The sequence below is a fragment of the Malaclemys terrapin genome, chromosome 1 (assembly GCF_027887155.1).
Source record: "Malaclemys terrapin pileata isolate rMalTer1 chromosome 1, rMalTer1.hap1, whole genome shotgun sequence".
Lineage (NCBI taxonomy): Eukaryota > Metazoa > Chordata > Testudines > Emydidae > Malaclemys > Malaclemys terrapin.
This window is the reverse complement of record NC_071505.1, coordinates 31,244,300-31,379,006: the sequence shown is the minus strand read 5'-3', so window position 1 is coordinate 31,379,006 and position 134,707 is coordinate 31,244,300. Positions and strand designations below refer to the sequence as shown.

At 43.7% G+C, this 134,707-nt stretch overlaps 1 protein-coding gene across 2 annotated transcripts; it reads left to right on the top strand.

The window, feature by feature from the left end:
* Positions 1 to 34,248: 34,248 nt before the first annotated feature.
* CERK (ceramide kinase) lies at positions 34,249 to 107,793 on the top strand. 2 transcript variants are annotated; one of them, XM_054019785.1, is made up of 13 exons: positions 34,249 to 34,374; positions 51,883 to 51,996; positions 53,219 to 53,341; positions 57,635 to 57,760; positions 58,581 to 58,644; positions 75,495 to 75,640; positions 87,379 to 87,453; positions 88,418 to 88,570; positions 94,258 to 94,363; positions 96,330 to 96,400; positions 100,719 to 100,930; positions 103,337 to 103,545; positions 105,848 to 107,793. In XM_054019785.1, the coding sequence occupies exons 2-13, from the start codon at positions 51,972 to 51,974 to the stop codon at positions 105,945 to 105,947; spliced, it is 1,410 nt and encodes a 469-aa protein (XP_053875760.1). In that variant the 5' UTR covers positions 34,249 to 34,374; positions 51,883 to 51,971; the 3' UTR covers positions 105,948 to 107,793. The 2 variants fall into 2 exon arrangements, with proteins under 2 accessions (XP_053875760.1, XP_053875751.1); XM_054019776.1 differs by lacking the exon at positions 34,249 to 34,374 and adding an exon at positions 40,317 to 40,566.
* Positions 107,794 to 134,707: the final 26,914 nt, after the last annotated feature.

The following is a 134,707-nucleotide window of genomic DNA, read 5'->3' as shown; positions in this document are numbered from 1 at the left end:
AGCCGGAGCACTCGGGCAGCTCGGCTCTTAAACAGAGCCGAAGAGTCAGGGGAGGAGCACAACAGCTGGAGCCGGAGAGGGGAAGTGCCCGGCCGGCGGCTCGGGGTCTGGAGGCATGGGGGCTGCCCAAAGCCTGAGCGCTACCGGCTTCACGGTTTGCCGGGCAGCCTCCAGACCCTGCACCCCCGGCTGGGCGCTTCTGCTCCCGGGCTCCAGCAGCGCTGGGGAAGCGCCGGCCGGGGGCGCAGGGTCTGGAGGCTGCCCGGCAAACCGTGAAGCCGGTAGCGCTCGGGCAGCCCTTTTCGCATGGCTGGGAGGGAGGAGGGGGAGTTAGGGCGGGGACTTCGGGGAATGGGCGGAGTTGGGGCGGGGGTGGGGGAAAGGGCGGGGCCAGGGCCCGGGGAGTGTCCTCTTTTTTTATTTTTTAAATACGGTAACCCTAATCTTGTAGAGTTTTGATCTGCAAGAACTAGGCTGAAAATTCCTGGAAAGCAGATAGACCCTTTCCATTTCTTAGAGATGTAGAGCTGGTTATATTCTTCATTTGAAATTCTTGGACATTGTCCAGTACATTTCAGTGCAACTTTATTTTGTCTGGTACTAATTTCTGTAATTCCAGTCTGATAGGATGAAAATGGTATCTTCCATGGAGTAAATTCATAATGCTATGAAGTATTAGTAAATGTTAGCATTTTTGTTTTTATTGGTTTTGCTATCTGTTTAGTGTTGAAAAATCTCTGGAGTTTTCTTTTAATCAAGGTCAGAGACGGCACTCCCAGAATACAAGGAAATTACGTAGCTTTTATTTGGTACTTTTTTCCTTCAGCATTATCTTTAAGACCTTATCTAGCAGAAATTCATCGCTGTAAACTATTGGTTCAAGATGCTTCATAGGCCTCTTGGGCTGTGCCCCTTTTAAGGTCCTCTGGGCCATTTCCGCAGTTCTTACTCAGCCTAAACTCCCATTGGTATCAGACTCAAAATTGTTCAGTAGTCATGAAATGCCTAATTTAGCAAGATGTGCTTGTTGCCCTTTTCCTGAAGATCTTCTCAGAGCTCAGCCCAGTTTCTGTAAGCAACAATTGAGAATGATATTGAGGAACTCTACTGGGTATGTGCAGGAAGTCATTTGGTGTTCCAAATGAGACAGATTCTTCTTGGCTGACGAAACTAGGGGTATTATAGCTTGCATTAGTAATTGTTCTGAACAAAACAGGAGGTAAGGTGCTGTGTCACTGCACCCCATATTCTTCATAATTGTATGGTTATTAAATGATTATGACATAATTATCGATGCATCTTGTACAAGATATGTCTTGTGAGGTGTCTATGGAAAGGTTATGATTTGCTGAATATGATTATCCTATTTGTATGCATGTATCATTTTGGATCTGAAGTTATGAATATTGACTAAGTCTCTGTATTTCAAATGTTCTTACTCTGGAAAACATCCACAGCTAGCCTTTCATGTACAACAATGAAGAAGATAGACAGTGCTGATGGCCCATCAGCAAATACAACGGACCATGGAAGAGCTTAGCCTTCCTATAAATGTTTCAGCCAGCCTATGAATAATGATTACTATGACTCAGCAAGGTATGCAAGGGCATGTGACCAGACCACATGACACCAAACTTCATTTTGCTCCCTGTATTTTTACCACAAACTGGACTGGGAACTGAGTCTGGAACAAAGGGTTCCTGCCATATGGAAAATCTCTATAAGGTGGGGTGTGACATCATCTCTTGGCCTCACTCCTCACACAAGAGAACTCCAAGATGCTTACTCATTAGTGTTAGAGCTGGTGAGCTACATTTCCCTACGGCAGGGGTGGAGAACCTTTTTTCTATCACAAGCCATTGACCCACAGGAAAAATCAATCATGGGCCACACACAAGTAGAAAATTTAGGGGTTTTTTTAGAGAGAGAAATATAAAACGTTCAACTCACCCACCTGGGAGGTGGAGGCACGGAGGCTCAGGGCTTCCCACCCATGGCAGGGTGAGCCAGCGCTTGTGGCTCCAGCCCCGTGGGGGCACTATGGCTTGGGGCTTCCTGCCTTCAGAGGGGAGAGCCGGCACTAGCGGCTCCAGCCCCACAGGGTCACGGAAGATCGGGGCTTCCCACCCGCGGTGGGGCGAGCCAGCACTTGCCACTCCAGCCCCACAGGGGGCACCGAGACTTGCCGCAGGCCAGATGATATTAAGCAACAGGCCGGATCTGTTCTGGGGGCCCCACCTCTGCCCTAGGGAGATTGCCTGTAGAAAAGTCTACAGGAATGAGTCACAGTGATTTATCTTAATGTGATCTTAAACTGATTCAGTCAAACCAGTGCAAAAGGCTGTGTAGACACTTATTTCACTGTACACTCGATTTACTTTGGTTTTGCTTAAATTGATAAGAAACAGGTTTAAGCGAACTGAAATAAGCCACTCTCACTGAAATTAGCATCTGCACATATGATTGCAGCAGTTTAAATAAATTGGTGCAAATGTGTGTAGCCAAAGGCTATAGTCTAAATTATACAGTGAGATAGGCAATATCTTCCACATGTTATTCTCTGTGATAGTGCAAGCTTTTATTAAAAGTCTGCCTTTTCAGTTAAACCATTCACTGTAGTGTTTCATACTGTAATGATTAGTAAGGTAGATTCGTCATTCTTATGAAAACTTTTTAAAACTTTGACATATACTCATCTGAATTTTTTCCCCTTTCTAAACACAACACATTGTGTCCTCTTATAATGGCTATTCACCATGATAATTTTGGTGTCCACCGTTCCATAAAACATATACACTATAATAAATACTTTTATAAGATAATTGTGCAAAAGACTACAATCTCAGTATTGTAAACACTGTAGAAACAGAGGAAAGCACAGCAGGCTAATTTACTGTAGGTGTCACAGAAGAAATGGCTCTTTAGAAGGGATTTGAATGAAGAGAGGGTAATTGTAACACTTTGGGAGTTCACCCTAGTAAAGGGTTGTGTCACTGCCCGCCCTTTGACCATGGGTTCTTTTTTGCTGTGCAGCTTTGGCTCAGAGCCCTGACCCCTGCAGCCTGCTCACAGAACAACGGCCTCACCCTGACTTCCAGCAGCCTCCTTGCAGGGTGACACCAACACCCCTGCCAATTCCCAGTTCCCCCAAACCATCTCCCCTGCAGTGTCCAGTCCCGCTCACTGGACTCTCAGAATAGTTATCAAGTTTGCTGCCTACAGAGAGGCAGAATACATCACAGCCTGGTAGTTTGGCTGAGGATTTTACTCTTCAGTTTAATACACAACCTTGAAATGGTTTTATAATAAAACAAGCATAAGTTTATTGATAAAGAACAGATATTTAAGTGATAAGTAAGAATAGAAGAGAGAGGTATGGTTACAACAAAACAAAACTGGCTTTCTAGTGACTGACAATCTTCATTTCAGCAAGTTACAATCTTTGTCTAAGCAGGTTTCTCACCTATAATCAGTTTCCAAGAGGATCCACTTTTCATGAACTCAGAGGGTGCTGTATCCATTTGTTCCCAAGGTTACAGATACCCCAAAATCCTTCAACAGTTCCTTCTATATCTTCAAAGTTTATATTGGTTTTCAAAAAGCCAGGAAGCCTTCTTGGGGGCTCCGCTTTCCGTGTCCACCAGGGAGCCACCACCACATTATTTTTTCCAATCTCCTGTGATTTTACAATGAGAATGAATAGCCCATTGTTCTTGGCCACACCTGGCTTGATTTGCAGTTCAGCCCAGGAGGTGTTGGCCATTCTCCTTTGTCTGGAAAAAAAACACCCTGGTTTTGCCTCCTTGGTCTGTTTACAGACTCCAAAACATAATACCAGAGAGTATCCATAAGTTTACACATAGCATCCGTATGTACATTTTGCAATGATATTAATGACCAGCATATTATTCATTTTCAAATGATATATTTATTTAAAAGGTATCTAAGTGTGCTAGGGGTACTGAGCTGGTCAGGCCAGCTGAAATCTACTGTTACATATCAGGTTGGCCCTTGTCATCTGGCATTGGGCTGCTCTTAGGGTCATAGTAATTGCCTAGCAGGCCAATTTAGGAAGGGCATTCTATACAAAAAGAAGAACACTATGGTAGAAGCACAGACAGACTGGGCATCAAGGCTAGCATCATTTGAGGAGAAGAGGGGGCAATGAGATTTGAGGTTAAGAGATAAGTAGAGAGTGTAAAATATGTATGTAGATAAGTAGGGAGAGAATCATGCAAGACCATGAAGGAAAGGACAAGAAGTTTGAACTTGATGCTGTGGAGGAGGGGAGCCACTCGAGGAATTCAAAGAGGGCATAACATGGTCAAATAGACAAGCAAGGGAAATTATCCAAGCAATTGCCCTTTGTATGGAGTGGAGAGGTACAGTGTGGGAGGCAGGGAGGCCGGAGGTGCGGAGGAGGTTGCAGTAATCAGAACAAGAGCTGAGAGCCTGGAGGAGAGTTTGAGTTGCATGGACAGAAAGAAAAGGTTGGCTCTTAGAAATGTTATGGAGGAAGCAGCAGAGAGTTTGGACGCAGCCTGGATATGTGGGAGGAGTTGAAGGTTACCCCGGAATGTCAGGAAGACGATGGTGCTTTCAAAAGTGACAGGGATTCAGACAAATGGAGATGTTTTGGAAGGGAAGAGGATTTCAGTTTTGGACTTAGTAAGCTCAGACAGATGGTGGGACATTTAAGAGGTTCAGAAAGACAGGCTGAGATACAGCAATGGATCACAGTAGATCTGTGGCCAGTTTCCAGAGAGATGGCAGTGCAAGTCATGGTTGAGGATAAGTTCACCCAAAGAAAACATATAAAGGGACAAGAAATGAGGCCCAGGCTAGAACAATGTGGGACTCCCCACCCATGGCAAATGATAGCAGGAGGAGGACCTGCCAAAGGAGACACTGTAGGAATTGCCAGAGAGATCAGAAAAACAAAAAGTACAGAATCACAAGAGCCAAGGCTGGACAACATATTGCTTTTACATGGTTAAGAAGGGTGAATATAGAGTGGAGACCCTGAGATATGGCCACGAAGAGGTCATTAAAGACCTTGGTGAGAGCAGTTTCAGTGGAGCAGAGTCACATATTCACTACATTTGGGTGAAGGAGAGAAAAGCATGTTGGAGAGGTAGCAAGGTCTTTTTTTCATGATGGAGAAGACAAAAGCATATGTGTATTGTGATGGGAAGGAACGTTAGGAGAGGGAGAGGTTGAGGATAAGTGTAAGAGGGGGTGAAAGTGAGGGACGAACAGCGGAGAGGCTAACAGAGGGAAGTTGCCTGGGATCTGTCCAAGAGGAGCTATGCTAAGTGCTGCATTAGTGGGGCTGTGTTGGGAGCTGGAGGGCATGTGAGTATCTGTTGCGGGGACATTTTGTCAGTTTGACCGTGTGCTTGATTGTTTGAAAAGTGTAAATTGGGAGTGCTTTGTTCCAGGTGGGCCTGATTGATTGAGTGGAGGGTAAGGCTTTGAGCCGGGACAACTGCTTCGAGCCAGCAGCCTTATAAAAAGGCAGCCAGTTGTGAACCAGCTGAGTGGCGAACACCAGAGAGGCTAATAGAGGAGTGTGGCTTTAAAGACAACATCAGAGAGGGATCCAGGTGAGAGCCAGAAGATGGAGGGAGTGAGAGATGAATAGCTCATATATCACTATTATGCTTTTGGAAATGGGCATGCCAGAGGGATATGGGGAAGGGTCAGGAAGGCTGTGAAGTTTGGGAGGAAAGGACCAGTGAGGCAGAAAGTGGTGACAGGGAAGAGAACAGAATGTAGAGAGGTTGAGGCTAGAGGGAGGCCCAGCGTTGGAGCAGAGGTCATCTGAGGGAAGGAGGAGTGTGCCAGAGTGGGATTAGGATGGATGGGAAGGAGAAGTGTAGATATAGCTGGGAATACTAGCAATGGATGGGAATGTTATAACTCACCTTCACTTCTCAGACAAAATCTTGTCTGTATAACTAAGTAACCATTGATACAGAAATTCACATATACACCTTAAGGCAATATCACAGACACTGGAGCATCAAAATGCAGTGTGGGATTGTGTTTGATTATAATTCTGTTCTGTTATAAAGCACAGCACCCTTCTAGGCTGTGGCCATCCTTAAAAAAATACCAAAGAGCTTCAAGATGAGTACAGTTTAAGATGGTTAATAAAGACAACTTAAAAAACAGCGGGCCTAATTCTCCACTCCATGCACCAGCATAAAACTGGCATAACTCCATTTATGATGGAATTACATAAGCATAAGACTGATATAGGTCAACCATCATTTATAGACTCTGGCTATCTCTGTATATGACTGATCTTGATAATGAAAGATCTTACACTTTATAGCAGAAAAACTCCTAAAAGGGTAACACAAATCACAGTATCAGAGTACCTATTTGGGTAATAAGTGCTTCCTAGCTAGTTAACCTGCTACTACTTCCTATTTCATTAGTCACAGGAAACTCATGATTTCCTTAAGTTAACACTGCATCTTTTGCATAAAAAAATACGAAAGATAGATATATTCATGGCTAATATGGCCATTTTTGGCCATGTTCTATAAATGGATCTCTTTCCATTATGGCCACGAGGTGAGGAAGTTTCTGAAAAGATGTGCTGCTACGGTGCATATATAGAATGATGTACTTTCTATATTCAGTAACAGTGAAAGAAGAAAACTGAATCAGGAGAGAGCGTAAATAAATGCTGCCCTCTGGGCAAATGTCTGGTAATGTTCAATGTTGTTCTGCCTTCATGAGTAATCAATGTGAGACTTTAAAAATAAAATCTGCCACTCACCAAAATTTTAGCAGCAGGGCTCATGTTTATATTCAATGCAATTAAAAAAACAAAAAACCCCAAAGCACCTGTAGTGCTGCTATAATGGATCAGCTGACACTATGACACATTCTATTGAATGGCAATGTATAACAACACATTGTATTCCAGTGAGCATTCACCTTCTGACATTCTATTACATGAAATGGTCCTTTCTTAAATTCTGATGCAATATGTGAAAGAGGCTAGAGGACTCTAAAAAGCTCTCAAATGGAAGACTAGGGGAAAATAGCAAAGTTGGCAAATGTAATATACTCCCTTTCCTACATATATCTTGCTCTTTATTATTAGCCTCTGGCTGGCACATGCAGTGAAAGTTCAAGTATAGCATTACAAAACGATACAACTTCAGAGGATTGTTGAATTAAACCAATAAATCCTTGACTCTGGAGTGACGAGAGGAGAGAGAGAAATCTAGCATTGCCAGAAATGGTAGAAGCTTTTTTAGCAACACCTGTTAATAATCCACATACTGGAGTTACTGCAGTTCTTTATAATTTGCTATCAATATTATTCTTAAAATGCTGAGTTCTTGAAGTGCCTGTTTAGCCCTGTCTTGTATTGCAAACAGGAAAGTATGTACTCTAGGTGAAGAGGTTTAGTTTTCCAAAAGATAGTTTATTTAAGAGGTAGATGTGGTGTGGTGTATTTTATTATGGAGTCGGTATTTCCTTGCAGTATAGTGTCATTTCCAAAAAGGGGATACTTAGCACAAGCTAATATTTTTATAATCCAGAACTCCAGAAGGTGATAAGAAGATGCTGAGCAGCTACTACTCATTGATTTTAATGGGCATTACAGGTGCTCAATGCCTCTCAGGGTTTGACCATTCTCAATGCTGTTATTCAGTGAAGTAAATTATGCATCAACTGCATTTTCCATTTATAAAATCTTTATTTTTTATTGTTTTAAATGTAAGAAGCCTGCATATTCACATGCTGGTTCTGCAAATTTCTGTGTCAGAACCACACTTCCCCATAATTAATTGTCTCAAACAGAAAGTGTTTTAACCAACCCTGCCACTAACTGGTTAAACTATTTTAGATAGAGCACTTTCTTGCCTTTAATGAGATGACCAATGTAATGGAAATGCAGGTTTTAAATTCTAGTGGTTGCAGAAAACTTTAAAATGCATGAGAAATATTTCCTTCTGGGAAACAGAAAGACTCTTTAAAAGTAAGGCATAGAAAATCCCAACAGATTACATCTGCTGGTTCTCCCACTCATTGTTATGCTGGCTACAGGGGATTTAGTGGCTGAAATGGAGGACTGCTAAAAGGTAAATCTTCATAGCATGCATAGAGGAATTACATGCACAATGAAAACAGGAGTGCTGTGCAGAGTTCTTTGTGCATCACTTTAAAAATAGACATTTAAAATTGTCTTTCTGTAGTTATATGAAATACCATCGGTTATAGTACAGTGCATGGGAAAATATGACAATAAATTAAATTTTTATAGCAGTCCTTCATAGAAGGTATTCCAGAATGCATTGCAGGAGGAGTTAGAACAACAGAGGGGTAACATTTTGGAGTGTGGTTCAATGACTCTGGTGTAGGCTGAAAGGGAAAGTGACCTACCTGTACAGAGATGAAGCAGAGTAAGACAGACCTGATGAGGTTTATAAGGGGTAAATACTGTTATATAAATCTAATTTGTGAAGCCTGGAAAATTTGCCCTTTGCCTTTGCATCAGAGTGAGCCCCTGCTCCACCACCCCTAGCTAATTGACTGGATTTTCTCAATACTTTGTTCAGTTATGTCGTTTTTTTACTGAGGCTGTAAGATTTTATAAAGGTGTGATGAAAGTCATTAATCACCCACTTAGTATATTTCAGTGAGTTTGACTAAAGAATAAATGGTAAATTCTCCATAAGTGATGGGAGGACACTACCCTTTGTATGAGTTTCATTAGACCCAGAACTGCTATTCCAGCGTTGCAGTTTCTAAACCAAACTGTTTGCTTATCCAGTGATTTCAGCATCAAATAGGGCAAAGTTTTAACCTTGGGGGTCTAACGGAAAGTCACTGAATCCACTTTTAAGATTTTCAAATAAGCCTAAAATGGCTGGTTGGAACTGACTGGATAAAGATAAGAAATACTTTCCCCCAACTTGTGCATAGTGGACGTGTGTATTGTTAGTTGATTTTAGTACAAAAGATGTATTGTTTAGCTTCCCTTACTTATACATAAATAAAGTTGAGGCTTGGAGCAGGGAGCAGAACTAATTTTTCAGCAGTTGTGTAAAGAAAACAATGTCCCAGTTAAATGAGTAACAGAGATAGCATTAAAGGTTAGCACTCATATGACTTTCTTATTTAACAAAACGTTGAGTATGATGTTGAAAATAAAGTAATGAAGGAAAAATCAGCTTAGCTTCTAAACCTTAAAAATCACAATTTGAAATGTCACTTGAATGATCTTGACAAGTGCTTCAAGTCTTGCAATCTTATTACAAGAAGTGTACTTAGAGCACTGACATAGGACCACCAGAAAGTCCCTGAGTTTTGGAAAGGGAATGATAGCGCAATCAGGATTTCTTAGAAGTCAGAACTATTTTAAACAGAAAAAAATCAAAGGATTAATCTCTTGTAGCGAGACACTGAAGTACAGTGATAATAATTCTGGCATGCATGGTCATTAAAATAAGATTTCACAAGTAGCCAGAGGAAATGAATACGTTATGCATCATTCCGCAAAAATCTCTGTAAATGTCAACAGTGGGAAGGTACAATTTTAGATACTAATCAAGCTTGAGAATGTTCTTCTTCAGAATCATTTTTTCCTATTATGTTTATGCAGACTTATTACAAAAAATTAAATATATTTTCAAGAGAGAATATATATAAACATGGCAAGACAAGAACTCTGCTACACTCCCATGATATATGTTAGTTTGGTCACATTCTGATACACAGTGTAGTCAGAAATATCAAGCTAAGCCCAAGTACCATTTGTTTCCATGATGATAAACAGACATTTTAAATAAAGTTGTATGTGATAAACTTTGGAATGTTATGTGACAATAAATTCTACACCTACTCATTCTATGTCTATTCACTCACTGACATTGTGATTGGAAAATTAGCACAATAAATACCTATACGGCACACACTACATGATTAAAAGCTACCTACTAGATATATCCAAAATATATTAGTTAACATGGAATCAATAAACAATGACATACCTAGTGAGATCCTGCAGGGATCAGTTCTCAACTCAAGACTATTCAGTCTTTGTTATCAAGGATCTGGAGAAAGAAATAAAATCACTCTGGATAAAGTTCGCAGATGGCACAAAGATTGTCATTTACCACTCCACCAGCGATAAATCACTTCTACAGAAGAATCTAATGAGATTCAGTGGCTGGAAGTGGAAATTAGAAAAATTCAAACTGCAAATAAGGCACATATTTTCAGCAGTGAGGACAGTTAACAATGGAACAGCTTATTAAAGGCTCCGTCACTTGGAGTCTTTAAATCAAGATTGAATGCCTCTTTCTAAGAGAAATAAGAACATAAGAACATAAGAAACCTGGTACGGCCTCCGACCAAAGGTCCATCTAGCCCAGTATCCTGTCTACCGACAGTGGCCAATGCCAGGTGCCCCAGAGGGAGTGAACCTAACAGGCAATGATTAAGTGATCTCTCTCCTGCCATCCATCTCCATCATCTGACAGACAGAGGCTAGGGACACTATTCCTTATCCGTCCTGGCTAATAGCCATTAATGGACTTAACCACCATGAATTTATCCAGTTCTCTTTTAAACTCTGTTATAGTCCTAGCCTTCACAACCTTCTTAGGTAAGGAGTTCCACAAGTTGACTGTGCACTTCCTTTTATTTGTTTTAAACCTGCTGCCTATTAATTTCATTTGATGACCCCTAGTTCTTGTATTATGGGAATAAGTAAATAACTTTTCCTTATCCACTTTCTCCACATCACTCATGATTTTATATACCTCTATCATATCCCCCCTTAGTCTCCTCTTTTCCAAGCTGAAGAGTCCTAGCCTCTTTAATCTCTCCTCATATGGGACCCATTCCAAACCCTTAATCATTTTAGTTGCCCTTTACTGAACCTTTTCTAGTGCCAGTATATCTTTTTTGAGATGAGGAGACCACATCTGTACGCAGTATTCGAGATGAGGGCGTACCATTGATTTATAAAAGGGCAATAATATATTCTCAGTCTTTTCAATGATTCCTAACATCCTGTTTGCTTTTTTGACCGCCTCTGCACACTGCGTGGACATTTTCAGAGAACTATCCATGATGACTCCAAGATCTTTTTCCTGACTTGTTGTAGCTAAATTAGCCCCCATCATATTGTATGTATAGTTGGCGTTATTTATTCCAATATGCATTACTTTACATTTATCCACATTAAATTTCATTTGCCATTTTGTTGCCCAATCACTTAGTTTTGTGAGATCTTTTTGAAGTGCTTCACAGTCTGCTTTGGTCTTAACTATCTTGAGGAGTTTAGTATCATGTGCAAACTTTGCCACCTCACTGTTTACCCCTTTCTCCAGATCATTTATGAATAAGTTGAATAGGATCAGTCCGAGGACTGACCCTTGGGGAACACCACTAGTTACCCCTCTCCATTCTGAGAATTTACCATTTATTCCTACCCTTTGTTCCCTGACTTTTAACCAGTTCTCAATCCATGAAAGGACCTTCCCTTTTATCCCATGGCAGCTTAATTTACATAAGAGCCTTTGGTGAGGGATCTTGTCAAAGGCTTTCTGGAAATCTAAGTACACTATGTCCACTGGATCCCCCTTGTCCACATGTTTGTTGACCCCTTCAAAGAATTCTAATAGATTAGTAAGACACGATTTCCCTTTACAGAAACCATGTTGACTATTGCTCAACAGTTTATGTTTTTCTATGTGTCGGACAATTTTATTCTTAACTATTGTTTCGACTAATTTGCCCAGTACAGACGTTAGACTTACCGGTCTGTAATTGCCGGGATCACCTCTAGAGCCCTTTTTAAATATTGGCGTTACATTAGCTAACTTCCAGTCATTGGGTACAGAAGCCGATTTAAAGGACAGGTTACAAACCTTAGTTAACAGTTCCGCAACTTCACATTTGAGTTCTTTTAGAACTCTTGGGTGAATGCCATCTGGTCCCGGTGACTTGTTAATGTTAAGTTTATCAATTAATTCCAAAACCTCCTCTCATGACACTTCAATCCATGACAGTTCCTCAGATTTATCACCTACAAAAGCCAGCTCAGGTTTGGAAATCTCCCTAACATCCTCAGCTGTGAAGACTGAAGCAAAGAATCCATTTAGTTTCTCCGCAATGACTTTATCGTCTTTAAGTGCTCCTTTTGTATCTTGATCATCAAGGGGCCCCACTGGTTGTTTAGCAGGCTTCCTGCTTCTGATGTACTTAAAAAACATTTTGTTATTACCTTTGGAGTTTTTGGCTAGCCGTTCTTCAAACTCCTCTTTGGCTTTTCTTATTACATTCTTGCACTTAATTTGGCAGCGTTTATGCTCCTTTCTATTTGTCTCACTAGGATTTGCCTTCCAATTTTTAAAGGAAGTCTTTTTATCTCTCACTGCTTCTTTTACATGGTTGTTAAGCCACGGTGGCTCTCTTTTAGTTCTTTTACTGTGTTTCTTAATTTGGGGTATACATTGAAGTTGGGCCTCTATTATGGTGTCTTTAAAAAGCGCCCATGCAGCTTGCAGGGATTTCACTTTAGTCACTGTACCTTTTAACTTCTGTTTAACTAACCCCCTCATTTTTGCATAGTTCCCCCTTTTGAAATTAAATGTCACAGTGTTGGGCTGTTGAGATGGTCTTCCCACCACAGGGATGTTGAACGCTATTGTATTATGGTCACTATTTCCAAGCAGTCCTGCTATAGTTACCTCTTGGACCAGCTCCTGCGCTCCACTCAGGACTAAATCTAGAGTTGCCTCTCCCCTTGTGGGTTCCCGTACCAGCTGCTCCATGAAGCAGTCATTTAAAGTATCGAGAAATTTTATCTCTGCATTTCGTCCTGAAGTGAAATGTTCCCAGTCAATATGGGAATAATTGAAATCCCCCACTATTATTGAGTTCTTAATTTTGATAGCCTCTCTAATTTCCCTTAGCAATTCATCATCACTATCACCGTCCTGGTCAGGTAGTCGATAATAGATCCCTAATGTTATATTCTTATTAGAGCATGAAATTTCTATCCATAGAGATTCTATGGAACATGCGGATTTGCTTAAGATTTTTACTTCATTTGATTGTACATTTTCTTTCACAGATTGTACAGTTTCGTTCACCCACAAGTTATTGGTCTGGATGTGGAAATTATGGGGTGAAATTCTATATCCTTTGTTATGCAGGAAGTCATATTAGATGATAACAGTCCCTTGTGGCCTTAAAAGTCTATGAACTACTCACAAGACTATTTCCTTTTCAGTGTCTGCTGGTTGTTGAACTCTTTCAGCCTGTGTCACACAAACTCCTGTAAGGGTAGAAAAATCCCCAAGATTTTTTTTTATTCATTCTATTACCTCAACTATTTAATCTTGAATAAAAAGCAGTGTCAATTAGCTGAAATAATATTGATTCTTGGTGAACTTGATGGGACATGATACTTGTTTCAAAGGGTTCAACTGTTATGGTTTAAAGTGAGCTTTCCAGGTGTACAATTCAGTAATTTCTATAAATAGCATCTTGTTTGCATGGTTTAAGGTAAATTAACAATTTGCAATTAGAAAAGATCTAGAAATTCAGTAAATAGAAACAATGTAATGTCTCTGAAAATACTGATGAAGGGGATAATGATGCACCAGCAACCCAAGCCACTCACATTTAACATGTTTTTTCTTTTCTTTTCTTTTTTAAATACATCTGTACAGTAGCAAGAACAACAGAAAATAAAAAAAGGCTGAAAAATATGTGAAAGTTACAAGACAAGTTGTATGCTTCCCAGGAAACTCATCATATTGCAGCTAGGTATCTTCAGTTTACTAATCTGCAAGTGATCTCTATTTAAAGGCTTTGATATGCGTTCTCAAACCAGCTATTTGTACAAAGCCATTGTTCAGACAGTTTATCTGATGTAATTGCTCTTAAGCAGAAAAAAGCAGCCACAAGGGCTTGCTAAAATCAGAGGAGCAAATTCAAGATGGCAGCCAGTAGTAAGAACTTGTGTGCCCTGTGATTGTTCCACATGTTTTTTAAGGTTGCACGCTTTACATATGCACATTAAAAAATAATCTACCTTTTACTGTTAATAATTATGCAAAATCAAAAAAATCAATGAATTAACAAATACAGTTACAATTAATACAAAGGCAAAGGAGTTAGTGGTAGAATAATAAATTGGTTTCACTGTAACGCTCAGGAATTGTAGATTTAGGATTAAGTTCACCCTGCAACACACAAAGCCCAACTAATCAAGCTATAGTCTTGATCCAAAGCCCACAGAAAACATTGGGAGTTTTACCATTGACATCAGTGGCCTTTGGATTGGACAGTAAACAAGGGGTGGGGAAACTTTCCATTTAGCAGTTTTGAACATTTGTTCAGGGACACTTTAGACTCTTTCTATAAAATTTGTGCAGACGTACTTTCCATCACTGCCCACAAGAAAAGAGTAGCATTTGTTTTAACAGATTTTTTGCCTGCAACAGAGATTTGCTCTGTTAGAGCAGGACAAGATGGCACTGATCAGTTCTCCTGCATTTCTGTATTTCATATTTGGAGAGGAGGTGAAATGCCCCAGACTACAATATCAAAAATATGCATTCGGAGGCACCTGTGTGTCTCAGTTTCCACAAATGCTATCCACCTTATCACATGGATGTTACAGCGCTCATACTTGGATTGGGAACAGCTGGCTCAAACTTTACCTGGTCAAGACCAAGGTGATGTGGGGCACAAAGGGAAAATTCAAAGGACTAGTTCAGATGTTTTTGAAAAAGGGAAGGATTTTATCAGCCATGATGTGAAACTTTGGGGCTCTGTTTGACTTCACCCAAGCCTAGACAATTGGGTTGCACCATGGGTGAAAAATGCTTCTGCCAACTCAGTTAATTAAGAAATTTCACTCCTCCCACCCAAAAGAGGTTCTAAAGTTTAAATGCAATCACACATTCATCACCTCCCACCTAGATTACTGTACCATTATATTTGGGGAAGAAACATTCCAGAGGAAAGGGAGAAAAAAAAAGTGAAGCTAAATGCACCACAAATAAACTTCACTTAGAAAGACTAGGTAAGCAAACAGAAGTTGAGCATTTAAGTTTCTTTTAGATGTTTAAGCCAAATGATTTCTTCCTATGGAAAAAACTCAGAGGTGGAGAACAATACTATAGAACTTCGTGAGTAACGGTGTGGAGAATCTATCAGGGAGGAATTTGTGACTCCATGGAAGGAGCGGAGATTCTTTTTAACCCTCCTAGAACTCAGGAACATATTGTATTAGTTTTGATGGAATATATGAGTACACAGAGTTAAAGGTATTAACATGACCCTGTCACTGTCCAACCTTAAAGTTTTGGCATACAGAGACCTCAACCTGCTCAGTACCATGGCAAACACCATTAAAATCATTCTAACCTTTTATTAAAAATACAGAAAAGGAAAGACAGCTAAAGCATTTGAAATGTGAAATATTAGCTAAGGCTTTCACTTTAACATCCCTTGTTCCCTTTAGCTGGAGACTTTTATAAGGAAAACTCCCTTGTTTGACAGTCTTTTAGATGATGTGGCCTTTCTGAGCTGCACTTCTGCTCATTAAGAATATTGCATAGAACAGGGATCCTCCCTTTTAGGGACCCACCCATCTCTAGGCTTGTCAGGCCTCCTAGGGTACTGGAGGGTCCCAGACCTCAGGCTCCAGTCCAAGCCCAGAAGTCTATACAGTGATGAAACAGCCCCGCCTGAGTCCTGCAAGCTCAAGTTGGCTGGCACGGACGAGCTAAAGATTTTTCTTTGCTGTGTAGACATACCCACATGTGCCCCAGGTTGGGACTAATTGTTCCCAAAGGCACTCTTTCACCCCTTCCTGACTGGGGTGGGGATCTGCCCAACTGATGGGTAGAATAGGCCCTCCCCTCTTTATGTTGTCCTCCATAAAGGAGGAAATTAGGACTAATTTCCAACATGCCAATTTTGATATATTGATTTCCAGTCGCACAGCTCTCCTGTTTACCAGCTATGATCTTAACACAGTCCTTGAGTTTGCCTTGCTGCTTGTCACTAGCAAAGCATTGTGAGAGACAGCCCAGGCTGGAGAGTTAAGGGGGCACAGCGGTACCCCAGTTCTTGGTTGTACCCCAGGGATCCCATTACACTGCCATTTAGAGATGCACCAGATTCTGAGGGGAGCACACCCTGCCCCTAGCTCCTCTGCTCTGAAATGTTCTGAGAATTCCCGCAGTTCCCAGCCATAGAATTTTCACAAAAATGACCTACTGTGGTCTGAATGGAGGTGAGTTGGCCCTTTCTTGCCATTATTGTGCTCCTTTATTTCACCTCCATTACGCAGTGGAGCGGATCAAATAGTCCTCTCCATCATCGTCTCTCTATTAGGGCCTGATCCAAAACCAATGGGAGTCATTTCATTGCCCCCGGCGCTTGACTTTAAATGTGCCATTTTACCTTTGGAATGGAATGGTATAACTAGGGAGCTTATTCAAGCCTTCCATCAGAGTCAAAGAGGGCATAATTAATGGGAATTTTTGTTGTCCCAAATACTGCTGCTTCAAAAGGACATAACAAATGGTCTCCTCTGAGTCTGCTGTTAATACCTCTTCCAGACAGAATAGTGAGTGGTTTCCCAGGAGGTTGTTGTTATTACATCATTATGAGATTCTAATGAGAGGTCTCTCTGGAGTCTTCCATCCAGGCAGCTGTTAGAATAGATGAGCTGGGGTTGCTCAATAGTGTAATGTTTTGGAAATCTCATTTTTGGAGATCAAGTGTTTTATCTTTGTAGCATCTCCTGCTCTCTGCCAGTGGAAGAGCAAGGAGTTCTGGAGTAACATTTGAACCTGGATTTCCTGAATAGCAACATCAGGCTGGAAACTGTTCATGTTAGCATGCATCACAGGTACTAGAGTCTATGAGCAATTACTGAGATAATAGCACGGATATTTTTTGGGAGGAAATTCTGCATATTGTGACCACAGTGTTTGCAGCACTGGACACAGATCTCAGGGTGACTATGTGAGAAGAAATGCCCTTAAAGGTGACAAGCAAAGGAAAGAAAAAAATGGGTTTACTTAAGAAAACCAAATGGAACAAAGAGCTTTGTAAAGTCTGAATAAAAATTGCTTCCCCTCCTAATTAGTAATGTTTTACTTGCTTGGTATTTGTGATGTCATAGACCAATTAGTTGGACATAGAGTCTTCCAAGAAAAACATGGTATACAGGAACCAGAGAGGACACACCATGTATATCATAGAATCATCGAATATCAGGGTTGGAAGGGACCTCAGGAGGTCATCTAGTCCAACCCCTTGCTCAAAGCAGGCCCAATCCCCAACTAAATCATCCCAGCCAGGGCTTTGTCAAGCCGGGCCTTAAACACCTCTAAGGAAGAAGATTCCACCACCTCCCTAGGAAACCCAAATCAGTGCTTCACCACACTCGTAGTGAAAAAGTTTTTCCTAATATCCAACCTAACCTCCCACACTGCAACTTGAGACCGTTACTCCTTGTTCTGTCATCTGCTACCACTGAGAACAGTCTAGGTCCATCCTCTTTGGAACCCCCTTTCAGCTATCAAATCCCCCCTCATTCTTCTCTTCTGCAGACTAAACAATCCCAGTTCCCTCAGCCTCTCCTCATAAGTCATGTGCTCCAGCCCCCTAATCGTTTTTGTTGCCCTCCGCTGGACTCTTTCCAATTCTTCCACATCCTTCTTGTAGTGCGGGGCCCAAAACTGGACACAGGACTCCAGATAAGGCCTCACCAATGCAGAATAGAGGGGAACGATCACGTCCCTCGATCTGCTGGCAATGCCCCTACTTATACAGCTCAAAATACCATTAGCCTTCTTGGCAACAAGGGCACACTGTCGACTCATATCCAGCTTCCTGTCCACTGTAACCCCTAGGCCCTTTTCTGCAGAACTGCTGTCTAGCCATTCGGTCCCTAGTCTGTAGCAGTGCATGGGATTCTTCCATCCTAAGTGCAGGATTCTGCACTTGTCCTTGTTGAACCTCATCAAATTTCTTTTGGCCCAATCCTCTAATTTGTCTAGGTCTCTCTGTATCCTGTCTCTACCCTCCAGCATATCTACCACTCCTCCCAGTTTAGGGTCATCTGCAAACTTGCTGAGGGTGCAGTCCACGCCATCCTCCAGATCATTAATGAAGATATTGAACCAAACCGGCCCCAGGACCGACCTTTGGGGCACTCCGCTTGACCTCTGCCCAGAAGATGTTTGGAGCCCGAAAATTCCCAAAAGAAGCATAGGTGCAAGAAAAGGTGTCAGAGGCTGTTCTAAAAGAGGAATGGTCCCTAAGCCAATGAAGCCTTTTAACCACCAGAGGTGAGACAATCAAGCCAAGAAATCCAGAAAAATAGCCTGGCCTAAAGGACTTCGACCAAACATAGGACTCATGGGGTGATGAGAACATTGAGGGGGGTTGTATGCAGGCGTTCATTGTTTTCTGCAGATCTGTAACTCTCTTGTGGTTTTTAGCAGTAAAATGTGTGTATAAGAAATTTCTTTGCTAAGCCTTTGTCCTTTGCTTTACTGCCACATTGTCCCTGAAAGGTGTAACTAGGAAACCAGAGTCAGATGCAATTTGAGGGGAATATGACTAAGCAACTGGGGGCTCAGGAGAGCTGAGACACTGCTTCTGTTGTCTAGGTAGCCAGACTGCAGGGTCCTATTCCCTAGGCAGGGAGTCATACATGGAGTTTGCACCTGGCAGTGTGCCTGTGAGACCCAGAGCTAGGAACAGTGATCAGTCACGATTCAGACCTACAGGGCTTAGAAACACATGGGTTTCAGCCATTGGATCCCATCCCAACAGGCTGGTGTCAGTACAAAGAGCAGCACTAGGCTATTCCATGATGCTGGGTACCTCAGTTCTCATTTATAGCTGCAAATGTTCAGCCCCAAGTTCCAAAATTTTCATCAGATTACACCTCATTCTCTCTGTGTTTGAGGGGCAACCACCATTATTGTCAAACATCACATCCTCTGAACAGCTAAATAGATTTACAGAGAGATAACTGGAGGGTGAAACTTTTAAGACTAGGGTAGTCAGGTCTGTAAGGTAAGCAAATCTAACTCCATTATACTTCTACCACTCTCCTTTGTATAGAATAGTGGGCTCAATGTGGTACCTTCCAGCTTGGCTTTAGCTGCATGAAGAGTTACTGAATTTAGGGCATCAGTTAAGCTACTTTTCAGAGTAGCTACACTCTCATTAATTTTCCAGGGAGATTTTCTTTATAAAGTGAGGGGAATGAATCTGTCACTCTTTCTTCAGTCTTTAATTCACCTTTACTATTGCTATTTTTTTCTGACATTCTTCAGGTACCCTGTGTGTGGCAGCTATGACATTGTCTTGCTGTGATTCAGAATTGTGTAGGAACAGCTTGAAGTGGGATTACAGCACAGAAGCTACATTGTAACTTTCCATGGCTGAACAAAATTCCTCCTAGTGCCATCGCTCCTATCCCTCTTTACACTGGTGCAGTATGAGTGTGGGGCATGGACAACAGCTGCACAGGGTCAAGTATCAGAGGGGTAGCCGTGTTAGTCTGAATCTGTAAAAAGCAACAGAGGGTCCTGTGGCACCTTTGAGACTAACAGAAGTACTGGGAGCATAAGCTTTCGTGGGTCAGAACTATCCAACTACAGAAACAGTTTCTCCTCCCTTGGTGTTCACACCTCAACTGCTAGCAGAGCACCTCACCCTCCCTGATTGAACTAACCTCATTATCTCCAGAGGCAGGTATATATCAGTGTGGAGATAATGAGGTTAGTTCAATCAGGGAGGGTGAGGTGCTCTGCTAGCAGTTGAGGTGTGAACACCAAGGGAGGAGAAACTGTTTCTGTAGTTGGATAGCCATTCACAGTCTTTGTTTAATCCTGATCTGATGGTGTCAAATTCGCAGATGAACTGAAGCTCAGCAGTTTCTCTTTGGAGTCTGGTCCTGAAGTTTTTTTGCTGTAAGATGGCTACCTTAACATCTGCTATTGTGTGGCCAGGGAGGTTGAAGTGTTCTCCTACAGGTTTTTGTATATTGCCATTCCTGATATCTGACTTGTGTCCATTTATCCTCTTGCGTAGTGACTGTCCAGTTTGGCCAATGTACATAGCAGAGGGGCATTGCTGGCATATGATGGCATATATAACATTGGTGGACGTGCAGGTGAATGAGCCGGTGATGTTGTAGCTGATCTGGTTAGGTCCAGTGATGGTGTTGCTGGTGTAGATATGTGGGCAGAGTTGGCATCGAGGTTTGTTGCATGGGTTGGTTCCTGAGTTAGAGTTGTTATGGTGCGATGCGTGGTTGCTGGTGAGAATATGCTTAAGGTTGGCGGGTTGTCTGTGGGCGAGGACTGGCCTGCCTCCCAAGGTCTGTGAAAGTGAGGGATCATTGTCCAGGATGGGTTGTAGATCACTGATGATGCGTTGGAGAGGTTTAAGCTGAGGACTGTAGGTGATGGCCAGTGGAGTTCTGTTGGTTTCTCTTCTGGGCCTGTCTTGTAGCAGGAGTCTTCTGGGTACACGTCTGGCTCTGTTGATTTGTTTCTTTATTTCCTTGTGTGGGTATTGTAGTTTTGAGAATGCTTGGTGAAGATCTTGTAGGTGTTGGTCTCTGTCTGAGGGGTTGGAGCAGATGTGATTGTACCTCAGTGCTTGGCTGTAGACGATGGATCGTGTGGTGTGACCGGGGTGGAAGCTGGAGGCATGAAGGTAGGCGTAGCGGTCGGTGGGTTTTCGGTATAGGGTGGTGTTAATGTGGCCATCGCTTATTTGTACGGTGGTGTCCAGGAAGTGGACCTCCCGTGTAGATTGGTCCAGGCTGAGGTTGATGGTGGGGTGGAAGCTGTTGAAAGCATGGTGGAATTCTTCCAGGGCCTCCTTCCCATGGGTCCAGATGATGAAGATGTCATCAATGTAGCGTAGGTAGAGAAGGGGCATGAGTGAACGAGAGCTGAGGAAGCGTTGTTCCAGGTCAGCCATAAAAATGTTGGCATATTGTGGGGCCATGCGGGTGCCCATAGCGGTGCCACTGGTCTGGAGGTATATATTGTCACCAAATTTGAAATAATTGTGCGTGAGGATAAAGTCACAGAGCTCAGCAATAAGTTGTGCTGTGTCATCATCAGGGATACTGTTCCTGACAGCTTGTATTCCATCTGTATGTGGGATGTTTGTGTAGAGAGCCTCTACATCCATGGTGGCTAGGATGGTGTTTTCTGGGAGGTCACCAATGCATTGTAGTTTTCTCAGTAAATCTGTGGTGTCACGGAGATAGCTGGGAGTGCTGGTGGCGTAGGGTCTGAGTAGGGAGTCCACATATCCAGACAGTCCTTCAGTGAGAGTGCCAATGCCCGAGATGATGGGGCGTCCAGGATTTCCAGGTTTGTGGATCTTAGGTAGTAGATAGAATAACCCCGGTCGGGGCTCTAAGGGTATGTTGATTTGTTCCTGTGTTAGTGTAGGGAGTGTCCTGAGTAGATGGTGCAGTTTCTTAGTGTATTCCTCAGTGGGATCTGAGGAAAGCGGCCTGTAGAATTTGGTATTGGAGAGTTGTCTGGCAGCCTCCTTCTGGTAGTCAGACCTGTTCATGATGACAACAGCACCTCCTTTATCAGCCTCTTTGATGATAATGTCAGGGTGGTTTCTGAGGCTGTGGATGGCATTGCGTTCTGCACAACTTAGGTTATGAGGCAAGCGATGTTGTTTTTCCACAATTTCTGCCTGTGCACGTCGGCGGAAGCATTCTATGTATAGGTCCAGACTGTCATTTCGACCCTCAGGAGGAGTCCATGTGGAGTTCTTCTTCCTGTGTTGTTGGTGGGAGGGTATCTGTGTATCAGTGCGCTGTTCAGTGTTATCATGAAAGTATTCTTTGAGTCGGAGGCGGCGAAAGTAGGCTTCCAGATCACCACAGAACTGTATCATGTTCGTGGGGGTGCTGGGGCAAAAGGAGAGTCCCTGAGATAGGACAGACTCTTCCGCTGGGTTGAGTGTGTAGCTGGATAAATTGACGATATTGCTGGGTGAGTTCGGGGTATCCCTGTTGTGGCCCCATGTGGCAGGTAGGATTTTAGACAGCTTACGGTCCTTTTTCCTTTGTAGAGAGGTGAGGTGTGTAATGTAGATCTCCTGTCTTATTTTAGTAAAGTCCATTTGTGTGGAGGGTTGGTTATTTATGAAAGTCTCCAGGTTGGAGAGCTCTTTCTTGATGTTTTTCTGTTTGCTGTATAGGATGCTGATCAGGTGGTTCCTCAGTTTCTTTGATAATGTATGGCATTATCAAATGCCACTGCACAGTGTCTGGCTTTTGTGCCCTCTCCCTTACTTCTACCCTTACGCACCTGGGCAAGGCCATCTACAATTTAGCCCTTAGCTGCGCCCTTATTGCTCATTGAGAAACCCACATGCAATGCTTCTCATTTCTCATCCCTCCCACCCATGTTCTGTCCCATAGTATTTCAACAGGGAGCCCTCCTGCCAAAATAAGAGCGATTGTATGCAGTGTTGTCGTAACCATGTTGGTCCCAGGATATTAGAGCAACAAAGTGGGGGAGGTAATATCTTTTATTGGACCAACTTCTGTTGGCGAGAGAGACAAGCTTTTGAATTTACAGAGGCCAGATCTGAATAAGAGCTCTGGGTAAGCTTGAAAGCTTGTCTCTCTCACCAACAGAAGCTGGTCCAATAAAAGATGTTATCTGATCCACCATGTATCTCTAATATCCTAGATCCAACATCATTGCAAACAACTTTGTAGGTTGTCATATGTCCATCCTTATTTGAAGGGGGAGGAAGTTTTTCATAACTAAATCCATTTTGAATGTGTTATTAGTTTGAGAAGTCTCATTAATGTATTTTCACCTCTAATCAAGGGAGAAAAATCTGCCTTTAACAATATAATCCCTTTCCTGAAGACTTGTTCTTAAACATACTAGTCATATGAGCAATCAGTCTGAATGTTTTCTTTTGGACTTGATTTTTTCCAGCAACACTGATTACCCCCAATTATTGGTGGTGCTTATCATAGGCTGGGGGAGACTGTGCCTCCCCAAACAGCCAGGCGTGGCCCCACCTACACTCTACCCTCCACCCCCCTCCTGCTTCCCACTCTGTGTGCGGCTCCAGTCCCCCTATGCAGTGGTGCTCCAGGACTGGGGGTGTGCTGGGAGGGCTGAGTCCGCGCTGCCCGCCTTCCCGATGGTGGGGGGACAGGGGCCGTGCTGCCCACCCTTCCGGTGCTGCGGGGACTGGGGCCATGCCGCCTGCCCTCCTGGTGCTGGGGCTGTGCTGCCTCCCCTCCCGGGGTTGGGGGCGCTAGCTTGAGGTAGGGGCCAGTGGCCATGATGTGGGGAGCTCTGGGCTCCGGCAGGGGTGTGTGGAAGGGGCGGGGCCTCAGGCAAGGGTGGGGCTGGGGGCTAGCCTCCCTCAGCCGGCTTTTCATGCGCCGCTCATGCCCCGAATTGTAAGTTTTTAGCTACAGATATTTGAAATAATTCCTTAGAGAGTCATGATTTTGCAAATTTGTTCATATTAAAACAGTTAGGACATGGCTTGAAGATGACTGATTTCTCAAAACATTGCAAGTGTATTTAACTTCACAGTTAATGACTGAATGAACAGATGACTAAAACCTTGTGCAATCCTTTGGAAATGTACCTTTTTCCTAGAAACCTACTGTTTTCAAAACTAGCTTTTCTATATTGCAGATTGACATGTAGACCAGTCAGCTCTAGACGAGTCACCCACTGAAGATACTCCCAATTAATTTGTCAGCCATTGCTACCTTGGTAGACAAACTGACTACTGCCCCTTTCAACCTCCCTGCAGTATACTCAAAAATGTCTCCATGTCAGCACTGTCCTGCCTTTGAACAATGGTGATTTTCTGCTTTTCTGAATCCAAGTAGAGCAGATTTCCTTGAATATATGTGTTTACTAGAATTAAATCTATAGCTTTAAATATGAAATGATTCTCCTGCTTCCCCCACCTCTTTGGGTAAGCTGTGCCTGGTTTTATATTCTGTTCATAATGTTCTTAGCTTTCCTTCTAATTTTGGTATGAGAAAATTAGGAAGAGAGACAGCCTATTCAGCCTAACACACATGCTGAGCTGTCAGTGCAGAAATAGCTCTGCTTTGCAGATTTTATGCAAAATAATGGAGTGCATTTGCATTCTAGTATCAGTGATTCAGACAACTTCATTCCCAGCTGTCATCTTCTTTACTACAGAATTCAGTTGAACAATCAAAGTGAAGATTACTCAGTTCAAACATGAACCGCTCTAATACATTTTATATCTGATTGTTCTGAATATCGGCATGTAAAAACAGCATTTGACAGATAATTTGGCTTACTTCTTTAAGCATCTACTTTATGTTTATCTGGCACTTTACAAAATAATTTATAGTACTAGACACTGAAATTTATACGATTAATTAACATATATATGAGCTGTCTCAATGCAGTTTCAAGGAGAAGCTTTGGAAATACTTTAAAAACAAAAACAAGAATACCCCTCATCCTACCTTTAAACCATAAATACAACTTTAATAAAGAATATGGAAGCAGGAATACTGGCCCTAAGATGATAGCTGCCCTTGAAGCAACTTTAGGGAGACATAAGCTCTCCACCCTTTTTTGTAAATCAGTGAGAGTTCTGCTTTAAAACTGTGTAGCTCCAAGTACTTTTATTGTGTTTCATATATTCTTTTAGCTTTTCTGAACTGTTTTGTTCTCAGTTGACTGCGTTGTATATGTCTGTGTCTTTCTATGACTGAGCTGGTGGAATAAACTGAATAGAGGTATGGCATCATACATGACTCCTAATTAAGATCAAGTGTACTATCATTTTAATATCAGATGCATCTTCTCTTGGAGGACCCATACGCTGCTCTTGCAAGGGGATAGACTCAATGATCCATCTCTAACCACTACAATCAAAGATCTGGAGATGAGCTGGACTGAGCATGAGCTGATAGATAGTGTGGGCAAGAGTGGACGCTCAGTTCCAAAGTGCTGAGAGTAAATTGAGAAGAGTGAGATGAGCATTTTAGGGTTTCTGAGGAGACAACAGTAGCATTTTCAAAAGTGCCTAAGTGACATAGGAGCGTAAATCCCAATTATCCAAATAGACCTAAGCACTTAGGAGCCTTTGAAAATTTTACCCCCCGAGCAGGGCAGGAAGACCTGATAAAGTTCAGTAGTGAGTTGTTTCAGAGTAACAGCCGTGTTAGTCTGTATCCACAAAAAGAAGAACAGGAGTACTTGTGGCACCTTAGAGACTAACAAATTTATTAGAGCATAAGCTTTCGTGGACTACAGCCCACTTCTTCGGATGCATATAGAATGGAACATATAATGAGGAGATATATATACACACATACAGAGAGCATAAACAGGTGGGAGTTGTCTTACCAAGTTGATCACCTCACTTGCCTCTGCGGAAGTGCAGCCTCTCAGAGATTCCAGAGACTAGTGGGAGCTCTGTAGTAAGAAGCATGGCCACTGGAGTGGAATTCAAGTGGCTTTAGGAGGAGAGACTGATGGAGAGAATAGTTTGGAAACTAATTTCAATGTAAATTTAGGTTACGTCAGGTTTTTCCACTGTTGCCATTTTGTAGCAATTTAAAGTTCAGTCTTGGAGACCAGGTAGAAGCTTTTCTAAAGCCTGTAAAGCGTGTAAAACTCATTCCCACTTTTTGTTTTTACATATTATTAATGAAAGTCTTTAGAGTAAAGGTATACTCAGTGGTTCATTTCTTAAGACTTTCTCATGTATTATGCTTTCGGTCAGGCAACCTATTACTCTTTTATTGCAGATGCTAAAGAATACTTCACTGGTATTGCTGCTAACACAGATGCTTCTATACGTAACCCTTCTGCCAGGTGGAGTTGGTAGCAACAAGGGCCAGGTTCAATATCTAGGGGTTCCTTTTCAACGATACAACACAGAACCAGCTCAAGCCTCCACTCAGTAACCTGGGGAAATTACATAGCACCCCCTGTACACCTCTAAGAGGCAATACTCCTCTTTTGCAAGTACAGAGTCTGAGAGTAGAAAAGAAACTTTTATTATAAGAGGGGTAACCCAACATTAACATGGGAAAACACCGCAAGCAGGATTCATAAGCATAAAACCATAAGTAAAAACACCCACCCCATAGTACATTGGACAGTGTCTTTTGCCTCAGGTTCTTAAACCAACAACCAAATGCTCCTTTAACATGCCCCTCCCTACTCCTTCTACTGCACCCCACTCACAGTTGTTGTCTTTGGTCAGTGAAAATCCAGAGTTCAGAGGTGTGCTCACGTGAGTTCTCCTCGTGCCCCGACACGGGGGGAAAGGCACATTGCTCACTACAATGTCTGGGAGCTCACGCTGCCTCGGTCATTCTGTGCCCTCTAGGACATCTTGAGGTCCCACCAGTTAAACACAGCTCTTAGAGATTTCAGCTGTTAGTGAGGGAGCCTCACTGCTAGCGCAGACTGGGCAGTCTCTTGCATCAGAAACACTATCCCAAAGCAGGGTTATCAGTTATCAGTTATCACTGATAACCACATGTAATATTAAGACCCAGTTATCAGTTATGTCAGCTCTATTGGTCTACAACAAAAGATTCCCAATTAAGTCTTAATTAGTTCTGTTATTACACAGTAGCAAAAAGAATGGTCAGAAAGGTTAAACAGAATCCATACCACCAGCTACAAATACTTATCCCCACCCTGTCTCAACTCCACTAGGCTTTGGCCACCCTGTCCCCTGTCTAGCGAGTGCAGTTCAGTTGAGAGTGAGTTCCTCAGTCAAGATATGCCAAGTCCAGTTCTGCTGCCCTTGATTCGCACAAATATAACAACACTTTATTACCCCTGCACTCAATAACAAAGTGACTTGCGAGCCAACACCAGTCAAAAGTGATCTTTTGGGCAAAGTAGTCCCATTATGCTGAGCCTCTAGGCAGGATGGGCATGCCCATGCAAACAAGGTCAGTTCCTGAAGTCTTCTTTCCCAGCTCATCACTAGATGTCAGGGAAGAGCTCATGCAGACTCTGCTTACATATAGTTGTCTGGGATGGAAACATGGGCGGCGCATGTGAGAGGTTTGGGGAGGCTAAGCCTCCCCCCAAAAAGCTGGCCATGCAGGGGGCAAAAAATGCCAGATGCAGTGCCGGTCACCTCTCTTTGGAGGCATGCCAGCCCACTGCCTTTGGAGCGCTGCCATCAAAAGCTCCCTAGAAGTGGGAAGGCCACTGGTGCATGGACCATGGCCCTGCCTGCGCTTCGCCCCCACTGTGCCCCGAGGCCCTGCTCCCGATCGGCCTCTTCCCCCAAGGCCCTGCCCTTGCTCTGCTTTTTCCTGCCCCTGTCCGCCGCCTCCCCTTCCCCACCCTGTTCTGGGGCTTCTTTGATTAGTTGCTCCAGCATCAGCACATGCAGCAGGAGGAGGAGTCCCACAGCTGGGACAGCACTATGCCCACCCATTTTTTCCCCTCCTTGTGGTCAAGCAACGGGGGGAGAAGAGCGAGTACCAGGCGGGGGGCCTCGGGGGAGGAGGTGAAAAGGAGTGGGTGGCAGGTGGGAGGACCTCAGGGGGGAAGAGGCAGAGTGGGAGCAGGGCCTCGGGGTGGAGCACGGGATGGGGTCACAGTCCAGGCATCTGTGCCCTCCCACACACTTCTTGGGAGCTTCCAGTGCTCATGTAAGCTTCCCCAAATGAAAGAGTCATGTGCGGCCTATGGATGAAAACATCTCTTTCTATGTAATGGGTTAATTGGTCCATCTGAGCATATCTCAGAGAAGTGTCTGGACTGGAGAGTCATGTTAAACAATACTGAGAAGGCTTCCCAGGTGTGCTCAGTGCTGTCTCAGCATCTCATTTGCTACATTCTCTGGGCTCAATAATTTCCTGAGTTTGACTTTTTGAAGATTTTTCCTTGAGTTCCTGTATTGTAATAGGGGTGTCCAGGATTGTTGGAAGTTTGTAAATGGCATTTTTTAGTGTCATGGTTTCTTTAATAAGGCTGTTTTGTTCTCAAGTAAATTTCTCAGATTCGATTCCGGTAGGCCTTGTAAATGTTCTCTCCAGATTTTTCAATTCTGTGCAGTGAGGTTTGTTTCTGATTTGGTTTACATTCTTCTCAGGTATGCTGGAAGTAACTGTTGTCTATTGCCTCTTCAATTTGTCTTAATTTCTCTTTCATGTGCTTTCACTTTTTCCTCCTTTTGGTGTGCTGATTTGTAGTTCTGCAGTGTGTCCTGGTAAGCATAGCACAGATTAGCATCAAGTGGGTCTCAGGGTTTTAAATTGGAGATTTCTCTCACCTTAATTTATGGCAACTTGTATCAAATCACTTTTCTTTCCTTTCTCCCGGTATTGCTTTTTTACTGGTTTTGTGGTTAGGATTTGATTTGCTGCTCTCCTGAGGACTCAGTGAAGGACTGGTAGTAATTCTAATGGCATTTTCCATTTGGTTAGTACCTATGGATGGAAGCTACGGACATAGCAACCTAAAACAAATAATCACTATTATTTTTAATGATTATATACCGTGTAATGGATGTATATGGTATCATGCAGAGAATATGGAGAAACAGTCTATGTCTCAAGGAGTCTAATTCAAAGTTCTTGTTAAATCCTTAAGACAGAATTCCACAAGAAGTTTCCCTTTAGCCTGTAACACTACCTCTTTGGGGCACCAATGGACTTTAGGAGAAAAAGAAAAAAGGCTGCTCTCCAAATCTCCATGGATCATGATCAAGTGCAGCATTGCCGTTCACAGGAAAGCAAATTATCTTTTGGATCTATTCCCAGACCCTCCAGTATGTCAATAACTTTCCCGCAATTACCTTTCAGTTCAAATGAAAAAGGCATGAAAAAAGCCTGCTTGACGAGCTTTCAGGATTTGTTTTTCCAGACTGTTTCCAATAATTACTGTAATTGATATTTTAAAATATAAGCATAAAAAGACTGTAAAATGGCTCTGAAGAATTTTCAGAGAGAATGATGTCATTCCTTTCATCAGATGAAAGGCTGTTCCACTTACTATTTAGGTCATTGTTTGTTCATCAGTTCAGAATGTCATTCAGCATTTTAATGTCAAATTGCATTTTTGTCTCCCCATGATTACCTTTTGTCATTAGTTTTCTTTCTTTAGAAGCATAAAGGACAAAATTCTGCTCTCAGATATAGGTGCACAATTTTAATGGGATGGATGCGTGTGTACTTGGAAGATTTTGGGCCAAGTGTACACCTTTCACTTTTCCTGAGGTGCTTTGAGCAATACATTTCAGACATTTCCCAGAAGGTTACTTAGAGAAGGGTGTTCCTTCTCATGAGGAGAAGAAACAAGTCGAAATTGCCAATGGGGAGTGGAAAACACCCATGTCAAAAGTTGTCCACGGTGAGCCTCACCACTTAGGAATTTGAAATTGGGACTATCCTTTAAATTCCAGGATATATATCACCACTAACCCTATCTGTATCTCTCCCTTGGGCCAGATTGTGCTGGCCCTTATGTGAATGTGCAAGGGCAGATGGAAGGAACCTCTTTCCCAACTGCACCCGTCAAGGGAGCCAGGCACTGTGGCCTAGTGGCTGCAGACCTAGCATGGAACTCAGAAGACTTGGGTTTCGTACTTGGCTCTGCCATGGACCTGCTTAGTGACCTTCTTCAAATTACTTCACTCTGTGCCTCATTTCCCTATCTGTAAAATGGGGATAATAAGATTTGACTCCTGCTCAGGGACTGAGCACAGTTGCAGCTGGCTAGTGATGCAAACTACCCAAATGAGCTGGAAAAGGAGGAGTCAAGGCCTTAGCCCCACCTCATTCTATACCAACCAGGTTGGCACAGAGGAAAGCACATGCTGCACCCTATAAAAGAATGGTGCAGCTACTTAGCTACCTTGGAGTTCCATCACAAAGCCTCATGGTGCACCTGCTAAAGTAAGTGCCCAGTGTGATGCAGGCAGACTAGGTGCCAGCTCATGCCAAGGCCCCTAAGTCTCACTGAACACTGACAAATACATAGCTGGAAACCAGTCTGGCTCACCTGTGATGTTAGCACTGTTAAAATAGATGTTAAGTTGATAAGAATGTGTTTGGATTTGATGAAATGCTTGTAGGATGCTGCATGTATTGATCTCACTCATAACATCTGTAGCCCATGGTATGAAGTTACTTTGATAGTTTGTTTACATTATAAAGTTCTCTAATTGTGTAACACAGCAAACAAGAAATGAATACATTAATTAATGTAAAGTGCTGGGCCTGCATACGTTGTGGAACATCAAAAGACAAAGAATTAGTTGATTGCCTCCCCACCCTTTACTCACCCCCACACAAAGAGGAGACAAGCACCAACACTAGTTTCATCAGTCTGGAGACAGGGAATAAAAATGCCTGACCAGAAGGAACTGTATCACTGTGCTGCTTGGAATTTGGAGATGACAACATTTCTAAGCATAAAGTAAGGGATCCCCAAGCTGCTTAGTTTAGGTTAGTATGATGTTCCCCTCTGGTGTTATCTGGACCGGTGATCTGCTAGGTCACTCCAATTCTTGAATCTGGGAGCCAGCCTTCCCCTACTCTGCTGTGAGAACCCCCCCGACTCCTGGGTTGTTCACATGCAGCTTCTGGCATGTAAGCTGCTCCTTGGATTGTGCAACTGAATGACATTAGCCAATTAGCCGGCCCAGACACAACCCTAGGAACCTCCATCTTGCAGTGTCCAGTTATGCCCGCTGGACACTGCAAGCTTATAGGAGTTCGTAAATTTAACACGGAAATTGATATGTACCAGGCTTGTTATCCCGAGGGGAGTCTCTGACACGCTTCAAACCAAACGCACTGCTTCAGGTAGAATAAACAAACAAATTTATTAACTACAAAGATAGGTTTTAAGTGATAATAAGTCAAAGCACAAGAAGTCAGATTTGGTCAAATAAAATAAAAGTAAAACGCATTCTAAGCTGATCTTAACACTTTCAGTGCCATTACAAACTTAGATGCTTCTCACCGCAGGCTGGCTGGTTGCCCTTCAGCCAGGCTCTCCCCTTTGATCAGTGCTTCAGTTGCTTGGTGGTGATGTCTGTAGATGGAGGTGGAAGAGAGAGGAAGGGCATGGCAAACATCTCTCCCTTTTATCATGTTCTCTCTTCCCTCTTAGCTCTCTCTCCTGCCCCCCCCCCCCCGCTTCAGAGTCAGGTGAGCATTACCTCATTGCAGTCCCAAACTGACCAAAGGAAGGGGGATGACTCGCTCGAGAGTCCAACAGATCCTTTGTTATTCCCTAGGCCAGTGTCCTGTGAGGCTGGGCTGGGTTTGTCCCATACATGCCCTGATGAGGTGTGAACTGCCCCTCTGCTCTTGGAAAGTTTTTGCCCTGGTTTGCTTTAAGCCATGAGGACACATTCTCAACCTCATAACGATATACCTGAAATTACAACCTATAATATAACATTACTATGACAATGATTACTATAACATTACTATAACAACAATGTTGTTATAGTAATAAGTAAACAAGGCTCAGCATCCTGAGCCTTCCGAAGAGACCCGACATGACAAACTTTGCATTAGATACCACACCATCATATTATAAGGATGAAGATGGGGGTGCTGGGTGTTCCCCTGAGGCACAGAACGTCACAGTTAGCCCTATACAGCATACAGAATTTGCATATTACAGCAGCTTCTATTACCCTTTGAAACCTAAAACTGTAACTCATTTGTACATGTGTGTTTACCTGCTTTAACCTTGTAAATATCTCATTTCATTTTCTTAGTTAATATATCTTTAGTTAGTTTATTATAGGATTGGCTACAAGCATTGTCATTGGTGAGACACCTAAAGTACAATTGACCTGGGGTAAGTGACTGGTCCTTTGGGACTAGGATTAATTTGAGTATTGTTGTGATTTTCGGTGGAAGGCAGCGTTTCTCAAACTGGGGTCCGCAGATACTTGGGGGTCCATGAGGGTACTCCAGGGGGTCTGCGAGTCATGTCCAGGACCACTGGCCCCACTAATGAACTCCTCCCCCTCCCTCACAGTGCCTCCTGCATGCCATGGAACAGCCTACAGGTAGTGATTGAGGAGTTCACACTTGGCTGGTGAAATCTAAGTATAGAACACACAACCAGTATGGGGTTTGTGCCCTGTTTCTTAACAGTCTACCCTGAGGTTAGCACTCATGGTCATGAGCCACTCTAGCCAGGTTGACACACACTACCTTCAGTGCAAGACTCACTCAAATCTATGGTGGAACGGTTGTGGTGGGATTCAATCATTCTTTCATCTCTGATGGTCTTCTAAGTATATTATCCAACTCTGGTTAATGTTTAGGGTTAAGAACTTGTATTTCAGCTCTCAACCTTCTTCCACTCTCCCAGATAATCTTATTCAATTTATAGTATTTTCCACCTCTGCCTAGGATATTATACTATGAAGACTTATGCAACCATTTGATTTTGGTAGTTAAACATTTAATTGCAAGGTCCTAAAAAAAAATACACCTGTACAAGAGTTGGTACAGAGCCACATAACCTGGTTTATTTTAACTATGGATAATCTCACTATCTCCCTATGATAAGGATCAACACTACTTTGCAACTTGGCTCCCCTCTGTAATTTAAATCAATATTTTGTTAATGCGAGTCCTCTTGAAGAACACCTGTTTGATACTGTTGATTAAAAAGATGTATTACTTAGAAAAGTTTCTTCATTGATTTCCTACATATTGTGCAATTATCCTGCTCAGTACAATGTTCAGTTTCTTAAAGCCTGTACGTTTATAGAAATTAAGTATCTATTATAAATTCAGATTTTTGGGGAACTTGTTAAAATGTTGTTGTTAGTTATATATAAAACAGTTATAGGAATGTTGTAAGCCTCAGAAAATTGGTTACCTCCATGTATTTTTTTCATGACATTGTAACCAGTGTATCTGTTGTACAATGTACTCCGTCATTTCTACCCTCTGATCTATAACGTTTTTGAAAGAAAGAAAAGAAAATTAATGGAGATATCCCATCTCCTAGAACTGGAAGGGACCCTGAAAGGTCATCAAGTCCAGCCCCCTGCCTTCACTAGCAGGACCAAGTACTGATTTTGCCCCAGATCCCCAAGTGGCCCCCTCAAGGATTGAACTCACAACCCTGGGTTTAGCAGGCCAATGCTCAAACCACTGAGTTATCCCTCCCCCAAAGGCCACTTTCACCTGTTTAAAATTAAATACATGAGAAAAACAAGTGTAACCTATTTGGTCTGATTGTACTGGGACCAAGTTCAGCCCCTGTGTAAACAGTTATTCACAGAAATGAAATCAATGGAGTTATACCTGGTTACACCAGGGTAAAATTTGGGTCCTAAGACTTGTGGGTGACATGAGAAAAATAGGTTTGTGCTTCCTTTCCCACCTTGCCCTCCCTTTATGATGCATAAAGCAAGCTTGAAAGCTTCCTGTTTGTTTGTTTTTTTCACTTTTTGTTCACAAAAGATTTGTTTTCTGAATAATTTTACACTAGATATTCAGATCTCATCTAGTTTGTTTTTCCTAGAAAGCTGGAGAGCTTGTGTTACTGACATCACAGATACAAGGAAGTGAAACCTGGGGGGGAGAAGTGATTTTTATTCAGACTGTTACACTTAAAAAAACAAACAACTACTTAACTAAACCTTAAACTGTAGGTTAAGTCCTGACAGAAGGGCAGAACCACAGGCACCAAGGGAACTTTTACTCTGAAAAACTTCGGGGCTGAGTGAGTTTACGCACTACAGGATTCAGCAAAAGTTTTGTGGGTCACAGTGGAGGCAAAACAGGGACTTAGGCACCCTGAGCAGCCACTTTGCTGTAGACCATGGGTCACAGTTTTACGAACTGCTCCTATAAGGCCTACATAATCCTGTCTGCACCCAAATACTAGACGCTTTCTTGTTTAGCCACTGCTATTGCTCTCTTTAAATACAAACTGATTTAGAAGCGATGGCATTCAGACATGAAACAGTTAACAATAAACTAATTCAGCTGTGAACGTAGATGACCTATATACAGAGGCAAACTGGCACCATTACTCAGCTCTGTTCTAGTTAATATTTACATAGTTTAACACGCAAGCAATGTTTGCATAACACACCTGGTCCTGTCAGCAGATGTTAAACCGCTCCCAGCAGGATCCACTGGGTTCTGCTGCTTTACATAAGCAAGTGGCTCATTGCCTCACCTTCACGGGGGTCATGGAAGACGCTTGGTAGCTCTGAAGTAGGAGCCCTAAGAGCATACAAGCCTGGGGAGAACGTAAAGGTTTATTTCTTTGTTTGTGAAGCCAGACTCAGGTAGGGATGGAATCTCTAATTCTGTACAGTAAGCGGACTGTGTTTTACTGCAGATTGGGAAAGGCATCTGCTCACAGCACTGTGTGAGGCTCATTTACTGCATCCTTCTCCCAACAATGACTTCATAGACTCTTCCTCTCACTTACAGAGTAGGACCCAGTTTGGCACTAGGTGATACTATGCATGGGCCTTTAAAGGTACAAGATAGGAGAGCCTGTTGGAGAGACCTAACAAGTACTGGATTGCACATGTGCTCTCTGCACCATTACATCGTACACTGGGAATGATCTGATGCTATGAAAGACTCAGAGGTATTGTGTTGCAATGGTGCAGAGGGTGTTTTTAAAGTGTGTATTAATGTTTTGATTTCAGTTCAAATTTCCAACCAATGACTAAATTGGCAACATTTCATATAACTGGGTGACCACTGGGGCAGGGGGGGTGTTAAGGAAATTAACGGGGTCTGTAGGGAAATCCATGGGCCCATGGGCACGGCCTGACGCTATGAGAGTCCCAGGTGGTGCTGGGCTGCAGAGGGCACATGGGCATGGCCTGATGCTGTGGGAGTCCCAAGTGGTGCTGGGCTGCAGGGGGCAGAGGGCACATGGGCACGGCCTGACACGGTGAGTTCCAGGCGGTGCTGGGTGGCAGAGGGCACACACGAGCATAGCCTAACACTGTGAGGGTCCAGGCTGTCCTGGGCTGCAGAGGGGCAGAGGGCACACAGACACGATGTGATGCTGTGAGAGTCCCAGGCGGAGCTGGGCTGCAGAGGACACATGGGCATGGCGTGATGCTGTGAGAGTCCCAGGCGGTGCTGGGCTGCAGGGGGGCAGAGAACACACAGGCAAGGCCTGACGCTGTGAGGGTCCCAGGCGGTGCTAGGTTGCAGAGGGCACGTGGGCACGGCCTGAGCGGTGAGAGTCCCAGTCGGTGCTGGGCGGCACGGGGCACACGGGCACGGCCTGAGCGGTGAGAGTCCCAGGCGGTGCTGGGTGGCACGGGGCACACGGGCACGTCCTGATGCGGTGGGAGTCCCAGGCGGTGCTGGGTGCAGGGGGCACACGGGCACGGCCTGACGTGGTGAGAGTCCCAGGCGGTGCTGGGTGCAGGGGGCACACGGGCACGGCCTGAGCGGTGAGAGTCCCAGATGGTGCTGGGTGCTGAGGGCACACGGGCACGGCCTGAGCGGTGAGAGTCCCAGGCGGTGCTGGGCTGCAGAGGGCACACGGGCACGGCCTGAGTGGTGAGAGTCCCAGGCGGTGCTGGGCTGCAGAGGGCACACGGGCACGGCCTGAGCGGTGAGAGTCCCAATGGTGCTGGGTGCAGAGGGCACACGGGCACGGCCTGAGCGGTGAGAGTCCCAGGCGGTGCTGGGTGCAGGGGGCACACGGGCACGGCCTGAGCGGTGAGAGTCCCAGGCGGTGCTGGGCTGCCGAGGGCACACGGGCACGGCCTGAGCGGTGAGAGTCCCAACGGTGCTGGGTGCAGAGGGCACACGGGCACGGCCTGAGCGGTGAGAGTCCCAGGTGGTGCTGGGTGCAGGGGGCACATGGGCACGGCCTGAGCGGTGAGAGTCCCAGGCGGTGCTGGGTGCAGAGGGCACACGGGCACGGCCTGAGCGGTGAGAGTCCCAGGCGGTGCTGGGCTGCAGAGGACACACGGGCACGGCCTGAGCGGTGAGAGTCCCAGACGGTGCTGGGCTGCAGGGGGCACACGGGCACGGCCTGAGCGGTGAGAGTCCCAGGCGGTGCTGGGCTGCTGAGGGCACACGGGCACGGCCTGAGCGGTGAGAGTCCCAGGCGGTGCTGGGTGCAGAGGGCACACGGGCACGGCCTGAGCGGTGACAGTCCCAGGCGGTGCTAGGCTGCCGAGGGCACACGGGCACGGCCTGAGTGGTGAGAGTCCCAGGCGGTGCTGGGTGCCGATGGCACACGGGCACGGCCTGAGTGGTGAGAGTCCCAGGCGGTGCTGGGTGCAGGGGGCACACGGGCACGGCCTGAGCGGTGAGAGTCCCAGGCGGTGCTGGGTGCAGAGGGCACACGGGCACGGCCTGAGCGGTGAGAGTCCCAGGCGGTGCTGGGTGCAGAGGGCACACGGGCACGGCCTGAGCGGTGAGAGGCCCAGGCGGTGCTGGGTGCAGGGGGCACACGGGCACGGCCTGAGCGGTGAGAGGCCCAGGCGGTGCTGGGTGCAGGGGGCACACGGGCACGGCCTGAGCGGTGAGAGTCCCAGGCGGTGCTGGGTGCAGGGGGCACATGGGCACGGCCTGAGTGGTGAGAGTCCCAGGCGGTGCTAGGTTGCAGAGGGCACGTGGGCACGGCCTGAGTGGTGAGAGTTCCAGGCGGTCCTGGGTGCAGAGGGCACGTGGGCACGGCCTGAGCGGTGAGAGTCCCAGGCGGTGCTAGGTTGCAGAGGGCACGTGGGCACGGCCTGAGCGGTGAGAGTCCCAGACGGTGCTGGGCTGCAGAGGGCACATGGGCACGGCCTGAGCGGTGAGAGTCCCAACGGTGCTGGGCTGCAGGGGACACACGGGCACGGCCTGAGCGGTGAGAGTCCCAACGGTGCTGGGTGCAGAGGGCACACGGGCACGGCCTGAGCGGTGAGAGTCCCAGGCGGTGCTGGGCTGCCGAGGGCACACGGACACGGCCTGAGCGGTGAGAGTCCCAGGCGGTGCTGGGTGCAGGGGGCACACGGGCACGGCCTGAGCGGTGAGAGTCCCAGGCGGTGCTGGGCTGCTGAGGGCACATGGGCACGGCCTGAGCGGTGAGAGTCCCAGGCGGTGCTGGGTGCAGAGGGCACACGGGCACGGCCTGTGCGGTGAGAGTCCCAGATGGTGCTGGGTGCTGAGGGCACACGGGCACGGCCTGACACGGTGAGAGTCCCAGGCGGTGCTGGGTGCAGGGGGCACATGGGCATGGCCTGAGCGGTGAGAGTCCCAGGCGGTGCTGGGTGCAGGGGGCACATGGGCATGGCCTGAGCGGTGAGAGTCCCAGGCGGTGCTGGGTGCAGAGGGCACACGGGCATGGCCTGACACGGTGAGAGTCCCAGGCGGTGCTGGGTGCTGAGGGCACACGGGCACGGCCTGAGCGGTGAGAGTCCCAGGCGGTGCTGGGTGCTGAGGGCACACGGGCACGGCCTGAGCGGTGAGAGTCCCAGGCGGTGCTGGGTGCAGGGGGCACACGGGCATGGCCTGAGCGGTGAGAGTCCCAGGCGGTGCTGGGTGCAGGGGGCACACGGGCATGGCCTGAGCGGTGAGAGTCCCAGGCAGTGCTGGGTGCAGAGGGCACATGGGCACGGCCTGACACGGTGAGAGTCCCAGGCGGTGCTGGGTGCTGAGGGCACACGGGCACGGCCTGAGCGGTGAGAGTCCCAGGCGGTGCTGGGTGCTGAGGGCACACGGGCACGGCCTGAGCGGTGAGAGTCCCAGGCGGTGCTGGGTGCAGGGGGCACACGGGCACGGCCTGAGCGGTGGGAGTCCCAGGCGGTGCTGGGTGCAGGGGGCACATGGGCACGGCCTGAGTGGTGAGAGTCCCAGGCGGTGCTAGGTTGCAGAGGGCACGTGGGCACGGCCTGAGTGGTGAGAGTTCCAGGCGGTCCTGGGTGCAGAGGGCACGTGGGCACGGCCTGAGCGGTGAGAGTCCCAGGCGGTGCTAGGTTGCAGAGGGCACGTGGGCACGGCCTGAGCGGTGAGAGTCCCAGACGGTGCTGGGCTGCAGAGGGCACATGGGCACGGCCTGAGCGGTGAGAGTCCCAACGGTGCTGGGCTGCAGGGGACACACGGGCACGGCCTGAGCGGTGAGAGTCCCAACGGTGCTGGGTGCAGAGGGCACACGGGCACGGCCTGAGCGGTGAGAGTCCCAGGCGGTGCTGGGCTGCCGAGGGCACACGGACACGGCCTGAGCGGTGAGAGTCCCAGGCGGTGCTGGGTGCAGGGGGCACACGGGCACGGCCTGAGCGGTGAGAGTCCCAGGCGGTGCTGGGCTGCTGAGGGCACATGGGCACGGCCTGAGCGGTGAGAGTCCCAGGCGGTGCTGGGTGCAGAGGGCACACGGGCACGGCCTGTGCGGTGAGAGTCCCAGATGGTGCTGGGTGCTGAGGGCACACGGGCACGGCCTGACACGGTGAGAGTCCCAGGCGGTGCTGGGTGCAGGGGGCACATGGGCATGGCCTGAGCGGTGAGAGTCCCAGGCGGTGCTGGGTGCAGGGGGCACATGGGCACGGCCTGAGCGGTGAGAGTCCCAGGCGGTGCTGGGTGCAGAGGGCACATGGGCACGGCCTGACACGGTGAGAGTCCCAGGCGGTGCTGGGTGCTGAGGGCACACGGGCACGGCCTGAGCGGTGAGAGTCCCAGGCGGTGCTGGGTGCTGAGGGCACACGGGCACGGCCTGAGCGGTGAGAGTCCCAGGCGGTGCTGGGTGCAGGGGGCACACGGGCACGGCCTGAGTGGTGGGAGTCCCAGGCGGTGCTGGGTGCAGGGGGCACACGGGCACGGCCTGAGCGGTGGGAGTCCCAGGCGGTGCTGGGTGCAGGGGGCACACGGGCACGGCCTGAGCGGTGAGAGTCCCAGGCGGTGCTGGGTGCAGGGGGCACACGGGCATGGCCTGAGCGGTGAGAGTCCCAGGCGGTGCTGGGTGCAGAGGGCACATGGGCACGGCCTGACACGGTGAGAGTCCCAGGCAGTGCTGGGTGCAGAGGGCACATGGGCACGGCCTGACACGGTGAGAGTCCCAGGCGGTGCTGGGTGCTGAGGGCACACGGGCACGGCCTGAGCGGTGAGAGTCCCAGGCGGTGCTGGGTGCAGGGGGCACACGGGCACGGCCTGAGCGGTGGGAGTCCCAGGCGGTGCTGGGTGCTGAGGGCACACGGGCACGGCCTGAGCGGTGAGAGTCCCAGGCGGTGCTGGGTGCAGGGGGCACACGGGCATGGCCTGAGCGGTGAGAGTCCCAGGCGGTGCTGGGTGCAGGGGGCACACGGGCATGGCCTGAGCGGTGAGAGTCCCAGGCGGTGCTGGGTGCAGAGGGCACATGGGCACGGCCTGACACGGTGAGAGTCCCAGGCGGTGCTGGGTGCTGAGGGCACACGGGCACGGCCTGAGCGGTGAGAGTCCCAGGCGGTGCTGGGTGCTGAGGGCACACGGGCACGGCCTGAGCGGTGAGAGTCCCAGGCGGTGCTGGGTGCAGGGGGCACACGGGCACGGCCTGAGCGGTGGGAGTCCCAGGCGGTGCTGGGTGCAGGGGGCACACGGGCACGGCCTGAGCGGTGAGAGTCCCAGGCGGTGCTGGGTGCAGGGGGCACACGGGCACGGCCTGAGCGGTGGGAGTCCCAGGCGGTGCTGGGTGCAGGGGGCACACGGGCACGGCCTGAGCGGTGAGAGTCCCAGGCGGTGCTGGGTGCAGGGGGCACACGGGCACGGCCTGAGCGGTGAGAGTCCCAGGCGGTGCTGGGTGCAGGGGGCACACGGGCACGGCCTGAGCGGTGGGAGTCCCAGGCGGTGCTGGGTGCAGAGGGCACACGGGCACGGCCTGAGCGGTGAGAGTCCCAGGCGGTGCTGGGTGCAGGGGGCACACGGGCACGGCCTGAGCGGTGAGAGTCCCAGGCGGTGCTGGGTGCAGAGGGCACACGGGCACGGCCTGAGCGGTGAGAGTCCCAGGCGGTGCTGGGTGCAGGGGGCACACGGGCACGGCCTGAGCGGTGAGAGTCCCAACGGTGCTGGGCCTGGGCTGCACAGCCTGACGCTTCGCCACTACGGGGATCGGGCAGGCGCCGCCCTTGGCCCCAGCGCCGCGTAGGACCCTGCCCGCAAGTTCTCCGCAGGTACCTCGCGGATGGCGAGGCTTCACCCCCGGTGTTGATTTGCATACGCGCCCCTCCCAGCGGAGATTTGCATACGTGCTGACGATGCCGCTCCGCCCCGCCCCCTGGGCAATTGCCGGATAGCGGTGAGGCCGGGCCCCGTTAGGCGCTGGCTGCCGCCATCCCGGTGCCCAGCAGCGGGGCAGTCCCGGGCCATGCGTCGCGGGGCAGCCGTGTACCGGCACTGAGCGCCCATGGAGCAGCCCGCGGGCGGCCGGCGGCCCCGGCTCGTCTCCTCGCTGGCGCTCGGGCAGCGCGCCTGGGAAGTCACCTTAGAGTGGGAGCGGGGGCTGCTGTCCTGGGGGGATCCGCAGCCTCCCCGGGGCCGGGACGGCGGTGAGTAATGGGGCCTGGCGGGAGGAGGGGTCGGGCAAACTGTAGGGGGCTGGGGGTATAGTGCAGGGGCTCTGGCAGGTGGGGGGTTGTATAGTGTGGGGTTTGAGTGGCTCTGGGGTGGGGGTTGGATAATGGGGGGTTTGGGGAGCTCTGGAGTGGGGGGGTATAGTGGGGGACACTGGAGAGGCTCTGGCAGTAGTGGAGGGTTGGATAATGGGTTGGTGGGTGGGATAGTGGGGGGATACTGGAGGGGCTCTGATAGTAGTGGGGGGATACTGGAGGGGCTCTGATAGTAGTGGGGGGATACTGGAGGGGCTCTGAAATGTGAGGGGTTGTATAATGTGGGGGGGGGAGGTTGGAGTGGTTCTGGAGGCTCCCACGGAGTGCATCTGTTTCTGTTCTTGTCTGCTTGTGCCCTTGGCGCCAGCGTGTGTATCACTGAGATGCATGGGGGAGGTAACTCACATACTATAAAGATAAGGCACCTTCTTCCTATGTCCAACCAGCTCTTATGAAAAGGGACAGACCAGTTAATAGTGTAAGCAGTTGCGAACATGTCTGCTTTCTCTTAAAGGGTGTAATGTTCCAAAGGTTCCTGCTCTTTCCTCTCTCCTTTTGGGTCCAGAATGGAGTTGGGAAATGTCGTTCTTTTCCCAGGGGGTTCTGATTCTTTGTAAACATGGTGGTGGTGTTTAGCCTATGGTATATTTGTAGTATATTTGGTGCAATATTTACTAGAGGCTTCTCAAGTGTTCCTGAAAAATAGATTTTTAATACAGGTTAGTTTGCACGGCATCAGCAACTTTTTCTTAACTAACAGTTTAAGAAGTAGATGACATGCTGAGGACAAAGTAGGAAAGCCATATATTTAGGGCAGGGCTGTGGGGTCCAGTGTTTAAAATAGATTAAACAGCTGATGAGAATTAATAGTAAAACAGTTTTGCAAACTTCTTCTCCTGTTGGGTTCATTCACCAAGTTTCTTCATAATTATGGGAGAGGCTGCATGCATAGACTTTGGACCACATTGACAAGCTCATAATGATTTGACAGGGCACTAATGAGGGATTGTTTTCACCCTCAACCACAAGAGCTTGTCAGCAGATATAAAGCCAAGTGTGCATAGTCCTGTTTCTGCACACTATACATAGATACTAATAGCTGAAAAAAAGTGCTCATTTTGAGGATCTTGCAGGTGGCTTTTAGTCACTTTGAGAGCCATTGGAGTTAAGGGTTTTAGCTGAAAATGTTACAGCAACTAGCAGATCTAAAATCAGAATACTTATTAAAATATTCAAGCCACAATGTAATTTACTACTTTTATCACTTAATGGATGTGTCCTTTGAGACTTCAGAAAAAACTGCATCTGTGAAATAGTGTTTGCAATTGAAATGGAAACTTGCAGTGTGTTTGCAGAACTGACTGCTTAATAATTCAAGTATTTCTCAGGCATGCATTCCTCTTAAGAACAAAGGTGGTAGTTGCCTGGTGTTATGAGGCCTCTAAATTACTAACACAGTATAACTGAGGGTCAAGGCCCCGTTATGCTGTATGCTACACTCATGTAATAAGACAGTCTCTGCCACGAAGACCTTATGAGTCTTGGGGCTAAATCTTGCTAGTATATCATTGCAGATACCACTGTGCCTATACAAATCTTCCTTGGCTTCATGGTAATGGGTAAGTGGGAAAAGGAGAAAAGGAGGAAGGACAAGATAACAAGTGGCGCTATCATGTTTAGTATAATCAGAAGTCACAACACACCAACTGCTTAGCCAGTGTATACTCTGGAGTACAAAAACACGGGCTAATATGTTTACACTATTTTCTGAAAACCTCAAAATGTTAAATAATGTTTTAGTGCATATTCACATATTGTTTTTCTGTTTCATCTTCAAATTAATTGCAGCTGGATATAGTAGAATAACTGTTGCTTTAAAACAGTGATGAAAACATTTCTTTCCTTTTTATCTAAGTTAGCTGACTTTGTTATGGCCAAGGAAGCACTTTAATGCTAAGCCATTATAGCTTCAGGCACTTATTACTTTCCAGATAAGTTTATCCTTTGAGCTGTTGCATGATCCCTCAGCTGAAAAGTGAAACTTCTTTTGCCAAGTCTTGTGAAGTCTCCTGGGTCATATGAACTATCACAGTGAGATAAGAGAAGTTCTTCACATAGTAAGAAATTTGATATTATGTATCCATTTGTCTGTAAAAAAGCTTAACTTCAAACTTGGGATATGCATTCAACTCACTGGAAGAGAAGTGTCTGACAAGTTTGAAGAAATTTGATATTAGAAATAATGGAGTTATCTTTTGGAAACTTCCTGTATATGAATGATATCAAATTTCCTATTAAATTTTAAATAATGTGCATAGGTAAGGCTATAATTTAGTCATGGGTATTTTTAGTAAAAGTCATGGAGAGGTCATGGGCAATAAACTAAAATTCATGGTCCGTGACCTTTACTGGGGCCCCCTGGGGGTGCTGCTGCATGGGGGGGAGGGCGCTCTGGGGGTGCTGCTGCTCAGGTGGTTCCCAGGGACAGCTGCACTGGCTGCTGCTTGGGAGGTCACCAGGGCTGCTGAAGTGGCTGGCTGCTGCAGAAGTCATGGAGGTCGTGGAAAGTCATGGGATCCATGACTTCCTCCACCTCTGTGACAGAGAGACAGCCTTATGCATAGGTAGTGCTTTATCCCTGTTGTAGTGTCATGGTTATTTCAACAATTTCATTTATCTCAAGATGTTTGTGGCCCTTGTTACGACCGTAAGTGCTTCACAATCTTTAATGTATTTAGCCTCACAATATCCCTATGAAGTAGGAAAGTACTGTTATCTCTATTTCACAGGTTGAGTGTGGGGACTGAGATACTCAGAACAATGAAGTGATTTGACAAGGTCACACAAGAAGTCTGTGGCAGAGCTGAGTTGAACCTGGCTATCTCAAATCCCATGTTAGTGCCCTGACCGTTGGATAATCCTTTCATTCTGATTAGTTATGTTTTTACTGCTCTTTAAAATAGCTGAATATATTTTTGTCCACACTGTAATGTGCTTTCCCCTCCCCCTCGTAAAAACCTGCCTCAGAAAGCAACTATAGTGCACACATGTCCGGAAATGAAATTATGTGGCCAAGTGCAGTTTTTTTTTTTTTTTTTTGCAAAAGTGCAAATCCAGAGTGACTCCTATATTGTGCAAAAACAAAAAGGAGTACTTGTGGCACCTTAGAAGACTGCCAATGCAGCATGCACACAGGTCCCTAGGTCCTAGCTTAACACAGGCTTGGACCCTCCAGCCCTGCAGGATCTTGGGACCTAGGTTAGCATAATTGGTGTGTGGATAAAAGGGGGGTTAGGCTTGAGCCCGGGCTCACATTGCTGTGTAGAAATACCCTTAGTAGTTAGTTGATGCATAGGCTAGAGTGGGGCTGCTTTTGAACTGGCGCCTCTTGTGCAGATGACATACTTCCTCCAGACTGTCACTTCTCAACCAGGAGTCTGAGTCCCCTGGGTGGGGGGGAGCGGGACAGAAGCAAGTTCCAGGGGGTCCACCAAGCATGGCCAGCATTAGATTCACTGGGGACCAGGGCAGAAAGCCAAAGCTTCATGATGCCCTCTGTGGTGTGGGGCCCCAAATAATTGCCTTGCTTGCTACACCCTAAAGCCACCTTGGTTTTTATATGCAGAAAAACAGTTGTGGCACAGCTTGGGCCAAGGAGTTTTTATTGCATGTTGAGGGGGCCTCAGAAAGAAAAAGGTTGAGAACCCCTGCTCCAGACCATGAACGAGCCACAGAACTTACTGGACATGCTCCCAGCACTCTAGCTTCGGGACCAATGGCTGCTTATATGCTGCTACTTGCTCTTGACTATTTTCTGCTGGGGTGGGACATGCACTGGGCAAGATGGCTGCTGCAAAGCAGATGGTATACCCCATAATCCTTTGCAAATAGAATATTGTGTCTGGTCATTCTACATGCAAAAAATTGAGGTTGGCTGAGAGGTGTGAAAAAGCACAATGAACTTGACTCTTCTTGGTATGCCTTCCTAAGCACTAGGAATCAGGGCAGGCCCTATTATCAAATTTGGCTGCAGTCCTGCAAAAGTCTGTTTAAGACACACTGGTAAATAAAGAGTAAAAACAAGGAAAATTGCAAGTGTGCACTTCTGAAGGCACAGGTACACTTTATGAAGAAAATAATTCAGAATCTGAAGTGCATGCTCCTTTTAACAGCTTGATGTGTGATTTGTGGAGTGTACAGTTAGCTACTGCAGCAATATTTACTAGAACTCCCCGGGTGTCTCCTGTTGCCTTTTAGGTCCTCTGTGCTCTGGAGGCCTCAGTACAGTCTATACAAGGACTTGGGAATATGGAAGAAATGTGTGCTGGTAACATATAAATGAACATTTATGGGGAGGATTGGCAGCCACCCAAAAGTACCTGAGTGAAGAGGCAGTAATTTGGTAAAGATTGACTGCCTTTTAAAAGTTGATCGGTCATGATCAGGGCATTGCTGTGCAGTATATCTAAATATAAATTTACCTATGCACAGCTGTATAAAATTATGCATTTTTATGAGTGGCTTGTAGTTATCACATGATCATTAAATTAAAACAATCATTGTCTCAACCTTAGCGAAGAGAGCACTTTCTTAATGTCTGTTTAGCTTCCAGTTATTATCTATCCTTTTGGACTTCGACATATCTGTTGTGAAAGTTATTTGGTACTTCTATAAAACAGGAAAACACTGGTGAGCAGGAAGGGATTGCTCATAAAGAGTGTTCAAATGCCCACTTGTCTCCTTCCTGCCCAAATACAGAAACTGCTAAAGAGAACTTGCTCAAACTTCCCAAAAGGGAACAGTTTGCAAGGGAGGAGGGGAAATTCCTCCTGCCTGCAGAGATTAAAAATAAAGCTTAATCTGAAAAACTAACAATTTATAAGTTTTCAAATTAGGAGGATTTGTGGAAAGTCTTGAGTCTTGTATGCCCACTCTGTGAAAAATTTCTTTTGTCAGGAAAAGTGTTTAGACCTTCAGTTATATGTGGTACTTATAAAGACCTCTAATGAACTGTTAGATATAAAGCTTATCTATATTCATACCATTTTATGTAGGCTTTAAATCCTAGGCATTACAAATGAAAAAGCCTATTAGTTTCTCCTCCCCCTGCTAGTGCAGGGTTATTAACTACAATATATTTTCAAGAGTTTTCGTCAGTCTAGTTTAAATAAGCAACACAATGAGGCTCCCACTTTCTTTGGGAGACTACTATGGTCTAATAGATTTCAGTGTTTAGGAAAAAATTTTCCCTCAAGTTTATCTTAAATTATGTCTTTGCTCCTCTGTTACTTCCAGTTATACTACTACTTCCTTGGTATATTAATGCTCTTCAAATACTTATAACGTTTGTCCCCACAACCGCACCTCAAAAAAATATATAGTCCTTAGTCATTAATTACATTTAGTTTTGAGTAGCCAAGCTTCACATTTAATATTTTCTGTTATTAGTTCCTCCAGGTCTTCAATCATTCTATTTTTGGGGGGGGATCGCAACAACTTGTTGATATCTTCCTGGCCTAAGTGCCTGGAGTCAATTCAGCATTTAGGTGCGGCTTTGACAGTCATTTGGAGAGGAGCTATAATTTCTCTGCTCTCTAACGTGAAACTTTTATATTGGCAAACCAGACTCCGATGTCTAGGGCTTTTTGACTGCACTTTCATAATAGAGAGCATTGTGTAGGGAACAAGGTATCAGACCAAGAGTCAGAAGATCCGGGTTCTATTTCTGGCCATGCCAGTGACCTCTGCTATGCAACCTTGGGCACATATCTTCACCTCTTTCCCTTCTTTCCTTCCTGCCCCTTGTTTCTAACTGTGTTTTAGATTGTAAACTCTGATATCTCACTTTGTATGGTGCCTAGTACAAAGTGGCAACATATTTAGTGAGAGCCTCTAAGGTACAAATTAATACAAATATTCAATTTGCTGTCTGGTCTTATTTCACATCCATTGTGAAACTTTCAAACTGTATGGGACAGTAGGTCTTTAGCCAAAGATGAGGTCAGCCAATAAAACTCAAATGAATTGCTAATATGCCTGTGGGGTAAGTGAAAATTATGGGGAAATGTGGCAGCAGCCCCTGCATTGTAGGTTGCCCATCACTTTTCCTTATATAACTGAATAATCTAAAATAAAACTGGTAGGAAGTGTGTAATGAGAAGTTCTACAAGCTGATGTTTCTGTCAATGGGAGAAATTGTCATACTAAGTGCTCAGTGAAATATGCGTATATATTAATAGAATCATAGAAGGTTAGGGTTGGAAGAGACCTCAGTGCTGTAAACGTGTGACAAGAGTGGAACTGTTTTCAAGTATCTGCACTGTAAAAAAACAAAAGAAATAGTATTTTTCAGTTTACCTAATACAAGTACCGTAGTGCAATCTCTTTATCATGAAAGTTGAACTTAACAAATGTAGAATTATGTACAAAAGAACTTGTACTCAAAAACAAAACAATGTAAAACTTCAGAGCCTACAAGTCTACTCAGTCCTCTTCTTGTTCAGCCAATCATTCAGATAAACAAGTTTGTTTACATTTGCAGGAGTTAATGTTGCTCGCTTCTTGTTTACAGTGTCACCTGAAAGTGAGAACAGGCGTTCGCATGGCATTGTTATAGCTGGCATCACAAGATATTTACGTGCCAGAGGTGCTGAAGATTCATATGTCCCTTCCTGCTTCAACTGCCATTCCAGGGAACATGCATCCATGCTGATGACTGGTAACAGTCCATAACCGTGCAGATAGATACACATTCATTTTCATTATCTGAGTCAGATGCCACCAGCAGAAGGTTGATTTTCCTTTTTTAGTAATTCGGGTTTTGTAGTTTCTGCATTGGAGTGTTGCTCTTTTAAGACTTCGGAAAGCATGCTCCACATCTCGTCCCTCTCAAATTATGGGAGGCACTTCAGATTCTTAAACCTTCAGTTGAGTGCTGTAGCTGTCTTTAGAAATCTCACATTGGTACCTTTGCGTTTTGTCAAATGTCCAGTGAAAGTGTTCTTAAAATGAACAACATGTGCTGGGTCAATATCCAAGACTGCTATAACATGAAATATATAGCACAATGTGGGTAAAACAGAGCAGAGGACATATAATTCTCCCCCCCCCAAGGAGTTCAGTCACAAATTTAATTAACACATTATTTTTTTAACAAGCATCATCAGCATGGAAGCATGTCCTTTGGGGAATGGTGGCCAAAGCACGAAGGGGAATATGAATCTTTTGCGCCTCTGGCACGTAAATATCTTGTGACACTGGCTACAGCAGTGCCATGCAAATACCTGTTCTCACTTTTTGGTAATATTGTAAATAAGAAGCAGGCAGTATTATCTCCTGTAAATGTAAACAATCTTGTTTGTACTAGCATGGCTGGACAAGAGGTAGGACTGCGTGGACTTGTAGGCTCTAAAGTTTTACATTTGTCTTTGAGCGCAGTTATGTAACAAACAAAAAATCTACATTTGTAAGTTGCACTTTCATGGCAAAGAGATTGCACTGTAGTACTTGGAAAATGCTATTTCTTTATCATTTTTTACAGTACAAATATTTGTAATAAAAAATAATATACACTTTGATTTCAGTTACAGCACAGAATACAATATATATGAAAATGTAGAAAAACATCCAAAATACTTACTAAATTTTGTTTGGTATTCTGTTTTTTAACTGTGTGATTAAAACTATGAATAATTGCAATTAATTGTTTTGAGTTGAGTTAACTGCAATGAATCGACAGCCCTAAAGGAAAGGGTTAAAAAACTGGGCATGTTTAGTCTTTAGAAAAGAAAACTGTGGGGAGACCTGATAAGTCTTCAAATATGTTAAGAGATGTTATAAAGAGGATGGTGATCAGTGGTTTGCTATGTCCCTTTAAACCCATTACTACTAATCCTAAAAGGCCAAGGGAGCTTTAGGTTAGATATTAGAAAATTTTTCATAATTCTTCTAATTTCCTAATTTTAAGGGTAGTATATAGCTTTCAATCACCATAATTTGAGGTTTATTAGGAACAGTTTGGACAAACACCTGCCAGGGATGGTCTAGATTTACTTGGTCCTATCTTAGCACAGGGCTTGATGACTTCTTGAGGTCCCTTCCAGCCCTACATGTTTGTCACTCTATCATCTTTAAAATTGCACTTTTTGTGATTAGAATTCCACACTGACCTTCACTGTGCTTGCTTTTCTTGTGTGTCACAATGAAACAGTGATGATTTTTTCTTTACGTATAAAGGAAAGAGAATCCTAAGTATTGTCACTCGCCAATATGGCATAAAATGTGTATTAGGAAAGCAACAAGTAGCATACTCTATGCTGAGATCTTGTTCTTGAAATGAATATGTCTAAAAGAAATAATCTTAACTTCAGTGACATCAGATAATTATCCTAACGTTATTTTGAAGAGTTGATAAGGAACTAAGGGGTTGGAAACACAATAGTAGCCAGTGTTTCTAGCATTTTTCTGGTGCTTGTGTATTTAAATGTATATGTGTTACAGTTTTAAGCTAGCTACGCTCATATTCCCCCTCTGTGGTCCAGAAAGGGCTCCTGCTTCAGCTCCCAGCCATTACCTCTCTTGGGAGAGACTGATGTCTCTCTTCCTCCTGACCAGGGATTTTAAGGCAGTGTGGCTCCCTGCCTGACATTGTGATATCCCCAGCAAGCCAAACTGCCTAAAAGGCCAGTGCCTGTACTTTGCTTTCCCTCCAAGGGCTATGAGCAATGTATTGCCCCAAGTTATAAGTTACCACTGAGTTCCTTCTGAGCAAGCACATTTATTCTTAAGGTAAAAGAATTAAAGAGAAAACATATTTAAAGGAACCTACACACATGCTTCAAAGCTTACCAGAGGTCACCCCCCAACTCCAATCTACAGCTCTCCTAGGTTTAATTCCTTCAAAACCCACAACTAGGTTTTCCCCATGGCTTCTAGATCCAGAACAGAGACTGTGCAGGTCAGCTATTTATTTTACAGTTTAGGCCTTTGAGCTTGTCCTGATAACATGTAATCAGCAGGCAAAAACTCTCTCTGCAGGGCATATCTTCAAAAGGCTGGGATTTCACATAACCAGAGTTGGGGAAATTGCATTAATCTCTGCCTAGGAATTCCCTAGGAAATCCACTTAATACTGATTGTCCCAAAAGTCCATATTTCTTTGATACATTTTCAGTATAGACTTTGAACTCCCAGGTCTCACATCTGTGACATCTTCTCCCTAGAGAGAGTACATAAAATCCTGACCCCCCACTAATACATAAACTTAATACATGAAGGTATTCAAGGGTACGGCAGGGAAATGCCATACATGTCACAGTATAATCTAAAGTAACATGCTAATTTTGAATTCAGGATTTAATATTCACAATTTACTAAAAATATTTTATCATTAGACTATTTACTGTTACTTTAGTAATATTAACAAAGCCAAGTATCAGAAAATGCTCTCGGCTGTCTCTCAAAGTTTAACATACTGCTCCGTGAGTTTTTACATGGCAAATCAGCTTTTCTGAAGCAGTGCTAGCATCTAGGTAGCATCTCACTGCCCAAAAAGGGTGTCTGACACACAGGGTCTGCACCTGGAGAGTTTTCCTGAGACCCACATTTAGGAACAGTGATCAGTTGCTACCCAGAGTCAAAGAGCTTAATTACATGTGGGATTCAGCAGTTGGAGCCCATCACAACAGAATCTTGTTTGTCCAGAGAGTGGTATCGGCCTAGGCTGTGACAAACATACTGTGTGTTTGTACCACACTTGATACTGGCTGCTAGTCAACTTCTGGTTGAGTCAGTGTTTCCAGTAAAATCTATATACAAATCCTAGGGCTTGGATACCTCTCTGACCTGCCATGCTGCCTGCCTACCTTTCTCTAGAATGCTTAAACTAAACTCCCAAGATTAAGAACTAAGGGGATTGCTGGACGGAGTATTTTTAGTAGCAGGTACGTCTCTGGAATTTTCTCTTGCCGGGAATACATAAGCCGAAGCCTGGCCACATTCAGAAGGAGTCGTGAAACTTGTCGGACTAGCATTCTGCGTGCTGCTGGCTCAGTTTCCTCTCTCATTTTCGACTAGTGAAATATTCTTGATGTGTCTTTAAAATGGTGGTGGTTGTGATGTAGGGTTAGCTTGAATCTAATGTAAAATGAGTCCAGATACTAGGCTCATGCCATATAAATACTTGCAATAATATGTATTTAAAAGTTTGTATGAATTTATTGTTACCTACGGGGTTAGACATTTTTCATTTCTTTTTAGCGTATAGAAAATGTGTAATAAAGCGATATGACTTCTGTTACTTCTCCTAGCAAACATGCCAATGAGTATCCTATCCAGAATCTTCATTTACATTTTATCTAATTGGAATCTCTCATTTTAATTTTAACATGTCCAGGATATAGCAAAATGAGCCACCATTAAAATTTTGGTTATTGTAAATATAATACAGAAGTGCCCTTAATATTGAAGAATATCCGAGTAACATATACAGTTCAACAATAGAATTAAAAACAAAAGCAGAGTAGACGTAAATACGTTTTTCTCCCTTTTGTTTTTGCCTTGATTGCTTCATGTTTAGCCAGGTCAAGGCAACTAAATTTTGAAATCCCCTTACATAAATGGTTCTATTTGATTATCAAGAGAACTGACCATTATTATACTCCTCAGTCATGGTTAAATCAGCTAGCAATATTTATTCAATAAATTAAGTTATATTTAGGCTCTAGAGTCTGTTTAGAAACAGAAATAGCTATGCTTGGCCTGCCACACACACCTACTCTTTTTAGACTAGATAAATTTAACAATTATTGGTACAGTGAAATCTTTTTTTCATATACTTCCCACTTTTTTAATATAGCCAGGCTTCTGAAATAACTAGATCATCATGGTGCAAGGGTGATGTATAAATTAGAACCAGTAAGCTTTTCTTCAGTACCAGGAATAGGATTGAAACAGCAACTATTAGAATTACAAAACACTTTATTTGAAGATTTATTTGCCCTTCTGTCATGACTGGGGGAGGTACAGGGAGTGTGATGGGTACATGGCTGGGCCAATTTTGAGTGAGTGGTGTTGACCCTGTATTTCTAATTTATGTCCTTAGTTGTGCATGGCTTTATTCAAAGCTGCTTCTCTGATATTCACCTACATAGTCTTTACATTTTATATGAAATACAACATTTTACACTTATGTTTTGAGACTATTTTAATGTTTGTATTAACATTCAGTTTTCATGTATTGATATTGTATTTGTACAGGAAATTGTTTTGTGCCCGCCTCGGAGATTATTGCTGTAGAAGAAACTGAAATTGACGAGAAGCAATGTAGTAGTGGAAAATGGCAAAAAATGGCAAAGCCGCATGCTTTCACAGGTAGGGAAATCACTCCTATATTCAGAATGCTGCAGTAATTGCTTAACTGTAGTAATCTGTAGATTAATTTAAGGGGGACTTGAATCTAGGAGCTGTACAAAGAGTTTTTTATAAACAAAACTATTGGTCAAGAGCCTGGCTTTTTATTATTGTTAAAGATGTTTTAATAAAATCTTTCCTTCACGGCTCATCTCCTTCTCTTTGGTCCCACAATGAAGTCATGACTCTTGCTTACTACATCTCGCTGTTGCGAAGTAAATATTGTGGCATCATAAATTCTGTATTACTCCACTAGAGAATCAAATAAGAGATGCTGTGAAAGAGTCCTCACGAAAACTCCGATCATTATTAATGAACAGACTGAAAAGTTCGTGAAAGATCTTTTTTTCACACAAAGTGTGAAGGCTTTCTTTTATGTAAGCACTTCAACTGTACAATCAAGTGAGGTACAGTGGTACTCTAACCTGCTTAGTGATATAATGCCAACCCTATGTACTGCTAACCCTGGAAAGGGGACTTCAGTGTACTTGTCCAAGGCTTTATAGAAGGACTAAATGCGAGAAAATAGTCTGTAATGATGTGAGTGTCATTGTTCAAACTGGAAAAATGGAAATGTTTTGGTGTTCTCTTCCACCCACACAAATGCTTCTCAAGAGACTGAAAATGGCTTTCAGATTCACCCTATTCCTTTCAGCTTCCTGCAAACTGATGTGATTTTAGAAGGTGGTACTGAGGCCTGGGAGTTTTTTCTGACATGAACTTTGCAAACTTTATATGGTATATAATTTTTTGAAACAAAAGAAATTCACGCACATATGAATGCTATGACTCTTGTGTTTTGTGTAAGCAACCGTGTAATAACCCACTGTCCCTTCCTCTGGGCATGCTGAGAAGTATTTTTTAAAAAATAATTTTCAAATTTGAGCAGTTACTGTAAGCTAAAATGTGTGTGTGGGGGGGAATTACTGTTTTTAAATCATGAAAAATACTTTGTTTTCCTCTTACAAACACACACACAAAGTTTTCCTATTGGAATTATGAGAAATTGAAACATTTTAGAAAGGGGTAGTAGTGTCTTTTGGTCCATTAATATGTTGTCTTTTAAATATGTTGCACAGATCTTTAAAACTAGGGCTTCAACCCACAATTAAGTAAATTTCAGACTTGTTGCAATAAATATAGAATGTATAAATGTTTTTCTTTTGTTTTTTTATATATATAGTATATTACGTGAAAAGAGCACAAAAACACCGCTGGCGGTGCAGCGAAGTAACATTTTGGTGCGTTGATGAGCAACTGTGTAACCAGTGGATACAGGCACTTAAAGAATTACTTGAGTTACAGAGTAAGTTGTTTGACTAAATTACTGAAATACACAACATTATTTTCATGGCACCTACAGCAGTTTAGTTAAGTTTCTATTAAAGTGGCTAACTCAAGCCCTTAAACCTAGCTCATGCCCTCCTAAGGGAGAGCAGTTGAGGGGTAGGAGGTGTGCTGCATTTGAACTAGCAAGTATCTGATTCTACACTGTTACAAGGTGCAAGGCAGCGTAGCCATTAATACCTATGGAAAGTGAATGTCAAACCCTAACAGATCAGAATAGTAGGGTTCTTATTTATTTGTCCAAGTGTAAATGACTGTGTAAAGCACTGGAGAATATGGGGCCTGCAGACTTTTCATAGTATTGTGACTTGAATGGATGAGAGGGGTTTTCTGCTGAGTGAACAGAGGGTGTTGCTTTCAGATTTCTCAGATGTCCTGAGATCTAAAGGGATATCTGTATGGAGTGTTGAAACAGCTGCAAGATGGGGCTGTCCCTTCAGCACTATGGGTCACATGAAATGGGAACTGCCCATTAGTCATTCCTGGGACTCTCACCTGTGCCCTAGCCTATTTCTTCAAGAGAGGTAGAAGGTTTGGAGTGGTGTGAGTTTTTGCATATATTCATGCTGACAAGGAATCCCTGACCACTGCATAAACATTTGTATGTTAGCCAGGGGTGATGCTACTATAAAATAGCCATTCCATCCATAGTATCTCCTACACCTCCCGAAACTTCATTAGATTCAAAAACACACTGCTGCTTAAGCTCTTCTTCCCCCACTCCCACCTTCACATATCACTTGTATTTGATTGAAAACCCTTTGGAGCATGGACTATGGGCTTGTCTATGCTTAAAATGCTGCAGTGTTGCAGCTTCACTGAAGACACTTCTTATGCTGACAGGAGGGTTTTTTTCCGTTGGTGTAGCTAATCCACTTGCCTGAGAGACAGAGCTAGGTTTATGGGAAAATTCTCCTGTTGACCTAGTGCTGTATGCAGAAAGGGAGGGGTTAGGTCAGTTTATTGCATCGCTCATGGGTGTGGATTTTTCACACCCCTGACCAGCGTAGCTATACCAACCTAATTTCCTAGTGTAGACCAGATCTATGTGTTCGTAAAGCACCTAGAATGATGGGCCTCTAACTACAAGCCCAGTATAACTATTTAGTAATAGTAAACTTCCCAGAGTCTTAAGCACTGGGAACAAACGTCTGATAACTTTGTTAATGTTTCTTCCAATAAAACAAGTTACAGTTCTCACGGCAATGTCAGCTATCTCAGAGTGCTTGGTAGTTGCTAGCTGTATCGTTCCTACAATACCAGTATTGCTTTGTTTTTGAAGTACTTTGTATGCATTCCTTATGAAAGGAGGAGACCAAAGAGACACAATCCTCACTCAGTTTTCCAATTCTGCATTTATTGTGACTAGGGGTACGTCTACACTTACCTCTGGGTCTGGCGGCAGGCAATTGATGTTCTGGGATCGATTTATCGCGTCTGGTCTAGATGCGATAAATCGATCCCGGAAGTGCTCGCCGTCGACGCCGGTACTCCAGCTCGGCGAGAGGAGTACGCGGCATCGACGGGGGAGCCTCCCTGCCGCATCTGGACTAAGTTGGGACTAAGGTACTTCAAATTCAGCTACGTTAACGTAGCTGAATTTGCGTCCCTTAGTCCAAAGTGGGGGGTTAGTGTGGACCAGGCCTAGGTGTTTACCTTAACTGGGAATTTGCTTCCCTTGGGTATTTGTTCAGAATCTTAATGTTGCTTAAAACTACTTTAAAAATAAGAGGGAATTATTGTTGAATGGTTTTAATGTTGTTCCGGTACTTACAAGGAACTGTTCAGAAGCTTGAATATGTGAACCCTTTGGTTTCATCCATTTTGAGGTCAGAAGGGATCATTGGGTCATCTAGCCTGACCTTCTGTATAACACAGGACAGAGAATTTCACTTACATACCCTAGTGTTGAGCCCAATAGTTTTGCTTAAGGCTTATGGGCGTACATATGAATATGTGAGATTGATATTGCCTGGAAAATTTTCTTACTGAGTTAAGAGGTGCAGTTTTCCTCTCTGGTATAACACATACTGATAAGCTCTTCAGGAAAGGAACCATATCTTCCTCTATCTTGTCTCATCTACACAGTGATGAAATTTTGCATCTAAGACATGAAATCAGGGCCCCAATTTTGATCAGGGCCATTGGACACTGCTCTAATAAAATACTAATTTATCAGATGACATTCAGTACTATGCTAGAGACATTGAGAAAGATTAACTTGTGAATGCCCTTTTTGTGGTAGGACCAAGAGAGTGAATTATAGAGTTTTAAATCTTCACTTCTGGAATAGGTGTCTGAGAGAGAAGCTAGTGTGCCTTTTCTGGGATTGAGGACAAGCACAGTTGAAATCATAATTTTATTAGTGTCTTTGTAAAAATGACACTATAGGTTTTCTCGTTTGTCTAAATAATTTCTGTATTAAATGTACTCAGTTTAAAAATACAAATAAATGTAATGTCAGCCTGCACAGTGAGCCTGTGCTCTCAATGTCATGCAGGGTGCTTTTCTTCTCATGCAATATCACCATTAATAAAGGCTCTGCAGGGCAGATTGGGCTCAAAATTATTTATGCAGCTTTGTGTTTAGACTGTGCCCTCAGCAATGTATGTGCAACTCCACTAGTTACAATGGGTATGCTCATGTGTAAGTGTCTGAAATTTAGTAGACCATGATGATGCAGAAAAAGGAGTATAATCCAATTTCTTCCTCTTCTCTTTTCTGTCTCTGAATAATCATACAGGACATATCTTTTGTGTAAAAAGGTGTTTGCATAAATATCTCTTTGGTACAGCCTGTAAGACTATTCTGTTATGCTGAAGAATGAATTGAACGTTAGGTTTGCAGGACTGATTCCAAGGACTAGTGAATGAGTTGCAATATACAGTCAGTGCTGGAAAAAAGTCTTGTTTATGCAATGTCTGATTTGGCTATATATGAAACCATGTACTATAATATGGATAGCCTTGGTTCTTTGCAAAGACCTAGGTAATATGTTCAGTATTCATCTTGCATTCCTATCAAAAGTTGACTTAATTCAGCCAACCTGGTGCTTTTCACCATGTTCCAGTGCAGATGATGATTGATGAAGCTGGACAAAATATAGGAATTTTCTGTGAACATTTTTTTGGCAAAAATGTGTTTTTGTTTGTTTGCGTGTTTGTCTTCCCCCCCCCCCCCCCCCCCAAGATTCAAATTTTGGCATTTTCAGTCAGTCCTGTTTTTGTTGTTGAAACATACAAATCTGTGAAAAGCATCCCAACTTGAGTCTCAAAATTTGGACTAACTGGCTTTAGGTTACCAACTGTTTTAGAAAGGGACAATGTGGCTGAAGGTCTGTCATGAGATCTAGATTCTTTTTCCAGTTCAATCACAGATTTCCACTTAGTGCTTGGTCAGTTTACTAATATCTATTTTAGTTAATCTTACCTTTTTAAAATAGGGATAATAATCAATACCTCCATAGGGATGCTTTGAATCTTAATTGATTAATGTTAGTAAAGCACAGATAAGGCCCTCTAGCAGTGAAAAGCATTCTCATTTAAGGTGTCTAGTTGAATAGCCCTGTTGTGATAGGTGTTTTTGGTTCCTTGACTTCACTGACTCTGGGGTCAAATTGAAGTCCATGCAACCAGACTTCAGACAGTAATGATAAGTATTCTTAGATTATATTGAGTTCAAATCTTCAGAGCAGTTTCCTGCAGTTTAGAATACGCTTTTACAAAATATACTTACCACTTCTCTATCACGTGAAGGATCATTCAATTGCCTGTTACAACAGCTATTTTCTAGAATTCTATTTATGAGATACCTTCTATACAGGGCTGTTTCTATATTCATCTCACCCACAGGATGCATACAGTTGCTATGCTTATTGTTTGCCAAGGAGAAGATAATATGCCTCTTTCCAGTTGCCACTTTAGCTCGTATCTTATTGGTAGCTCTGATGCCATTGTCATTTCATTTAGTGGAAAGGCACGGTGACTGCAGAACTGCCTGAAAGTAATACGAACTTTCTGCTGCTCTTTCCATATAATAAGGAACTCACTTAAGCCTCACACTAAGGAGTTTTAATAAAATCTTTTATTCAAATTGCCTCTATTCACTAACGAAATATTTTGTAAGAGTATGTATTTAAATGTAATAACTTAAAATTGAAAAACAAATTTATCAAAATTGGCTTTTTTATACTCAAGTGCCTAATAATGTGGGGTGTTTGTTTTCTCTCTCCTCTCCCGCTTCCTCCCCCCAGAATCTAGACCAAAGCAACTGCTTGTATATATTAATCCATATGGAGGAAAACAGCAAGGGAAGAGGATCTATGAACAAAAAGTGGCTCCATTGTTTAGTCTAGCTTCCATCTCCACTGATGTTATTAGTGAGTAATAATATTCTACTTCAATCTCTCATTAAATATAAAATGAAATTCTTTAAAGCAACTCTTCCTTACAGGTTAAGAAAATGTCTTTTTAGAACTCTGCTTTCTGCATTAATAAGCGTATGAAATGGAATAACTGATTTCTAGCTAATGTAGCTATAGCCCTGCAATTCACAAATGAGGGTGATGTAGCAATGCACCATTTATTTCAGTACACTGGTGACCATTTTGTAGGTAGTGATGCATCCAAGCTATTTAAGCTCTTAATTTATAAAACAGGATATCCTACTTTTTCCACTTAAAATAAATAAATAAAACTTGCCATTTAAAACTGCATAGGTTCTTACCCTAATGAAATAATTACTAAATGATAGTGACTCTCAGTGAAAGATACGTGTATGTGACACTTAAATTTACATTTAATTTTTTGTTTTGTAAACAAAGAATTTTCCTCCTATGTAGTACATGCATTTCTCATTTGTTTCCTTGTTATAAAATCCATTGAAATGAAAAATTTTGATAAGCAGAGACATTGTAATGGTTTTGTTTTCTGCTTGTATGCAGTGTTGTAGCTGTGTTGGTCTCAGGATGTTAGAGAGACAGGGTGGGTGAGGGAATATCTTTTATTGGACCTCTCACCAACAGAAGTTGGTCCAATAAAAGATATTCCCTCACCCACCTGGTCTCTTGTTTTCTGCTTGACAGCCACATTAATTTGTTTTTGTTTATGGAACTTATGAAATATTACTTGATAAGTTTATGAAACTTAGCTTAATAGGAAGGCTTGAGTGAATAAGTATGTGTTTGTCTTTCTCCATAGTAACTGAACATGCTAACCATGCTAAGGATAACTTATTTGAAGTTAATATATACAAGTATGATGGGTAAGTAATTTCATTCATATTAGCTTACATGTTTATTTTTCCTGGAATGTGTAGCTTAATTTCTGGAGAAGAGAATATTGTAACAAGATAGTTTATGGTAATGTGATAACTTTTGATGATGATTATTGTAATCAACAGCATTTCAGAACAGGTGTGCTCTTTGGGTCTGCTGCATCTGAATTTGGATTTATTCCCAAATGCAAAAATGGACTGTTTCAGGGGAGTCCAGTTAACCCCCTGAATCAATATTCTTCTTTGAGTGGTAGTCCCAGTTGTATTCCACGGTGGGATCACGCATGTGCATCATGCACTCAGAGCCAGATAATTTGAAATTAGTGTCTGTCGGTCCACACATGTGCTCTGGCTCACTTTGCCTCCAACCTAGGCAATAAAAGGTGGGGTGGACTGACCTCCTCTCCACTTCCTTCTCACAGTCGTATGGTCCAGGTCCGAATCCTTCGTGTCCCCAACCTCTTATCTTAGACTACAACCCGTCTTTGAAGACGTCAGGTCTATCCATCAGCTCCTTATGAGTTCACTTACCAGTGGTCAGTCCATACCATCTACCTGCTTCAGGCTACTTGATTATCGCACATCCTCTAATCATTACTCATAGACTCATAGACTCATAGACTTTAAGGTCAGAAGGGACCATTATGATCATCTAGTCTGACCCCCTGCATGCTGCAGGCCATAAAACCGTCCCTACCCCTTCCCTGGACTCTGCTGTTGAAGTCCCCAATCCTGTTTTAGGTGACTTCAATCGGCAGAGACCCTCCTGCTAGAGATCCCTGCCCCATGCTGCGGAGGAAGGCGAAAAACCTCCAGAGGCTCGGCCAATCTGCCCTGGAGGAAAATTCCTTCCCGACCCCAAAAATGGCGATCAGTCAGACCCCGAGCATATAGGCAAGAGTCACCAGCCTGACCCCTGTCAGCCATTATACGATTTACCTACCATTGTTTGGTTTTCCTTGACTACTATGTTTTACCATTAAACCATTCACTCCATAAATTTATCTAACTTAATCTTAAAACCAGACAGGTCCGTCGCCCCCACCGTTTCCCTCGGAAGGCCGTTCCAATATTTCACCCCTCTGACGGTCAAAAACCTTCGTCTAATTTCAAGCCTGAACTTCCCCACGGCCAGTTTATATCCATTCGTTCTCGTATCCACATTAGTACTAAGCTGGAATAATTCTTCTCCCTCCCTTGTATTAATCCCTCTAATATATTTAAAGATAGCAATCATATCCCCCCTCAGCCTTCGCTTTGTCAGACTAAACAACCCAAGCTCCTCTAGTCTCTTTTCATACGACAGGTTTTCCATTCCTCTGATCATCCTAGTGGCCCTTCTCTGCACCCGTTCCAGTTTGAGTTCATCTTTTTTAAACATGGGAGACCAGAACTGCACACAGTACTCCAAGTGAGGTCTCACCAGCGCCTTGTACAACGGGAGCAGGACCTCCTTATCCCTACTAGATATACCTCGCCTAATGCATCCCAAGACAGCATTGGCTTTTTTCACCGCCACGTCGCATTGTCGACTCATAGTCATCCTGCGGTCTACGAGGACCCCTAGGTCCTTCTCCTCTTCCGTTACTTCTAACCAATGCGTCCCCATCTTGTAACTAAAATTGTTATTAGTCATCCCCAAATGCATTACCTTACACTTTTTACTATTAAATTTCATCCTATTTCTGATACTCCAATTCACAAGCTCATTCAAGTCTCCCTGCAGGATATCCCTATCCTCCTCCGAATTTACAACGCCTCCCACCTTCGTATCATCCGCAAACTTTATCAGCCCACTCCTGCAATCGGTCCCGAGGTCAGTTATAAATAGATTAAATAAAATGGGTCCCAAAACCGAACCTTGAGGCACTCCACTAGTAACCTCCCTCCAACCTGACAGTTCACCCTTTAATACGACCCGCTGCATTCTCCCCATTAACCAATTCCTTATCCACCTCTGGATTTTCATATCGATCCCCATGTTTTTCAGTTTAACCAATAATTCCTCATGGGGTACAGTATCAAACGCTTTACTGAAATCCAGGTATATTAGGTCCACCGCATTTCCCTTATCTAATAAATCCGTTACTTTCTCAAAGAAGGAGATCAGATTCGTTTGGCACGATCTGCCCTTCGTAAAACCATGTTGTAATTTATCGCAATTGCCACTAACCTCCAGGTCCTCAACTAGTTTCTCTTTCAGAATTTTCTCTAACACCTTGCACACTACAGATGTTAAACTAACAGGCCTGTAGTTACCCGGATCACTTTTTTTCCCTTTCTTGAAAATAGGAACCACATTAGCTATTCTCCAGTCTAACGGGACCACCCCCGAGTTTACAGATTCATTAAATATTATCGCTAACGGGCCTGCTATTTCCCGCGCCAATTCCTTCAATATTCTCAGATGAAGATCGTCCGGTCCTCCCGACTTAGCCCCATTAAGGCAATCAAGTTTTGTTTCTACCTCGAATACGGTAATCCCCCATCCCGAATGCCCCTCTGTAGTGGTGCTAGTATCCCTAATACCTTCATTGGCCTCATTAAACACCGATGCAAAATATTCATTGAGATATTGCGCCATGCCTAGATTGTCTTTAATCTCCTCTCCGGCAATAGTCTTCAGCGGTCCCACTTCTTCTTTCTTTGCTTTCTTCCTATTTATGTGGCTGTAAAACCTCTTACTATTGCTTTTAATTCCCCTCGCTAGGTCCAACTCTACACGGCCTTTGGCCTTTCTCACTCTATCTCTACATTCTCGGACTTCACTAAGGTAAGTTTCTTTACTAATCCCTCCCCTCTTCCACTCTTTGTACGCTTTCTGTTTTTTCCTAATCACCCCTTTGAGTCGGTCGCTCATCCAGCTCGGTCTAAATCTCCTGCTTTGTAATCTTTTTCCCTTTTTTGGAATGCAGGCCTCCGACAGCTCATGCATCTTTAACTTGAAGTAATCCCAGGCTTCTTCTGCCTTTAGATCCCTTAATACGTTTGCCCAATCCACTTCCCTTACCAGTCCCCTTAATTTGTTAAAATTGGCCTTTTTAAAATTATAAACCCTAGTCTTTGACTTAATTCTGTTACTCCTCCCATGTATTTTAAACCGAATTAGCTCATGATCACTGGAGCCCAAATTGTCCCCCACTAGCACTTCCTCAACGAGGTCCTCACTGCTTACCAGAATCAAATCTAAAGTGGCCTCCCCCCTCGTCGGTTCAGCTACCACTTGATGAAGGAATTGATCAGCAAGCACATCTAGGAACATCTGAGCCCTATTATTACTACTAGCGTTTGTGCCCCAATCTATATCCGGGAAGTTAAAGTCCCCCATAATTACACAGTTTCTATTAGTAATTACTTCTCTAAACACATTAAATAGTTCCTTATCCATATCCTGGGTCGATCCCGGCGGTCTATAGCACACTCCAAGCACTATCCCCGGAGAGGCTCTAGTAGTCCTATTACCCAGTGTGAGTATTGCCCAGACGGACTCTGTGTTATCTAATCCATCCACTATTATTTCTTTACAGCTTATTTCACTGTTGACATACAATGCCACCCCCCCACCTTTACCTTTGTTCCGGTCTTTCCTAAACAGCGTATACCCCTCCATACCTGTGTTCCAGTCGTGACCGTCATTCCACCACGTTTCTGTTATTCCTACGATATCCGGTTTCAGCTCTTGGACCAAGAGCTCCAATTCCTCCATTTTATTACCTAGGCTTCTCGCATTGGTGTATAAACACCTAATGTATGTCGTTTAGCCTGTCTCCCATTAGTAGCACTATATGTTGCGGGCCTCCTTGCGCCCGTCCCCCCTATCCTTCCTATGTCCAATCTCGTCTCCCCGGCTATGTCTCCTCTCATTTTACTCACCTTTTCCATACTGGAATCTGGCGTGGAGATTAACTGTGCATCTCCCAACCTTCTCCCCAAACTTCCTAGTTTAAAGCTCTTTTGATGAGATGAGCCAGCCTCCCTCCCAGAAGTCTATTTCCTTCCCTACTCAGGTGAAGCCCATCCCGCGAGAACAGGTGTCTGTCCCCAAAAGCCTCCCAGTGGCCATACATCCCAAAGCCCTCCTTATAGCACCACTCCCTTAGCCAAGTATTTATTCTCACAATCCTATCAGCCCTTTGCTGCCCTTCCCTCGGAACGGGCAGAATCCCACTAAAGATAATCTGAGCCTCTATCTCCTTGAGCGTGTTCCCCAGCCTGGCATAATCTCCCTTGATTCTCTCTAACGAGAACCTAGCCGTGTCATTCGTTCCTACATGAAGGATTATCAAGGGGTTCTTACCTGCTCCGTTTAGGATCCTTTTCAACCGCAGGTCCACATCGCGTATCTTTGCGCCCGGGAGACAGCACACCCTTCTGTTCTCCGGGTCCGCCCTGGTCACAGGCCTGTCCAATCTCCTCAGTAATGAGTCTCCAATTACATACACCTGCCTTCGCCTGGCAACAGTGCCATCTAGTAATCTAGTCTCTAATCCCTCTAGTCCTGACCTGAGCCTGTTCCTATCTTCCCTAATGCTCCCCCTTATGCCTTCCTGAATCCTCCCGGGGCCCAGAATTGGTGCTGTCTCCATCAACTCCTCCCCTCTCTCTCTCGGACTAGCCGCTCTTCTCTTCTTCCTCACTCTCCCACCTTCAGCCGCCACCTGCTGCCCCTCCACCTCGCTATCCAAACACTCGAACCTATTCCTGAGTTCTATTCCCCCCTCACTGGCCCTTCTTTTCCTTGGCCTGCTTCTGACAGTCACATGGTTCCACCTCCCATGCTCTCCCCCTTCCATTCCCCTATCACCCTCCTCTGCCTCTACCTGCGCCGCAGGGCGTTCTCCTTCAGCCCCTCCTTGCCTGTCCTCCATCAGCTGCTCAAACCCCCGCCTAAACTCCACCAGGGTATCTACCTGCATCTCTAGCCCCTTAATCTTTTCCTCCAGTAACACTATCAGGCGACACTTCATACACACATACCTGTGTTCCGGCTCCCCTGCTAGGACCATATACATACCACAGCTTCCACATGCAGCCATCTGCATTCTGTCTGCTGCTGCTGCTTGGCTCATGCCTGCTCGGCTCCCTGCCCACCGCGCCTGTGGACTCAGAGCACACACCACACCGTGCCCTCCTGCCTCCCCCCTTACCTCCCCCTGCAAACTCCCTCTCAAACTCCCCTGTTAGCCGCCCTGTTTGCTGCCTCCGGTGCCGCTGCTCGCATTAGATTCTGGGAAGACTTAATAAGGACCTTCCTGCCTACTCAGAATATTCTGCCCCAATGGGACCTGAATCTCATTGCTTTAGTACTGACCAGGCCCCCCACTTTGAGCCTTTAGCTACTTGTTCCATGTCCCCCTTTTCCATGAAGGTTGCTGCTGATGCCTCCTTTGGGATGGCGGATCTCTGCTCAGCCTTACTGTCCACACCCTCTTCTTCCTTAGGTAATGCTTGTCAGTCAGCTACAGTGGAATACAATAGGGGCCATCACTCAAAGAAGAAGTGGTTAGTTACATGTAACTGAATATTCTTCGAAATGTATGGTCCGTGGCTGTATTCCACTACCAGTCCTCCTTTCCCTTTGCTTCGGGTCTTCTATTATTAGCGGTGGAAAAGGAACTGGAGAGGTGGTCAGTCCGCCTTGTTCTTTATCAACTGAGTCGGAGGCATGAGGTGTGAGCCAGGGTGCATGCGCAGACTAATGGATGCTACTTTCAAATTCTCTGGCTCCGGAAACGTGGTGCACATACGTAAATCCGCAGTGGAATGCAGATAGGAACCACACATCTTGAAGAACCTCCAGTTACAGGTAAGTAATCCCCTCTTACACTTACATGAACTTTATATGCTAAGTTAGTCTATAGTTTTATGTACCAAGTAAACATACTAAAACACTTAAATTAAGGCCTCAACTCAATTAGCACTTAAGTTTTTTGTGAATCAGGGCCTAAAACCAGATACATTCATCAGCACGTTTCAGTAGAGTTCAACCACCACTCAATATTATACTTCATTCCAAATTTCTATACTTTGTTTTAAAAGCTAAAACTTTTAAAAAGTCTGGCAGTGAAGAATTACAGGGTCCAGTCACTTTTTCCCCATTGCCATGTAATCCTTTACCAGTAGGTACACCTCACTTGATTTAGCCACCACTCCATTTCAGTTTTGTCCCCTGACTTGTTCTGTAGTTGGGAATTATGCTTTTGGATGTTATTATTATGCTGGTGGCCTAAATTCCCTCTATGCTGCGCGCCATGCAGCTGCCTGTTAAGCACTGCTCAGGCGCTCAGGGCTGCGGCGGGGAGAGATGCCTGTCCCCAAGCCCTGGACCTGCTGCGGCACCCCTCCTCTGGCCCCGACCCAGCCCAGCCTCGGACCTGCTGGAAGCAGAGGACAGATGCCCGGCCCGGCCCGGATCTGCCACGGCTGGGGTAGAGGCACCTCTTCCCCTCAGCCCAGGTGCTGCTCTGAGCGGGGGAGAGAGCTTGGGGGAGTCCTCTCTTCCCACCGGAGCTCCACTGCACCTGAAACCCCTCATCTTCCCCCTCCATCCCCGCATCCCACCCCTCTGTCCCAGCCCTGAGCCCCTCATCCCTGTCCCCACCCCTGAGCCCGCACCCCCAGTCGGAGCCCTCACCCCCCCCTAATCCTCTGCCCCACCCCAGAGCCTGCACCGCCAGCCTGAGCCCTCAGCCCCACTCCACCACATAAAATTCATGTGCACCAATATGAAGTGATGTGTCACATATCACCTCCATATTGGTGCACATAACAAAATTGATTCTGCACATGGGTGGGAAAACTTAGAGGGAACACTGCTGTTGACTTTGTATTGAATGTATAGAATTCAAAAGGGATGATATTCAATTGTATTAGAGTTCTATGTTTTCTTATAGTGTGGTGTGTTGGGGAAATTAAAATATATTTTTAATAGAATTGGAATGATTGATCTGTTTGGTATGAAATATGGAATATTTGATATTATAGTTTTAATGGAAATGTATTCAGACCATGCAAGAACATTGTAAAGAACATTAATATTGAATATTGGCAGTACTCCACTGAAACTTGTCCTTATGCTGCTCTTTTCAAAAACAGCATTTTTTTTATTGTCCAGTTTCGCTTTTTAAATGGGCACTAAAAGTTTCTCTTCAAGTAGATGCAGATGTGCATTCCAGACGCTTTTGCTTAGCAGTACCTGTAGAGAGGATACGTTAATGCCTTGTGGTTGTGGCCACTTCGTTGGCTATATGAGGCGGCGCCCTGAGCCCCCTCAGTTCCTTCTCACTGCCTGTAGTGGAGTCGGAGCTCTGTGTGGTTGTAGTCTCACATTTAGTCTTAGCCTAGTTTACTGTATTTATTTAGTTAGTAGTCAGTAGATAGTGTTCCCAGTGATTCCCTCACCGGGGTTTAAACATTGTCCTTTGTATGGAGGGGTGATCCCCCAATAGTTACTTCCATACATAGGCCCAACTTGAGTGTTGTTCAATCACACATAGGCCCAACTTGAAGAGTGTTGTTCAATCTGTAGATCATTCAAGAAGTGGACTCAGGTGGCACAGGACCTTCACCTCATGCAGCACCTACTAGTACAGGCCAGGCAGCCTGATTCGGTACTGAGGCCCTCCTCAAGCCAAAGATCACCCTTGGGCTTGGAGAGCATTGCCGCTTCTCATTGCGGGACAAGCGCCTCTCCGAAGAGCCAGAGGAGCTGTTCTGTTGTCACCACTGAGGACGAGGTCTCATAAGACCAATCATGACTGTCTCAGGTCGTGGGGCAGCTCCTCTGCCTCCCCCCGGAAAAGCATGGACTGGACTGGCACTGGTTCTGGCGCACAGAATTGCATGGGTACTTCTGACCCTTCCCCGGTATTAAGTGGGAAGGGCAGAAACCCTGTACCATCGACTCTGGTTCAAACTCCAGGTATCCATTTAGTCTGGTACTGACAAGGAAGATGCTGGTACCAACTATGTCCATGTCGTCAGCATATAAGGCAGCCACAGACTCCTCTTCCTTTTGGTCCAGACCTCCCTGTTGGTCCAGGACATTCCCAGGGCTGTGCCAAGTATAGCCCCTCCGGTGGAGCGAACTGCTGAACCCTCATGTCTGTTGGCAGGCATCAGACGCTCCCCTCCCCATGGTGAGGATGGAGCTGGTACCGGAATCGGTACAGGGGACCTCTGCAACAGGACTGTCTTCTGCCCTACTGCATTCAACTCCGTAGATTCTCCATTGGCGGCTTTCACCACCCTTGATGTCGATTCACTCATTCACTCTGGTACTGCTGTTTGCACTTGGACCTATAGGCGCTGACTTTTGTTTTTGCTGGTGGATGCTTTTGAAGAGGGGTGTGTGTGTGTGTGTGTTTGTTTGGGGAGTGGAAGGGGGCACTCTGCCAGTTTTGGGGAGAGGTTATTTTTCAGCATATTTATACACTTCTTTCATATTCTAGTCATTGAATGTGTCTATCATTGATATCTTTACTATTTTAATAATTAAATTATTATGAACTACATACATACGTTATGAATTACAGTATATTAAAATCATTGTGATCACCTACAAGCTGTCTTACTAACGTCCCAGTTTAAAGACATTGTCTCACTGTAGCTTTCTGTATGAAACTGTCAGCAATCTTATTTACATCTAGTTCCCTGGTATTGTCTTGATGCACGTTAAGGACAGCTACATTATTCAGTTGCGGCTGTCCCATTGATGACTGGAGATACTTTTTAAATCTTCTGAAGCTGGAGAATGAGTTCAGGATGATACAAGCACGGTGACAAGGATTCTTATAAATTTGCAGTACTCTGGAAACATAATGCTTCCAGAGTACTGCAAATGACTCCAAGATCTCTCTCGATGGGTAACAGCTAATTTAGGCACCATCATTTTGTATGTATAGTTGGGATTAAGTTTTGCCATGTGCATTACTTTTCATTTAAAAATGGCAGATGAAATTCCATTTGTTGCCAAGTCACCCAGGTTTATGTGATCCCTTTGTAACTCTTTGCAGTCTGCTTTGGACTTAATGATCTTAAGTAATTTTGTATCATCTGCAAACTTTACCACCTCACTGTTTACCCCTTTTTGGAGATTATTTATGAATGTTGAACAGCACTGGGCCCAATATAAGCCCTTGTAGGACACCACTATTTACTTTTCTCCATTCTGAAAATGTACCATTTATTCCCGCCCTTTGTTTTCTATCTTTTAACTGGAGTGCCTGATAATGCTTTCAGGGTCATCTAAAGATCCTTAATTTAATTTAATGACAAGTCTTTTGTTATCTTAATCACCCTGCCTCTGTTTATAAACTCCCTTCCCCAAGAGCAGAAGTTGAAGCAGCACAGAACTCCTCACATTCCACATTCAAACTCTGGCTCCTGTGAGCTGAGCACCCACTATTTTTTTTTTTTCTGTGGGTGCTTGAGCCCCGGAGCACCCATGGAATCGGTGCCTATGTTTGGACCGACACTACCTGTGCCATCAGCATGCTCAGTACTGCCACGTCAGGAGTGCCAATTTCTGCCACATTCTAGGCAATGGATGAATCAGACTGCCGATTGGTTCCCTTTGACGTCGCTCCGCCAATGTTGCAGAGATCCCGGGGCTCTGATTCAGAGTCGGAGTAGTCATCCTCCCACTCGTCACCTGATTAACTCAAGGGGGCTGCCAATGGACCAGTATGGCTCCCAGGGCTGGCGTGTGCCCTGTGGCCAGGATGGAGGTACTTGTCTCAGCCCCTTATTGGCCACCAATGCCCTACCCGTTTCAGTTGCCTTGGACTCAATGGGATGCTCCTCGTTCATGGAGATCCTGTTCTTCATCCCATTCAAAGCCAAAGTCACCTACCAGGTTGACAGTGGTGGCTTTGGACCAACCACAAGCCTGGGCATTAGCAGTCTTCCTCCACGTGGCGATTGAGTCCTCCCTCCCTTAGTCCTCATTGCTGAGGATGATGCTGAGCTGCCTGGTTCATCTTCTTCTCCAGAGGATTTTAAGGTGTACAAGGACCCTCTTAGACTGCGTAGCCGTATCCTTGGGCATCCATGTAGAGTTCCTCCAAGAAAACAGGCACAAACTGGTGGACATTTTGCAGCCCACCATCCCCAGGAGAATGACCCTCCCAATCAATCATGCACTCCTTGAGTCAGGAAGAGCCCTGTGGAATATACTGGTCTCGGTACTGCTGGTGGTCAGACACATGGAAAAATGCTACTTGGTTCCCATGCAGAGATTTGAGGGGCTCTATTCCCACCTGGCCCCAAACTCCTTGATCATAATAGCCATAAACAGGGCCCAGCAGGGTAGGTTCAAGTCTACCCCCAAGGACAGAGACTCCAAGCTGTTGGACCTTCTGGGCAGGATCATCTATATACCTCATTAACCTTACAGGCGAGGATAGAAAATCAACAAGCTTTGCTGGCCAAGTATGTTTTCCTCAATTGGTCAGCCATGGCTAAATTTGAGGATCAGTTGCCCGAGGCCTTATGTGAGGAGTACAGGGCGCTTGTTGTAGAAAGTTGCTTGGTGGCTAAAACATTCCCACTGTCCGCTCTTGACATTGCCGATACCTCAGCCAGGGCAATGGCCTCGGTAGTAACTATTATGCAGGCTTCCTGGTTGCAAAACTCTGGGATCACTGTGGATGTCCAGCAAGCCATGAAGGACTTGCCCTTTGATGGCCGAGTCTTGTTCTCAGACAAGATTGAAGTGTGCATCTGAGCCTGTAGGGCCACAAGTCCGCTTGCACTCAGGTGGTCCAATGCATCAGGTTCTGCCTTCGCCCTCTTCAGATGTGGCTTAGGATGGTTTATTGCCCTGCTGCCCATTCTCTGGACAGGCTGGTTCACCTTTCTCTGCTAGTCCTATATGCTTTGCTCTGGTGGGAATCCCCATGCAATGTGTGCCAAGGAGTCGCCTTAGCTTGGCCCTCTCCGACCGAGTTAGTGGTTACCGACGGTTCCCTTCTGGTTTTGGGGGGGCACATCTGGACTTGTTGAGGGTGCAGGGCCTGTGGTCGGAACAAGAAGCCTCACTCCATATCAACATGTTGGAACTTCAGGCCCTCCACAATTCATGTCCTGGTGACCACATCAGACACTCAGTGGTTCATGTACTTACTGACAATACCACCGCAATGTACTATGTGAACAAGCAGAGGGTGTGAGGGGGCACATTCCAGGTTATTCTGCCTGGAGGTGATCAACCTGTGGCAATTCTGCATCGAAGAAGACATCATTTGGGTAGCAGTTGATTTGTTGGAGATGCAAAATCATCTCGCGAACCATCTCAGCAAGGTTTTTTCCCTGAGCCACAAGTGGTCCCTGACGAAGAGTGTTCTCCAGGTCATCTTTGCAACATAAGGCATCCCTGCGATCAAGCTGTTTGCAATGAGAGAAAACTGAAGTGTGGTTTTGCTCTCAAGTGGGCCTTAGTTAGGGCTCCCTCTCTGACACCGTCTGCTGCAGCTGGCAGTCAACTCTCCTGTACACCTTTCCACCTGTTCTGGTCATTCCAAAGCTCCTAGGGCATCAGACCAAGCTCATCCTCATGTCAACATGGCCAAGAGAGTGCTGGTTCTCAGATCTTTTTGCTCTGTCAGTTCAACCTCCCATATTGTTTCTTCTCCATTCTAACTTGCTCACTTAGAACCAGAGCCATACCCTCCATCCTGCAGTCAGCTCCTGCATCTCATGGTGTGGCTGTTGCATGGGTAAATGAAAAGGAAGAGCAGTGCTTGGAGGCTGTCTAACAAGTCTTACTCAACAGTGGAAAGTCCTCCACTAGGATGACCTACTTAGTGAAATGGAACAGGTTCTTTGTGTGGCCCTTGGTCCGTGGGACCCACCTGACAGTGGCCTCCATCCAGTACATCTTGGAATACCTGTTACATCTTCAGAAATCGGGCCTTGTGCTCAGTTCACCAAGAGAGCATTTGGCAGCAATATCAGTATTTTATCCCCCGATTCAAGGGAAGTCAGTTTTTTTCTAATACTATGGTGACGAGATTTCTAAAGGGGTGTGTCCACTTACATCCTCTGGTCTGAGAACCTGTCCATTGTGGGACCTAAACACGGTTCTCGTGGCTCTGATGGGCCGTCTGTTCAAGCCCCTTGCATCCTCTCTTGTTCTGTCTGAGAAAACCACATTTCTGATAGCCATCCCTTTGGAAAGGAGGGTGTGCGAGTAGCAGGCCCTCATGGCCAAGTCACTTTTCACACAATTCTCCAAGGAGAAAGTAACGCTGCGACCACACCCAAGGTTTTTATCCGAGGTGGTCTCTGTTTCATCTGAATTTACCTGTGTTTTTCCCTAAGCTGCAGTCTTCCCCAGAAGATCAGCACCTCCATATTTGATATCGGGCAATGTCTAGCCTTTTATCTAGACAGGATTAACTGTAGCATGTTTTACCTCACCTGTTCGTGTCATATGCCCTCCACATGAAGGGACAAGCGATCTCTGCACAGGACATCTCTAGATGGATAACATCCTTTTATCAAGGCTGCATGAGAGAGATCTTTCACTGCACGTCTTCAGCAGATACGGGCTCACTCCACGAGTGCACAAGCGATGTTGATAGTGACATTTCTATACTGGACATTTGCAGGGAAGCCACATGGTTGTCCATACATACATTTATGGATCATTATGCTATTACTGCATCTTCCAGACTGGATGCAGGTCTTGGAAGGGCAGTCCTGTGATCCCTATTGCAGTAGACTGTGAGCCCCGCCTCCGGTTTGGTGTACTGTTCATGAGTCACCTAAGTGGAATACTCATCTGCATCTACTTGAAGAAATGGTTCCTTACTGTAACTGTGGTTCTTTGAGATGTGATGCAGACATGCATTTCCTGACTCACCCTCCATCCCCTCTTCCTTGGAGTCTTATCTCATCGGTTTTCAGTGTGAAGGAATTGGGGGGGGGGAGGGAATCGGGGCAGCGCTGCCTCATATACCTGGGGGAGTGGGGAGGGGAGGCACATGCACTACCCCTTTATGGGTACTGCTAGGCAAAAGTCTTTGGCTCTGACACACTGGGTGTGCACACACCTAAGTGGAATACATGTCTGCATCACATCTCAAAGAACCACAGTTACAGTAAGTAATCATTTCTAGTCTTCTCCCCTCCTCCATTTTTATTGAATATAAAAGCATTACAATTTAAAATGACCCAAACACTGCAGTGAAAGTTACCATACAGAGGATCAGACGACCAATCATTAACTTTTACACACACAATTAAATACAAATGATACAAAAGGTAATAAAAATAGAGGAGACTGAGGGAAAGAAACAATATACAGAAGAAGGGAAGGAGGAGTCATAACGTGACTCACCAACGTATTCCACTATTTCTGTAAGGTCTACCCATATGTCAATGAACTTATCCTCATTTTTATTATGGTTGGAGAACCTTTCCATCACTGCCATATCGGTTTGCCAATCATTGGTCTGGATTTTGATTTCCAGTACTAAAGAACATAGTCTTTTAGCCAAAAGTTGTTATATCACAAACTTTTAGCCTTTTAAGTTCTATATCTAGAAAAGGAAAGCATTAAGGAGGATAGTTTAAAATACAAATCCTCAATCCCTTAGACACTTCTGAAAATTTCCCCTGTAAAGTTTAACATGGATAAAAGACTCTGCTTTTCCTGTCCCTCTCTTCCACTTCAACATCCCACATGTTAGTGTGAGCTATATGCATCCTATCACAAGCACAATATACTTTTAAACTCCGCTACTACTACCAGTCATCACTCCATCAGAATACGAATATATTTCTTTTGAGGAAGCCCAGAAAAATAAAACAAAACCTGGACTTTCTAGGCAAAGCCATTTTGGAGAGAGAAACCAAAATATTGAATAATTTTTATGATGGCTACAGGAAAAAAATTTCAACACCACACATTTTTAAACTCCTTTTTGAGTTCCCAGAAAAATTCTGCTCTAGGATAAAATGAGGCCTGTTAAGTTTAGGGGAATTGTGTTTTTTGGAGAAGTTATGGAGTGGATGTTTGAAAATAGGTTTCAAATAGCTCCAAAATAAAGAGGTGAATTTACAGGTGGGTTGAAGTGCTGTTTTCATGTTTGTAAACCAGTTGTGGGGATAAATCTATACACCTGTATAAAGGGAAACTGACCCTCTGAAAATGTAGTCTAGTATATGTTGTAAATAACTCACTATGAGGATTGCTGGATGTTCACACCCTCCCTGAAAACATGAGGGAGTAGCAGTGACCAAATATAGTAGCTCCTAATGCAGCATAAGACCTATCCTTATAGAAAATCACTCCCAATATTTTGTTCAAAGTCTTCCTTAAGAAAGAGCCAGATATCCGTGCGTGTAGTCTTTATTATTCCTGAATATCTCATTTGATCTCTCTAACTTGATAGAACATTAGATTTTTTTTAATTGGAACTTCTTTGATCTGGCTGAGAGAAAAATCTGAACTGAAAAATCTAAAAGAAAGAAGATTAAAAAGAGGCAAAAATAGTTGTCTTACAGTAATTCAGTGTATAATTCAGATACAGTGAAGGTCTGATCTTTAGAAGAAAGTGTGACCGTTATCAAGCTGATTGCACTTCTGACCCTTTCTGGTTCCCACTGCATACATGACTGCCACAAATATTTGTTTAGCTATTTCACATTTTCTCCAGTTAGGTTTGAAAGGATTTTTTTCTATCTATGTCTAAGATATCTACTCATTAGATACTTCAGCATAAAAATTGTCAGTGCTACCACTTCTCTCCATAATAGCCAGGCCCCAGGATGCCAATTCATAAGAATTTAGTTAAAACGATGGAACTCTTCACTAAACCACAATTTTTTGTACGTTGATATTCTGGTATTCACTTTCAGTTTGAGTCAAAGTAATATACCAGGAATTTCTTAGTCTCTATTATATTGTCCATGGAGATTATCCTTCAGAAGGGATAGGCATCTGTTTCATCCTGGCAATATTGAATTTGTACTTGCTGTTAGTGGAGAGTGGAATAATATTATCTTTATATCAGTCCTACATTAATCCCAAACCAATTCTACAGCGTTATAGATACAATCTAGAGTTGGGGCAGGAATTTGTCAAGGGTCTGATTGGGTATAGAATATACTTAAGGAGGTGAGAAACTGGCAACTGCCTTCTCTGTTGAGGTATAATGTAACTCAATAATATACAACTGAGAAACTGTATCTTTCTTTTACTTTTAAAACAAGGTGTTTGGCATAGAGAGCAAGTATTGAGCAGAAGCTAACATATATTTATAGGACTGTGACTCCAGTACTGGAATCAAAATAGGGTTCTCTCAAAGGATAAATGTCACTTGTGGATTGTCTACATAGGAGTTTCTCTTAACTGCTTATTTTTCTACTCTGTGCGAAGAGTTTGATCAGTTTGACAATGCAGCAGTTCAGTGACGACAGAATTGAAATACTTAAGTGGTCAACAAATAACATGGAAAAAGTATATTGGTATAATAGCTTATATGCGTTGAATGATGGTGAGGACAAATTCTATTCTGATCTGTACTGTGGGTGCCTATTCCCCATACTGGTCTGTTTTATACATATGGTGAAGAATGTGCAATAGGAGTATTCTGCATGAGAAGTGGATGCAAAATAGAAATAGGTGCTGCACGTCAGAGTACACACTGAACAAACTAGAGAGTAATTGTACTAATCCACTTGTTTTCATATATTACTTTCTGATGCTTGTATGTGTATGTTGGGGACTTAGTACACAATTTTCTGAAGGTTTGACTAGGCTCATTCTCATAGTGCATCCCATTGGAAGATTTTTTTTTTTAAATTAACTTTCTGTGCCCTTTTAAGATTTTTAAGGGAGTGCATTTTGTTAATATTTATGCACAGACCAGATATTATTTACCATCATGTAATGCTTTGTTTCTGGTGCCTCTCTTGGTTACAGACTTTGAGTCTATCCGTCCTGAGCTTTAACTATACTTGCTACTGCAGCTAAACCGGATTAATTTTGCAAAACAAACTCTTGCTTCTGAAGACATGTAAAACTACTTGTTGTCAGATTGTAGAATTGTAATCTTGATATATCCAACTCTCTTTTATGCTTTCGTGTAACAAGACAATTTAAGGTTTCAGGATTCAGCCACTTTAGGAAGGATCAATCACTTTTTAGTTAGTATGTAAGCCTTTGTACTTTTGAGACTTGGGCCTCCAATTGTCTACCATTTTATAAACATATACTGTAAGGTTTTAAAATGTATAAATGTTCAGTTCAGGATTCAAAGTATGTCTTTTGATAGTAATTGTGATGTAGTATATTAAGTAAAGTTGATAAAATTAATAGAAAAAACAGATTAAATGGAATTATATTGCATATTAAAGGATACAAATATCATACTTCTATCTGAAACTGCGTATGTTAATTTACAAATTATTAATAAACATAGCAACTAAAAAAGGGGAGGAATTTTTACTTTGTTTAATTTTGTATTTGAGGGCTCTTTGTGTACAGTCTGTTTCAGTGTTTTACTTGTATAGTTAGTTTCCACTAATGTTTGTGTCTGTGTTCACAAAGCAACAGGGGAAAGAAAAAACACATTTAAAAAACAGGAGAAAATTGTTGTAAAGTTAAAAAATGAGGCAGGGGAACTCCTGTAGTTTCTGCAGCTATCTTTTTGTTTGTTTTTGTTTTGTTTTAAATATAATGTTTTAAGTTGACTGTGTCCCTTTTTTTATAAATCATAAAGGTGAATAGGGAGAACAAAGTGATGACCGTAAGTGGTGTCTGCGCTAATTGGAACATTTAATGTGTTTATTGACTGTTAGCATGCATTCTAACTTGTGTTTTCTGGCAGTATTGTTTGTGTTGGTGGGGACGGAATGTTCAGTGAAGTGATGCATGGTCTAATTGGAAGAATACAGAAGGATTCTGGCATAGATCAAAATAATCCCAAAGCACCGTTAGTCCAGTGCAATATAAGGATTGGCATAATCCCTGCTGGTAAGAACAAAAAAGGGTTAACTTTCAGTTTACTTTATTTATTTATTTATTAATGTAGTAACTTTCTGTAGTTCCCCTGCCTGTAGAATAAAATATGAACAGTAATGCTCCCTAAAGCTATTGGTGGACCAGCATAAATAGTGATGGCTACAATGTCTTGTTTGTGGGAGAGGGAATTTACATGAAGGGAAGGAAGCAAAAATTGAAATATATGATAAAATTATGATTATATAACTGCTTTCTTGTTTAGTGTTCTGGGGCTTACATATGCTAATATAAATGGGAATGGTGAGGGGAAAATTATAAATGTGTACTAACAAACACTAACTGACATCATTATCGGTTGAAACCCACTGAATAGAGGCTATACGCTTTATTCTGTACAGTGAAAAGATCCCAATATTCTATATCTGTTTTCATCATTGGCCAACTGTGCAAGTGTTGAAATCCCTTTTGTATGATAGAAACACAGCCTCTCCTTCTCTCTCAATGTTTCTGTCACAAGAAGCATAGAACCATTGGGGAGCTGGTCCACAGATTCCAGAGACAGGTCCATATTATGTTCTTCTTGATGCTCTGTAGTCACAAGGCCTGCAGAAACCCTGCTGCTAGCTTCCTTCCGTATCTGTGAGGTGCTGGTCCATTCCAATTCACTATGACAGCCCTCCCTTTTGGAGCTAATTCTGACCACTGCTAGTGAGAAGCATTGTTCAAAACCTTTCTCTAAGTGAAGTCCTCTGACAAAGTAGATTTAACTGCAAAAACTAATCTAAAGAGCGTCTTTGGCACTTGAAAATCAATGACCCAAAAAAGGAGATCCCTAAGGCTCCATTCAAAATGTGGTCTGGGCTAGAGGGAGGCCTCCCTCTTCAATACTGGAGTTAATAGTAATAATACTCAGAGGTGTCTCCAGAACTACAGATGAGTGTGGGCATACAATTGTTCAGGTAAGGCACAGAATTATTCTGTGTTGACAGTCACATGACTGCCTTCAAGTAAATGACTAACATTTGAAATTAGTAGTGATAAGAGACAAAACACTGAGTGTGCTGATGGTAAATAATGAAAAATTCTGAAATTTAGTATTTTTAGTGAACATAAATATTTCCTTATTTACTATTTTAATTATTAAATGTACCCAACTCTCACTCTTGTTCATTTAGTCTTATAGTCTAGTCAGTAAACCAAAGGTACTGTATATCTTATGTGCTTTATATAAATCACTCTGCTGAGAGATTTGCATGTGCTTATCCTATTAATATTAATGAAGAAACACACTTGAATCAATTTGCAACTCAATTAAATCTATAGGAACAAAATCAGAATTGCTTTCTCACTTAACTCTTTTTGCTTGGGCAAAATTTCCATCTACTTCAGTAACGTTTTTTTTGTCTGAGTAAAGTGTTCTGGGTTTGATATATGCTCATCTGAAAACATTCATCTATTTATGGTGTTAGTGACCTAAAGAAGGTGCAGGAAAAAAGCATAACTCTAATGTTTAGGTTATAACATATGGAGATATACCTATCTCATAGAACTGGAAAGGACTCAGAGAGGTCATTGAGTCCAGGCCCCTGCCTTCACTAGCAGGACCAAGTACTGATTTATGCCCCAGATCCCTAAGTGGCCCCCTCAAGGATTGAACTCACAACCCTGGGTTTAGCAGGCCAATGCTCAAACCACTGAGCTATCCCTCCCCCGCCCCCGGTTATGGCACAGTTAGACTTTGGGAAGAGGAATAGGTTAAAAGGGAGTTGAATAGCTTTTGTAGCGTATCAGTTTGTCACCATCTGATATTTGTTAAATGTACGTATTTGGGGATATTATTTTTAAAACGGACAGGAAAAATGATCTTCACTGATGTTAAAACAGTATTAAACTTTTTAATTTCTTTTCTTGTACAATCCTTTATAGTCTGTTTGTTATAAATGTGAGTTGTTTGCTTTTTGCATTCATTTTGTCCACTGTACAGCCGTTTGCCGTATGTGAATTTACATTGTATCTTGTCCTGTATTTTGCAAGGTTTTATATTAAACACGTTCTGTTAAGAGTCATAATTTTACTTTTGGCTTTGAATAGTGATTTTGAGAAATATATGTAATGAACATGATTAAGGAAGTTAACCTCTAAATTATGTTACACTCTCTTCTGGAGAACAAACTTAAAATATAAATCCTTATATATAATAGTTGGTTAAGTATGTGTGGTTTTTTGTTTTGTTTTTTTAACGTTAGAAATAAGAGGGGGAAAGGCAAGGAGTCTTTTTTTTCTTAATGTTTTATTACTAAATAAAGATGGGAAATTGGTAAAGGGGTACATATGTGTAGTGTATACATTAATATTTTCAGTAATTTATATCAGTCTGTGCACTTTACAAATCTTAAGACTCAATTTCAGGTCCTATTAAATCATAGGGCCACTGTGTGAAACAGTCACTGACATACATGAGGAAAAGTTGCAAGAATTCTCCCCTAGCCCCTGGTGAACCCACTCACAGTGGTAGTCCTGGTGCTCACCTGAGTGCAATGTGTGTTAGATTAGAGTTTCTGTAGTGCTGTCTTCCACTGATGGGACAAAAGTATTATACATTATCATATTGGAAATGGAAATGTTTCTGTAATTTACAGAGTGCATGTAGCTATTCATTTTTCCTTTTACATATTAGTTGACAAAAGTATTGAATTTTTATACTCAACAGTTCTCAATTTAATTAACTCAAAAGCATTATCTCTCAATGGGTGTTTTGGGGGCAAGTGAGGGGAGAATTAAAATTTTAAAAGTAGCAGGCAAAGGCAAACTGTCTAGCATCTGCTACTTTTTGAGGGGTCATGAGACTATGGAGGGATGGGAGAAATGCAACAACGTTCTAAGCAAACAGCTTTTGGGGCAGCTAAGCAGCACCATCTACTACTGGAGGAATAGAGCTTTGTCTCTGTAGCCTACAACATGTCATAAGCGCAAGGTGGAGGATGCAGGAGCGATGTGTCGAGATCAGGGGAAAGGGGAATTTCCACTCCCTACCCCCTTCCAGTACATGGGGCAGCAGGTCAAATGAAATATTCTGGTGGGCTGGATATGGCCTGCAGACCATAGTTGGCCATTCTTTATTTTGGATCTGGTGGTTGATGGGGGGCAGGAGGGGCGGGCCTTGAGATGGAGACACTGCAAGTGCTCTGAGTGCACATTGATTAATCTGGGCCTGGTCACCCACCCATAGTTTACAAAATAGACTGCTAAGATGGAGCATTAATTTGTGAAAAGCCAACCTGAATACTAAGTACCAGGAAGGTACTGAGGAAAAAAAGTGATGACTCTGCTAGTATGAAGGTCAACTAAGGTAGAATTATGCTTCTTATGTGGGTCATATTTCATGTTTTAAACCAATATATAAAACCAAATAATAGTTCTGTGTAAAGAAAGTTTGAGACCAGTTCAGATTCATTAGAAGTAAAATAAAATATAGAGAGCCCTATTTGGCGGTGGTAGCTGTACCGTTGACCTTAGTACTATCAAGGTAACCACTTTTTTTCAGACATGCTTCTTGGACTGCTCTTCTCTTGCTTTTTGGTTTCCTCTCTCATGCTATCCCCAGCTTTCTTGTACACTTCACCTTGCTTCCTATTACCTTTTCCTTACTGACTTTCTCTCTCCTTTTGGGGTATCTTGCTTCTCTCAATACACTTTATTCCATTTTCTTCTCCATTCAACTGCCTCTTACAAATTCAGGGAATTCTTATGGTTCAGAATACCTTCCCTCCTTCTGTTACAGGCATACCCCCAAATATTGTTTAGATAGCAGTAGAAACTGACCTTATTCTATGTATACCCTGTTAAATTAGGAAATGTATCTACATTGTGTATGCAAAGACTGATCACATAATCCAGATAAAGTGATAGCTCAGCATTCAGAATAGCATGCGCTTCACCAGGCTTAATTCATGCCTGCAAATTCAAAAGTCATTTGTATATTCATTAACTGTCAACTTACTGCATGGATGTAGGCAAGATAAAAGCATCGCATAAACTCACCCACTTGGGCCTCTCGAAGAATTTTGAGTGTGTCCACTAACAGAAACCAAACCTGCTTTCACAATGTTATGCAATACTGTATTGTGAACGGTGATGTTTATTATATGAACAGTGAATGTGTTGGCAGTTTACCCATACAACAACTGATCAGCCGGTCATTAGTATATTTCTTTGGCATGTCCCCTGTTGGCTAAGACATCACCAGTCCTTTGTATTTATTTAACTTCAGTATACAATTAATGAACTTAAAAAAGACTTGTGCAGTTACTGCCATCAGTGAAGCTATCCAGATTGCTACTAGGCTGCTGAATTTACATATTGTCCTACAACTCGGCTCACATGAATCAGTTGATTTTTGTCTCATAATGCCGGAGTCTATTTCATTGTCTTAGGAGTGGTCTAGTACTAGTAACAACTTGACAAAAGACTTTTATATTGTAATGCAGTAACAATGGATCAACTTGTCTGTAAAACTTCTCTTGAAACCTGGGTTTGCCTTCTGCCAGTGTCATCAAATGGACTGGAAGAAAGCAAACACAAAGCACTACTTTGGTGTGTCACTATGTTCAGAGAAACAACAAGGAGTCTGGTGGCACTAACTAACAGTTAGTCTTTAAGGTGCCACCAGACTCCAAATCTGTTAGTCTTTAAGGTGCCACCAGACTCCTTGTTGTTTTTGTAGATACAGACTAACACGGCTACTCCCTGATACTTGACACTATGTTCAGAGAAAAGTAGTATGAATTCTTCTATGCTAACAGAAAACTGTTCCCAAGGAATGCATTCAATCTCACTTATCAACTCTTTAGATTGAAGAGTAATTTAAGAAGGGGTGTGGTGCCTGTCCACTATCTATCTTAAAGCACTTGTGTAGGTGCATGAAAGGGAAAATGTTTAGCTTCTTACTTTAGTTGTATCATATTCTGTTTAAGGCAGTGTTATCCTGTGGTCTCTCTTCACCTCAGACTGGTAAATCTTTTTCTCATCAATTTTTCCTCTTGGATGTGCCGTATGAACTTCATCCACATTCTAAATCTATGAATTGTGTGTCCTGACCAGTTCTTCCCTATAGCTACTGTACATCAAGATAATTTCCCCTTTGAATTATTGTACATTTTATTGGAAAAATTCATCAAAACAATTATATAGAATCAAGGACTTGGGCAGCTGTTTTGGGTAAATGAATTGGCAACTTCCCTTCAAGCATTAGTGTAATTAATATTAACGCAAACCGGTCATGCCAAATCCCTTATCCTGCAATCTTTCCACAGCCGAAACTCCCCTTGACTGTTTGTGTGCTGACTCTCATGACGTCAGACTTGATCTTTAACCATATACAGTAAACTTTCAGTTATCTGAACCTTCCACATTATTGCAGTCTCTTCCTTATCCTCTGTGCATTTCATGCTGTGGGTCAAGGAAGGGACTCAGATAATGAGGCAGTTCGGCTAATAGAGCAGAGCTTCCCTATCCAGGACTGCAAGGTGGAGGATGGGGCCTTTTCTCCCGGCTCTTGTGTGGTTTGTACACCAGCACAGGGATCCCTCTGCAGCCCCCCTGTCATGGGAGTGATTGAGCAATGTTGTAACAGTGGAGCTATAGAGGAGTCGCTGTGCTGCTGTTCCCCAATCCCTGCAGAGGGAAGGTGCAGGAGCAAGGCTGTGGTGTTGAGGGAGCAGAGCAGGGTCCTGGGGAGAGGGGGGGGTCTCTTTTTTGCCTCATACTTTGCCTCTACAGGGAACAGTGCAGCAAGCCTTCTGCAGCCCTGCTGTCATAGGAGTTAGTGACTGAGGCAGAGCAGAGACCTGCATCTGAGGCTGCCAGGAAAAGAAAGTGAAAGAGAACAAACCCTTGGTCACATGGGAGGCTACCCTGCTGCTGAATGGATCCTGCCCCCTCAATTATCTGAACTCCTAATTATCCAAATAAAATCTGAGTTGCACGTGCAATTTGGATAAGCAGTGGTATACTGTACCAAGTGAACCTTGGATCATTGCATCCATACACCTATAAAATTGCTATAGAGCACCTTTTCAGACAGGTGGCCAATTGTAGCACCTTGATCCAACCATAACCACCAGTAACTGTTCAGGGCTAGGCACATTCCTTCTCAAGACCGTTTACATGTATTATGATCACCGCTAGATCCACCCTCTGCAGCTATTTGACTCAGGACAGATTGTCAGAACATAGGGCAAATACCCCCAAATTCACCAAGCCAGTAATAAGAGTATTCCTGAACCACTACACTAGTTTCACCATGGAATACAGGCCCCTGTTTATCACCCAGGCAAACTGGACTTTATGATGTAAGATTATTAAAATCAAAACCACCTCATATTAGGTTCTTCCAGTTCCAAAGGACCAGTCAGTTACCTCAGGTCACTGGATACTTTTATTTTACCCAAAAAATGGTGTTAGCCAATCCTTGGTAAACTAACTAAAGATTTATTAATTTAAAAAAGAAGAGAACTAAGAAATTAAAGCAAATAATATACATTACAGGTGAATTAGAGCTTGTAGTCCACATGAGAGCGTAGATGTAGAGTCTTTACATAAGTCCTCAAGCCTTCCCGAAAATGAATTGTGGGGAACTCTGTCTGTATGCTTAGACCTTTCTTCCTCCCCCCGCCCCCACTCAGTCAGAGTTCAGGCAGTCCAGAAATGAATCAGAGAGCAGAATTATTCCTATGGTCCAGTAGTTGTAGTTGGAAGCAGCTCAGTGAAGGTTACTGGCACAGCATAGGTAATGCAGACAGTTTGAGTCTCCAGTGTTAAGCCAAGGACCCATGGTTTGAAGTTAACTACCTACTTTCCATGCATACATAAATAATTCAGTTACACTGGCCATTCATTAAAACATGGACAGATAAATGAAGACAATACAGGAAATATTCATTAGTTCCATGCAGTGTATACACATCTTTGATCTTAAGGCTAAATAAGTACAGGATATAGATAGATGTAAGCATACAAACACCATTTTCCTTGATGTTTTGTCCACACAAATGAAGGAGCTGGTGTCTGCTAGCCCATTTAACATCCCTTTGATACTCTCACACAATTGAATTAGCCCATTTACATTGCAGTGCTGCTTGACGTGCCTTTAAAGTTTACACGCAGGTGAACTGGTCTGTTAATTCTAATCTGAGCTGGTTTATTAGCATCACAATACCCTCTTGGAATGATGTGAAGAATTATTAAAGGAGTGGGACATCCGTGTGCTGTATCATGTTTTATTTCTCTGTGATGCTATACTCTAGTACTTGAGAGCATCAAATTAGTAATGCTTCACACTGCTGTTTACTGTTCAGCCCTTGTGTGATTGACTGACTGTTGGAGTTGCATCTGCTTAGGCCAGGACTAATATGGAACTAAGGGCTTGTCTATACTTACCGCGCTGGTTCGGTGGCAGGCAATCGAACTTCTGGGTTTGATTTATCGCGTCTAGTCTGGACACGATAAATCGAACTCAGAAGTGCTCCCCGTCGACTCCGGTAATCCTGCTCGCCGCGAGGAGTACGCGGAGTCGACGGGGGAGCCTGCCTGCCGCGTCTGGACGGCGGTAAGTTCGAACTAAGGTATGTCGACTTCAGCTACGTTATTCACGTAGCTGAAGTTGCGTACCTTAGTTCGATTTGGGGGTTTAGTGTAGACCAAGCCTTAGTTTCTATTCAGCTACTGCAAAATCCCTGAGCTAGATGAAGGCACAAAGGCTAAGTGACAAACAAGGCATTCACACCTGAATGCACAGATCCTATTCAGATCTTTAAGCGGTTATGATATTAACTAAGAGGATAGAGGGTCATCTGCTTTCTTCCCTAACTGAACGAAGATATGACAGAGTTCATGCATACATCAGGACATTCCACAGACTGCAGGCAAAATGAAATGGAAAGATTTGGTGTAACATTTCAACATGCCCAATCTTTGAACAGCTATTGCTACCCCAAATTTGGCTCCTTACCATGTCATCCATCATGTTTGTCACCACTCTAAAAGAGAAATTGGAGTCCTGTGTGCTGTGCAGAACCACTTGCTCATGACAGTGTGTCCTGAACTTTGCGCTGGTCTCTCAGAAAAGTCCCTCCATCACACTTACTGTTTCCTTTGGAGTGTGATTCCATTATGTGTGTTTGTCTCCTCCTGCTGTCAGGGCCTTACTCATTAAAACCTCTTCATCACTGTGGTCGGCATCTGCAAAACTTTCATATGAGATGGAGCAGCCTCCTCTCAGTGGAGCCTTAAGTGGAAGTGGTGATGACAGTCTCCTGGACAGTGAGACAGAGGGAAGGATTTTCCCTGCCCCCATCTACCAGCATATATGCCCTGATTTCCTCTGAAGTGAGAAAAAGAATGGAGAGTAGATTTGAAATCAGTGAATCATTCATCCTTTGGCATGTTTCTCAGAGTCTGAATTGGCCTTGTAAAAATGAAGTAGTCTGACTTGATCTCTGTCCAATGTGTCTTTAGTGTATCTGAAAACAGGCAGGTGGACCAAGGAGTTTTTCAAGGTTTATGCTGTCAATTTTGGAGAGGTTGGGGGAAGAGAAGGGCCCCCCAGACCCTTAGCAAATCTCACCTAGGTGTTCGCTCCTGGCACAATCTTTTCTGTGACTTGGCTAATTTAACCTTCCTCTACACATATTCCTAACCCTTGTTTGGGCTCCCGTAGGCAAGTTTCCTCCTGCTCAGTCTGCATTAAAAGCTGGTTCTTCACCTGAAGGCAAATAATCACAGTATTTTATAATCTAAAATAGGATGTATGTTATACATCCTTTATATTATGGTTTTAAATTAATCCTATGAAATACTTCAAACAGCATAAAATAGATTTCCTTTATTGAATAGATCTTTTTATGCTTTTATCTTCTAATGCTAAATGTGTTTGGTATGTTAAATATCTATACATGTACATAAGAGGCCGGAAATTAAAGGGATGCTGTCACATAAAAAAATCATTTTGAATAAAACCTCCATATCTGTGCTGCAGCAAACACCTTTGGTTATTAAAGATGAAAAAATCAAACATACTCCTCACTATGTGTGCTGGGTTTCTTTGCATTAATGAGAAGACTGAAAATAAACTCAAGTCAATTTCATTTCTTTACACTTCACTTTTCTAGTCAACTTCACTTGCAGGCTTACATGTGTTTGTACAATACTGAAGTGTTTGAGTTTTAAACACTACCAGGGCTTTTTTAAAAAAACTGGTCCTATTGGAATCTTAAAAATGCATGAAAACAAATCTCTTGGGCTTAGATTTTGTAAACATTTGTTTTTATAAAACCTAAATATTTAGCAAAATTTCACTATAGCCCTTCAAAATAGCAAAACCCATTTACACAAAGCTAAAATTATTCTCTTCCCCCACTTCCCTTCTCCCCTCACCAGCCTCTGTAGAGACAAAAGTAAAATAAAAATTATTTGCTCTGCTATAAAGAGCAAAATTTAGTTTTAACAACTGTAATGGTTCGCAGGGTTTCCAGAACTAAGAGTCACTGTGTTACCCGCTGCCTTGAGCATGAGAGTGTCTTGCCTGTCCTTGGCTGGGTGTCCGTTTCCCAATGCCACCAGCTTTTCAGCCACTCAAGCACTTTCCGTCAGGCTATGCCAGCCGTGACTTCACTTTCCAGACTAACAATAGATGCACCCCTTGTCCTTTTGAATTGTTTCCCTGTGATATCCAGCCCCTGACACTGGCTACTAACAGAAATTCCAGATCCTCTGCCCTGCAGAGGAGCAGTTTACCAGTTTTATCTTAATCCACTGCCCCTGATTAACACACAGCATTTGTAAGGTTTATTTAAGAATAAAGATTCTGCTAGAAACAAGAGAGAGTGATGAAAACAAATGATTACAATACAAAATAATAAAACGTGAACCTGAGCCTACACTTATTAATAGTTACCTTTGTTATCTAAAAAGTAAATGTCTGTCTCTCTTCCCCTAACCCCTCCCCCCCCCCAGTTCAGTCTGTGACTGGCTTCACATGAACCAAGATCTAGTGTTTCACGAGAATACCTTCTCTAGGTGTCTCCACAGCGAAAGGATTCAGGGTACCTTCCCTTCCTCTGTGTTATACTGAAACAGTGTTTTATTTCTGTTCATAGATAGGGTGAACCCCTGTCTTGCTATAATGTTCCTTTTTTGCCTTCAAGAGGTTTTGATTGTTTGCCGTTGCCTCTGATGGTTTTCCATTGAAAGTCTTGGGGTTTAACAAGGCCAAACAATTGAGCCTTGTATGGTATCACCAGAAAAATAGGCAGGGTGGCAACTCCCTCCCGCTTGAATGGGCAATCAACAACACACATTATCCCCCGCTGACTAATTTTTATTCCAAGTATATAAAGCATGCTTTTAATATAATACATTATTCCTTAAATATTACTTGCACATAAACCTCACGATTATGAATCTTGACAAGTTGTGAGTTTTCTATAGATACTTTATGTAGGTAAATATCCTGTAAGACTTGTTTGGTGTAGTGAGTTTGGCAGGTCTGAGGCGAGAGTTGTTTGTAAAGAACAGGGGGGAACCTTTTACCCTTGAACCTCTGTCTCATAACAACTCTTTTCCAGTGTGTTGGGTTTATCACAAGCTGTTCCTCTTCCAAACAAAAGTATGTATTAATAATAAATATGCTACTTTAATACAAAGGCACAGGTATATCTAGTGGTTTTAGAGTTTTTGTTATATCTTTACTCCAGACAAACATTTGTGCAATTCAGATGCTTAGATAAAGTTACTGACTAATTATACAGAGTCTAGAAACTGGTAATTTTGTACTGTGGTAACAATTTTTAAGTGGGAAAGAAAGAATTTTTGTACAGAAAAAAATAAGATTGCAAGTATTTTCTGTAAGGACCTGATCAAATTCATGGGTGCAAATATAAATGTATTTAGTACATATTCAAGGTCTTTACACAGTCTATTTGCCCCACATCCAACCTGCCCTTTCAAACAAAAGTGAGGGTTGGGGGAGTAACACAGTGTCCACACAGACACTGCGTCACCCTAACTACACTGACATAAACCCAATGCCTCTCGTGGAAGTGGAATTATTATGTCAGTGTAGTAGGCACTTACATCAACAGGACAAGGCTGTAGTGTAAACACTGACATAATTAGGTCAAGGTAAGCTGTTTTACGTCGACCTAACTCTGTAGTATAGATCAGGCCTTAGTGATGAGAAAGCAATACCTAAAACTGTATCCCTGTGTCCTAAGGAATTGTGCCCTAAGGCTGTGATTTGACTGGTATGGAGTGGGTTGCTTTATCTTTTGCTTTTTTTTTTTTTTTAATGAGGTTCCAGGGAGCAGGAATTTCTGAACTTGGGGTGCAAAGTGGCAGCAGCTGCCACTCCTGTCCATAGGCTGAGATAAAGTCTGTGCCATTGTCCTTTCACTGAGGTAGAAGTCTCCCCAGATCCAGCATTCTTCAGTGCATAAAATGGAAGTATGTGGACTTTGTTCAGAGAGGAGTAAATTTCACTTAGAAAGGAAGTCAATGTTCTAATTTAGATCACACTATTTATTATAATTTTCATATCCATATTATTGCTTGGTTTTATTCTATTTCTGCATTTAAGAAAAGGGAATAAAAAGCAATGAGAGGATATAATGTTCTTATCTGAATGACCACATGTATAGAGCAGGATTCTCTCTATTATTAAAAAATGAAAAATTAAAAGCATTCCTTTTTTACAGGTTCAACAGACTGCATATGCTATGCAACAGTTGGTGTCACTGATCCAGTAACATCAGCACTACATATTATTGTAGGTAGGTATTCAGCTTACAGGTCATTAACTTCTTTTCAAGACCTTAACATATCCAGAATGATCATCATTTCTGTTGCGTAAAAATATAGTTTGATGGTAATAGATAAATAAAGTATGAGATGTTTGCTAGTGATATATATGATGCTAAAGAGAGCTGAATTAAGACTGGATGAGCATTTCTGTTTTAACCCACTGTTTTCAGGTGATCATAACTTTCTGAAACTTTAACTTTTGGTATACACATTTTTGCGGATTCTGTCTGGCATGCACAGAGCAATACGCAGTAATAGACTATGATTTAAAGTTGTAGAAAATGTTATGGTATATCGTAAACAAGAAATAAAACTATTGTAATGCAGTAGTATAAAGAGCAGCATTAAGATTTTGCATGCAACCTTAATTTCAGCATTTCTTGGCTTTCAGAAGTTTTAACTGTTGTAATCCTAATACCTGATCTTTCAAATATTTATGCAAATACTTAACTTCATGCACTGTGAGTAGTCCCACTGAAGTGAGCATAAAGCTAAGCACCTGTGGACATCTTTGCAGGATTGGGGCTCTCATGTGCTCTGGACATAGTGTTTGGCTCAGAATATTAAATGTAGGTGTATATTTGTATTTTTTTAAGTATTGCTTTTTTTTGTTTATGCTAAAATATAAAATTAGCCCAAATACATTACATTAAGCAACTTCAAAAATGGTAGGATTCAGCAAGATGTTACTGTTATTTCTTCCACCCCACTCCAGTGTCTCCCATTGGTACACTGGCCTCCTTGTGTCTTCATTATTTTTCCTCATTTAACAATATATGGCATTGTTAGCCTTACAGAATGTTTCTCTTTTTCTCTGATGTTTGTTTTATAAGGTTGCTCTCAATAAAAAAAAAGTTGAATGTTAAAAATTAGTATCAGAATTGAAACAAAGAAACTTTTAACTGAGATAAAGCCTGGGATTTCTGTTAACAGGTGATTCTCAGCCTCTGGATGTCTCCTCCATACATCACAACAACACATTTCTTAAGTACTCTGTGTCACTATTGGGTTATGGTTTTTATGGCGATATACTAAAAGACAGTGAAAAGAAGCGGTGGATGGGTACGATCAGATATGACTTTTCAGGTAACGTTTGTGTAATTACTCATCCTTATGTAGAAAATCTAAAAATAATGGAGTGCTGGATAACTTCTCTCTAAGTAAACTTCTGTGAAGCTTTTCAAAAATAACAGCCAGACTGAATCAGACGGAAATTCCCTAGGGCAGCACCAAGCATATTGGATCTCATTTATAGTCTAGCCTGTTGCACACTTAGCACATCATAACATGGAGGCATCCTAAATAGCTCCAAAATGAAGGTTACACTGAGTTTTTGGTTTAACTCTGAGCTTCTATCTCTTTATTTCTTAATATTTTATCTATGATAAAAAATAAGTGTGTCAAATAACCAAAACTGTGGACAACTTACTCTGATTATAACAATTTAATTTCCTGGAAAGTTATATATTAATATTTTCAATATTTTGGGAGCTGGAAGGAGTTTAAAATGACTTGGTTTTTGAAATGTTACAACTGGTGTCTAATCTGTTTTTCAGACTATTGTGATTAACAAGTGGCTTTGTTTTAACACTTGAAGTTGCATATAGATATAGTTCTTCTTCAAGTGGTGGTCCCTATTGTATTCCACTGTGGGTTACACATGTGTGCCATGTGCCTGGAGTCAGAGAAATTGAAAGTAGTGTCCATTGGTCCATGCAGGGGGGCATGTACAAGGGGGGACAAGCAGGGGCACAACCCCCCCCCAGCAATCATCACCACCACTTCCAGTTTCTTCTCCAGCCCGCACCCCCCCCCCCCGCATCAAGATTCCCTAAACTCTATCCTGGCATGGGCATATCTGCCCACAGACTAATTTCAGGCAATGAACAGCATCATAGTTTGCATCATGAACAACCCTTGTGAACCAGCCTCTCTATTTGGCCACATGACCTTGTGCACTTATGTGACCCCTCTTTGGAAGACTTCACCTTCGTTGCCTTCAGACAGGGCTACAGTTCATGTACTCAGTGAGTTGCCACTCCATGCTGATAGTCCTGTCCAAGGTACTGTCCTCCCTCCCGTGGTGGACAGACCCACATCACATACACATGGGAGTCCCCTTTCTTCCCTCTTCCCCAGACAAAACTATCATCATCGATGCTGGCCTGCTAGGCTGGGAAGTCCATATGGACAATCGCACAACACAAGGGACATGGACATCTTGAGAATCCAGGATTCCCATCAATATCTGGAACTTCAAACAGTAAGGAAGGCGTGCGAATTCTTTCTTCCACTCATTCGCTCTCATCCTGATCATTTCAGACAGCATCACCACTGTTTTCTATATCAACATACAAGGGGGAGCAAAATCCACCGCTCTATGCGCAGACGCAGTCAGTCTCTGGAACTGGCGCATCAGCAATCAGATCACTGTATCCACAGCCTATCTTCTGGGGATGGAGAATGTGCTTGCAGATTCACCTAGCAGATATTTTTCAATCGACCATGACCTTAGAACACACATGTTCCTCAGCAGTAGAGGACATTGTCTTTAAAGGTGGAAAAGACGCCATTACACAATGTTACTGGACTTAAATGGAAACACTTTTTGTCTTGGGCACAACATAAAGGTGTTATACCAGAAGCTGCAATCCTGGACTACATGCTATCTTTAAAGACATTGGGTCTCTCCCTCTGCTCCTTGTGAGTCACCTGGTGGCGATTAGCACGTTCCATCCTTCTATGGAGGTTTACTTGTTTTTATGCTAATGCTTGATTTTGAAAAGGCCTCCTAAGAACCTTCTCCCCTCTCCAAATGATCACGCCTCAATGGGACCTGAATCTGGTACACTCAGTATTATGAACCCCCCACACACCCTTTGAACCAATGGTGTTTTGCTCCATATCCTTCATCTCCATGAAGGTCTCCATTCTATACTATCACTTCAGGGGAAAGCGTCGGTGAACTTGGAGCAATGATGGCAGACGTGCCTGTGACAGGTTCCGCTTGGGGTGCCGCTTGGAACTGGGGTACCACTTAGCTCCCTGACCCATCAGTCTGGGCTCCCACCCAGTAATGCTGTGATAAACTGAAGACACACTCCCACTTTCACCAGCACACAGGTAGGGACACACCCAGCTGTCCCTTTCTGACCAGCCCCTGCATGGAAAGGCTATACAGCTTGGGCACTTACCAGCTTCTCAAGCGCACCCCCCCCTCTGGAGAGTAAACCCAAAATTGTACCTTGTTGCACTGCACAGAGAAATGTACAGCGTAAGATCATGAAATTCGCTCTCTCCCTCAATGTGGAGAGAGAGATGCAGCAGCTTTCTTCCCTGAGTTATAATTTCCACACAAAACCTAACCAGATCAGCTACAACATCACCGGCTCATTCACCTGCACGTCCACCAATGTTATATATGCCATCATATGCCAGCAATGCCCCTCTGCTATGTACATTGGCCAAACTGGACAGTCACTACGCAAGAGGATAAATGGACACAAGTCAGATATCAGGAATGGCAATATACAAAAACCTGTAGGAGAACACTTCAACCTCCCTGGCCACACAATAGCAGATGTAAAGGTAGCCATCTTACAGCAAAAAAACTTCAGGACCAGACTCCAAAGAGAAACTGCTGAGCTCCAGTTCATCTGCAAATTTGACACCATCAGATCAGGATTAAACAAAGACTGTGAATGGCTATCCAACTACAGAAACAGTTTCTCCTCCCTTGGTGTTCACACCTCAACTGCTAGCAGAGCACCTCACCCTCCCTGATAGAACTAACCTCGTTATCTCCACACTGATATATACCTGCCTCTGGAGATTTCCATTACTTGCATCTGAAGAAGTGAGGTTCTTACCCACGAAAGCTTATGCTCCCAGTACTTCTGTTAGTCTCAGAGGTGCCACAGGACCCTCTGTTGCTTTTTACAGATTCAGACTAACATGGCTACCTCTCTGATACATAATTTCCACACACTGATTTTAGACCAAACAAAAGCAAGTTTTTAATTACAAAAGATAGATTTTAAGTGATTATAAGAGATAGAAAACAGATCAAAGCAGATTACCTTGCAAATATACAAAAACACAGTTTAAGGTTAATATACTAAAGAGATTGGATATGAATAGCAAATTCTCACCCTAAATGTTGATTTAGGCAATTTGCAGAGATTCCTGAGGGCAAGCTGCACTTGCAGGTTAAAACTCCAGGTATTCTTTTCACAGGCAAGCCTGGGTTCAGCCCTTCTTCCCAATTCAGTCCTTGTTTCTCAGGTGTTTTCAGGAGTCTTCTTGAGTGGGAAGTCAGTGAAGAACTATGATGATGTCACTCCCCTGCCATAAATAGCTTTTGCATATGGTGGGAACCTTTTGTCTCCAGGCTTAGTTCCCATGCCTTTCATTGGAAAAACACTGGTATTTCAAGATGGAGTTCAGTACCAGGTGACTTGGTCACATGTCCCTGTAGGGTCACAGCAGCCATAACTCGGAGGCTGTTTGTACCATCCTCGGGAAGGCCTAGTGGGCATTCCCCTGGGTAAACTCATTTGTAATAGAGACATAGACAATATTCCTAATTTCAGACACCAAAATGATACATGCATACAAATAGGATAATCATATTCAGTGAATCATAACCTTTTCAATTATATCTTACATGATCCATCTTGCATAAAATACATCATAGTTATGCCATAATCATATCATATATATATAATATCTCTATGAAGAATATGGGGCATAGTTTCACAACGCCACTCACAGTATTCTACAAGGATACAGTCTCCTTACGCCTACACCTGAAATTTTTACCAAAAGTGGTCTCCCAGTTTCATATTAACCAGTCCATTCACTTAGCTGTTTTTCTTTCCGTAACCACACGTATCTGCAGAAGCATGTAGATTCCATTCCCTCAATGTCCAATAAGCTTTGGCCTTTTACCTGCGGAGAATAAAAACAATCAGGATGTCCCCTAGACTGTTTGTTGTGGTAGCAGAGAGAATCAGGGGACAGGGCCTCTCCACCCAGAGAATCTCCAGTGGATTTCCGGCTGCATTAAACTCCGCTCCCCACTGTTGAATCTACCTTCCACCACTAGGGTATGGGCTCACTCCACTACAGCTCAAGCAATGACCATGGCATCCCTTCAAGACATGCCTTTGATAGACATAAGTAGAGCAGCCATGTGGAATTCCGTCCGCATGTTTGCAACGCACTATGCCTTGCTGCAAGTCATGGTGACATATGCCTCCTTTGGAATGGTGGTCCTCCACGCAACCCTTCTGTCTTCATCCTCGCACCCGCCTCCCATGTATGTAGTGCTTGTCAATCATCCAAAGTGGAATATAGTAGGAACCATCACTCAAAGAAGAAGAGAAGAGGAGGTTATTTACCTGTAACTGGAGGTTCTTTGAGATGTGTGGTACCTAGCTGTCTTCCACTTCCCGCCCTCCTTCCCCTCCACTTCAGATCTGTCAGATTCGTGGTGGAGAAGGAACTGGAGATGCAGTCAGTCCACCACCCTTTATCGCTCTTTATCACCTCGGTCAGAGGCATGACGTGAGTCGGGGCACATGTGCGGAACAACTGACCCTACTTTCAAATTTTCTGATTGTGGGCCCATGGTGCACGTGCGTAACCCACAGTGGAATACAGCTAGGGACTACACATCTTGAAAAACCTCCAGTTACGGGTATGTAACCTCCTCATCTACAACTAAAATTTCATTGATAGGCTAACTTGGTGAGTAAAGTGAAGAAAGTTCCTAGTATTGTTCATCACAACTGTTTCCATTCACATTATGGAAGCTGACAGGTTAAGCAAAATTTGTTAAATGTCAACATCTGATAGTTTCTATGCTAGTTATTGTCCAGGTTTTACTAATAGCACTGTTCTTGTTAATGTGCTCCTTGTAAGAGTGATATCAAATATCAACCTTAACATTCAGTAACCAGTTTTAGTAGGGGAGCTTGGGAATGTTTTTTGTCTGAGAGCAAGTAAAGTTAGTGATGCAAGGAGTAAAGGCAATAAGCAACATATGAGGATAGAAAAGGTACCAATGAACACAAGTGTTCCCCTTCTCATAGAAAATATGATATTAGAGATTCAAGGAGAAAAAAAATGGAGCAAGGTATTGGATTAGCTGTAAAGAATGAGGCTCTTGGGCTTGAAAGAGCAGTGGAACTACAGTAATATGGAGGAAGCATCCATACCTACAGAACATTATTTTCCTAAATTCTGTAAATCATGTTGGCCAGAAAAAATAAGTTTGGGTTTGATTTTTTTTTTTTTTTAAGGGGACGGGAACTAGTGATCTTCAAATATTTTACTCCTGTATTTCTTCTTTATCCCCCTTAAGACTGTTTGCCAAAGTGCATGTAAATCCAAGAATATACTCATTCAATTTTGTATTTGGCCTTCATATTGTAGTGCTTCTCACTTTCACAGAGACTTCTGGAAATTAATATCAGAATTTTAATTTTGGGTGTACTCTCCATTCTTTAACCCTATAAATCCAGTTGTTATGCTCCTGGGAAGAATTGTTTATGTCCCCTCTCCTTTAAAAACAAAAACTAATGTTTTTGCCCTATCTAGGCCATTGAAATTCATGAGAGATGTATAGCTAAGCACCATAGCTGGCTTTAAAAGTCTGGGCCAGAGTAGCAAAGAGATGTGGAATTGAGGAGAGCAACTCTTCTCTTGCAATTCCTGGTGGAGGAAATGGAACAACAACTAAAAGCTATGTAATGCTGTTTTTTTAAAAGGTTTCAAGACGTTTCTCTCTCATCATTACTATGAGGGAACAGTTTCCTTTCTACCAGCAAAACACACACTGGGATCTCCAAGAGATAAGAAAAGATGCAGAACAGGGTAGGTTAATATTTCTCTGTTGGTACTACACACAAACTGTTTAAAAAAGGATCAGAACTGAGTGTTTCAATTTTGATAAACTATTCACTTTCATTTTCTGCATGATCTAACAAAGAAAAGTAATACAAAACATTTATTTATTTATTTAGGGTACAGATAAGGGCAGGGTTTTTTTCTCCATATCCAGAAACATGCTATGGAAGAGCTGAGTTTTGTAAAAAGTGCAGTTCCTTGATTATCAAATGCACCACTTAATTTTTCTAGGTCAGCAGACAAAGTAAACTCTTCAAAACAAAAAGAAACCCTAGAACTGGCTTGCATTACAAAAATGTGTCTATTGACCAGCTGATGTATTTCATCCTGCATTACTAATGTCTGGTCTACACTGGGGGGGGGGGTGGATCGATCTAAGATACGCAATTTCAGCTACGTGAATAGCGTAGCTTAAGTCCAAGTATCTTAGATCGATTTACCTGGGGTCCACACAGCGCGGGATTGACGGCCGCGGCTCCCCCGTCGTCTCCGCTACCGCCGCTCGCTCCAGTGGAGTTCTGGAGTCAACAGGGAGCATGTTCGGGGATCGATCGCTACCCGCCGATATGGCAGGTAGACTGGACGTACCCTTAAGGAAGCAAAATAGAAACACTCAAGGACACATGTCATGTAAACACTAGCAAAAGACAAATCCAAAAGCCTTCTAGCTTTCTACAAACAAGGAAGTAATTACACTATGAGACCTCAGATCCTGGAAAGACTTAAGCATGTGAGTAGTCCCATTGAGGTAAAATCTTTTTAATTATCACAATATGACTCTTGAGGTTAATGGGACTACATACATGGTTCAGTCATTTCAGGGTTGGGACCTCGTTCTGTTCCCATTGAAGTAAATTGCAAAACTCAAACCCACATTAACTGGAGACAGGGTCCCCTAATGCAGCCAAATATATTTTAATTAATGACTAGTTTCCTTTTTTCCAATTCTATTAATAATTTTGCTCTAAGTTAGAAAGAACTGTCTTTGTCAATAGTCATTGAGGTTTAAGAATCTGTTCCTGGCTTTGAGATAACGGACGTGGGTCTTGGATTTCAGACAGTAGAGGCTTTAGATCCAGGCATCCTGGGTCCAATCCCTGCTGCTGAAGACCTACACAGGGAGAATCCCATCCCACTCTACTAATGTCATATTGGGACCTTATGAAATTCCATAATTTTGTACAGGCATTTTTCTTTCTACCTACATTTTTAAGGTGTTTCATTTTTTTTCCATTTAAAAATGTTGAACCTAAAAATAATTATGAAATTAAAAAACCTTGTAAAAGCTAAACAAGAGTTTCCAAACAAATATACATTAAAAAAAAAGTCATCTGAAATGGGGATCAGGCTTTCCTCAGCCCTTCGTTACTGCTGTTAATGTTCTGCTCCCAACAGACTTAATGTGAGCCCTAGTCCTGCAGTCCAATCCAAGAGGACAGATCATTGAAATCATTGAGGCTCTGCAAGGGCATAAGAATCCATCTGTGTGGATCCAGTGGAGGAATGAGACCATGGTGTGGATGTGGGGAGGAGAGTCATACTGCACTTACGCTCACAATCCTATTCTGTTATCTGTACTCTGCTGTAGACTCTTGGATGTGCATTATAGATCTTTTGGCATGGCAGCTCAGTTTGATTCTGATCCCTAACAGAAAATAAAAGTTTTAGTGTGACTTTTGCATAGTTTAAGTACTAAAATAATCCATTATTTTGTATGTATCCCTTTTAGGGACTGGGTATTTCTTACACAGATTTCTTTAGTGTAAATCCAAGCACTGAACTCTATTTGAAGCACTTGGAATCTTTATATGCTAAAGAACAATGAATTTAGGCTGCGTAAAAGTAACATTTTCCAAATGTGAAATAATTTAAGTAACTTATTTCAATAGTTGAAAAAAACATACTAAAATTAAACAATATTCTTGTTTTTCAGGTGCTACATTTGCAGGCAAAGTAAGCAACAACCAGAGGAGCCACAGAAAAATTATGGATTAGAACATAATGGTAACATATTGAAGTGATAAATGTAAAGAATGTGTAGTGTTTCATTACAAAAAAATTCTTAAACACCTAGCTCAGTTTCACTGTGTTTTAATTATTATAAACTAGCCAAGAATTCAGGATTCAAGTTGAAAAGAAGAATTTAAAGAAAAAACATAAATTATCACTGTCCAACAATCCTCCTAATAAATATACTAATTCCTTGAAGAGTTCAGTGGATCAGGCTTCTCCTGCCTGAGAAGGAGAGTTTATTTTGTGGTCTCAACCAAATCCTAAATCATCTGAACTCTTATCACAAAATAACATTTAATTGGCAAGCCCTGAGCTAGTGTGGAAGCTAAATTGCCTCCTAGATAGATATCTGGGAGGATAGCAGTTAAGGTTTTGTACTTAGTCAGTGCTAAAGCTCATTGTAAATAAACAGTTACACATTTTAAAAATTGTAAGTATCATGCTGTGAACATGGACTAGTAATAACCTACTTAACATCTTTCCGAGTGACACCCTACCAGTTCTCTGTACAGATTACATGTGTTGTTCCTCATCTGGTGCTCCAATTTTGTCAACCCCCTCTACACACATACACAACTCTTTGAATTCCTGCATTGATTTTCATTTTCCTTCCTCAGTACCTTCAGACTACTGCTCCTCCTCTTCAAGGCTCTGTGCAGCTCTGCTCCTGGCTGCCTCACTTCTCCTGTAGCCCATTACTCCCTCACTTGTGTTATAGTGTCTTGGCAAACGTTGAACCTCTAGTAGAGCCAAATTCAGACTAATGTAAATAGGTGCATTCCATTTGACTGGAAACTAGTCCCTGGCTTCAATCTCCTCATGTAAATCCTTCTTCAGTGTTCTTGTCTTTTGGACAGACTTCCAGTGCTGACCTCTACTTCTGTTCTTCTTTGTTTCCTTAGGGCCTGATCCAAAGCCTGACTTCAATGGATCAAGGCCTTAAATATTAAACATAATGGACCAGTCCTCCAGTATATTGCAGTCATTTTGTGCAACATCACTGGTAGAGTCTGGTCATAAAACTAGCATATCTAGCACCAAGGGTGTCGACTTGTATGACAAGCCCACCTCCTGCTGCCAGTGTAAGGGTACATCTTCACTACCTGCCGATTTATCCGGGATTGATATATCGTGTCTCGTTAAGACGTGATATATCGATCCCCGAACGCACTCACCGTCGACTCTGGAACTCCACCAGAGCGAGCAGCGGTAGCGCAGTCGACGGGGGAGCCGCGGCCATCAATCCCGCGCCGTGTGGACCCCAGGTAATTCGATCCAAGATACTTTGACTTCAGCTACACTATTTGCGTAGCTGAAGTTGCGTATCTTAGATCGATCCCCCGCCCAGTGTAGACCAGCCCTAAGAGTTGGGATGTTTTCAGGCTGCACTGATCCCCAGCTGCTATTTCAACCCCTTAAGATAGTTAGCAGCTGGAGTAAATTAGAAGAACCCAGGTTGCTTTGATTTAGGCCTAGGAACCAACCCTGCTCACAGAGTACCTGAGCCAGTGCTTGTTGAAGGCAATAGGAGTCTTGTATGAGCACTGGATCAGGCCCAGAATCCCCAAGATCAGGAGCGAAGGAGTATTTTTAGCAGTGTTTTTCATTCAGTATCTTGTACCACTGCTCTTCCTATGGGCATGCACCTCACATACAGCTGAAACCAAGCTGGAACAGGTTTTCTTGTTGCTATTTATGGTTATGTAACTTATTTTAACATTGCATAGTCCCTGGTAAGATGGAATTGCAAAAAAATGTGTCATGATATTGAGGAAATGTTTTATTTTAATCAGTTTTAGGAGCTTATCATACTTTATTAGAGTTCCATGGTTGTTTCAAATTTCTGTTTTTCCTTCTAAATCTACATTAACTCAGCATCTTTATGTGCAGAAAGAAGTGGCAAGATGATGGTAATGTGTTATGTCACAGTAGAAGAAAATTATCTGATGTGTTGATCAAAGACTCGACCCTGCAAGGGTTTAGAAGACTGTTGTGAAAGAGTAGTTCAGGGCCATTACGAAGGCTGCTAAGCATGGTGTTATGTTGGTTATGATCCAATAACTGTTGGCTCAGGAGAGTGGGACCTGCAAGCTAGTGAGCCAGGAATACTGTGGCCAGCATGTGTCATGAGGCATTAAGCCTCTGGTTGTGCAGAATACTATTTTTTTAGAGCACAGATACTGTCAGCAGCTGGTCCTCATGGCTGTCCCAGCTCTTCTTTAAGAGAAGCTGATAAGCAAAGTGGAATAATCTGCTACTCACGCTTTGTATTCACTGGATTGCTCTCCCTACCCTCCATCATGCCTGCTTCCCCCCTGCTCAGTTAAGCACAGGTTTAGAAATTTGCTCACGCTGCTGAGCACTGAATGCATTTCTCAGTACTATGTAAAAGTCTCTCTGCAGGTGCTGAGCAAATATTGAGTACTAGAACTTCTTTGTGTCTGCACAAGTAATTTCAGCAGCTTCCAGCAGCCTGCAGAGTCAAGGCCCAAATGAATATTGCAATCAAATACTCTAAAACCTCTCCATGTTTAACACTGTATTGTATCATTCTGTAGCTATGCTTCCTTTAGTTCAGTTGCCAAAGAGTCTGGTGAGTGGAAGATTCAAAAAGTGGAAAATTCAAGTGAAGTTAGAAAAATTCATTTGCTTTCAAGAAATAACTTCCTCGGGCTCTTGCTTTCTCTCTGTTGCTGTTTAGTTTGGAGAAAGATCAGTTCAAAATTAATCCAACACTGGCAACAGATACTGCTTTTGAATACAAGCTATGCAAGCTGCATGATCAGGCTAATTCTTCTCTAAAACAAGCATGGCACCATTTGATCAAGTTGTTCAAAGAATATCAGAATTAAAGTACAGATGAAGGTCCTAAAATACTACAATTAAGGCACAGAAAACCAACTCAGAGAGAAAACCATTAGTTATTGATTTACTAAAATGGGTAGAGGGCAAGAATGTTGTGTTGCAGGATCCCTACAAGTAGATATGTCACATGGCTTCCATCCCCCCCTTTTCATTGATACAGTATATTATTGAGCTTGATCATCCAAGTTTATCTTCTCTGTTGGTTCCTTAATATTTCCTTTAACATACTCTACCCTAATCATCTATAGTGCTGCTTTTCTGTCTAGGTAGGTTCTTAAAACAGTGCTCCAAGCATCTTTTGACTGGGTAGATGGTTGTACACAGGAGTCTGTCTTAAATATTTGAATCCACTTATATTTGGAAGGGATGTTTAAAAATGCCTTTATGGCCTTTTAATTCATTGAGGGGATAAGGCAGAAAAGATGTAATCTTAAAACCAAAACATGCAATTTGACTTATTTTTCTGATGTCTGACTCTTTTTCCTTACATTTTTTCAAAAAAATTGCCATTTTTATGCAGTATTTCCAGTGTAACCGTCCACTGTGTCCAGGGGGGAAATACTGCTATCTGGTAGTAAAATTGATGCATCCAGACATTTAAATGGAGTCTGGATATAATCTGTTAATGCCCATAGCTTGGTCTTGATGAAAACAAGCTTCTCTACTATTTTTGTCTTTCAGTTACCTGGGCAGGCTTATAATATCACACAGGGACCAATTCTGCCCTCAGTTAATCCCGTGCAACTGCCAATGCCAGAAAAATGTTGAGATTTCCGTCGCTCCCTCCTGAAACTTCAGCCATCGCTGACTCCTGAATCATTTATCATCCCTCCCACATTTTTAAAATTTATTTGAATACATTTTGTGGCATGGGAAAAATCAAAACAGAATGGAACAAGCAAACCACACACATACACACACACACACACACACCCTTAATTTTCCTGAATCAGCATCTTAATAAATAAATACATTAATAAATTAAAAGTAAAACTCCAAAAATTGCTGTCTCTCCCCTTGCTCCCTTTTTTTTAGTCAGCACCGCTTTTTCTTTTTTTTTTCTTTTTTTCTTTTTTTTTTTAACTTTGATGTGGGTTAAGCCCATGACCATGAATGTTGAGTATATGGAATCTGAATTTGACATTCATGTGGCAGAAGTGTCAAATATGTATGATATAAGGGAGAAGAGCGTGTACCATTCTGGTGCTACAGACTCAGAAAAGAATGCTTAGTAGGAAGAAGTATGAAATATTACAATATCAACTTTGTGTGTGAATTCATGATAAAATATACAAAATACATTGTATTACTTAAGTTAGATACATATCCATAATGCATTAAAATTTGTATTAAATAGCTGAAACTTGCTAAGCATGGTTTATCTCACTTCTCCTCTAAGTATATTGGTAATAGTCTTAACGACATGTTTGACTGTGTGTTTCAGAGGATGAAGGAGGCGAAGATTGGAAGTTTATTAAAGGAAAGTTTCTGGCCATCAATGCAGTCAATATGAGCTGTGCCTGTCCACGGAGTCCTAAAGGCCTTTCTCCAGCAGCTCACTTGGCAGATGGCTCTATTGACCTCATTCTAGTTCGCAAATGCTCTAGATTCAATTTTCTAAGGTATCTCATCAGGCATACAAACCAAGATGATCAGGTATGTATTTTCTCTTTCTAAGACCATGTACTGTTCAGGGTCTGAAGGGGGTCTAAATGCTGGTAGAACTATCTGGCACAAAAATCATTAGTGGTGGAACTGATAAACAAGAGCATGTATGCATTTTGGATGAGATATTCTGTCCGCATGTGACCATAGAAGATCTCATGAAATTTTACGTAAGAGCAAGGACTTCTCCCATGGTGTCCTTAGCCAAATTCCAATTTTGGTAATTACATTAGTCCTTTGTAAAATTTCCCTTGTAATTTCTGTTGGATACAGTTAGTATTTAACATCCTTTCATCCCAAAATGCTTGCAGACACATGTTTGTTTGTTTCACCAAACACTGAAGTGCACAAACTTCTGCCCCACAGCAATATCACACAACTGTTCAGAACAGGAAATGAAGAAGAATTTACTCATTGGAAACTGCATAATGTATGTAGTTTATCAGAATGTAGTTAACAAAACTATAATTTGGGCATGACACAGGCTTCCAAAAGATCTTCAATGACCATAAGTGATTAGAATATGAGCTTTACCAGTCCTACATCAAAATTTCTCCTGACTTTATGCTGTTACATTTTTACAGGATTGATTCCAAGGGAAGTCTGCCTGTCTTGTTTAGAATGTAGTATCAGGTGAAATCTTAGCTCAGGGTGCTGAGATCATATCTATGGCTGCCAGTATGCTGGCTTACCTGCAATGATTGCCAGACACATGATTTCAATGCCATGTGTGGATGATTGACTAAACAATTGATTAATGGTGCGCCTCATTGTAAAATGCTTATTTAGGCTCACCTTTTTATTTCTATTCTCACTCCTCTCCCCAACGTAAGTGGCTATAACTTCTTGCCCTGTATTCCCTCATACCATTCTCCCTCTCTTCCTTTCCCACCTCCATTTGTCCACACCCCCATCTTGCTTTTTCTTTATTTTTCCTTTCTATTCTCAATCATTTTTGCTTGTTCCTTGCGTCCTGTCCCCGGTTGCTCCCCCTACCTATTCCATCATTTATCATAAGTCCACGTGCTGCTCCAGGTTGGTGGGCATCCATTGGTGGCTCTCTGTGGCCATGAATACAAGTTACTAGCAAGCTGCTCACTTAGCCTATAGCTCTGTACTCATGGACTGCTGCTGTGGCGTGCCATATTAAGGAGCACAGCGTCAGCAGGGAGGGAAAATAGGCTTTGAAAAGCTGCCCACAGCTTTCGCCACAGGAACATGTTTGCAGTGGGAAGTCAGAATGGATCCAGGGTCATGCAGCTATCCCCTCCCACCCGCTCTGTTCTTTCCTCTGCCTACCTAGAGTGATATGCCCCATACCACTGTCTGCTCATCTCCTCTGTCCTGGGTTGTCCCTGGATTAGTCTATCATTCCCCTGTTGAGAAACTCTGATTTAGGTGCTTAGATGGTTCCAAAACCTAGATACATTGAGTTGTCTGTGCGTTAATATAGACTAGTTAACGGGTATGAGTTGATATTTGCTACCGTGCATTTTATTGGGTGTCCCTTTGCTCACTTTTGTTGTTTCCCACCTATATTGCAGTTGCTAAACTGAGTACCTTACATTATCCTGACTTTTAAATATTTCAGACCAGATCCTGAAAGTTGCCTCCTGGGAGCGGAGGACACGCAGCAACTTGATTTGTCCCTTAATGTTTTATACAAAGCTTATTTTAAACAACTTTGTGAAATAAGTGGTTGTATATTATCACAATGTAATCCTGTAAGCCTCTGATAATTAAGACAATCTCTTAATTACCACATTTGTTTTCAATGAGGTTAGCTAGTTAAGAAGCTTTTACTTCATTGCAGAATAAATATTACTGTTCCCTCCCCTCCACCCTTGACATTCCCAGCTCCCTCACAGTGCCTATACTGCCATGGACGTCTCTAGATGTGGCAATCACTGGACCCTGCCCTCAGGGGAAGGTTACACTGCACAGAGGCAGGGGGTTGCAGAAAAGTCAGTGCAGTTGTATAGGGTCTGGAAGTTGAGAATCATAGATTGGTATGGCAATGGGCCTCAATCTTTTTCATATTGTGACCCTATGACACAACATAAAATAATTTTGGGACCCCTTCCTACGCATAGTTTCAGGATCCCCATTTAGCCATAAAGAAGGGCAGGGTTTGGGGAAAAAAGTCCCTTGAGAACCCATGTCTTGTTGATGAAAGCAAAGGCCTGAAAGTCAGGAGGACCATGTGTTTTATGTGAAAAGAACCACTGACTTGTAGTGTAACATTAGGAAAATATCACTTGTACTTCATGCCACAATCAGCCCCTTTGGAAAATTGGAGACCCCAGTGAAAATGAAATGCTGCTTTCTATATTGAGCTTTACTGATTAATTTAAATAAAATACTTTGTAGAATGCCTCTTTTAATTTCTCTTTGTAGTTTGACTTCACGTTTGTAGAGGTTTATCGGGTAAAGAAGTTTCAGTTTACATCAAAGCATTTAGAAGACAGTGACAATGATGTCAAGGATGTAGGAAAGAAACGTTTTGGCCAGTTCTGCAGAGACCATCCAGCTTGTTGCTGCAATCTTAGTAACAGCATCTGGAACTGTGATGGAGAAACTTTGGATAGCTCCACAATTGAAGTTAGGTGAGTAACTGTCAAGGTGTATATTGTTTGTAGCAAGATGATCCTTTTAAGATATCTTCTTTTAAGGCAGTCAGTTTTAAGACGTTAATAGGTAATAGATAACATTATATTCCTAAAGAATTCTGTGATGCTTTTTAGAATCTTTGTGAAGAATTTCTTTGAACGCTAGCCTTTGCTTTTTACCAAATACTTTCCAGGAAAATATTAAATGCATCCTCTCTCTTTCATTAGAATACACTAAAATGTATCTGACAGCAGATTCAAATCACATCCTCACAGGAATTTCAATGATTGGTTGGGTTTGTCAGGGATCATTTGCACTTTATTTGGGGCTATTTATTTGGGGTTATTTGTAAAAAAATAACCCCAACTATACAAAAAATATGCTGGGGGCTAATTTAGCTACAACTAATCAGGAAAGAGTTCTTGGAGTCATTGTGGATATTTCTCTGAAGACATCCACGCAGTGTGCAGCGGCAGTCAAAAAAGCAAACAGGATGTTAGGAATCATTCAAAATGGGATAGAGAATAAGACGGAGAATATCTTATTGCCCTTATATAAATCCATGAATACTGCGTACAGATGTGGTCTCCTCATCTCAAAAAAGCTATACTGGCATTAGAAAAGTTTCAGAGAAGGGCAACTCAAATGATTAGGGGTTTGGAACGAGTCCCATATGAGGAGAGATTAAAGAGGCTAGGACTTTTCAGCTTGGAAAAGGGAGGCTAAGGGGGGATATGATAGAGGTATATAAAATCATGAGTGGTGTGGAGAAAGTGGATAAGGAAAAGTTATTTACTTGTTCCCATAATATAAGAACTAGGGGCCACCAAATGAAATTAATGGGCAGCAGGTTTAAAACAAATAAAAGGAAGTTCTTCTTCACATAGCGCACAGTCAACCTGTGGAACTCCTTGCCTGAGGAGGTTGTGAAGGCTAGGACTATAACAGGTTTAAAAGAGAACTAGATAAATTAATGGAGGTTAAGTCCATTAATGGCTGTTAGCAAGGATGGGTAAGGAATGGTGTCCCTAGCCTTTGTTTATCAGAGGGTGGAGGTGGATGGCAGGAGAGAGATCACTTGATCATTGTCTGTTAGGTTCACTCCCTCTGAGGCACCTGGCATTGGCCACTGTCAGCAGACAGGATGCTGGGCTGGATGGAACCTTGGTCTGACCCAATATGGCCATTCTTATGTTCTTATGTTTATGTTCTTATGTTTTCTTCATGTGCCTTTTTGTTTGCTAAGTAAAACTAACTGTAAATATCCTGTATAGCAATGGTTGGAAAGGAAGATGGTTCAATCCCTTTCTTCCTGCTTCATCTTAAAGCTTATATAGCTATTAGTTGCTTCCACAATTCCCAGGATTCCACAGTGAAGATACAGAGAGCACGTCCAGTGCTCATTTGGGCTAGTGAGGAATTAGTTCCATGCAACATCACAAGTGTGCGCCAAACTTCTGTTTAGGTTATATAAGGGTTGAGAATATCCACATTGGTGTTTTATAATTTTCATTATTTTATGCCACATTTTCTGGCATAGAAATTATCTTAAAATACACTTTTGGTTTTGTACCTGTACCCTTCAATTATCCTTCATTTTGAGGGCTGTCATTCATATACATCTCAAAGTTACCAACATTCCACACAAATTCACTATCCCTTTACTTTTATTGTTAAAAATGACTTGCATCAGAAATAAAGGATCATAAAACTAAGATGATAGGAACTACATTCTCTAAAGGAGTGAATCCCATATCATTGTACTTAACTTGCATTAAGATACTTTTGGTTGATTTGGGGTCTTTGTCAGATGTTGCATCTGACTTTCAGGCGTTGGCAAGTAGAGAAGTATGTTTACAACTAGGTAAATGTTCAAGGGAGAGGGAGTGTGGAAGGCTGGAGTTTGTTTTTTTAATTGGTAAAAGGAACCAGAAATACAGTACAAAAGTCTGTCCATAGAACAGAGTTCCATTAAACAGTAATCAAATGATTAGATAATCACAGTGGCTTCTTTTGGCCTTGGGAATCTATGAATCATGCAAAACTGCCATTGAACGCCCTCTGTGGGGAGTGGTGGTTGCAGGGCTGGTGAACTTGTGAATATGCACTCCACTGTCCAACATCCTCTGCAGAAGGGGAGTGTCCCAGCAGCAGGGGGCAATAACTTTGTGCTGCAGAATAGAATGTTTAGCCCTGCCACGTGGAATGCACAGTGATTCCAAATTATGCCCATAGCAAATGAGATTACTTCTTAGTTTAAAAAAAAAATCTTCAATACATAATTTCTTTATTTTGCAGGGTTCACTGTCAGTTAATGAAACTCTTTGCAAGAGGAATAGAGGAGAACTCTAACGATGAAGCTATTTACAACCAGAGTACAGTTGAGCAATTACTATAGATATCCTTCAATGCTGTTTAAAAAAAAGTTAAAGAAAATTACTTGAGTAAATATGAATTTCATTCAAGTTAATAAATATTTTAAAATTGGAAAGCATTTTGATGGTAAAATATTTATAAAATTATATTTTAATTTCATCTATGTACATTTTTAAGTATTTTAAACCTTCTCTGAGTCATCAGGAGATATTTCAGAGAAACAACCTAAATTATGTGTGTGGCAGGAGGAGGATTAATTGGCTTACATTTTCATAATGACTGATGTTCATTCCATTTTTAAAGAACTAATTGACTGGCTGTGTTGCAATAATAATTATAGATGTGTTAAAGTAGTGTGAATACTTTCCACTGAAATCACACCTTTAGAGTAGATCAACATGAGATATTTGCAATGTTAATTTGAAAAGATCTGCTTTGATAGAATTATTCTATAGCTGCATGTGATTAAATACTGGAAAGTAGTAATATATCTTCATTTACTTCATCTCTATTTTTGGTTAATCTTTCATTACTTGATTCTGACTGTATCTTGCAACTTATCAATGCAATTCAAATATACATTCCTGGCTTTAAGTAATAATTTTAAGAGTTTAGAAGTATTTTAGTAAATAAAAGGCACATCTGTATATAAAGTATACCTGATCTTACATACTGTATTTATAAACTCCCCTGCATGGAACTTTGTGGGATTATAAAAGGCTTTTGTGAACTGTTTGGATGATACCAAACGGCAGCTGAAGTATCAAGCAGCTCATAGGGGCATTTTATAATACCAGAAAGGCACAGGCAAGAGAAAAATTACAAATATATTATAAAGCACCAGCAAATTCTACATTTTTAAAGTATTTTAAATTAATACACGAAAAGGTTCCCTCCTAGCAATGACAATGGCACAGTCCTTTGGAGAGTCCTTTATACAAGGTGAACAGGGGGCCAAAGGTTCATCTTAAATGTGATTTAATTGACTGAAAGGTTTTAGGTACTTTTAATTAGTGAAATGTGGAAAATAATAAAATAAAACTTAATTTGCTGTGTGAAGTCCTGGGGAAAAACTGACCTTTGATAAATCACAAATTCACTGTGTCAAGTGCTTGTTATTTTAGCAGGAAAAATTGATTATCCTGTACAGATATGGAGTGATTATTTACATGTGCATATTAATTTGAGTATTAACACTTTTGTGCTGAAGTTGATATAGATTTTGGGCTGAATTCTCTTTTATCATTCCAGTCTCACACCAACATAATGAAGATCAGAGTTTGGCACCCTCTCTCTATGTTGCCTTTTGATGAGCGTATGCTTTGCTATAAAATGTTCTGTTTGTTTTGTGTCTGAACGACTAACAGTACCGTATTTACATAACTTATTGAAACTTCTGATGTGTAGCTGCATTAGTTTTGTTTTTCACACTGTTTGTATTGTTTAAACTTTGATAATTTTTCATTGTACTGCTGAAGCACTTGAAGTACAGTTATCATAGATGGCTGTTTTTTTTTCCAATGGAGGCAATTACGTTTAAGTGTAATTACTAAATGGTGTGCTGTATCATTGCTATAATGATATTTGTACTGCAGTGTTCTGATAAAACATATGCAAATGATTTTCCTTTAAAATACAGTAATATAAAGCGTAGACTCTATTTTTCATTATGTACTATTTCAGTGAAATATTTGAATACTTTTCCAAAAGCAGTACTATTTTACACTGTTCTGTAATGGGATGGGTTGGAAAATTGACTGAACCAATGTTGTTCAAATATCAGGGGGTAGCCGTGTTAGTCTGTATCTACAAAAACAACAAGGAGTCTGGTGGCACCTTAAAGACTAACAGATTTATTTGGGCATAAGCTTTCGTGAGTAAAAACCTCACTTCTTCGGATGCATCCGAAGAAGTGAGGTTTTTACTCACGAAAGCTTATGCCCAAATAAATCTGTTAGTCTTTAAGGTGCCACCAGACTCCTTGTTAATGTTGTTCAAACTTACTTAACATAAAAACACAATTTACACTATATTTTTAAAGTCACATTTACTAACTGTATTTTGAAGTAAAACCTCCTCTGGAAATATAGTAATCCAGTTTTACAAATACATGTTTTGTAAAAGTATCAAGTTAGTGTAAAAGTTAGCTGTCCACTTAAGTGGCCTAGTGATAGGCGTCTAGAGGGAAACCCACATCTCAATTCTTTTGATCCTTGGTTAGGCAGTGGCTCACAGCACTGTGGATGTGGCACATTTTGCTCACGGGCAGATGGGGACACTCCTCATGCTCTAAAGTATCAGTTCCAATTGGTCAGGAGTATAATTTATGCGTTCAGAAATGAGCATTATCCAACTGCCCCAGATCAGAGGTGTAAGGCTGAGAAAAAAGGGCTATGTGGGTAAAAACCCTTCGTCCTGTCACGAATGTATACAGAAACCCTTTGAGAACTCCTACTGCCAGAGGCTATGGGTATAATGTTTCCGAAAGAATCCTATTCTGAAGGGCCCTATTGTGAAGAACAAGCCACAAGGGGAAAGCTGAGAGGGAGTTGTGTAGTCTGGTGGAGAGATGAAAAGTAAATTAAAAAGCAACTGGGCTGTTGCAACATAGCAAAAATGTAGCTAATTGACAAACTATATTCTTTCATCTGAATAACTTTCTTTGTAGTTTTTTGTACTACCAAAGCACCATATGTGATTGTATGATGTGTTCCAGTTTATTTTTAAGCAAAGAGAACTGTGTAAGTAGTGTCTGCTTATGTCTTAGTTAATACTAGAATAGGATTGTTCTTTTCTAAAAACCATGTCAATACTGAAATTACAGATGGGAAAACTAAAAGTTTAACTTTTTAAATCTTGCTGGCTTCAAGATTAGAAAAGTACATTTTGTTCTGACACATTGAAGTGAACTCTTCTGAAAAATAAAATTATGTTATACACAATATGGCTGATTTTCTTTTGTCATAAGTTTCTGCTCCAGCAATTCTGTTCTTTTTCCACAGATTAGAGTCCGACCTATTTTGCAATGCTAATTCCCCTACTCGTTAGCTGCTCTGATCTGCACAGCAGATCTTCAAAATTCAGAACAAGTTGTAATACCTTAGTGCTAACCTGTTCACCCACCCGCATTCTCTCATCCTCCAAAATGTGCTCATCACCAGATCTCTGTCCTGTTGGTTTGTGATAGCAAGAGCTTGTTGGCACCAACATAAGCAGATTTAGCCAAACACAGAATTAATTAACAGGCTTCCATCTGGGAAATCTAGATTCAAAATAGTGAATAGAACTATGTTACTATACAGCCAGTTTGATGCAGAGCAACAAATACAGAAGAGTATGCCTCATCCTTTATGCATGTGAGCCTGCCAATAGAGATACAATTGTTTGTAGAAGTAAAGGAACAAGGAACTGGCAAATTAGTCAGTGGATTTTATTTTTATGGGTGGTGACTCTGAAGGTCACAGCATATTTTGCAATCTTTGTGACATTGCTGAAAAAGTAATTTGATCACGGCTCATTCTGTAAAATCATGACATCTGTCTTTTGCCCTAGCAATCAAGATCTCCAAGTCATAGTCTGGGAGCTGAAGTATGTTTGTGTAGGAAATAAAAAGGATGCCCTACATTTAAAACAAGTCATTGTACTGATGATTCACCCTGGATTAAAAACTGGAAGAAACATAGTTGAATTTTAGATAATATAGTTCTCAGATCATTTGTTGGTCAATGTTGTATCTAATGAAAAACAGACTACAGAACTTATTTAGTGCCTAGTAGCGATATTGATTCACATTGGAGAAAGAAATTAGTATAACAAATCCATAAAATTTGAGTTTACAGTATGCATAGATTACAAATGACAAAACCCAAATATAAGAAAAACATGCAGAATCTGGTATAAATTCCATTACTCAGACAATGTGCAGATATCTAACAATTCTTTGAGTTTGCACACTGTTGCCACAACACCAGTAGCAACTTCTAGCAATTATCTTTCCAGAACTTAGTCTGCGACTGAAAATAATTAGATGTCTGTTTAAATAACTGATTTTTAAGATACATACTGTAAAATAGCAAACAAAGCTTTAGATGCAGAGCAATTAAGTATTTGGGTGCACTAACTATACTGTACTCTATAAAACCAAAGTGAACCACAAAACTAGTGAACAGATAATATCTTCTAGACATCTGCCTTAAGCAAAAACCTGGATTTTTAAAATGTCAATACAGTAAGTAACTTATCACTGTTTAATACTAGGAAATGAAACATGTTTTCAGTATATCCCATCTGGAAACACATTAAGCCCAGAATGAGAATACATGTCTCAGAATTCTTTTTGGGAGAGAGACCATCTGTTCTCTTGGTATTTCCTTATTTCTATCTACTATTTGCTGTATTTCCAAGGTGCCTGTCACTGCAATATCTATATTGTATTTATCTGTGTAGTTATATAAACAAAGGTCAACCTCCTCAGACAAAAAAAAAGTGCTAGAGCATAATCAGTATAAGTAAAAACTGCTTGAAGCTAAGCAGTATTATGTCACCAAAGAAGTGATCCGTAACATGATTCACTGGTATTTACGTGGCTGTTGCAGAAATAGCAGTGCACGTTTGCATAGGAACTTCAAATAGAACATACACTGTGCCAAATTTTCAAAAAAAATAGAGAGCTGGAAGGGACCCTGAAAGGTCAAGTCCAGCCCCCTGCCTTCACTAGCAGGACCAAGTACTGTTTTTGCCCCAGATCCTTAAGTGGCCCCCTCAAGGATTGAACTCACACCCCTGAGTTTAGCTCAAACCACTGAGCTATCCCTCTCTCCCAAGTTGGGGTCAGAACCTCAGGTATGAGATGCAATCACATTCCCTGCCCTATGCACAGTGGTAGTGGGATCAGGGGCTTATAAAGCACTTTTAACCCCCACCATCACCCAAGATGTGCTACTTGCTCAAGGTCTCCCTATGTACTTGTGTGCAAAGCTGCATGCCAACAAATGGAGGTGGAGTTAAGGCCTCTTCGATAACTTGGCCCTAACTGTTTGTTCTGTTTACTTTTTCCCCAGGCAAAGATTTTTCAGTCTCGATTAAACTGATCCTAGGGCAGAGGGTTAGCACAACGCGGTGTGCACTATGACAACTCCAGCATGAGGCTGTATAAGGGGTACCCATAGGCAGAGTGGCTGGGCTATAGTCCTGGCTTCCCCAGTGCATTGAAAAGGGAGTTCCTTGCCAGTTCTGCATAGGCCCATGTGCAAGAGGGGTTAGGCTGGGCTGAGGGGCTAAAGAATCTGCAACTGTGCAGACCCGGTGGTCCAAACTCCCCTGACAGCATAGTAGTTGCTGTTCCAACCTGTAGCAGTCAAAGAGTTGCAGCCCTGCCATTTGCCCATGAGTTTGGGGGCAACTCCCTTACACCCTGCCCCGGTTTAATTTGCTGCAGACAGCCTGATGCTCAAAGATTAACCAATCACTGGAGCTTTGTGCAATCACTGGTGAATAACACCTGCTCAGAGTAAACACCAGTAACTTCTTTAGGACTAGCCTGTGCATAGGCACTCTAGGAGGGATTGGGAGCTGGTAAGGAGGCAAGGAAGCTCCCCCATCCTCCACTCTGTAGTTGCACAGGGATCAGGCACAACAGCAGCCCTTGCACCAAGTACAAAGTCTGTGTGCGGCTAGTCCTGCTGGGGCTCACTTCTCCAAAGGGCTTAGGTGAGCCTGGTGAGAAAGCAGAGCCATGGTTCCAGGCCCCGTCCTTACTGGAGCTAGTTGAGTGCTGAGGACGTGGATGCTGCACCCTTCAAAAAGGCAGCACTATGGGCTGGACTCTCCCTAGAGCTCTAGGATGCCTTCCTCAGACATGATGCCTACCAGAGTTCCCAACAGGTGGTCAACAACCTCCATATCCCCTCAGTGCCAGATGGTGCTGTAAGGAGCAACAGAGTCACTGAACATTTAATCTAGCCTAACATCATAATTGAGTAATCTGACAATAATAATAAATAAAATAATAATAATGGAGATATCCCATCTCCTAGAACTGGAAGGGACCTTGAAAGGTCATTGAGTCCAGCCCCTTGCCTTCACTAGCAGGACCAAGTACTGATTTTGCCCCAGATTCCCAAGTGGCCCCCTCAAGGATTGAACTCACAACCCTGGGTTTAGCAGGCCAATGCTCAAACCACTGAGCTATCCCTCCCCCCAAGTATTGCTGAAACACCAGAGCTGGTCTAGACTAGATGGTGGTGAGTAGCTGGCTTCCAGCCTCCATTAGGGCCCCCTCCATAGTTAGTCTCCGAGTAAGTCTGCACTGCAAAGTGTGTTCTTAACTTGGGTTAGTTAACCCAAGTAACCTGGGTTAAATAGCAATAAAGACATGGCAACTTGGCTTTTATCTTGGATTAGCAGGTTGAGTTGAAGCCCAGGGTGTAGAAGAGTGGACTCACTGCTGGGGTGCCCCCTTGTGGCTGGGCATGGCATAGCAGGCTCTGTCTCTTTTTGGCACTCCCTATCCACAGCCGCTTCTGTCCTGTGGTGGTCTCCTGTCCTGAAATTTAGCCCTCTGGCCAGGTAACTTTAAAGTCTCTCCTCTTCAGGGTAACAGAAAATCCAACACAACAAATAAACAGTCCAATATCCTTATAACAAATCTTCAGCCCTGACACTGGGCCCTGCAGTCCTTACACCCTTCTCTCAAACCAGGACTCAAGGGGGCTCCCTTGGAATCTCTCAACAAAATCCCAAACTGAAAGTACAAATGTAAACCCCCTGCTTCCCTTCTCAGGCTTGACTTTTCATCCCTTTCTGTTCCTTAGCTGAATGTCTCCCAGGGTCCTGCTGTGTTAATTAGAGGAACATATGGGACCAAAGAGTTATAGGTATTAACATGAACCTGAAATTGTTCAGTACTAAAGAGTTTTTAAATAAGGTTTGGGGTTTGGTGTACAGAGACCTCAACCTACACAGTACAGTGCCAAATACACCCTAAAAATCTTTTACTGCTTTATCAAAGATATAGAAAAGAAGGAAAGCAGTTAAAGCAATTACAATGTAAAGTATTAAGGCTTTCATTTTAACAACGTCCCTTGTTCCCTTTCCCGGTAGCCGGAGAGCATTTTTAGAAATAAACCCCCCTGGTTGGGCGTCACTTAGTTGGAATTAAAGATGGACTTTTGGTGAAAAGAGAAGTTAGTTGGGATGGGCTGGAGCTGTTGTTGGTGCCGTTGCTAAAGTCCAGTCCCGTTTCCTAGAAGACAAAACAAGACAAACATACACAAAAGGGGAAAGGAAAAGAACAGTAAAAACAGAAAGAGCCCCAGCTTCTGTCTCTAGTGTTGACTCTCGTGCAGCCTCCCTCCTGCTGGAAAAACCACAGGCACGGTACACAGACTTATGAGACACTTCAAGACCTAGCCAATTTGTACCAGTGTTGGGGCTGTTTAGGGCTATCTGGTCACAGGCTGACCACAGTGTTGCAAAATGTACAGTCTTGGCCGGCTAAGACAGACTCTTATTAGAGAGAAGGGAAAAAAAGAGGGATGGGAAAAAGAAATAAGGTATGTGGGTGACAAAATGTTATATCCCAGGTGGTCGGGATTTAGCTGTAGCTGGTGGAGGCAGCGGTGTTGTCTGGCTCCCTCAGTCTGGTCGTGACATCTCCAGGATTACGATGAAGAAGGTCCGAGGTCGCAGGAGATAGTGCAGGTGGCAGCCATGATGAGAAAGCTTGCTCCTTCCTCTTCACTCTCTTTCAGACAGCCCCATCTGTTCATATTCCTCTCCCCCCGCCCCCCCCCCCCAAGTCTTTTTTTGAGGACCCCAGAAGGGAGAGATGGGTGGAATAGCTGTTCCTTCATTATTGTGTTGACTAATTTGACAATAGGGAAACCCTGTAATTTGACACAAAGCTCATTTGAGATAAGTCTTTAAAGTCTCTTTATGCAGCTGCATAGGAGAAAAGGCCAAACAGATAAATCTCCAAGCAGGTAACTAGACTGAACATGCGCTTGGATGTGTTCTGATATCTGTGGGAAACTGGGTATTTTGCTTTAACCTCCTCTTCCTCTGAACAAGCACGTGCCATCACCTTAGCTTTTTTTTATATATTCCCTAAAGCACTTTGGCAGAGAAGGCTGCCTAACACTAGGGCTGGCTGCAAAATGGTGACATGTTGGCAGGTAATCTATGCTAGCTGGCTAGTTGGCATATTGCTAGCAGTGGTGGAGCTGTATTAGTAGCAACAGTGGAAGAATATGACCAAAAGAATCAGAAATGTAGACTGCATTTGAAAAGTAGAGATCTATAGGAAATTGCATCTACAAAATCTGTGCCCTGGAACACCAGCAGATTTTGAGGTCCTATAGACCCCTTTACTGAAAATAAATTCTCTTAAAATACTGTATATTTCAATGAGGGGTTTTGTTTCTGAAGGTGGGCTGGAAAATCCAAGCCAATTGTTCATAAATGGCCAAGAAAAGAGATGTCAATTCATATGCTTCAAGAAAAAAAATGCACTTCTATTACAAACTGATACTTTCTGGTTTTTAATTTTCCTTGCAGTGATGATTGAGTGCAGATAATTCATATAAAACTATGTTGATCTGCAGTTGTTTCCTTTCCAATTACTTACTTTTTTTAGATGAACGAGTTGGACAAGGTCTCTGATTTCTGGCTTCATTAGAGATGTTTAAAAATGTCATGCAGTCACTAGAAAAAAAATAGATTTTTGCCACTAGATGAAAACAATTTTGTAGCTCTTTTGTATCTGGGATCCTTGGGCTCTTTATATGGCTCCTATAGATTTAGTCTGGCTTGGCGATTGGTAATGGGATGTAATGTCTTGTCTCTCACCAGGTCAAATGTAGTGCTGGCCATTTGTTAATGAAGGCCATTTTCGTCAGACTGCTATGTGATGACCTATGTGAAATGAGCCTGTGAGCTCTGTCTAATTCATATTTGGCAAGTGTCCACCTACTAGTGCCCCCATCACTCAGGCTAATTAGCACTTTTGTTGGCAGTCTCAATAGAGAGGGCAAGAAATAAACAGACTCTGAAGCTGGGCTAGTGTTTCATCCCTGATGGTGGTTCCTCCTGAGGCACATTGGCAGAATGTGGGTAAATACTGGTGACAAAGTTCCTTCTCTACCTTAGTGAGTCCTGTGCTTATTGGCAGATTTGCTCGCTTCACAGACTCACCCTGTAGGTCAGGAAACAGTCCAGAGACCTTCCCCTCTGGTAGAAGCTATAGTCCAGGTCAATTCCTCCTGTGTTTGATCAGGAGTTGGGAGGTATGGGGGAACCCGGGCCCGCCCTCTACTCCGGGTTCCAGCCCAGGGCTCTGTGGACTGCAGCTGTTTAGAGTGCCTCCTGGTACAGTTGCACAACACCTACAACTCCCTGGGCTACTTCCCCATGGCCTCCTCCCAACACCTTCTTTGTCGGGGGTGGTTCCGTTAGACTGGAGAATAGCTAATGTGGTTCCTATTTTCAAGAAAGGGAAAAAAAGTGATCCGGGTAACTATAGGCCTGTTAGTTTAACATCTGTAGTGTGCAAGGTGCTGGAGAAAATTCTGAAAGAGAAACTAGTTGAGGACCTTGAGGTTAATGGCAAGTGCGATAAATTACAACATGGTTTTATGAAGGGCAGTTCGTGCCAAACGAATCTGATCTCCTTCTTCGAGAAAGTAACGGACTTATTAGATAAGGGAAATGCGGTGGACCTAATATACCTGGATTTCAGTAAAGCGTTTGATACTGTACCCCATGAGGAATTATTGGTTAAGCTGGAAAAGATGGGGATCGATATGAAAATCCAGAGGTGGATAAGGAATTGGTTAATGGGCAGAATGCAATGGGTCGTATTGAAGGTTGAACTGTCAGGTTGGAGGGAGGTTACCAGTGGAGTTCCTCAGGGTTCGGTTTTGGGACCCATTTTATTTAATCTATTTATAACTGACCTCGGAACCGATTGCAGGAGTGGACTGATAAAGTTTGCAGATGATACGAAGGTGGGAGGCGTTGCCAATTCGGAGGAGGATAGGGATATTCTGCAGGGAGACTTGAATGAGCTTGTGAATTGGAGTATCAGAAATAGGATGAAATTTAATAGTGAAAAGTGTAAGGTGATGCATTTAGGGATGACTAACAACAATTTTAGTTACAAGCTGGGGAACGCATTGGTTAGAAGTAACGGAAGAGGAGAAGGACCTCGGGGTTCTGGTAGACCGGAGGATGACTATGAGTCGACAATGTGACGTGGCGGTGAAAAAAGCAAATGCGGTCTTGGGATGCATTAGGCGAGGTATATCTAGTAGGGATAAGGAGGTGCTGCTTCCGTTATATAAGGCGCTGGTGAGACCTCATTTGGAGTACTGTGTGCAGTTCTGGTCTCCCATGTTTAAAAAAGATGAACTCAAATTGGAACGAGTGCAGAGAAGGGCTACTAGGATGATCAGAGGAATGGAAAACCTGTCGTATGAAAGGAGACTAGAGGAGCTCAGGCTGTTTAGTCTGACAAAACGAAGGCTGAGGGGGGATATGATTGCTCTCTTTAAATATATCAGAGGGATAAATACCAGGGAGGGAGAGGAATTATTCCAGCTTAGTACTAATGTGGACACGAGAACGAATGGATATAAACTGGCAGTGGGGAAGTTTAGGCTTGAAATTAGACGAAGGTTTCTGACCGTCAGAGGGGTGAAATATTGGAACGGCCTTCCGAGGGAAACGGTGGGGGCGAGGGACCTGTCTGGTTTTAAGATTAAATTGGATAAGTTTATGGAGGGAATGGTTTAATGGTAAAACATATTAGCTGGGGAATACCGAGCAATAGCAGGTAAATAGTATAATGACTAAGAAGGGTCAGGCTGGAGACTCTTGCCTACATGCTCGGGGGTATTACTGATCGCCATATTTGGGGTCAGGAAGGAATTTTCCTCCAGGGTAGATTGGCTGAGGCCCTGGAGGTTTTTCACCTTCCTCCGCAGCATGGGGCAGGGATCGCTAGCAGGAGGGTTCTCTACCAATTGAAGTCACCAAGACACAGGATTTGGGGACTTCATCAGCAGAGTCAAGGGAAGGGTAGGGACGGTTTTGTGGCCTGCAGCATGCAGGGGGTCAGACCAGATGATCATAATGGTCCCTTCTGACCTTAAAGTCTATGAGTCTATGAGTCCTCACCACCGGACCTTCCTCCTGATGTCTGATAACGCTTGTACTTCTCAGTCCTCCAGCAGTACACCTACTCACTCTCAGCTTTTTGCACACCTCTTGCTCCCAGTTCCTCTCACACACTTCCTCTCCCTAGCTCCCCCTGGCTTGACTGGAGTGAGCCCTTTTATAGCATCAAAGGGGCCTTAATTAGAGTCACGTACTTAACTGCCTCACCTGACTCTTAGCAGGTTAATTGGAGTCAGGTGGTCTATTAGCCTGGAGCAGCCCCTGCTCTGGTCACTCAGGGAACAGAAAACTACTTATCCAGTGGCCAGTATATCTCCCTTCTGCTACTCTGCTGTTCTCAACTGGTCTGGGTCTATCATACTGGCGATAAGTTTCTAGTTCCCTCACTCCAGCACCTTTCAGGAAACCCACCGTAAAAATCACTCCCTCGCTTTTGTATCATTTGAAGTCACTTATGTGAAATCTGCCACTTTAAGTACAGGAATTCCAGGAAGTCCAACTCTTGCTTTCTTCTCTATGTAAATTCCTGGCTATGCCCTGCCCTCATGTGCTCATTCAAGCTGCAAATCATTTCTGAGCTCTACAGTTCTGCCCAGGCTTTCCTAGAGTTTATCCAGCCTACATCTGGCCCCTTCTTTTCTGTCTGGCTTTTCTGTACAGGTTTCTCTTCTTGCTTTATGTCATGCTATCCTTACCTTTTATTTCTTCCCTGGCCCTCTTCCAGTGATCCCTGGGTCCTATAGTACTGTCCTCACTGTGCTTACTCTGTACTCCTTTATGCTCTTTTGGCCCTTCTTTGATATTCCTGTGGCACAGTTCTCTGCCACTCTAGCAGACAGTCTTTCTAGTCCTTCTCTATGCTCCCTCTGTTCTCTGTAGTTTCCTCTCAACTCTCTGATGATAAAGATATTCCAAGTGCCGATGGACCTGAATTTGGTACAATGGGTATACTCTTATAATCCTGTGAAGGGGTATTATAATTGTTTGGCCACTGGAAGTGGACATGTGACAACAGTATCTTTTTTGTAATGGTAGATTGTCTGATCCAACCAATAATTAAAATTGACACCATAACACAAAAGTCACAGAGACCAAGCTTTTATCTGTAACCATGACATGTATAGCTAGGTATCCAGATCAGTACAGTTTACCTGTTGAAACCCCTTTATCAGATAGAAATATTGAGGGCACAGCATCTGAGTTAACATGGTAATATGAAAATAATATTGGGTGTAAGGAGTTCAATAGACAAGGTGGTTGATGCTACCTTTGAGAATATTTAAATACCTGAATATTGAACTGTCCCTAGCAGTGACCTAAGATTACAAAACATTACTGTAGCCGTAGCAAAATGTTATACTATATCATGCTGTTCAGCCACAAGGTGGCACTGTGTGTAAAATACCTTACTTAAGGTAATCGGAGCCAGACCTGACAGAGCATTAAAGGACTTTATGATGAGCACATCTTGTCTCTTTAGACTGTAAGTTCTTTAGAACAGGAGCTCTTACTATGAGTCTTACAGAACCCAGCTCTGTAGCCAGTCCATAGCTGGTACAGAAGGACAGGGCAATAGCCGTTTTAGTAAAGCATTGGCATATTCACCCTTGCATTGCATCTACCTAATGTGCACTAAGAGAAGGTTAAAAGAAACTTCTGGTTCTTGTATTGTGAACAGTAATATTTTCTTACTTGTTTCCAGATCTAAGGCCCGGTATACACTACGAGTTTAGGTCGAATTTAGCAGCGTTAAATCGAATTAAGCCTGGATACGTCCACACGACGAAGCCCTTTTTTTTGACTTAAAGGGCCCTTTAAACCAGTTTCTTTACTCCACCTCCAACGAGGGGATTAGCGCTAAAATCGGCCTTTGTGGGTCGGATTTGGGGTAGTGTGGACGGAATTCGACGTTATTGGCCTCCGGGAGCTATCCCACAGTGCTTCATTGTGACCGCTCTGGACAGCACTCTCAACTCAGATGCACTGACCAGGTAGACAGGAAAAGCCCCGCGAACGTTTGAATTTCATTTCCTGTTTGCCCAGCGTGGAGAGCACAGGTGACCACGCAGAGCTCATCAGCACAGGTAACCATGATGGAGTCCCAGGATCGCAAAAGAGCTCCAGCATGGACAGAACGGGAGGTACGGGATCTGCTTGGCATATGGGGAGACGAATCAGTGCTAGCTGAACTCCATAGCAGTAAACGAAAGGACAAAATATTAGAGAAAGTCTCAAAGGCCATGAAGGACAGAGGCCATAACAGGGACGCACAGCAGTGCCGCGTGAAAATTAAGGAGCTAAGGCAAGCCTACCACAAAGCCAGAGAGGCAAACGGAAGATCCGGGGCACAGCCACAAACATGCCGCTTCTACGCGGAGCTGCATGCCATGCTAGGGGGTGCAGCCACCACTACCCCAACCATGTGCTTTGACTCCATCAATGGAGAATCACGCAACAGGGAAGCGGGTTCGGGGTACGAGGAAGATGAAGATGAAGACAATGAAGATAGCTCACAGCAAGGAAGCAGAGAAACCAGTTTCCCCAACAGTCAGGATATGTTTATCACCCTGGAACCAGTAACCCCCGAACTCACCCAAGGCATGCTCCCAGACCCTGAGGGCACACAAGGGACCTCTGGTGAGAGTACCTTTGTAAATATTACACATGGTTTAAAAGCAGGTGTGTTTAATGATTAATGATTAATTTGCTCTGGCAATCGCGGCCAGTACAGCTACTGGAAAAATCTGTTAACGTGTATGGGGATGGAGTGGAAATCCTCCAGGGACATCTCCAGAAAGCTCTCCTTCATGTACTCCCAAAGCCTTTGCAAAAGGTTTCTGGGGAGGGCTGCCTTATCCCATCCACCATGGTAGGACACTTTACTACGCCAGGCCAGTAGCACGTAGTCTGGAATCATTGCATAACAAAGCATGGCAGTGTATGGTCCCAGTGTTTGCTGGCATGCAGACAACATCCATTCCTTATCTCCCTTTGTTATCCTCAGGAGAGTGATATCATTCAAAGTCACCTGTGGTTGAAATGGGGTGATTTTATTAAGGGGACATTCAGAGGTGCCCATTCCTGCTCGGCTGAACAGAAATGTTCCCTGCTGTTAGCCACGCGGTAGAGGGGAGGGGTGAAGTGATCATCCCAGAGAATTGGGTGTGTTTGGGGGTAGTTGGGTTTGTGCTGCATGTTAATCCGGAAACCGCAGCCCCTCCTTTTACATTGCAAATCCATTTTAAATGGCCAACCCAATGGGTGCTTGGTATGGGAAATGAGGGCGCTACTGTTTGAAACCATTCCCACATGTTAAGAAGGTTAAAAAAGCCAAAAGACTGTGGCTTACCATGGCTGCCTGCAAGCCGAAATCTGTTGCCTGGCACTGCATGAGTGATCTCTCACACAAAACCAGCAGGCCCTCAATATAAGAGGAAAAATGTGACCTTGTAACGAAAGCACATGTGCTGTGTAATGTGAACAGCAAAATTTAACGTGAAAGAGTGTACCCATTGTTCTCTAAAATGTGTCTTTTTTAACCACCTCTCCCTTCTCCTCCACCAGCTGCAAATGTTTCTCCTTCACAGAGGCTAGTGAAGATTAGAAGGAGAAAATGGCGGACTCGGGATGATATGTTCTCGGAGTTCCAGATGTCCTCCCACGCTGACAGAGCACAGCAGAATGCATGGAGGCAGTCAATGTCAGAGTGCAAAAAAGCACAATATGAACGAGAGGAGAGGTGGCGGGCTGAATCGCGGGCTTAATCGAGCAAGTGGCGGGCTGAAGAGGATAGGTGACGTCAGCTTGCAGACAGAAGGCAAGAGTTGATGCTCCAGCTGCTGGAGCATCAAACTGATATGCTCCAGCGGATGGTTGAGCTGCAGGAAAGGCAGCAGGAGCAGAGATCACCGCTACAGCCCCTGTGTAACCAACAGCCCTCCTCCCCAAGTTCCATAGCCTCCTCACCCAGACGCCCAAGAACGCGTTCTGTGGGGCCTCCGGCCACCCAGTCACTCCACCCCAGATGATTGCCCGAGCATCAGAAGGCTGGCCTTCAATAAGTGTTAAAGTTTTAAAGTTTTAAACTGCAGTGTGTCCTTTTCCTTCCCTCCTCCCCCAGCCATCCCAGGCTATCTTGGAAATTATCCCCCTAGTTGTGTGATGAATTAATAAAGAATGCATGAATGTGAAGTAACAATGACTTTATTGCCTCTGCAAGCGGTGCTCGAAGGGGGGAGGGGAGGGTGGTTAGTTTACAGGGAAGTAGAGTGAACCGGGGGGGGGGGCGCGGAGGGTTCATCAAGGAGAAACAAACAGAAGTCTCACACCGTAGCCTAGCCAGTCACAAAACTCATTTTCAAAGCTTCTCTGATGCGCACCACGCCCTGCTGTACTCTTCTAACCGCCCTGGTGTCTGGCTGCGCGTAATCAGCGGCCAGGCGATTTGCCTCAACCTCCCACCCTGCCATAAATGTCTCCCCCTTACTCTCACAGATATTGTGGAGCGCACAGCAAGCAGCAATAACAATTGGAATATTGGCTTCGCTGAGGTCTATCCGAGTCAGTAAACTGCGCCAGCGCGCTTTTAAATGTCCAAATGCACATTCCACCACCATTCAGCACTTGCTCAGCCTGTAGTTGAACAGGTCCTGACTACTGTCCAGGCTGCCTGTGTACGGCTTCATGAGCCATGGCATTAAGGGGTAGGCTGGGTCCCCAAGGATAACAATAGTTATTTCAACATCCCCAACGGTTATTTTCTGGTCCGGGAAGAAAGTCCCTTCCTCAAGCTTTTGAAACAGACCAGAGTTCCTGAAGACGCGAGCATCATGTACCTTTCCTGGCCATCCCACGTTGATGTTGGTGAAATGTCCCTTGTGATCCACCAGGGCTTGCAGCAGCATTGAAAAGTACCCCTTGCGGTTTATGTACTTGGTGGCTTGGTGCTCCAGTGACAAGATAGGGACATGGGTTCCGTCTATCGCCCCACCACAGTTTGGGAATCCCATTGCAGCAAAGCTATCCACTATGACCTGCACGTTTCCCAGAGTCACTACCCTTGATATAAGCAGGTCTTTGATTGCGTTGGCTATTTGGATCACAGCAGCCCCCACAGTAGATTTGCCCATTCCAAATTGATTCCCGACTGACCAGTAGCTGTCTGGCGTTGCAAGCTTCCACAGGGCTATCGCCACTCGCTTCTCAACTGTGAGGGCTGCTCTCATCCTGGTATTCTGGCGCTTCAGGGCAGGGGAAAGCAAGTCACAAAGTTCCATGAAAGTGCCCTTACGCATGCGAAAGTTTTGCAACCACTGGGAATCGTCCCACACCTGCAACACGATGCGGTCCCACCAGTCTGTGCTTGTTTCCCGGGCCCAGAATCAGCGTTCCACGGCATGAACCTGCCCCAGTAGCACCATGATTTGCACATTGCTGGGGCCTGTACTTTGTGAGATGTCTATGTCCATGTCAATTTCCTCATCACTCTCGTCGCCGCGCTGCAATCGCTGCAATCGCCTCCTCGCCTGGTTTTGCTTTGGCATGTTCTGGCTCTGCATATACTCCAGGACAATGCGCGTGGTGTTCATAGTGCTCGTAATTGCTGAAGTGATCTGAGCGGGCTCCATGATCCCAGTGCTATGGCGTCTGGGCTGAAAAAAGGCGCGAAACTATTGTCTGACGGAGGGAGGGAGGGGCGAGTGACGACATGGCTTACAGGTACAAGGAATTAAAATCAACAAAGGTGGCTGTGCATCAGGGAGATACACAAACAACTGTCACACAGAATGGCCACCCCAAAGATTGAACTCAAAACCCTGGGTTTAGCAGGCAGTTGATTTCACGGAGGGAGGGGGAAGCAAATGAATACAGAACAAATCTGGTCCATCTATTTTTTACATCTTAAGCTGGCAGCAGATGGTGCAGCATGATTGATAGCCATCTTCAGAAACAGACTTCAAAGAGAAACAGCAGAACTAAAATTCATTTGCAAATTTAACACCATTAATCTGGGCTTGAATAGGGACTGGGAGTGGCTGGCTCATTACAGGAGCAGCTTTTCCTCTCCTGGAACTGACACCTCCTCATCTGGACTACATCCACCCTGATTGAATTGGCCCTGTCAACACTGGTTCTCCACTTGCGAAGTAACTCCCTGCTCTCCATATGTCAGTGTATAATGCCTGCATCTGTAACTTTCACTCTATGCATCTGAAGAAGTGAGGTTTTTACCCATGAAAGCTTATGCCCAAATAAATCTGTTAGTCTTTAAGGTGCCACCAGACTCCTTGTTGTTTTGATAGCCATCGGCATCTTCTGGGTGCTTGGCAGAAGATGGTGTACTACGACTGCTAGCCATCATCGTCAAGACGGTTCAATAGGACTGCCAGCAGGACTAAGTCTCCAGGAGACAAAACATGTCTGCCCAGGTGCCTCTGATCGAACTCACTGAGGAATATGACGATGACGGATATCAATCGTAATACATCATCTACTGCCAAAAGGCAAGGAACTGCTGCTGTATAGCAATACAGCCCCACGTCTGCCAGCACCCAGATCGCCGATGAAGGCTACCAGTCATACTGCACTGTCTATTGCCAAAAGACAATTAGCTGCTGCTGTGTAGCAATGCAGTACCATGTCTGCCGGCACCCAGATGACATATGGTGACGGTGAGCTGAGCTGAGCTGAGCGGGCTCCATGCTTGCCGTGGTATGTTGTCTGCACAGGTAACCCAGGTAAAAAGGCGCGAATCGATTGTCTGCCGTTGCTCTGACGGAGGGGGAGGGGCCTGATGACATGTACCCAGAACCCCCCGCGACACTGTTTTTGCATCATCAGGCATTGGGATCTCAACGCAGAATTCCAATGGGCGGCGGAGACTGCAGGAATGGTGGGATAGCTACCCACAGTGCAACGCTCTGGAAGTTGAAGCTAGCCTCGGTACTGTGGACGCAGTCCGCCGACTTAATGCACTTAGAGCATTTTATGTGGGGACACACACAATCGACTGTATAAAACCGATTTCTATAAAACCGGCTTCTATAAATTCAACCTAATTTTGTAGTGTAGACATACCCTAAGAGAGTCTCCAAGGAAACAGAAGTACCATAGGGTACTGCTAAGATGCTTGTTCCCACTCTACTTAACCTTTCCACAGCCAGTCTTTATTGAAAGCCTTTTAAAACCACAGTTTCTTTATGATGTCTAAGTGTATGAGTAATATGAATGTCAATATTCATGCTCTATGTCTTGTTTCCTGTACAGCAAAGCAATGATCTATACGTAAAAGCAATTTTGTAGAAAATAGGATAGAGTGATTATAATGCAAATGTTCCTAACCTTTATTGCCATGAAGTGGCTTGCTTACAATGGGATCCCTAATCTACACAATACTTGACTGAAGAGCAGCCTAATGTTTGTAACTGGATTTTGTCAGAGACCATAAGCTGTAAATAGGAAAATGGCTATTTATACTGCCGGAAGGACTTTGTGAGCATAGACGTTTTGCTGAGTATGGACATTATTATATTTGGATCTGTAGTGGAAATGATGAGCGTGGCCATCAAAAAGGTAGGGAGGAGTACTTTTCCATCTGCCCTGGAGGGGGCAGTAGAATAAAGATATGCAACAGAAAAAAGCTGCCAGTCAAAGGCAAGGCTTCTCTGAGTTTACTCAGATTTGCATTGAAGGCTTGGCCAGTAGCATGCTGATTATAAAATCCAAACTGACTGTGCCTTGAAGCCTTTGGCACATGACCACTCTACTTTAACAATCTCACATAAAAGTTTGAAATCCAAGCAAATCTTAACACTGCCTCTTCGGTCCACTTAAATGTTGGTGGTACTGAACGCAACCTGATTTTCTCTTCCTTTACAGATACCCTGGACAAAAACAATTGAGTGTTAAGGGCCACATACTCAGCAGATGTAAATCAGCATAGCTCCGCTGATTTTAATGGAGCTACGTTAGTTTACACCAGCTAAGAATTTGGCCCAATCTGTTTTGGCCAATATACATCCTACCCAAGTGGTTTTACAAACTACTTTTCACCAGATTTGTTTTGGGTAACAGTCATTTGTATCTATTATATTACACATAGAATAGTTTTCTGTTAATTTTACTTGAGAACTAACTTTTCACTCCTCTCTTGATGTTCTGTGAACCCCTGTTGTTAGTCTGATGGAAGTGTTACTTTAATCTCCAGGCACAGTCTTGGGCTAGGCAAATCTCCATTTTCTAGGTAATACACAAACTCATCTCAACAGAGGAAAGGAGAAGAGAATGTATTGACATTATGTTAAAACAGCATATCAGTTTCAAGGGTCCCGTTTGCTCAGAAGAGAGTGTGAAAAATAAACTCCCTGTCATTATTCTATGTATTTGCTTGTAACTCAGTTAAGTGTGTGTACTTAACAGTATTACCAATAGGAAGAAATAAATGATGAAGTCTTTAAATGCTGAGGGAAAAAAAGATGCATGAAAGATTCAGAGCTAGGAAGCATGGAATTATTGGTAATTAACCAAAATCAAAAGCTGAGGGGCATGTATTTCTGAACTCCCAATGCTAGGGTTCAGTTGTGGAGCGTAGTGAGTGGCCTCTGAACTTGATGGGGAGGGACCACTACACTCCTGCTGGTGGATGGAGCTAAGTCACCACCCCCACACACACACTGGAAGTAGAGGGGCGGGGCAGGAAGTATAAGACATGGTGGGCCTTTCAGCTCAGTTGGGAGTGAATCGGTGAAGGAAGCAGATATCTTTAGCCAGCTGCAAGCCTCCAGCCCCGCTACTGAGCTCTGTAGCATCCTGACCCACCAGGAGGCTCAGGCTATAGACTGAGTGGTGCTCAGCCCCCCCTAGAGGGCCAGAGCCCCAGCCTAATAATTGACTATCTGCTATGTGATTGAGTGAGACAGAGTGGCCTCCCTCTGAGCTTGACAGGGAGGGACGACTACTGGCCACTACAAGGAGTTAACAGGACTGAGGTAGAAAAAGTACAGACCTGCTAGCTCAGAGGGACATGAACTAAGACAGCTTTAGTTGTTTCATCAGCAGTGAGGTACAAACGATTTTCTAAGGAGTTTTATTCTGCTGCATTGATTCTTTCTCATTGAAATGACAATATTTGCCAGCTTCCACATATTGCACTCTCCAGAGTAACACGGGTGGAAGCAGAGAGCCAGCCCACTTCACTGGCTGCTTTCTGTGTATTAACTTTACGATTTAAAAAAATATACAGAAACAGTGAAAAGTGTGGTCATTTTTTAAATGGATCCGATTATCTCCCTACAACTTGTTCTCACTGTTATTATAGTTTATTATTATTATGTCCCCATAGTGCTATGCGTTGTACAAACAGAGACCAAAGGAAATCCCTGCTCCAAATCCAGGCCCACCACTGCCATGGAGGATGTGTTGGCGGAATGTCTACACTGCAGCGGGGAGCGAGCGTCCCAGCCCAGGTAGAGAGCCTTGCACTAGCAGGGCTCGAGCTAGCTGCTAAAAATAGCAGTGTGGCTGTTGCAGTTGAGGCAGCAGATCAGGCTCTCAAGCCTACCTGGGTTTGAGATCGGGGGCTAGTCTGAGTCTCTGCCAAAGCTGCTATTTTTAGCAGGCTAGCTTGAGCCCCGCTAGCGCGAGTATGTCTATGCAGGCCTTATGCTCACTCCCAGATGCAGTGCAGACTTACTCTGTGGTGCTGCCGCATGAGGGTGGGCGGGGGAGGGAGAATTCGGGAAAGGGGTAAGAGGATTCTGGGAGTCTGCCTGTTGAACTCAACTTGTGACTTCTCCTGCACTGCTGAACTGGGAATGGGGGTGAGGTGAAGAAGTATGGGTCGGACCACCGGACCCATGACTGTGCAGATCCACCAGCCATTTCCCACCTTGGTTGGATGGAGCAAGCAGTGTGGAAGTCAGTGAAGCCTTAAGAGTTCAGTAGTAGACAGTTCTCTTCCTGCTCTGTGGAGCCTGCAGGAGAGGATTCCTTCTCTCCAGCTCCAGGACTGTTCCCTTGCCTCAAGCCTCTATACCTGGCCTTGGCACAGGGCAGGATTTGCTAATAAAAGAGTACATCTGCAATGAATAGCCTGTTTATTGGTCTTAGGTTGGGAGGTGAGACTATGGGCCCACGATGTCAGGGGAGATCTGAGGGTATGGAATTGTGGACCCGGAAGGGACATCGAGAGGTCTTCTAGTCCCCTGCACTCATGGCAGGACTAAGTATTATCTAGACCATCCCTGACAAGTGTTTGTCTAACCTGCTCTTAAAAATCTCCAATGATGGAGATTCCACAACCTCCTTGGGCAATTTATACTAGTGATAACCCATCCTGACAGTTAGGAAGTTTTTTCTAATGTCCAACCTAAACTGCCATAGCTGCAAATTAAACCCATAGTTTCTTGTCCTATCCTTGGAGGTTAAGCAGAACAATTTTTCTCCCTCCTCCTTGTAACAACCTTTTATGTACTTGAAAACTGTTATCATGTCCCCTCTCAATCTTCTCTTCTCCAGACTACACAAACCAATTTTTTCAATCTTCCCTCATAGGTCATGTTTTCTAGACCTTTAATCATTTTTGTTGCTCTTCTCTAGACTTTCTCCAATTTGTCCACATCTTTCCTGCAATGTGGTGCCCAGAACTGGACCCAGTGCTCCAGCTGAGGCCTAATCAGCATGGAGTAGATGTGGACACCAAGGTGAAAAGAAAAACATGAGGGGGAAAGGGTTTGTGACAATTCATAAACTTTGAAAATAAACATGTGTGGATGATTCTAGGAGTCCTCCAAATGACTGTAACAAACACCAAGGTATTAAATTCCATCCCACCAGCGGCATGCTTTCAGTGCATTGAAAATTCTTTCTGCACTTGCCTTTAGTTTTCTGGCCTCCAAAAGTTGCTGTGTTTTTACATTACATGGTTATTGCTTATCCAGTATAAGCCAATGTGCTTGTTTACTTAGGAAAAGAAACTTCAAGTCAGACCTGCTATTGATACATATTCTTATTTACTTAAGAAGAAATATTATATTGGAATTGCAGGTCAGTTTCCCTGTGAACTCTTGAACTACTCTGCAATGTGAAACTTGCCCTTCAGGAGACAGCTGTTCCTGTCAGTGATTGACAAGAAACTCTGCCACTGCTGGTCCCAGTCCAGCAGAATCAGGACAATGGAGTGAGAGCAGGAGCAATAAGAAAATGCGGACAAGGTGCAATAGCGCATTGCCACCAGCTTGTGACACTGAAGAAGGCTGTTCAATACCAGCTGACGTTGCATAATTACACAGAGATCTGCTATTTTTAGGACCTGACTCATAAGAGCAAAATGTTAGAGGACTTCTCACTGTTTCTGTCTGGTTTTCTCCTTTCTGCAGTAGTGAGCAGCCTTGATTATCATCAGCACAAGTACGAGGGAGAGAGGTAGCAGCGAGCAGCCAAGGGACATAATTTATATATTATAGAATTGGGGAGTATGCCTGCAGGAGAAGGTACCTTTCTCTCCATTCCCTTATCATTACAATACCTCTCCATCTAATCTTCCTGCCGACACACTTGACAATATGCACGTGTTTATCAAAGCCCCAGGAGGCCTCCGAGGCAGCCGTTTATAAGTGCAAACGTTTGATTAAATTTAATTGTGTTCTTCATATTTTTATAACATTACCTCACCATTTTAAGAGAAGCCTGCTTCTTTTTATTTTGTCTGCATCTCTGACAGCTGATTGTTAGTTTGTAACAGCATCCAACACAGCTGACACCACTGTTGTTCCTATCATAAATTTCTGCCACTTTTGTTTAAAACTGTGATTAAAGCTGCTCTGCATTCTGCCAGCCAGCCAGCTGGACCTGCAGGAATTATGATAATAACAATGCAAACTCCTTCCTGAGGAGAACGCCACTTCTATAGCTGTGTCAGACAAGTACCTCCTTTTAAGACTGATTGCTGAGCTCTAAATGACATTTTTGTTCTTTTAGAGAAAGAAGCCATTTATTTTCCCAGGGTTCAGAGTAAAGAACACTTGCATCCCTAGGGAACAATCTTGTTTTTCAGCAGCACAGCAATTACTTACAGGTGTAACAAGCACCTGGTGTTTAAAATTCTGCATGGTTTCATGAGTCCAAGAATGGTCTTTCTACTAGGGACTCCTTCCCTAACTCTTCTGCACCTCCCCAACCCACTGGCACAATTTCAGAGTTAAAGAATTTCATGATCCAACACGCGTCCAGTGTTCCACTACCCATTCACTGTTTATGAAAAATAAATTAACTCTACAGACAAGTTTATGTGCGTACTAACAAGTTTATGTGCGTACTAACAACCTGAGCTCAGAACTAGTATGGGAGATGAATTTAGCCCTGTTTTTGCCTCGTTGAATGTACTCATGCATAAGTACGACCCTTCACCAGCATGGCAATTTTTATAGCTATTGTGAACTATATTTTCAAAATCCTGGTCTCCCTCCTTGTGGGCTTGGTCTGTTGCAACACTTATTGCGTTTGCAATTTTCTGTTGCAGGGTGCAACTGACGTGGCGCTAGTGTTCTTATGTAATACTGACACTACGGTAACGCCAGAGGCACAACCCTAATCAGAATCAGGATCCATTGTACTAGGATTTGTATAAACACTTAGCAAGACACAGGCTATGCTTTGAAGACATTTGCCTCTAGGAAGACAAGTGACATAAAAAGGGGTAGGGTGGGATGGTAGGGAAAGCCATAAAATCAAATGTAGATCCTGCGCAGGTATATATATATACATTCATTTTCCTGATACTTATAAATAGAGAGAGCAAGCACCCCCATATCATTATTAATTTTGGAGGAAGGGGAGATAAAAAGCAGGAGACCAGCAACTGCACTGAGAGGGGAAATCAATGTTTTCAAACTTGGGTGCCTAAAGTTATGCACTTAAGTCCCTAGTCAGCACCCAAATTAAGTGGCCTGATATTTTTGGAAGTACATCCCCATTGAGAGAGACATCAATGAAGTAGTAAAAAAGTTGGAGATGGGGAATATGTCCCCTAACTCCCCACCACCACACACATACACCACTGGTTCTGTATATGTAGATTAGCCAGCAATATTTGTACTACTGTGTCATCTAGGTAGGGTGACCTGATGTCCCGATTTTATAGGGACAGTCCCGATATTCGGGGGGTTTTCTTATATCGGCACCAATTACCACCCCCCCACACACACACAGACACACACAGACACCCATGTCCCGATTTTTCACACTTGCTATCTGGTTACCCTACATCTAGCCTGCTTAAATGGGAGTGTGCTAAGAATGCCAGCAGAAACTGTGCACGTAGACACAACTACAGTGCAGCAAAAGTAATTTCCTTAATATTGTCATCTCTTGTGACCAAGAAAAACAAGAACTGTAGTACACACAGCATTGAACACACAACACCCTGTCAACAATGTGCACCTTTGCTATTAGCTTGTGTTTGTTTCTTACCACATGAAACAGAACTAATACTGATTACACAATCCACCGAGAGAAAGTATAAAAGTTCAACTCATAAAAACAGAAAATAATAATAAATATATCTATATAGTTCATACTTAGTGGAAGCTTTCTGACACCCAAATGATTGCTTTACTGAATAATTTGTGATAGATAAGGAGTAAATAATGTACATGATGAGAGAAAATGGAATTAAATGCATCCTACCATGCTATTCACAATGCCCCAAACCCTCATTTAAGTAAAGGTAGACCTGGGAAAAAATTACAAAAGAAAAAAATGTCAGGGTCATTCTTAAGCCTGGGTAGCTGCATAGTCACATGCACACACACAACTCCAACAGTCAGAGCACTGTCTTAATTCTCAGTCTGACTTCAGAGGCAGTGGACCATGGTAGGCATGCCCTTTGCCTTCCTAGCCTTGAGCACCACTCCTGTGTAACATGGATACGGCATTAGAAGCCATGCAGTCTCAATCAGGTGAAGAGCTGGGAGGGGGCAGTTGCTGCAATACTGTTGCCAACTCTCGCCATGTGTGCTATTTTATTTCTGTGACTAGGTGAGAATCTCAGCTTTCACTTTAGACAAGTGTAAGTTATTTTTAGCCCTCGTGGTTGTGGAGCAAAGCTTGAAAATGTGACCTGAGTGACCCTCAAAAGGTCCAAAAACCAGACATCAACTAGAAAGCAGCACAAATTTATTATTGTTATTTTAAAATCTCATAAGTTTTAATCTCATGATTTTTGGGTCCTGAGTCATGATTTTTGAATATATTATTATTGTTTGTATTCTAGTAGCGCCTAGAGAGATCAGGGTCTCACTGTACACACATATAGTGTTAATACACACCAAGATTTCATGGAAATCTAAAGAGATTGCTAGGAAACTTTCCTGGTAGTACTCGCCAAATCCTCTGCCTAAGGTTCACAAGATTATCCGGGGCCAAAATTGGGATATGCGTGCCATTTATCCCCTGTCACAGTTAGGGAATCCCACGGCCGCAAAGCCATCGACTATTTCACACACATGTCCCAAAATCACAGTCCTTCATAGCAGGATGCAATTAATGGCCCTGCACACTTGCGTGAATGCAACCCCAATGGTGGAGTTTCCGACTCCAAACTGATTTGAGACTGACTGGTAGTGGACTGGAGTTGCCAAAGTGTGATCGCCATGTGCTTCTCCATGTAGTGAGTCGGTGTGGCTCCCCTCCTGTCCAGAAGAGGGAGCCCACGTGCCGGCACCAGAGTGGGTGGGACCACCACCGCCTGTCCCCGCCCCCCGGAAGTCAAGGGGCGGGACAGGAAGTATAAAGGCCGGCCGCCAGAGCTCAGTTGGAGCCCAGCCACCGCAGGGAGCAGACGTGCGGCCGGGAGCTCCTGCCCAGGAGACCGTTGAAGACCGGGGCTTGGACCCTGGCTGGCCTGAGCTACCCCGGGCCCGCTACGAAGAGGAGCCGCCGGAGCCCGCTCACGCCCGCCACTGGGAGAACCCCTGGGAACCGGACCCCACTAACCCTGAGGGTGAGACTGGACCCGAACCCCTCCGCCCCTGCTGCTACCCAGAGGAGCCGCCTGGGGACCGTTGGCCTGACTTCCCGGCAGAGCTACCGGACCTGCCACCGAGCCCCGGCCCAGAGGAGCCCATGCAGGTGGATTGGCCTGAGCCCGGCGCGACGAGCGAGGTAGGATCTGAGGGGGATCACGGAAGTGGCCCGGGGATAGCCGACCCCGGTCCGGCTGCAACTGAATGTGAGCCTATGTCAGTGTGTTGCGGTCTGGATACCCCACTGACCAGCAGCGGCAGCAACCGCTGTTAGGGCCCCGGGCTGGAACGCAGTGGAGTGGGTGGGCCTGCGTTCCCCCTGCCACCCCCACTCACGGGTGGCAGGCATCCCCCTCACCCGACACTCGGCTACAGCAAGCCTAGGCGTGCCTTGCGTGGGCTTTGAACTATTTGCTCGCTCAGCCCCTGCAAACGAGGGCCTGAGCTTAACTGTGTTGGCCCCGCCCTGATCCAGGGCCTGGCCTCTGAACTATTTGCTCGCTCAGCCCCTGCAAACAAGGGCCTGAGCTTACCTGTGTTGGCCCGCCCTGATCCAGGGCCTGGCCTCTGAACTGTTTACTCGCTCAGCCCCTGCAAACAAGGGCCTGAGCTTACCTGTGTTGGCCCGCCCTGATCCAGGGCCTGGCCTCTGAACTGTTTACTCGCTCAGCCCCTGCAAACAAGGGCCTGAGCTTACCTGTGTTGGCCCGCCCTGATCCAGGGCCTGGCCTCTGAACTATTTGCTCGCTCAGCCCCTGCAAACAAGGGCCTGAGCTTACCTGTGTTGGCCCGCCCTGATCCAGGGCCTGGCCTCTGAACTGTTTACTCGCTCAGCCCCTGCCAACAAGGGCCTGAGCTTAACTGTGTTGGCCCCGCCCTGATCCAGGGCCGGGGCTTTGAACTGTTTCCTCGCTCAGCCCCTGCAAACCCGGGCCTGAGCCAACCGTGTTCGCCCCGCCCTGATCCAGGGCCTGGGCTTTGAACTCTTTGCTCGCTCAGCCCCTGCAGTCAAGGGCCTGAGCTTTAACTGTGGCTGCTCCGACTCTGCACTAAAGAGCCGGAGTTCCGGGACTAACTGACTACTTGTTCCCACAGCAGTGAGTCGGTGTGGCTCCCCTCCTGTCCAGAAGGGTCGAGCCCCGGCTAGGACCTACTACATTTGGCGCCCAACGTGGGGCCCGAGCCCCTGCCCCTGTGAGAAGGGGCTAGAGGGGGAGTGGCAGTTGCCCCCCCCGTTCTAAGGAATGGATATGGAGCGGCTGTTTCAGCTGCTCACGGAGAGCCAGGAGCGGCAGCAGACGGCCCAGCTGCAGCAGCAACAGCAACAGCAGGCCGCTCAGCTCGCACAGCAACAACAGCGAGATGCCGCCCAACTCCAGTTGCAGCAGGAGCAGCACACAGCCCAGCTCGAGCAGCAGCAACAGCTGGTGCGGCAGTTGGGAGTCCAGCTGCAGCAGCTGCTGGTCACGCTCCCTCGCCCCGCGGCGGGGCCGGCGGGGGAGGCTGCGGAGATGCCACGGTTAGCTGCCCCCCTTCGCTTGACAAAGATGAGCCCAGACGACGACCCGGAGGCATTCCTGGTCACGTTCGAGCGGGTAGCCCTCGTCGCCGGGTGGCCCAGGGACCAGTGGGCTACCCTCTTAGCCCCCTACCTGACGGGGGCGGCCCAGGTGGCCTATCGTGGATTGGCGGCTGAGGAAGCACGGGACTACGACCTGGTGAAGGCCGCGATATTGGACGCCCTCGACGTCAGTCCCGAGACTTTCCGACAAAGGTTTCGGGGCCAGACTCACCCCACCGGGGCCCGACCGCGGGTGGTGGCCCAAACCCTGAAAGAAGCTTGCCGACGGTGGCTACAGCCCGGCACCCGGACGGCGGAGGAGGTAACCGAGCAGGTGGTGATGGAACAGTTCGTGCACACCCTACCCTCCCGAGGGCGCGCCTGGGTGCTTCGCCACCGGCCGACGACGCTGGCCCAGGCAGTGTCACTAATGGAGGACTTCCTAGCCGCCGAAGATGCAGTAGGGCCCACCTTCCGCCGGCCCGGGCCCGAACCAGTCCGCGGCGAAAAGAAAGGGGAAACCCCGAGCGGACCACGACACCCCGCACCGAGGCCCGACCCCCGCCGCGAGATCCGGACCCGGCACGCAAACCCGGCGCCTCGGACCGGACCAGTGGCCCCGGGCCAGGGGCCCCCAAGGGCTCGGCGAAGCCCCCCCCGGAGCCCAAGCCGAGAAGGCCCCCGGAGCAGACGACCGGAACTCGGACCCTGCTTCAGTTGTGGGAAGATGGGGCACCTCCGGCGAGACTGTCCGGAGATGGACTGCAGCTATGGGCAAGTGTGGGCGGGCCACACTCGAGCCAGGCCGGCCATGAACCCCAAGCTGACCATCCCGGCGGCCGTCGGAGGACGGACGACGCGGGCCTTGATCGACTCAGGGTGTGGTCAGACGTTGGTCCGTAAGGACCTGGTACCGCCGGGTGAGACCCGCCTAGGATCTATTCATCTACAATGTATCCATGGGGATGTCCGACCATACCCCAGCGCCCGGGTCCCCCTAACCATCGCGGGGATCACCCGACACCT

Excerpts from the sequence above, each read along its gene's own strand:
- CERK (XM_054019776.1), top strand. The coding sequence starts at position 40,425 with ATGGAGCAGCCCGCGGGCGGCCGGCGGCCCCGGCTCGTCTCCTCGCTG. Across the intron at positions 58,645-75,494 it reads AATATATACAAGTATGATGG|TATTGTTTGTGTTGGTGGGG; the intron begins GTAAGTAATTTC and ends GTTTTCTGGCAG. Across the intron at positions 96,401-100,718 it reads TTATGGATTAGAACATAATG|AGGATGAAGGAGGCGAAGAT; the intron begins GTAACATATTGA and ends TGTGTGTTTCAG.